Here is a 144179-nt window from a genome sequence, read left to right on the forward strand (position 1 = left end):
CTTTTTGCATGTTAAAATATTTACAGCCATTTGTTAAATTTAAACTATTTAGTGGGGAAATAATAATAGTTTTAATTTTAGCCTCCGGGAAAAAAACCCCCCACAATGAATGATCACACCTACTGTGGCTAGTAATTGGCCGGTTGGGTTTTGGGGCTGGAATTCCATTTCCTTTCCAGCTCTGCTAACTCCCATTTTAATTTTTCTGCAAGTGACTGTTAGGCAGCAAAGCATGCTGAGATTTTTAGCTTGGACTGTGGATTCTGAGCCTTTATTTATAGACCTGCTCCGTTGTCGTTGTGCGTGAGGAGCTGGGGAAATATCCTTTTCTCATCGACTTAATAGCCCGAGAGAGACCCCGGGAGGAAGTGCTCTGGCCGGAGGGGCCGGTGGGCTGCCCGCATCCCCGACAGCCACGAGGCAGAACAACAGGACGGGAGGAAAGGAAGACTTTGGGCCTGATTTATGCAAAAGTGGAGGTTTTCTTAGTGTTTCAAGGAGATTCTGCATAGAAAACCAGAAGCAGCTACACGAATCCTTAGGAGCCTCCGCAGAGGTCAGAAATGAGTTGCTGGGTTGCAGACTTGTGCTTCAGCTTCCGAGGGAGCGACCGGCTGGCAGAAGCCCCCTGTGAACCCGTCTTGGGACAGATGACTGGGAGGTGTTGAGGCAGGACCAGCCCTGCAGCAGCAGTGGGCTGGAGAAGAAGAAATCGCCGTATGTTCTCGTCCCTATTAATATTTCCCAAGACTTAGAGCCAGGAAACGTCAACGCCGTCAGAGATGGGGGGTCCGCGGGGAGGTCTGCAGAGACAGGAGAAGTGTTAGGGTCTTCTGCCCCGGAACCAGCCGCTCCACCCAGTGCTTCCAGCCCACGGCCTTCAGATGATTGAAAAACAGAAAGACTTGTTGCTTTTTAGATCTACATACCCCAATGAATGACCAATTTCGACCTCTCTTAGATTCTAATGTTAAGTAACATATTTGCTTCTCCTGACAATGGCTTTTCTGAGTCAATTACTTTCATACGCAAAATCTCTCCCATGCAAATAACAACCTACGGTTCCATCACATCACTCTGTAGTGAAGAAATCTGATACGTCGTTGGAGAACCCACATCCGGTCTTTGGCAGCCGGTGATAAAACAAAGCCGAGAGAACAATTAATCCACAGTGAGCTAACCACAGAACTTGTTTTAGGTTTTTTCCTTTTCTTTTTCATTATTTTTCCTTTTTTTGACGTAGTAGATAACAGGCCACACCCTACATACTCTGATTAATCATTTTTCTTTTTTCTAAATTAGTATTTCTTTGTTTTAATTTCTAATTAAAATGTAGCATTTCTGATAGAGTTGCTTGGGATTTTAGGGAGGCGTGTGGACAGCTGAAGGTTTACTTAAGAACACTATAAAAATTTGCAGAATTTAGTTCATAGCAATCAGTAAGAAATGACTTAACAGACACATAGGCATAGAACACAAACAGACGATTCAAAAGTGAGGAAATATACATGAGTATGAAAAACCTTCATCAGGCTGTATTTATAATAATAACAAAAATGATAAGAAATGATCTAAATTTTCAAAAATGTATAAACTATTCATTACTGCATGTCACACCTGGGTAATAAAATACTAAGCAGTCATCAAAATGTTTGTAAAAGTTCCTAGCAATGTAAAATGTGCTCATGTTAGGTGAGGAAAAGAATAGTATTATAATTACTTTAGAAAATATGGAATCAGTGTGAGTGTCTGTCAGCGGACAAATGGATAAGGAATATATGTGTACAGAGGCAATAGAATACTACTCAGCCATAAAAAAGAATAAAATCGTGTCATTCGCAGCGACACTGCACATTATGTTAAATGACATAAACCAAGCACATAAGGACAAATACTGCAGGATCTCACTCATGTGTGGAATCTAAAAAAGTTGATCTGGTGCAAAGAGAGACTAGAATAGTGGTTGCCAGAGGCTGGGGACGGTGGCGGGAGGGGACTTGGGGAGAGGTCGGTCAACAGGTGCAAAGTTACAGTTAGAAGGATGAAGTTCTGGTGTCCTACTGCACAGAAGTGTGACGACGGTCAACAACAATGTAGCGTACACTTCAAAACAGCTAGAACAAAGGATGGGTGAGTATTTGAGGAGATGGATATGCTAATTACCCTCATTTGATTATTATATAGTCTATAAATGTATCCAGCATCACACCATACCCCATAAATGTGCACAATTATTATATGTCAGTCAACAACAAAATAAAACTTATTAGAAGAAAGTTCATCCACTTGAGAGAGAGAAAAGAATTAGAAACTCTAATCCTGAAACCCAGTTATTCAGCTTTACAAATACATGTTGAAGTTGTTTCTACGGTGTTTTAACCACAATTAGCCACAAAATTGCCTTCGGCAGATCCCGGGTCAACTCTGGGCCTCATATCCGGGTGTTGTCTTTGGCTGCTGTGATAGTACGGACCCGTTTTGGGGGGTATTTACTTTGTCAATACACAGCATCATCCAAAAAGTTATAAAATCAGTCCATGGAGATGAGATGTGAAAAGATTAAAACATAAAATAATGACGGTAACGTCACGTAACCTATTTTGTGCCCAAGATTAACACATGAGCCACTGACCTCTAGCATAATCTTTTTTGATGCCATTAATGCTAAGCAGCTCTGCCTTCGATTAGGGACAATTCCTTTTCAAACCCAGGCTGCTGGCACCCTAGAGATTTTGTGCCCCAGTCGGGCGGCCAAAGAGTATGAGCAGAAACCCTGGGAGTCTGGGGCCGGCGGGTGTCTGTCTGGGCAGCTCGCTGCAAGCTCAAGACATGTATGAAACACTCATGTAAACACGGGGCTCTGCACAGTAATCACACCTGGTTCACTGGGAACTAACTCGGTCCATTGTTTAACTACTGAATTAAAGCCAACCCCCTCCCGTACAACCGATTTCTTCCTCTGGTTCTCCAGGTCTCCCACACGTTACTGAGAACCTCCTGGGTCTCTGCGCCTCCTTTTAGGAAGTGCTGCCCACCGTTTGGGGGATGTAGATTCTAGAACATCCACTTTCCATCCTGGCAGCCGATGACATCAATGACAACATTCTCCTTGGGGCCAGGCCCCATGCCACAGCTATCTTTGTATAAATGCCTCTTTAATGGCACCTTAAAACTGAAACCGAAAACAGGAGAAAACAATCATTATGTCTCCTAAAATCAGATTTATAGTTCCAGACCTCTGTTGCTACGGCAACGCAAGTGGCATTCTTGTAATTCATCAGAAATGTATTTCATTCATAGAGTACTTACGTTTCAGGACGGTTAGTGGAGATTAAACGAGTTCAGGCATGTAAGACACTTAGCACGGGGCCCAGCACAGAGAAAATACGTAATCAATGCTAACACTAGTAATACTAAAATGTCTTTAATTTATCAAACATTTATCGGACACTTCTATACACTGCGCGGTGTGTTAGACAATGCCCACATAAAAGAGCAAACGATAAAATTTATACTCCCACGGGACTTGCAGCCTTGGGTTAGCCAGCAGGTTTATAACATGAAAACTAAGAAAGCAAAATACGACAGAATAAGGTGAAAGTCACCATAAAATGGCAGATGCTTTGAAAGCACGATAGTTCGTATGCACTGAGGACCCGCTCTGTTGCAGGCGTGGTGGGAAGCACCGCATGCACCAGGTCACGCAACCTCCCGACCGGCTCTCCACAGGGACGAGGACATTGAGTGTTAGGGAGTAACTCACTGCAGCAGAAGCAGTTTTTGGGTCTGGGCCAAGCCGGAGGTGTTGGGTTTGCGAGGCCACGTGGAAGGTGGCCTCACACATCCAGGTAGGGACCACAGGGCAGGAGCAGCTGCTGGGGGTGGACGGAGGAAAAGGTCGGCTCTGGTTTGGATCGGTTATGTTGGAGATACCCGAGAGCTGCAGGGAGGAATGCCAGGTGTTTTAGCGTTCAGGGTTGGAATCGCCGTGAAGGTTTTTGTCAAACATCTAATGAGCCGTTTCTCTGAGTGTTTCCCTGCTAGAGCGGAAGTGCTGAAACAGCATCATTTCAAAGGGCACGGCCAGGTGTTACAGCTGTCAAACTGATTGTACAGGTACCTATTTTTATGTCCAAAATCATAGCTTTTCAGAGGTGAGGCTCCAGTGACTATCTTTAAGGGTTCTAGGCAAAGATTTTTATAGCTCTTGCTAAAAATAGCAAGTTCAAGTGATTTTCAAATCGTCTATTTATCACACTGTGAGGTATTGACCTAAAAGTGTGGGCTTGCGTTTCTCACTCTCCTGATGCATCAGGGTTTTTTGGTTTTAACCAGCACATCAGTAAACACGTACCGATTGCTGTTGCGTGTTGAACCCTGTGGCAAATCTAAAAAAATATAAAACACCACCACTGCTCAATGGGGGAACAGTGTGATTCCTGAGTCAAGATGGGCACATAAACCTCTCAGTGACGCTGTAAACTCTACGCATTTTCTCGGGAGTCGAGAGAGTGCTTCGAATGCAGAGGAGGAAGAGCCCTTGCCCTGAGCTTGTTCCGGAAAGAAAACACAACTTGAGCTTCAGCTGGGTGTTGCATGAGGGGTGGATATCTGCTAAAATACTAGTGATTTAAAAGCATAGCTCCCATCTTATCACATTTTGCTTTAAAATGTCAGTGTTCATGATGGTTAGAATTGGAGTCTATCAATCCGTTAAGCAATGCAAAATCCTAAGAGGGAGGACCGCAGTCCACGGCTGCAGGGCGGTTCTGGAAGGGACTGATTAACTCGTCGTCTATGGGAGCCTCGCCCGCCCCCCTCGCAAGGCGCCCTGGGCGAGCCCGATGGGTGTGTGTCCAGGTGAGGATAAACAGGACTGAGCGAGCTGGGGGCACTGTGAGGGACAACAGCAGTATGTGCACCGGTATGTGGGGTGACAATGAGCTAGGACATGGAGAGACACAAGCCTTTCCTTTGCCAGAAAGACACTCAGCAGTATTTGGGAAGGAACCACATTTTTTTGTTGTTGTTTAGGATTTTTTTGCAATTAGGCAATAGTGTTACACAGAAAAATAGACGCCGTACAAGCCAATATCCAAGTGACAGGTTAATGACAATTGTGATAAATTCAGTGAAGACACCCAGGATTGTCAGACACATAGAAGGTTTGCACCCCTTTGGGGGTCAAGGAGCTGGAGTCACGAAGCATCGACATTGAAGTCGAGATCTCAAGGGCAGTGGGGATTAGCCAAGAAACACGGCGGGAAATCCGAGGGTGCGGCATGGCGGACGTGGAAGACGCGTGGTGCACGGAACACGTTTAAAACCAGATAAACAAAACAACCCCCAGAGCAGTCCAGGGTGGATGAACCAGAAAACCAAGGGGACCCCGTGATGTGTGGAAGACAGGAGCTTGGGGTGGATCCTGCACAGGCCTCGGCACAGGCGTGTGGCCGGGCAGGGCCGGGGGCGGAAGGCGACCTGGAGTGAGACAGAAAACAGTGACAACCAAGGAAGCCAGCTGGATTTCTCTGTGATCAATTTCCCGTAAATGTTAACATCATCCAAATGACCGCAAGCCCCGGGGCCTCCGCATCCTTCTTACTTGACCCACAGATGAGATGGCTCCTGCCTCCGCCTTGGCGACTGCGGACCATGCACCGGCTTTCTTTCAACTCTCCTCCCCTCTCCCCCAGCCCTGACCCGCCCACGGAAAGATACATAACCGGCCAGGAGACCGCAGTGCCGCCGCCTCCTCTGCCAGGGGCACCCCAGCTCCAAGCTGCTGCTACGCGGAGCGACCTCTCAGCCTCCACCCCAGATGGGCTCTTCTTTGCCTTAAGGAGCCCCGAGAAGATTCCTGTAAGAGACTTGATCATTCAATGTTCTACGAAAGGAAAAGCAAGAGAGCTTTCACAGGCACGGGAAGAGACAGCCCTGGGGACACAGGTCACAGGGCGAGGACGGCCCGAGGTCTCTGCAGGCAGCGAGACACGGTGCAGAAAGGCCTCCACTGGCTGCCACCAGAATGCGTCTTCCTTCAGATGCCTCCCGGGCACGACGGCACCTCTGACCTTGTTTTCTCTGCCGGGCGCCTGGTGTTTCATCTTCTGTTTTTGTGCCCGCAGTCCTTGTGCGCTTGCAGCCCCAGCAGTGACAGCTCGACCTCAGGAAGAAAGGTGGAAACATTTTTAGAACACGCTAGCCGGTTGCAAGACTGACCTCCCAGGCGGACTGGAGCTGGTGCCCGCAAGGCCTCTCCTGTCCGCCTCGCAGGAGGCGCAGGGTCCTCTCTGCCTCTCCGAGGTTCCGAGAGTCTCGGGCTTGATGAATTAGCACACCCAGTTTCTTCCTCTTTTGGCCATGGAGCATGGCCTGCACTCCAGCCCCAGGCAGCAAAGACGCGTGAGACGGTGTGTGTGTCTTTACAGGAGCAGCGCACAGGTGACCCTGGCTGTGTACAGGTGCAGGGACAGCCTGGACTCCCAAGCCAGCATCTCAGCAGCAGCATCCCTCGTCAGTGGGGTTGTTCTAATCAAGCACGTCCTCTGTGTTTAACTCTCAGGAGCAGGAGAGTAAAGGATCCTTCAACATGGTGGGACTGTGGGTGTGTCTTCCTTGGCCATGTTGGGGGAAGAATGGGAAATTCGTCACACAATGAAATAACGGCTATGGAACCTCAGCGTGGACACCCTCCCCGGGGATGGGGAAGCCAGCGATGCCCCGCTGCCCGCGTCTGCTGGGAACCGTCCCGCGCTGAGCTTTCCTCGACATTCGCGCTGTCCTCACCCCCGCACAGCTGCTGTTAGTGCCCCTTCGTCCCAAGTTCATCTGCCTCTTTCAGGGGCTGGGAGCTAATCAGTATTTTGGTTTATAAAATCTCTGGCTGGGTTGTCAGGGTAGGAGCCAGAAACATAAAAAGCGTTTAGACCACTGTGAAAGAAAGAGAAGGATTTAATTACCTCTTCTGCTTCCTAATTTCTGAAGGTCTTGGGTGATAGTACCTCTGCCCGCAATCAGGAGCCAATTGAGAACCATCATGTCTGCTTAAGCAAACTAAAGTACATGAATAAAATACAGCAATCGGGAATAAAATGCTCCCAGAGGGCGATCTCTGATAGATGCTTTTACAAGAAACGTCCCCATAATGGACGTATCTCTGAATCCTGGTTGGTGGGTGTCATGCAGTGATGGTGTTTGCTGGTCAGGTAACTTTGTAACTTCCTAAAGCCAAGACGCTCTGTCCTTGCCCCTAAACAATGACACTATAGTTATAATCAGTAGGGAGTGTTGACCTGAACCAGGGACCATGGCTCATCGACAATCAAGGGTGCCCGAGTCGTCTTCCACCTTGGCCAGCAGGTTTGGGAAGCTCTCGACTTGGACAGACCCCCCCCTTCCCTTGGAGATGCTCCCAGTGCAGGCCAGGGAAAGGGGGTATTTACTCGTGAATTGCTGAAAACAGTGATAATCACCCTTCGTTTTCCCCCACCATGCATTCTAAAATAGCTTAAATTCATTTTTTTCAACATACCCCTGAAAACCCCCCAAACAGAACACCTGTAACAAACATGACACCGTGTCAATGGCCAGTGTCAGAATAAGAACTTGGCCATATATGTTATGTCTTCTAAAGGGGAAACATTCCTTCCATCCAGAACATTCCTTTATCACTTCCTTTATTCCTGGTTACGCGTTGCTTTTGGTTTCTGGAGCTGCAGCGTTTCACTGTGAGGCTCCCCGATCATTTGCAGTGAAATTGCATCACAACCGAAGCAGAATGTCTCCCGCCGTCTGCCTTGGAGAATTTGATGAATCGTTTATTCTAAAACCCAAACCAAACCTGAAACAGGAAGGACGGAGAGGAGGGGTCTGGGAGGCTTTGCGGACGTACGAAGTGGCAGTCGTTAAGGGATGCAACGGACTTGCTTCATGAAGTGCACAGAATGTTCTCCGGAGAGTGGTCTCGGAATCAGAGAATCGCACAAGCGCAGGAGCAGGCGGGAACAGCTCTGCCAGGTCCTGCGTGAGTCCGGCATGGAGCGAGGTCCCAGGTCCAGCACCAACACTGGGGCGACTTCGGGCAGGGGGTTAAAGAATGACTCAATGAGAGCAAAGGGCTGGGAGGGTTGCTATGGGGCAGAACAGGTGAGAACAGGTTGAAGACGTCGCACGAAGGATTTAGGTTAGAGATGTGAGTCAAGGCAGCAAGCGGGTCCCTCGGGGGGCTGTATAATGTCTTCCACTTCAGCCTGTGTCGGCTCCCTTCGTTTTCTGAAACTCTGCAGCACTTTTTATCTGTATTGCTCTTTTGAACACTGAATCATACATTCAATTTTGTCTGTCACTTAAATATTTTAGGTATGTCTTTCTTCCACGGTCACGTGAAGTTGGCCCACAGCCTGGAAGCGTTATGTAATTTTTTGGACAGCACTCAGTACCTAATCATCCACCCCATCCTCGCTAAACCCCTGCGAAGTAAGCGGAGCAGGTATTTTTACTCCCTGGCTTCACATAAAAATATCCACACTGAGTGGAGCCAAGGGGAGGATAAACGGAGATAGGAGGCTCTGAGCAGGTCCTGGCCGCCCTGAACCTGTGGTGCCTCTCCTGGTCCAAGCTACTTAGCGCACGATGAGCTCACAGCAAACGCTTGCCAGGAAGTGAGTGGATCAATTACACACGGTTCCTACTTAACGGAAATTTTATAAATGAGGACGGATTGGTTTTTTGCTAACCTTATTAGTCTTTGGTATTTCATCTGTGATCTAAGAATTAGATACGTCATGTTTAAGGGCACATCTATTTTCTTTAGGAAATCTGCCGCTTCTTCCCCTAATTTTTAGCTCTCTTTAAAGTTCTGAAGACGGTAATTAAATATATATATATATACACACACACACACACACACACACACATATATACAGAGAATAAAAATAAGAACCTCATCTGGTCCTATGAAATTAGAACTGGAAACATTTTGTTGAGTTGATATGGTTGCCAATGAATTATTGCTCCCAGTGGAATTTTTAAAAATTGCTTTTCCAGTACAATTTTACATACCTTTGTAAATTTGCCTGTAGCTCTTCCCCAGAGAGAGGATAACTCAATGCTATGGCACCCACTCTCGTGACATTCTTGGGCAGAGGATATGAATATTCTTTTCAAATGTAATTGCTGTACTTTTAGACCTGTGATCTGATACTGCCTTAAACATTTCGTCCTGTCCGGCCAGGTTTGTTTGTTTTTTATTTTTATTTTTTTTTTCTTTCAGATCCACTCCATAGACTAACATGCATTTTTGTCACTGTTATTTTTTAATTTCTTTATTTATTTTCTCATAATCACTTTTTATTTCAAAATATTCCAGGGGTACAAATGTTTAGGTTACATAACACGCTTATAGCTCTGACTCGGGCGGGACAAAGGCTATATATGTAATTATGATCACTCTTGATGTTTGTTTCTCAGATCTCAACTCTGTTGTCCACCTGCTGCGGACATCGAGACACTTAATACTCAATTCAGATGTTTCGGGCAGGTTCTTCTAAGAGATATGCTATTTCCATATTTACCCAACTTCAAACCAAACTCCACTTACAATTTCTTAATAGTTATATCATATTGCAAGTCCCTTCTAATTATATTTTCATTGATGTTCCAATTAACAGCAAATGTACCTGGATCTACTACATTACACTGAGGTGAATATACATATTGCTGGTGACAGAGGAAAGAACTAAAGGGAAGACTCAACTTACACAAAAGGGAAAAAAAAGTCTCATATGCAGAAATAATTTCTGAATTTCAAATAGCATAATCTTGTTAGAAGTATCACAGACAACCCAGTTCCAGTGTAATACTAGAATCCTGATGTGGGATCTAGTGAGATCAGGTGTGATCTGGGCTTGACTGCTATATCATTATTATTTCTAGGCATAATTTGGAGACAGTGAAGTTTTGTCACTCAGCATTTTGACTCCACTTTCGCAGACTTTCTTCATGCATCTCATCCTGCTAACTCTCTCCTATGTCTGTCCTTTGTTCTTACCCTGAAACCTGCTTTTGATCAGATACCCTCAAAGAGGATGCAGTTAACTAACCTACTCTAATTTCTATACAGCCAGTGATAGTGCGCTGCATCATTCTTCTCAGGGTAATGAAACAGCAACTTGCTTAAAGGGTTATTTGGGGAGGATACAAATGAAAACAGATTAACAACATAGAAGGAAGTATTTAGGTTAAAGTGCAAGTCAAGGCAACGAATTAGGGTGATATAATAATGGATTTTATAATAATGAATATTTGAACCGAAGCCTGCAGATTCCACCAAAGCTCTGAGTGGCCTCCACCCAGACACAGTAGCCCTGGTGTCTGTTCTCAGAAGTCATTAATTTACATTATAGTTATACTGTTTTGATTACTGTAGTAATCCATTCACTAGGTCTTGAAGTCTGGTAGTATCACTCCTCTGATACTGTTTTTTCCTTCAATATTGTGTTGGCTATTCTGGGTTTCTTGCCTTTCCACATAAACTTTAGAATAAATTTGTAGATATCTGCAAAATAACTTGCTTGGATTTGAACAGGGATTGCAATCAATCTACCAATTAATATGGGAAGACTTGACATCTTAACAATATTGAGTATCCCTATCCATGTACATGTAATACCTCTCCATTTATTTAGATCTTCTTACACCACATTACTCATAGAGATATTCTACTTGTTTTGTTAGATTTATACTGAAGTATTTCATTTTTTTGGTATTGATAAATAGTATTGCATTTTTAATTTCAAATTCCAATTTTTCATTGCTGGTATATAGAAAGCAATTGATTTTTGTATGTTAACATTGTATCCCAAAGTCTTGGTGTAATCATTTGTTATTTCTGTGAGGTTTTCTGTTCATTCATTGGTATTTTCTACTAAGAAAAATCATGTCATCTGTGAACAGAACAATTTTATTTCTTCCTTCCTAATTTGTATATATTTTATTTAATTTTCTTTTCTTGTTGCATTAGCTAAGATTTCCAGTATGAGGCTGAAAAGAAGTAGTAAGCAGAGGTATCCTTGCCTTGTTCTTGGTCTTAGTGGGAAAGCACTTAGTTTATTATAATGTTTTTAACTAACAGATACAATTAATTAAAATTTGTTATAAGCACTGAACCATGCTAAGTGCTCTGAGTAATATATTCTTAAGTCCTGTTCTTAGAAGTTTACACCTTGGGAGAAAGAGAAAATAAACTAGAGAATGGAACAGCACATGTAGTGTTGTATTCCCCAAACAATTCTCTTTGTTAAAATTCCACAGTACTTCTCATACCAGCAGTTGCAAATCTCTTCATTTTGCTCAAGATGCTAGATTCCTCTGCCCCATGACCCATGATCCTCATCACCTCCATGTTTCTAAGATGTTAACTCAATTCCTTCTATACCTGGAGTTCAGTGTATCCTGAATGTTGTTGACCTTTCTCACCTCTGCTTCAGATTTCTATTTTTCTGCGGACTCAGCCTCTCACCACTCAATTCCTTCTCTCACATCTCAGAGGAAAAAATCCTTCTCTTTTCCACCTATATTTCCTCTAAAGCCTTTATTTTATCTTCAAAGCCTCTATCAACAATTGTTCCCTCTTCTGTACTTTCTTTTTTTCCCATTCTCTCTTCCCTCTCTTGTTAAAAAAGAAACACCAGACTTTTTTCTGACTTTACTTATGTTGTTCTTGTTCCATATAACACACTTTCCTCAAGGTCCAGCTCCCTGAAAGGATTGGTCATTATTTTCTCAGGCGGGACACCCCTCCTCTCCATAATTTGTCCCTTGGTAACTCATGCTTTTCCCTGTGACTCTGCTAAAATCACTGATCAAAGCTTGTCTTCTCTTCTCCAAAACAAGTCAAACTCATTGTCTTTGAATGTCTGCAAATTTGATGTGCTTTGATTCCCATATCTTCCTGGATATCTTTCCTTTTTAAGGCTTCTATCAAAATACATTTTTCATAGTTCTCCTCCACTTTTACTGCTTCCTGTGGCTTTCTTTCTATGTACCCTTAAAATATAGTTTTTTGCAAAATTCTGGCTTCTGGGTACTTTTTGCCCTCCCTTCACCCTTCTGTCTTGACCTTGAGGTAGCTTTCAAGCAGAAGAGTTTAGTCATCAGCTCTCTGCACACAATCCCCCAATACGAATTCCCAGCTCTGGGCTGTCTGAGACTCAAACCATGCACTTCTGCTCATCTTTCTTGCATCTGCACCAGTGTAGCAGTTTGCACCCTAAGATTCATGAGGCTGAACTTTCCACCAAGATCTCCTCCTTACATCCCCTCCCGCCCCTGATTTTCCTGCCTCTAATAATAATCCCACCATTCCCTACAATATTTTTAATGCTTTTTAGTCATCTTTGAATCTGTGCTTCCTGGTCAGTCGCATTACACTACTTCTGTGTCTCTAACATCCTCCTCAGCCTTTGAACAGAATGTAGTTCATTTCGGATCAACAAACCTCTGTAATTCCAGCATTCTACTCTGTAGAATCTTTTCAGGAGTTTTGAAAAAGAAATCTCCACTGCTATGTTATAAACTGTTATAATTTATGTACTGATTCTTAATCCTTTTTTATAAATTCAGTGTTCCTCCCAATAGGCATATGGTAGGTACCCAAACAATATTTGCTAAATTAGATGGCATTGAACCTTCTGTGATTTCCTTTCCTTAATCATTTCTCTTTCATAACTGGAATCCCTTATTTTATTTTATTATTTATTTATTTATTTTTTGAGACAGAGTCTCACTCTGTTGCCCGGGCTAGAGTGAGTGCCATGGCGTCAGCCTAGCTCACAGCAACCTCAAACTCCTAAGCTCAAGGGATCCTCCTGTCTCAGCCTCCCGAGTAGCTGGGACTACAGGCATGCACCACCATGCCCAGCTAATTTTTTCTATATATATTTTTAGCTGTCCATATAATTTATTTCTATTTTTAGTAGAGATGGGGTCTCGCTCTTGCTCAGGCTGGTCTCGAACTCCTGAGCTCAAACGATCCGCCCACCTCGGCCTCCCAGAGTGCTAGGATTACAGGCGTGAGCCACCGCGCCCGGCCTGGAATCTCTTATTTTAAAAAAGATAGCAACACTTTTATATTTTATCCGATTTTATGCTTTTATTCTCTCTCTCCAATCTTAATTAAGGAAGCAAAGGTCTTGCAATCAATCAATTAGGATATTAACAAAAGTTCATAACCTGGCACTATATTTGGCAGTTTGAACCAAAAAAAAAAAAAAAAAAACAGAAAGAAAGAAAGCAAAAGCGATGTGTTATAGAATTAATCATTTATGTATTGCAGTGTTGCTGTGGTTGAAAAGATTTTTCTCTCAATGTCTCCTCTGACACTTCTGCATGGATATCCTGAGGGCTGAGCATTTTTCTGCCTGTTCTCAGTGCAATCTGGTTGTTGTTGAGGTAATTAGGTATAAAAAAAAGTCATGTATTTTATCATTTCTTTGTGTTGGGAGTGATGGATATGCTAATCACCCTGATCTGGTCATCATACACCATGTATATCACAGCATCACCCTGTACCTCGTAAATATGTTCAATTATTATGTGTCAATTAAAAACATTTTTAAAAAATAATATGTTTTAACAATTATGGCATTAAAAATTTTCTCTTTTTTGATTTATCATTGTATAATGTAACAGATTTTGCAAAATTTTGTAAAAAGATCTAGTAATGGTCTAGATGGTGCCAGGATCTGATTGTTTTTAAGATCATGACTGGGAAGTAGGTGATGGATCTCCATGGGATGGGACACTAATATATGAATTTAAGTCATCTCAAATTATTTTGGAATCTAAACACAAAGGGCACATGTACTCAAACATATTTTTAAAATACAGAGATTAAACGCCATTTCGCGGGGGTCTGGCAAATGGAGAATCCAGTGAGACACACACGTGACCCTCACGTGCGGACAGGTGTGGCCACGCACCCCACAGAGCGAGAGCTGCGTCTTCATTTCCCCATCTCAGCAGAATGGAGGGGAGCTGGGGCATGGGGGTCAGAGAACAAACAGAAACGAAGGCCCCCGAGTCAAACCATGGTGCCAGCAATGCACCCCTCCCCCAAAATAACACCAGACTTCGATGCCTTATCCACAGGGAAGTTGTTTAGCTTTTCCTTTAGTTCAATTTGTTATATTTTCATTTCTCTTGTCACGTGGCAGAGATCTCTTTTGCGTCTTTGCCATAAGTGCACTTGTAATCAGCGATTCACGCCATTTTCAAATGTCTCCACATGGCTGAGGCATCTTAGCACCTGCAAATGTCATTTATTGCTTTGCTGAGTCCAAAGTCATGACCTCATCCTGGCTTATGCTATGGAGTTTTAAGGTTGTCACTGAAGACTTTTTTTCTGCTTTTTCTCCACTATTGGAAATGTTTGTGTTACTGCTGAGAAATGGCCAGGGAGGATCTCACTCATGGTGTTGCTGTAAGTTGCTATGTCTTCTGAAAGCTGTTTCCTTCCCCTTCCACGAAGCCAGCACCCAGGCAGCAGACGAGGGCACGTGTATGTTCTGGAACCAAACCACGTGCAGTAAGCTTGGTTTGCTTTTGGGGCAAATTCCAATGTGACTTCTCTAAATGGTATGTATGTGAAAATCTGTTTAATATTCATTAATTTTGATAGAGAATGCACTGTTGAAAGAGAGATTAATATGGTATATCATGTCATCAACATCGCAACTCAAATAGTCATCTGGTTATGAAACAAAAATCACACAAGTGAAACTTACAGCACAGCTGCCTGGACATGCCTTATCATTGTAAGGACATGGTGAGTCACACGTATGGCAAATGCAGGAATCAGGTCATAATCACCTGATGCAACTGTATAACGATGTGGGGTAATCAGGGACTGCAAGACAATTGTCATTTGCATCAAGATCGTAAAAATTCGTCTTAAACATTCTGAATGGGTAAATGGCTTGCTCTTCCTAGTCAGAGGTATTTGCTCATGTCATTAAAAAACGATGGTGATCTAGCACCTCCTATATTATCCTGGACAGAGATTGAGCCCATCCTTCGAAGTGAGGTATCACAAGGATGGAAAAACATGAACCACATGTATTCGCCATCAAACTGGCACTAACTGATCAACACTGAGGTGCTCACACGGTAGTAACGCTCACTGAGTGCCGGTCAGTAACACTTTCTGGGGGGTAGAGCAGGTGGGGGGGTGGGTGAACCCACAGCTAATGGAAATTGGGGCACACTGTATGGGGGAGGGACATGCTTGTGGTTTTGGCTTAAGCGAGGCAAATGCATTTCATGTAATCAAAATGTTGTTAATCTGCTTTCACATTTGAATCTCTTACTGGGCTGTGTCTTGGGTGTCAAAATCATGCCTGTGGTCATTGCTTAAAAACTGTGGATGCACTAGAAAATTTATTTTTGTTTTCAGGAAATAACTTTTGAAAAATAACTTCCAGAGGCGGGCTTCAGTAACAGGAATGGTTTCAGGTTTCTGCACTCCAGCCCATTTTGTATCACTGTTAGAAGTGACGGCTTGACGAGAGAAAGGCAAACACCTTATGTGGAAACAGGAACAGCAGCCCGAGGTGCAGATGCAGTAGGGATTTCCTCTTTGCTTCCCCGGCAGCTCGGACTACCCCATCCCGGCACACTGGGTTAGAAGTAACTTGGCAAAGTGCAGTTTTCTGGATGCAGCACTCAGAAGTCAGGCCTGGCTCCTTCCTCTCTGTCTGCAGGGGCCCTGGGAGCCATGTTGAGGCATCACGGGGTAGTTGAAATGTGGTCCTAATTTGGGTCATGTCAGGTGGGGTCTTGTGAAGGGGTCCCCTCCTCGAGACACCAGCTCGCCCTCCCCCTGTCACTGACAGCCAGAGCTGGACAGGATGATGTGTGCAAACAGCAGACATCGGATATCTGACACAACGAGACCTTCTTGTAGGTGGGGGGGGGGGGGGGGGGGGGGGCGGCGTGAAACAGAAAGATGATAAGGAAACCACCTGGGGAATGAAGAGGCCAGGTTTGCGAGCAGAATGAGCCCTAGTGAGGAAGTGTGTGTGTGTGTGTGTGTGTGTGTCTGTGTAAAACTAGAGAGTTGAAATGAAACGAAGACAAACGTGGTAGTTGGGCTTCTATGACATATATTGGTAAAATTCACAGTAAGTGAAGTTAGGAGAGGCTTCCTGGAGGGGCAGGTATCAGTGATGCTTTGAAGAAAAGTCGTGGAACGTCCATGGGGCTTTATGGCTGCTATTGTCTGAAAGTCTTGTCTCCCCCAGAATTCGTATGTTGACACCCAGTCTCCAGTGTCAGAGTAGTAGGAGGTGGAGCCTTCGGGAACTAATTGAGCCCTGAGAGTAGAGTCCTTGTGAATGGGTAAGCGCCTTTATAACAGAGGCCCCAGAGAGAAGTCCTTTGGCCCTGCCACCAGGTGAGGAAGCAGAGAGATGGTTCCATCTATGAAGCAGACACAAATCTGCTGCTGCCTTGATCTCGGATGTCCAGCCCCCAAACTGTGAGAAGTAAACATCTGTAGTATACAAGTCATCCAGTCGAGGGATTGTATTATAGCAGCCCAAATGGACTAAGGCAACGGCAAATGGAAGGAAAGGCTCCTCAATTTGTAGTTTTGTCACTTTTTAGGGGTGAATAGTGAGAAGGAATGACAGTTTGGATGAATCTCAGTTCACAGTCTCGGGACACAGTGGTGAGAGTGCTGCCTTGGAGTTGAAGCACACAGGTTCCATGTGTGTCTGCAGCCTGTAGTCGTGGACATGGAGCCATGCAAGCCTCTGCCTGCCTCAGCCTCCTGTCGGTCACCTGAGGACCAGGAGCCCAGAGTCCCACACCGTCTGACTCTGGGGCAGGGTCATGTGCAGACAAGTTTTCTTTAGAGAATTGTAAAGAATTTTGAGTTTATGGTTAAGCACTGAAAAATCTCAATTTGGGCTTTTCTTGAAAAAGTGGAATTATCTAGACACTGAACCTACCTTCTTCTATGGCCACCAAACTTAAGCTGAGCACTGATGTTCCTTGGGAAGGGATGGCTTTTGCAGGACCCACAAGTGGAGCCCTGCCCCAATGTCCCGTGTGAGTTACCACTGAATCCATGAAGCCACGCTCATTTTGTTAGTATGAAGTTATTTTTCTGAATGTATGTCTACCCAATCTGGTAAAATGAAACATAGATTAAGAGGGACGTTTGATTTTTTCTTGTGCTCACATTGTCAGGCTGGCTGCCAAAGGCGTTTGAGTTTTTGTTAAGTCTAGCAGTGTAAGAGGGAAAAGTCAAATCGATTGCAATGCTCCCAAAGTTCTCCTCTGCCCCCTCTCGGCCTCGACCTCTGGGCTCACTGTGCTCACACGTCTTCTTGTTGTTCTCAAGCCTACGAGGCTGTTCCACCTTCAGGGTCTTCTGCTTGGTCGGCACCAATGACACCGCCCAGTGGGAAGAGTGACCTTCCTCCACACGGTGGGTAACGCACCATTTACCTACTTGAACTTCACTTTGTTATCCATACCCTCCCTATTTGCAGAATGAACTTGGGGTGGCTTTCTTCCCTCTTTGCTCTTGGAAAATATTATTTTTCAGGGAGTTCACATTCAATGCCATTCTTGGTAAATGACCTAGGATGTCTTGTTTGATTGTTTTGTGTTCATTTTTTGAAACTCTAGAATATCAGTCAGCAGCCTTGAAAATCACAGCCCCTTGAGTAGTACTTATTTGTAAGGTTGGAGTAAATAAAACTCTGACTTTGGGGCAATTTGATGGAGTAGAAGCCAAAGTGCACTAGACTGTGGGATTCTGCACATCAAAGCCTGGAACTTGGCCGTTTCTCCACCAACTGAATAGACGGAAGGAAGGCAGGGTTATTCCGTGGGATTATTTGACTGCATGATCCCAGCTGCGTGGGGAGGGTCTGCCCAGGCAGTGACGGAGCCACAGGGGACGCTGAGGACTGGACTGGTGTCCACAGAGCCCACAGAGGACAGCGGGTGTCAGCCTCAGGTGGTCTCAGCCCTGCCTGGGCCCATCAGACAGCGGCCCCCACACTGGGGCTCGTTTACTCAGCCCTGCGCACCCCCCCTCTGCTAACCACACTTCTCGGAAGTCACAAGAGTTTTGTGATAATATTTTAAAACTTAGTCACAAGTCTCGTGATTTCAGGCATGTTTTCTATTATAATCTCGAGACCCAAGTGAAGCGCTACACTGAGAGATACAGTCACAAGACAGTCATATTTACTTGATTAGCGTCCAAAAATAGTTGGAAGGAAATAAGATAAAACGTAGAACAATATTCCCTTTTTGTGTTTGGGACTATTCATGTCATCGAAGAGTGGATCAAACAGTGACTTCGGAATTGGGAGGATATGGTCAAAATGCCAGGCGGTTGGACATTTTGGCAACCGGGGTGTGATGTGGTCTGTGAGAAAAGAGGCGACAAAAATAGTCTTTAAATCTGCTGTTTCTTTGTCATTCCCCAAGAGCTGACTCAGGGATAGACAGCCAATGAATTTTCACTTATTTTTGGGATAAAGGGCACTTTTACGTTTTATGTGTATTTCCTGAAAAAGAAGTGTTTATGTATCACTAGTTCTTAATCTACCAGAGGAGACTTTGCTCCCCAGGAGGCATCTGGCAATGTTTGGAGAGGTTTTTGGTTGTCAGAACAGAGAAGGGGGCTGCTTGTGGCATAGAGGGTGGAAGCCAGGAACGCTGTGGAACAGCTTACGGCATCTTACGGCATCTTACGGCATCGTACATCATCTTACGGCATCGCATATTATCTTACGGCATCGTACATCATCTTACGGCGTCGTACATCATCTTACGGCGTCATACATTGTCTTACGGCATCGTACATCATCTTACGGCATCACATATTATCTTACGGCATCCTACAGCATCTTACGACATCGCGTATTATCTTACGGCATCGTACAGAGTCTTACAGCGCACAGATGAACTCACAATGAGAAGTCCCGCCCCAAAAGTTATCTAATGCAATGTATATCTAACATTAGAGATATATATGATCTCTAATGTATATACATACATTCACGTAGATGTATATAATCATAAATATACATCTGGAGGAGAGATCGGAAGCTCCATGCAATTGTCTGGGGATCCAGATGCAAGTGGTAAATTTTATTTCCTGCATAACCCAAACATCCTGATAGCCCAAAGTTGAAGGAATTAAGAATAGGAGAAATACAATGGTTTGTTTTGGTTTTTGTTTTAGTTCAGCAAAGGCCCAAAAAGAGTGCGTTACAAAGCACTGGAAAGGGCAAGAAAGGAGAACCTTGAATCCTCAGCCGCTTCCCCTCCCGCCGCGGTCTGGAGCCCCCGATGCTCCACTTTAAAACGAGGGAAAAATGAACATCGGATTGGAAAAAAACAACGTGGGAAGTCACTTTCTAAACACAACTGTGCTTTAGAAGCAAAATATGTGGATAATCGGGGGTGGAGGAGCTCAAGGAAAGGTCTGGCAGGGAATGGGAAGACCAGCAATTTTACCGAAGAGGGAAACAATCTCCACTATTTTTTTCTTACAGAGTTATTTCTAAAATGAACTTTGCTGGAAGACTTTCGAATTTCTTTTTAACTTCCCAGCAAGAGTTTCAAAAAAGCAAATTTGTTTCTAGAAATAATCTTTTATAAAACCCCGTCTTTATTACTGATTATTGATTTCTGGTTCTATTTGATTTCCGTCTGCCTGGAGGTGCATTGTGCTTGGGACCCCACCGCTGTGGCGGGTCCTGTCTTGGGGCCAAAGTTTGGTCGGGGATTCAAAAGCAAATAAAGGTGATTTCAGAATGAGTTGGTGATTGAAGAAATGTAAGGAAACTTGGCAACTGTGGTTTATTTTGCCAGTTTCCCACCTCCTGTCTCAGGAGAAAAGGCAACGGCAAGAGTTTGCTATCTCAAATCCCTCACAGACATTTAAAAAATAACTCCTGGGTAGTGCAAGTGCTTGGCTTACATGCGTGGCTGGCTGTGTGCTCGGACAGCTTTGTTGGAGAGATCCAGGAGAGGTTTTGCTCTGTCTGACAATGGAGTCCCATCTCCGATGCCTCCAAATCCATAGCTGGAAATATTCCACGTGCTGCACACGGGGACCGAGACCCACTTCTCTCTCCACAGCAACCGCCGAGACCAGAAAGGACTCTCTCGCTGAGAGCCCACAGGAGAGAACTGGGCTCTCAGGCTACAAAGCTTTTGTCAGGATGACACACAAAGCTGCTGTTTCTAATGAGCAAATCAATGGCTTTCCTGATGAAATTGAGCAGAAGTCCCATAGGGGACAGGGAGGGAGATGGCTGTGGTCTGCCACAGAAGATTATTTCTGGAGCCTTCTGTTTTATCCTAATATTTCTGGGAAACGTGCATCCTAATCTCTAATATACCTTTTTAATTATTCAACGTTATGTCTTCCCCAAAGGCTCAACTAAATTTGATTCTTAGAGGAGAAAACCATCTCTTTTTTCCCCTAGAGTTACAGTTATTCAGATAGAATCCTGTTACCCCTTGATTTTCCGTAATTATCATGATTCAGTTGAAGTTCATACGTACAGATGCTAAGTGAACATACGTGTGCTATCTTCAACAAACAAAATAAAACCCCTGAAGAATTATAGCAAGCAAAAAGAGCTCGTAATTCTCTATGTGTTCCATCCTAAAAGGAAAGCCCCAGAACACTCATTTTATTTAAGAATTTTGGTCGATCTTGCTTGAATGGACATTTCTCTCCTGAATGAAGACATTGGCAAGGGATGAGTCAGCATTTCAAGTGGTTAATTGAATGCCACTTAGCAGACAGTGGGACGCGGAACAGCAATGTCTCACAGTCGCCGAGCTCATCCAAACTCGAAATCCATTTCAGAGAGCAAGTGCACCGGGCGCAAGGCTCGGCAGGTAGGAGGCCCTCAGCCGCCACCATCACTCTCACATTATCTGCTTCCTAATTACACCATAATTAGATCGGGATAATTACTTTGATTTCTATTATTATTGCCGAGAATACCTTAGAATCTTAGAATCATAATGTTATAAGGGAATTTAAAGCTCATCAATTTTAACATCCTTACTCAGAGGAGGTAAGAGAGGCCAGAGAATTTAAGTGACCTATCCAAGTTAAGATCACACAGATACTTATTAATACTATTTAAATTAATTATGTCATTAAATAATTGATATACTTCATCAGGAACCAGTATTTTGACTTCAGAATATGCACCTGTGGCTATATATTGGCCAGTGGAGAGAGAATGTACCAGGGATTTTCTGTTTCTCCGGCATGTTCTTTTCATGTCCTGCCTGGTTCCTCAAATTGCTATTTTTGCACTAATTTCTGTTTTAATCCTGACCCGCCACCACTGCGCTGCAGGCTCAGCAAAGGGCAGCATCTCTGTTGCAGGTTTTATTCCTGCAGCCCCTGCGCGGTGCCCTAACCCTGATGGGAGCTCAAGAAATCTCTGTCTGATGAACATCGAACCCTGTTGGCAACACCAGCTCTGGGTCAGACGCCTCGATCAGGGGGGCCTGGCTCAGTCATTCCACAGAATTCTGTCCCTCAGCTGGGGTGGCCTCTCCCAGGTGGCTCAGGCCCACTGCTCTGTCAAAGGCTGCACAACCCAGACAAAAACGGGACGCAGCAGTGTGTCAAGGAGCCGTGTTTTCTCTCCTTCTTTCTACTTAATAAAAGGTGCCTGAGGTTGTCGAAGCACGATCAGCTTCCCCGGGGAAGAGAACAGGAATGACAGGAATTCTAGAGACGCTAACAGCATCAACGCAAACCTGATGAGGAAACACAGGCCAGAATTTGGGAATCAGAAGAAAACAGCTCAGCTTCAGGGACAGTACCTTAATACTTAGGTCCTGGGGTAGGAGGCTCCCTGGGGCTGTCCTGTGTCCTCCAGGTGAGCAAGGAGGTTGCAGACAGGAAATTGCACTTCCTCGCAGGGACGTGTGTGCTCCTGGGGTGTGTGACATTTTCCTGCGTTGGGTCTCAGGCTTTATTTAAGGCTTCATTTCAAAGACAGCCACATACCGTTTTCTCAGTCGGAGCCTCCCACCCACGAGGCTGAGAACTGTAATAATTTTTGCAAATATGTCAGTCACTTGGAGGGAAGTTGCACACGCTGTTAGCAGAGGGTAGGTTCAGCGATGTCTAAAGGAAAAGGGAAACTCTCATTGTGATTTGTAAAGAGACGCCTTCCTGAGCAGACCGTGCCCGGCTGCCCAGCAGAGTCGGCCTGAACCCCCCCCCCCCCGCCCTGGACGGCTCCTTGCTCAATCAAAATGCTGAGAGAAACATTTTTCATGATCTGCCCTATGGCCTCAATAAGTTCGGCATCAAGGGTACGTTTTGTTTTTTATTTTTTTTGACTCAACTACAAGAATGAGACATTTAAATTATAAGATTAGATACTTTAGGTAAGATTCACCATGCTTTCTGCATAGGAAAAGTTCACCTGAATATTTATTGTAGGAAAAAAATTTTAATATTTAGGTGGGGGAGGGTCAATGTTATCGTGGATTAGTTTTGCACTTGCTGCCGTGATACCTCCCTCAAACCTGGATAGTATGAAATGGCCAAGCAGAAATATTTGCTCAGCAGGTGCCTGGCTTGAAGTCTTTCCTGTGGGTCAGTTTTCACAAGTATCGTTTCAGCTTTTTCTCTCACAGCTCACGGGTCTCACTCAAACGTGAACACCGATCTTAGCCAGTGGGCAGGCACCATCTGGTACAGTTCAGACTTGATTGTTGAAAATATATTAATTTGTAAAATGTTGAGCCTTTCATAGCTTTTGGGTTTCAATGCATTGAACTGGCGGCCAACTTGACAGTGTTTCTAGAATGATCGCTGAAGGCAGCCTAGGTACAGGCGTTGGACCCCAGGGGCGGGGAGAGCTGCTGCTGGGTGGGCACAGCCTCTGCCCACCTGTCGGCCCCTCCAGCCCTTCTTCCTCTCATCAAGGGAACCTCCAAGAGGAAGGTGCCCAAGGTGGGGGTGGTGGTGAGGCCCTGGGCATCACCCCCATACTGGGCCAAATGTTAAAACACCTGCTTTGTTGACAGTGTACGGAGTGTGCGGATCTCCCAGGAGTTGGAAGGAGCAGGCAGGGAGCAGTCCCCGCCTCCTGTCCCACACTCTTTCCACCCTAAGCCCAGAGCCTGACCTGCAAGGGGACCGAGCAGGTGTGCACGTGCTCAGGATCCCCTATGTGGCAGGTATCTGGCACCACGTTTTGTGGCGTGAACAGCTCAGATTCCCAGCAGTGACTGGTTCAGCCTCTCCGTCCTTGGGTTCCCTGCCGGTGGCACCCGTTACTCACCCCTGCAGGGAATTACAAGGATTGTGTAAACAGTTACAAGCATTGTACAAACAATGAACATGCCGGTTTGGCCCTTCTGTTTGTAAGGAAAACATGTGGGGTTTTGTGGAAATGAGTTACAGCTCTGCTCTCCTGGCACCGCTGCAAATCCCTTCAGTGCAAAACACCCAGTGTCTGCCTCCCGTCTGTCCAGAAAGGGCGGTGGGAGCTGCTCGCCGGTGGGACTCCCGTTCTGCTTTCTAAAGATCTGCACACTGAGAGTGTCAGCGGAATTGTTCTCACCAAGGGGCACGGCAGACAGAGGAGCGGTTATGTCAGTAGAACCTCGCAGCTGGTCGCTGATCATTGGAATGACAGAACGTTAACCACTTTACCTGATCATCACCGCACAGCAAACTCCCAAACCATTGCCAGTTTCATCCCTGACTCCTAATATAATAAAATGCATATCTCTGTGATCAGCTTGTCACATTACACAGGTGCGATGGTGATTGTTTCACGGAAATAATTTAATCCAAGTGCTTTGCAGCTAGCTTGCCCGGTGACCTGGTGCAGACACTCTCTGAGGCTCACCCGAGCGGGAGGCGATGGGGACATATGTCGTATTTGATGGCACTTTCCAAACATAAAGTGCTACGAAGATTGCTATTCAGGGGGCTGGAGGGCTGTTGAGCTGGGTACTCGAGCATTGGCCGCACTGAGTGATACGGATTTCACAGTGTCTCTACTCATCACAACAGAAAACCGCGATGGAAAACTTTAATTATGTTAATATTGGGACTAAAAAATACATACGATTACTTATAAACTCAGGCATAGTTACTGAATAGAATTCTTTCACTTTTTTTTTTTTTTAGAGAAGCACAGTTTTGTTTTTATTCTTTCTTAGTCTTTCTTCTTTTTCTATATTTTACTTAAAAAAAATCCAAGTAAGAGTATTCTACTGTATGGTTTTAAAGAAGCAAATTGTGAAAGGTCAGAAAATTAACTTATTTCCCTTTTTAGGTGAACAATTTAGTCAGCACCCAACGCAAGAAAAGTGTACTAAAAATCGCCCATCATGCCCTACACGTTCTCACTTTTGCTGATGTTTCCACATGGAAGACTAGTTAATTGATTAATCATACGTTTGTCAACAAACATTTATTGAGGTTCTACTATGAGCCTGACTGAACTGACAGGGTCCAGCCCCAAACGCTGGTCCTCAGAGGCTTATTCGTGTTGTAATTTGGATATCGAGAAAGAGACGTCCCTCCCGGGAAGGCCCCACGTCCACCTCAGAGCCTTGACGTCAGCTGCCTGCCAGAAATAGCCGCGTTAGGAATGCACGAGGGGAGAGCATCTTCTGAAGGAGCGCCCGCTCCGTGCCGTGTATTTTAAAGATGAGCTTTAGAAACGTGCACGTCAGTCATAGCTGTGCAAGGAGCTGCAAGAACTAGGAGCATCTCACGGAACTTTACTGAGATGGATGCGCAGTGAGAGACTGTGTCCTGCACAGTAAACCTTATTTGCTCATTTCTGATGGCCCCAGAGTGCAGTTGCTTGGTGGTGTCTGGTGTTAGTGACAAGGGAAGAATGACACTGGTGACATCTTCATCTAGTGGACCAGGCTCAGGGGATTTATGGCCCCAAGAACAGATCTAAGGCCAGACTCTTGCAGGAAGGCTTGCTGTCCATTTCTGGGAAATGCCAAACTCGATTTTGCAGGCCACGGAGATTTAGATAACAAGTTGTTTATTTAAAGTAGTATCTTCACGTCTGTGTTCTGATCGGCGATACAAATATTTGGCCAGACAATGAAATACTGTGCTTAAGTTCTATCTAAATAATGTGGAATCTGTTTTTATTTTAGTTTATTCCTTCAATATGTAAATAGAGCGATGCAGTAGAAAGATTCCTTCTTAAAAGGAAAAAGAAAACTTTGAATTAATCTTTTCATAACTTTAAAGTCTGCTTTCCTCCGGTAGTAGTGATGTGTTATTTAAAACTATAAAGATGAAGTTATTCTTTATAAAAATATTTCTCTCTTCATTTTCAAGCAATTGGTATTAGGTACAAAGAGATCCCGTGTTAAAGTTTAATTCCAAGACATGAGCTGTATGATTACTTAATTTATTTCAGTTATTTACTTTTTTACTATGTACCTGTTTGCCTAAATCATCATTGCTGCCTACAGATAGGGGATTTAATATAAAATAAGCAATAAGTGTGCCATTTGGCTAGTTGTGATTTTATGTATCTGTTGGAGAGGAACAGGGTGTGCTCCCTAATTTGAGGGAAGGCTCTCTGACTCCATCCTGGTCAAGAACAGCATTCCGGGACAATACAGCGCAAACAAGAATGCTACAGTCAGTGAAAGTGAATTATTCTTAGCTGTTTAAAAAAGCATACCATTCACATTGATGTCTGTGATACCATGAAGGTAGAATTTCCTGCGTGATTGTTCTTCTCTTTAGGAAAATTTAGAAAAGATTTCAGCGTATATTTCCAACCATGAATTCTTTCCTTCATAGTGTGTCTTTTATTTTTTCACGTCACTTTAATTAAAGCAGCCACATTTTAATACATCAGGTGAAAAATAGGACTTTTAACTTCTTTAGCTGCTTCTAACTCCTACATAAAAGGAAATATCTACTCTTTGTCATTTCTTTACGCATTCAGGTGAAATCATTCCTTAGTTCCAATCATCCCTGTAAAAGAAGATTTATCTGTTGCCACGTGGAATTCCTCCTCCATCCCGGCAGGATTTTCGGGAGGCCAGAGAGCCAAGTGGGGGGATTATTAGCGTGTCAGGAGATTACTGCCTGCCTTGAGTCAAAACATTGCCCCTTTTTTTCCCCCCTTGGAGACTTCAGGTAAATTGCTAAACTCAAGGTAAATTGCTAAAATTGGGCTGCATATGACTTTTCCTCCCAGGAAACTGGTGAATTTAATTAAAGTAGGATCCACAGGGAGATTCTCTTCTCACCGGTTCATGTTTTGAATCTGATGCCCAGTATTAGAGTCTCATATTTCTACACTTTTAGGAGGCTGGACTGACCATGTTTGGGGGGGGGGTCTTATCCATCTGCCGTTTAAGAAAGCTTCATGCCAGCTGAGTGTTAAACGGGGACAGTGGGAAGAGGCAGCCCCTGGGGCACCGACCCGTTAGCGGCCGGATCGGACGTCCTGGACTGCACTGAGGGTAGAGATCAGGACCAAAAGCCAGCCCCGTGTTGGAACGAAATGTCACCGGAGCATTTTACGTACTTTGTCATATAGATTCCACCTTGTGCAGTCTGGCTCCTAGGGATGGGGGTGGTCAAAGTGGCACATTTTTGTAGATATTTCTCTGTCTGTGTTGAAACGGGTCATTAGCAGGGGCAGTGGGGTAGCGGGACGGGGCCAGGCAGAAGGAGGCGCGTTAGTCTGGGCTCCTGTTTGCAGGTGACTCGGACCGGGTGGGGCAGGAGGGAGCGGGCCTGCCGCGGGCCCTGGCTTTAGGGGCAGGTGGACGCCGACTGGAAACATCGGCCGACTTGATGGCCCTTACTTCGGTCCGTGGGCTGCATTTGCCCTGAGACTGGCTCCAGTCACAGCTGCCGACATCTCCGGCCTCTGCCTTCCACTTTTCTTAGTTGTCCAGAAAGGGGCAGTTCCCAAACCCAAGGACCAGGCCAGTCTCCATCTTTGCTGGCACTGTCCAGGGGTCCCCGGCATTTCTCCTCCAAAGACCTGGCCCCTGGAAGGCAGAGCCGTTCTCCTCTGCACTGGGACCCCCGCCCCGGCTGAGCACTCGGAACGTCCCCCAACAGCAGTTCGAAGGCCGAGCACCCCGTCATTGCAGCAGTTGCGGGTGGCGGAGAGACTCGGTGACCACACGGCCCAAGCCCCCTGTCTGGAATTTCGCCCAGCAAACCTTTCCCCTGCGCGTCCCCCCTGCTCCTGGACCTCTCCTGGCCCCCTCCCCTACTCTTCCCCCCTCTCTTCCTCCTGCCTCAAGGCTGGGGCCCTTTTCTGAGCCACTTTGCTCTTTGCAAAACAGAACAGAATGTGACACATTTCAGTTTGAGCCTCCAATGTTACCACAAGTGCTCTCCGCCTTTCCGTTTGCACCCTCATTTTGCTCGGGGTATTTCTTCGGTAAATTGTTACTGTCTTTCGAGAAAACGGCACGTCATAAACCACTTGGCCAGTATTCTTCAAAGCTTACTCTTTCCCACTGTGGAGTTTCATCTGAGCTTCCCAGTCTGAGCCCACCCCCTGCCTTCCGCACCCAAGAGGGATCCCAGAGGTTCAGAGGAAGTGGGTGCCCAGCAGGGAAGCCAGGGGCCTGGTGTCCTTACTGGTGGCCACACCATCCCAGCCTCGCCTCCAGCCTCAGCGGGAATGAAATCTGGCAACTTAACGGGCTCTAAAATCCCTTTAACTCAAAAACGTTGAGCCTGTATTTTCTTTTCTCTAGGTTCCCATGCTTTAAAAGAATGGGGAGTCTAATTTTTTCAGCCAAGTCCCCCACATCCTGCTGCACACCTAGGTCCTCTCTCCAGACCCGAATTCCAAGGGATTTCTGCTTCCCAATCGTATTCGCCCAAAGGGCGACCTAGTCCCGAGCTGAACTGCAGTTCCCCGGGGGGCTGGCATGCTCTCCCACAGGGAAGGGACCACTCGGCATGTTTTGCTTCCTTTCTGCCGCAGAGAAGGCATGGCCAGTACGGCAGAGACAGAGCAAACCGGCTCTGTTTGTTGTACGACCCACTGAAGTCTCTGTTCATGACTGCTTTTCTCCGATGTCTTCAATGTCTCCCTATCTTACTGACTCCTTCCAAATTCCCCTTTTAAATAATTTGGAGTCATGCTGAAAGACAAAGGGACTGCGTGGTCCTCAGTCGCACCTGAAGCAAGAGGGAGTTTTGTGCAGTTACACGGTTGGGTGCAGGTACACGGGCGGGTGCAGTATCACATCTAAACGGCAGGACCCCTGAGCTCTGCATGAGCAGGAAAGCACCGGGTGTCTCTGAATAGAGGAGATGTTATTCTTAGACTTCACGTGAGAGAAGGCAGGTTGAAAGGTGTTGACAGAAAGGGCTTTCTGTCACGTGGAACATGCTTTTGTTCTAAAATTGGAATGTGTACACACACGTGCACACGCATACATTCCCGTGTTTCTGCCTTGCTTCCGGAATTTGAAAAAATTTTCTTAACATAATTGTGTGTATGGTTGTTATTTACACATATTTATTGGGCAACTGCCACACGGAAGAACATCGTGAAGCGTGTAATTATGACCCTCTCCCCTTGTTAGGACACTTCTGAGGTCCTTTCTGTACGTACACGCTCATTAGGTTTAGGGAACAGCAATTTGTTGCTGATAAATCTAATGTTGCTCCTGGAAATGTGTTATTTTCAGAGGCTCATATCCTCCGTGTGGGTTTTGAAACATCTGTTCAGACCAGAACATATCAGCTAAGGCTATATTTCACTCCTCACTTTGAGTCCAGATGGTACATCTATATATAATACCAGGTACTATACTTTTCAATTATCTACTGTAATTTAATTTATTTTCTGTTATATCTCTAATGAAGCTAATTATTAAAAACAATAAGAACTAATATATTTCTAAGGCGTTAAACGTTAAAGCTCATTAAGTGTGTATGTGTGTCTGTTAAAATACCACAAGGTTAACATTAGAATATGTATAAACCACCTTATTAAAGAAAAGGTTGAACATTTCCTCCGAGTGGATTTTCTAAATCCAAACAAAATGAATTTCATCAGGAATGTAGTTTCAGGAAAGACAGTCGTTGAAAATTGTGATGGAATTATTATTTCATTTAACAAAATGATACACAGTCCATCATAGAAAGGTATAATAAAGGTATTTTTCTCACTGATCACTGTTTTGAGAAAAAGTGACAAAGCTCTTCAAATGAGTAAAAAAAGGATGTCAATTTTCAGATAATATTACTAGATAAAGGACGTTTCACAATGCTTTAGAACGATGATGTTCGAATGTTTGTCATTGTTCTACCCTGTTAGTTTGCAAAGTTCAAACTCTCAATCATTTTTAAACTGACATATAAAATTTTTCCTCATGAGCTTAAGTAGTTGAGAGTGATGAAAATTTCAGCATACTATGGACTGATAACAATGGAACTATGAACTTGCTCTTTTAAAGGTGGACAGTGGAATTTTAATAACAAAGTGATTCCATGCTGACCATCTTCTATTAAAAGAAAATCCACAAACAAGCTTTTCAATTGTAGGAAACTGGACATTGTTCCTTTTCCTCTTGTATTCCAATTTTATTCTTCCATAGATTTTATCTTAATGTAATCTTTGCTTGAAACATTTTTATTGCTTGTTTCACAAGTCCTTCTGTGATGACAATATATAAATTAAGATAAAATGTTTCCATTTTGCCCCCACGGCTCTAAATGTCACATTTTCCTATATTGAATTGTCATTACAATTAAAATTGGTACAACACTGATCACAGTAACACATATACGATAGAATTTTATATTCAGCAAATAAAAACATAAAATTCAATTAGAAATTCATATCCTAATGAGATAGATGTGATTTTTTTATTAGGTTATGTATCCACAGGTAATTATTAACTGAATTGACAGAATGAAGTAAGTGTATTATCATACCTATTCTTGGTCATTTTTTTTTTTTTAATGTAGGCTTTGAGAAAATTTGTAGTGTTGTAGAATTTCATTGAAGTATCTAAAATGTTTTCTGAATTATATAAAAATATCAATGATCTGGTATTTTAAAATACTGGAGTCTATCAGTTGACAAGTCACTTAGGTTCTCTTTGAGAACAGAGAACAGATCCTCAGGAACCACAGGACATGCAAAGAGGGTGTGTTGGACCCTCCCCGTGTCTCTCCAACTGGTTCTTCCCCTGTTAGCTGCTGGGCTGTCTTCACGGAGATGCTTTGCCTCGGTTTCCTCTGTGACACCACAGAGCGCGCACAGATGGCCCATTCCCCACCCCTCCCCCACGGAGCTGCCTGCCCACCTTATCTTCCTGGTGCGACGGGAGGCACTTCCTCTCCTGCGGCAGGAGGAAGTGACTGCACGCACAGGTGCTCAGCGCCCACCGCCAAGACTTTGTTTCCGTCCCCTTCATCCACCAGCGGGAAATACGAAACGCAGCAGCAACTCATCAGCAATTTCCAAACATCCACAGCAAATCAGCTACTGTTCTTGAGGTCGTGCTGATTCACTTCTATTTCATAAGTCAATACCTTTCAAGAGAAAAGTTAAAGGAGTAGAAATATATTGTTTGAGACGACATCAGCGATTGAGAAATATCTGGGGCTCTGTGAATTGTAAACAGCAGACTTCTTTCCCATTTGGATTTTAAAGTTGTGGAGCCTTCGGTTTTTACAGAAAGTGAAGGCATTTGGAAAGTTCAGAAAACGTTAAAGGGAAAATCAGCCAGTGGTTCTGCTGTGTAGGGAAAAGAGCATAAAAACTAAAATGTTCATCTTTTGATTATTATGAAGATTGACAGTGAGCAAGGGTGGATTTTATCTCAGAAGTGAAACCCATCCTGGTGCCAGGATATGACAGTTCAAATTCCACGTATAAAGATGAAAAACTAGCATATCAGTCCCCAAGGTTTTGATCTCTTTATGAAAGACAGAGGTTTCTGTGTTAGTGTCTAGATCAAAGTTCAAGTTCTTTGCTATCAGTGTCAGAATTCTGATCAAGTTGTTCCTAATTTCTCCACATGGACGTATTTACCACCAGGGAACACTGCTTGGAGAAGCAACGTCTGTGTGTTGCGCAGGAAGCATTTGCTTTGATGTTCTTCCTCTGACTCTGGTGTTTGTATCTCCCAGAGCTCTCCTTGCTACACATTCTGGCACAGGTGGGGGAAGTCAGACTTCAGCAACTCGGTGGGCTCTAATGCCTGCTTCTCTGCAAAATGCATGTGATGCTTCCTGCCCCTGGGACAAGGAAACACTCATGTTGACACGATATGTGAGCTCTGGGTGGACGCACGTCTGCACCAGGTGTAAGACTCTGCTGGGACTGCGTAACAAACACCACAGACTGGGCGACTCCAACAGCAGACGTGCATTGTCTCACCACCGTTGGGGACGCTACGGGTGCAAGATCAGGCTGTCAGCAGGCTGGTTTCTCCTGAAGCCCCTCTGCTTGACTCGAGGGCGGGGTATCTTCTCCGCAACTCTTCATGCCCCCTTTCCTCTGTACGTGTCTGCGTCCTGAGCTCTTCTTACCAGGACCCAGGTCTTGTGGGGTTGGCTCCCACCCTGATGACCTCATTTTTCCTTAATTTCCTCTGTAAAGACCCCGTCTCCAAACATAGTCAAATTCTGAGATACTGAGGATTATGACGACTTCAACACATAGGCACATGGGTTTCGGGGGGACGTGATTCAGTCCCTAACATCACAGATCCTTTTCAACCGGGGCTCTTTGAAAATGAAAGAGAATCTCTTGCCTGGGCCCCCCACCCCACGGCTCTAATAGGGCGTGGAATTTTAGCAAGCACAGCCTCACGCATCCAGCGTGGACAAGAGGTGATGCATGCTGTAAATAACATTCTTTGCTCATGGAGAAGTCCGGCAGCCAGAAGAGGCTGTGGGAAAATATTACACTCCCACTGGAACTATGTCACTTTGGGTGAAATATTTATTTCCCATTGTTTTTCCACCTGGGAGATATGGAACAATGTGATCTACCTGGTTTCTTCCTTCCGGATGTTGAGGCCCTCAACTTTTAAATGTTTTTAACGTAGCCAATGATATAAAAGTTCCTTCTTTTATCAAGGAAAATAATGTTTTGTCATTAATATTGTATTTTTTGAAGAAAAATAAAAACCCCACTGCAGTGCATGGAAAACATTCTAACGCCCTTTCCACCCTTCCAAACTATTTGGTTGAGGGAAGCAGTCGGAGTATCGGGGCAGCCAGGCTGGAGAAAGATTGTGGCTCTGATAAGATTTTATAAATCATAGTAACTCTGAGCTTGTGCAAACTCAGTCTAAGAACCTGATTTTCTAAGATAGCATGTTCTAAGTATCGGCTGAGTCTCCATGTTGTCTGGAAAGTTGTTTCTTTTCTTTTCCTTCTTAGGAGATACAAAAGAGTGGTGTTCTAACTAAAAAGAGTCATTTGAAAAGGTATAGCTACTCTCAATTCATTAACTAGTGAGATTGGAATACAAACACGTGGGGTGTTTCTTCTGATAACACGTCATGGCAGAGCGAGGCCACGGCAGCCCAGGGAGGTGTGGCAGGGGTGGGGGCCCCGTTGGGAGCGGCCGGGGTGGCTGATGCTGCTCGTGCACCAGGTGGGCCACATGGGATCAGCTCAATTAAGTCCCAGAAGTATATTTTAGCACATTTAAGGTTTTGGTTGGCAGCTAAACTTTAAATAGCATCATTTTCCTATGTGTAGCAAATACCTTTTGTTTTTTAAAGCACGCCCCTTTGGAAAGTTGCCGTTAATTTAAAATTGAACTCCCACGACAGATTCAAAAATAAAGATTTTTCAGAATCATTATTAAATATTTTGACTTGGGCAAAGATCATTTCTTTCTCTGATGTTTCCGTCCTCCCATTCTATACCATCCAAATAAACAGACTCATCATAAGATGAAAGTTTGAATCTAAACAGCTTTTCTGCGGATCTTTTGTACTACATTTCAGATTGTTTTTGTCCTTTTTGTTTTTTAAGAAAAAAAAAATGGGAGTGCAGTGTTTTACTAAGATCTTTGGACTGGTTCCTACAAACACTTACGTAAGAGCTCACCAAATGGAGAATTTATAGGGAGAGCTGCCAGGTTAGGAGCCTCCGACTTGATATTTACCAACGAGCAGAGCCAGAAAACCAGAGTTACAGGAAACTAGTCTCTGCCCTTTGTTTTCACTCCTCCATTGTAATTAAGGGAGGCATGGCGGTGGGTAATTTATATTCAGTATAATGTGCTCTGTTAATTATCTCTTCCTCCTCACGAGGCTCTCCGACAATGCTCCATCACCGAGTTTACGAGGGTAACCTGCACCTTCCCAGGAAGTGGGAGGCATCAGCTCAGCCTTTCTAGAAAATTCCCCTTTAGCTTAGATCCTGAGAATTGGCTCGACCAGGTAAACACATTATAAGACCCCAAACTGTGCCAAATCTAAAAGGCTTTGGAGCATGAAAAAAAATTGACTTATTATTTTCATTAAAATGTCATTTTAGATATATGCTTGAACAAGGTTCTGATAAGCACTTACTGTCTATTCTGTGCTATAAAAAGTAGAAAAAGAAAGACTCACCTAATTTCAAGTTGTTTTCATAGCTGGGAAGATCATTTTAAAGGGAAACCTTTAAAAGAGCTTATCTGTAAAGGGATATTTGGGGCTCTGTGCCCAAGAGAATAAGGACTGAGCTTTTCCCGCTGACAGTTGTAACCTGACCCGTGAGATGCCAGAGGCGAGGTGGGCGCTGGAGGAGCCTCTGCTGAGGGTCGTTGCAGGAGTCGGAATGGAGGGACCATTGCTCTCCGCTCCCTGTTTTCTTTCCAGACAGCAGGACTCAAATGCATTCAGATAATGCAACATATTGGTTGTGTGAAAAGCATCAAAACCACATATTCCGGGAAAAGATAATATTTTTACTGTTACTCAGACCACTAAGTTCTGCTATTTTCTCTCACATTTTTCTGGGTGTGTCTTTTTGGTGGAGCGTGCAACTGTCACCCCCAAATTGTTGCAACAGCCTCCCAGATGAACAGCCTGACCCTGATTCTCCACATTGCTTTTCACTCTGTGTGCTACAGCCAGGCACCTTCACCTGTCACCTTGCTCAGACAACCCCCGTTACCCAGTGTAACAGGACACATCAAATCCCGACTCTGCACCAGCCTCTCCCTGTCGTCCGAGAGCTGACCCTGCTCTCCTGGAGACCAGACTCCTCCTGCCACCCCACAGGCCAGCCCAGGTTATCCCTGGACTCGCCTGACCTTGGCCCAGGAGTCCTTACTTTCCATATACTGTCCTGCCTCCTGCTCCCATCTGGGGACCTGTCAGCTTGGCACCTGAGAAGGTCTCCCTGAGACCGACATCAATGTCACTGACATTTCCCTTTGAGTTCTCAATCCTTCTGCTCCATCACCGTGTAGCCCAGGGTTATTCGTTGCCTCTTGGATAGTTTCATGAATGGCAGCCCCACGCCCCCACCCCAATGGAGGACTCGTGGAAGGCTGATGCAGTGGTGTTTCGCCTTCTCAGTATCAGTGATAGAGGCGGTAACAAAACAAAGCAAAAACTATGACCAAAAAACAAACAAAAAAGGAGTCTTCTTTAAATGTTTGGTTTAATATTTTGTTAGTCATTTACTAATATTCTCAGTAACCTGAAACAGTTCAATGGAGAGACCCAAACGCCTGAAAACAAACACATTGACTTCACAACCTTGTTTAGGGTTTTTGTAGGTGTGGAAATGACATCTTATCATCACAGTAAGGATTTTAGACACCAGTCAGCATCAGGCTGAGCGGCAAGTGTCATCCCATTGCAGTATCTACCAATCAGTGTCAGAAAGTCCTGGGCAGAGCCCAGGGTTGCGCACTGCAAAGATGGAAGAATGTTCTTTCTTCTCGTATGTTACATGCCAAGACCTAGTTATTAGAGCATTGGAAACTTAGCTCTATAGAAACGCATAGACAGTCTTATTTTATTTACTAACGACTAGTAAGATTTCAAATGATATTAACAGAGTAAAATGAGCTATAATCCCACTTTCACAGAATGGAAGCTACGTTCTGCCCAGGGCATCTTTGAAGGTGTTGGATAAAACCCGCATGTTCATGATGCCTTCCTCTATTTTCCACTATTTTATGAAGTTTCACCGAAAAACGCTCGTGTAGCTTCAGAAATAAGCCACCTCCCCGTCCGAGCTCCAGTGTTCTCCGCACGTGTGCATGGAGTGGGCTTCCCTGCGTGTTTGCAGCAGAAAGGCGGAGGGGCTGGAAGCCTGCGAATGAGGAAAGATGGGCCGCGTCTGCGCTCGCGACCCGGTCTCCGTGGCAGGTCATTTGTCAGTGCGGTTGGGTTTCAGGCACCCGGCGGACTTCTCTGCGGAATCGGCTGAGCTGGATAACGAGCAGAGGACATGATGGATGTGGCTGATGAGGTTCAGCAAATCCAGGCCCGCTGCTTCATCCGTACTCATCCTCAGTCTGGCTGCGAGGGCTCTGCGCTTGCCCTCGTTCCTGTGACGGGAAAATCCGTTATCATGGCCCCAGCCCTGCGCTCGGGACGTGTGCGGGGCGCCGGCTGCCTTGAGAAGGAAGCCACGCGTGTTCACGGGTGTTCCGTATCTTCCAGGAGTGAAGAGGGCTTTGCTTAGAGTCTCGTGTGATCTGGATTTTTAACCATTACTGGCTTTTGTTTAATGAACTGCGTGACATGGAAAGTAGTGACCTGCCTGTCGATGACAAACAACGATTTTGGCCTCATTACCAACAGATATTTGTAAAAGCACAAAGTGAACCAGTGTGAGAAATTAAGGGACATGGCACTGATTATGTAATTCAGAAACTCAGCCGTTTTTAGGTGGTGGCGGTACCTTGCATGGAACTTCACGTGTTCGAATCCATCTCACCTCCGGACAGTCTTTGTAACAGTTTTAGGTATTTACACTCTCAGGTTCTCACTCAAGCATCAGAATCGTCCTTCGAGGCAGGCGGGGATCATTATCCCCATTTGACAGATGATGAGACTGAGATTTGGGGCCACGTAAGAACCTCATGGCAGCTGACACCTACCCAGTCCCTACAACGTGTGAAGCACCAATCTGAACACTTACCTGTGTCAGCTAGTGCAGTCCTCAGGGACGGTTCTGTGATTATTTCCATTTTGTAGCTGAGGAATCGAGGCACAGAGGAGCTAAGCAACTTGCCTAAGGTCACACAGCTCATAACTGGAACCTGTTTATCCGGCCGTCAGAGCCTCCGTGTTAGCCGCTTTGCCGTGTTCTGTCTTTGCGTTACAGTCCCGTCCCGCACACTCATCCACGCTTGTCTGTTCACACATCTGCTGTCTACTGGAGGGGTCTCATTTGTTCCATCACATTTAAACCTTCTGGTCCTGACGCGACGTCCTGGCGGGAAGCTGTTATTCTACGCGTGTTCACGTGACGATATAATTAATTTTCCGAAGATTTCTTCTTAGTAAGCATTGATGCTACAATTTGAAATCAGCCTTTTGACTTTTAGTTCTTGAAATGTGGTTTCAAGGCTTTTGTGTATGTGTGTGTGTCTAAAAGAGTCCAATTTGTTATCTGAACAATGTATTCCTTGTTGTCTCAATTCCAACTGCGAGCAGGGATCAGTTTGCTGGAATGTTCGAGAACAATTTGACCACAAACATTCCGTTTGCTTTATGGCACTTCCTTTTGCCAAGTCACATGTGACACTGTCTGTCCCAGACCCTTTCACTTCTGCTCCCACTCTCTGTCCCAGCTCCCAGCTGGCATCCTAGGTCCTAAGAACCTGGGAGTTACTAGTCTCCTTTAAGGATCTATTCACACCTTAAAAGGTTTCTAAAAAGTTTCATAAGCTTTTTATTGATCAATTGATTAAAAACTTTATTTGTAAGAATGGCACGTAAATAAGAAACTCTTAAAACTAAAAATTGTTTCACTTTTGCTTTTGCTTTTTCCAGCTCTTTGCTTCACACAAGGACAGTCAACTTCACTCTGGCATAAACAGTCCTTCCCTGTCCCTGAGAAAAAGAACAATACCCCCAGGGAAAAAAATAACTGATAGAGGATATAAATAGGAAATTCTCAGAGAAAGAATTTCAAAACGTCAACAGACATGGGAAACTCTCTTTCCACAGGAGTACAACTGGCATGTTCCGCTAGTGTCTCCTCCATGGCCCCCTCCGGCACACGGCTCCGGTGTCCACGTCCCCTCGTGGGCAGAACCAGGGCACGCTGCGTCTTTCTCAGACTTCCTCTTAATGATCCGCAGCCCCCAGGGGCCAACATGGTCCACACATCAGCAGAGAGAGGAAGGACAGCTACGACAGATGAGTCCACATGCACCTCATGGCCACCATGTGATGCTCAGCTGACTCGCTGTCCCCTGGGGCTGGAGCTCCCCTCCTGGCCGGGGTCCTTGCCACCCACTGGCTCCAGGGCAGAACCTTCCAGTTCCTACTCCCGAGCTCAGGCATTGTTCCCTAAAGTGGGACACCAGGCTGTGGCGGCTGCTTCCGAAGCCTGTTCCGGCTTCAGCCCCTTGCTCTGGTGGCCCCAGCTCTCCCCTCTACACCCAGGCTCTTGTGTTGGGTTTGGCTCAGACTTTCCATCCCAGCTGGTGCGTTTCTCTGTGACAAGTATCGGGATGTCACATCTTGGTCATAATCCCTTTACCTGCCACAGCCCGTCTACCTTCAATAGGTTTTCTTATCTTTGAGTCCTGGGTCACAGGTGGGCTCTGTGCCTGTCTCTGCCAGGCGGCTTTGCCTTCCTTTGGCGAGCGGATCTGAGCAGGGCTCTGAGTCGCGCTGTGTTGCCGGGAGGGAGAGTCTTGGCCGCAGTCCGCCGAGTCCCAGCCATTATCTCCTGTCACGGCTCACGCCTCCCGCTGCATACAGAAGCCGCCAGCATCATTTTATAAACGCTGCACAGTTGTGCCTGCTTAAACTGGCAATCAAAAATACAGGCATTATCACAACAAAGAGAATTTTTTTGGTCCCTCGAATTGGCCAGAATTGAAAGAATATGAAAAAGGGAGCACACCCAGGCATCGTTCGCCAACGTGGGCATTGGTACAACATTTTTGGCATGCAGTTTGGAGGTACAGGTTAAACTCCTTAGCAAGGTGGACCATTTGATGGTACAATTACACTTCTTGGGATTTATCTTAGGGAAATCAGTAGTCAAGTCCACAAAAAATGACAATAGTCATTATAGAAAGGGGAAAAAGGAAATAAAGACCATTAAAACCTATCGATAGGAAATTTGTCAAATAAATTCTGTTATAGCTATGCAATGTGCTATTGTGCAACCATTAAAACGACCATCTATTCTAGGTCTATATTTATTGCCACCCAATAATATCCAGAGTATACGGTCACTCAATAAAGTGAGGTAATAGATGTGAGATAGTATATTCCATTCCTCTTAGAAAAAAACCACACACACACACACCCCCCCCCCCCCAGAGAAAGGGGTCTGGTCGGGGAAGACAAGACGCGGCTGGTGCGTAGCCAGAGAGAAGCACCTCCCACGTTAACAGCAACCAGCTCGCAGCGTGGGGTTACTGGCAGGTTCACCTTCTTAACGTTTTTCTGTAGTGATCACCACGCGTGCGGTTGTGGTTTGCAAGTGCCAGGCTCCACAGAAAGTTTACGATCATTTTCGGCTGGAGTCTCACAAAACTGCCCGAGGCCGGTGTCACCACGATCCCCGCTCTATAATCGAGGCAGGCAGAACGGAAGCGATTTTGCAAGTTCATAGAACTAGTGACTCGGGCAGCTGAGATTTGAGCTCTGACCATCTTGCATGACCATGAATCATTCTCGTAGGGATGATACAAATGTATTTACTTATCTAAAAAGAAAAAAGAATATTTCTCCATAATTTTCATAGTATTGGATGGTATTTAACCGATACTATCCAACATCCAATATTTTCTTAGATCCTTATATTGTAGTGGAGGAGGGAAAAGATTTGATGGAAACCGCTAAACAATACTAAACATTGACATAATATGCTTGGATAATATACTTAGCAAAGTACCTAGTATGCAGGGATTATAAATTCAACTCGGTAGAAATTTCAAAAATGGAAGGAGAGGAAAAAAATTCTTCAAGAAATTCAAAAGATATCAAGAAAAAGGAAAAGTGCAAAAGAAATAAAACACAAGTGGGAAAAATAGCACAATACAAGAGAGTAAAATAAATGCAAATATATCAATAATCCAAAATGTTTTGATTGAAGAGCAGGCTGAGCTTCTATAATGAAGAAAAAAGAAGTGTTTCTTTTTCCCTCTCTGCAGAGGGTGCCAGGCTGGTATATGGTTCTAGCACCTTGTTTTCTCAGGTTGCATCTCTGGTCCCAACAGACCTGCTCAGCTGTGACCATTTCCGGGTCAGCCGGAGAGACCAAGGAGCTTCCTTTCTGAGGGCGTGACCCAGGGTCACGTGACCCAAGGTTGCCTGTGTCCGTTTGGTCCATTTCGTTTTGCTCAGCTCAGTCATAGCTGCAAGAAAGCCTGGGAAATATTAATGCTCCACTCAGTGAAGAACTTGAGAGAAGTTTCTCTGGGTAAATGAAGGAGATGGAGAAGTGCTGTGGGCAATTAGCACCCTTCCCTGTAACGCTAAATGCGAATAGACCAAACATTCTGGTGAAAACACAAATATTTTCATGCTGGATTAAAAAATACATCTAGCTAATTGCCATTTACAAGAGACACATCCAAACGATAAGAATTTAGAAAATTTGGCAGTTAAAATAATTTTTCTTTTTGTAAACTGATTATCTATATCTACTCGTGTTATAAACTGATATATACATATAAACTTTTTGCAAATATATACATACACACACATATATATACACACCAGACAGATAAGATAAAGCTGGTATAATACTATTACTACCAGGCAAAAGAGACTTAAAGGCAGAAACCATTACTAAAGAGGGTCATTATATAACATAAACATTTCAATTTTCCCAAGGAAGATATAACTAAGCTCACATACACTTAATAATAAAGTCTCAAAAGCAAATATTGGCAAAACAGGGAGAAATAGACTTAGGAGATTTTTAATATTAAAAATTTAATAGAATGGGCTGGCTTCTACTTTCTGGCAATGTGACATTAGGCTGTTTCTCAATCTCTCTCTCATGTACAATGGCAAAATGGTGCAATAAGATAAACACTTCCTAAAGTTGCATTAAATAAGACAGTGTGGATAATATACTCAGCAAAGTACCCACTATGCAGGAAATAGTCCACATAATTAAATACTATTATTATTGTAACATTTTTGATGAAGGTGGCAACAAGATAAAGCAACATTAGAGAAAACAACTGGAGTCGCACTGCGTGATAATAGCAAGGAGACAAGAAACCCTGGAGGAAGAGGGGCTGGGGGTATGTAGGAGCTTTCACGGAGTCCCAGACAGGAAGTAATAACCTTTCATTTCAGATTGCTGCTATAACCACAGGAAAATAAAGCCATGAAGCAATGTGAAAACAGACAAACAAAAAGCTATTTGATAGTGGAGTTTATTGCTCTATTTGCCTTATAGGCAAAACATATTACAAAAAAAAAAAAAATTGTTTCTTATCCTCCAAATTGTTTGAATTTTATCTTTAAATACATTTTCTGCTATGAAATCCAAATTTTATTTTCCACCTGAGTGATAGGTTGGAACTCAACTCACCGTTTGGTGTTGACTCATAACACTACAGTTTTTTAGATCTATGTGACCATGTGTAGAAAACATGTGAAAATCAGAGGACAGCACTGTCTAAGATAGAATAAAACTCCCCGTTTCCACCGGATAGCATTGCCCATGTGATCCAAAATTCGTAAACGGATTGAGTGTGGAAACATCTACTCTGGTCGCTGGCTTCCAAATTGTAATGCGAACATCTGATCCTACACGGATTCCTTTGCTGGGAGCTGTGGTGCAGTCACCGAGACACCTCTGCCTTTACTGTGACCGTCTAATGCCTGGGCTCAACATGGGCTCAGCTGTCTCAGATTCAGTGACACGCCATCGTCCCTGGCTTCGGGACCAGTGTCATCTAACTTCAAATTGTTCCTAAGTATCTGTGAAAAGCTTTAGGCATACACAGAACCACTATCTTACCCTTGGAGTTTCTCAGCTCACAGCCCTAGGCTTTACAAAAAAGAAAGTAGTTAAACATGCATTTTTTTTTTTTTAAAAAAAAGTCATATTTGGTTGCACTAAAACAGAGCAATAAAATTGCACAATCTAAAGGAAGGAACAGTTTGTTTTGCCCTTTTTATTGCCAGTTAAATGCCAGAAGACATTTAAAGTAACAGCAACCAGTGCAAAGGAGGGAAAAAAAATCAAATAAAATTTTTATGATCTTAAAATAAACCTATTGCTCTTTCCTCTCCCATAGTTTTTACAAAACTTTCTATACCTTTTGGCACTAGGAACTACATATAATGTTTTTGCTCTGAAAATACCAGCAAAGCATCATATAAAATTATAGCTGTAGGAATAGAAACGCTATAAAACCAAGCAGGGAAACAGAAAATTTTCATAGAGAGTAAAAGAGTTGACGCTACTTTCACTCTAATAAAGCAAAATTTATTATAAGGGGGAAAAGAGTGGAATTGAATGTATGCTTTATTTTGCTATATAAAACCTTGTAAAAATAGCATTCTAGGTGGTTCTTAAACAGAGCAGTTGCTTCTTCCATTCTGCAGCCAGTTTAACACCAGAGCCACGCTGGACCCCGTTCAGGGGAGCTTGGCTGTGGCTGCACGTGGGAAGCACATGGAGGCTTTAACCACTAGGCATCTTGGGGTCCCACGGGATCCTGATTTAATCGGTACTTTCTGAATTTTTCCTTCTGGGAGTTTTCAAAGGTCCCCAGGTGATTCTGACAGGTAAGGCAGCCAAAGGTGAGAATCACAGCTTTAAGGCAAGACCAACTTGGATGACGCAGCCCACATGAGAAGGATGCGCAGATCGAGGGGTGATGCGGACCGTTCCCCCAGAAGAAGCCTGCATCTCAGTGTTTACGCCTAACATCAATCCCGCCACCCTGATTGTATCCAGCTGAGAGCTTCTCTCCACCACCTGGCCCGACACTCCAGTCTCCCTCTGATCAACCCCAAATTTCACCTGCAGGGAGCAGAGGGAGGGTGTTTTGGGAGAGGTGCGATAAGAACGGGAGAAAGGACGGTTTGGGTTTCCATCCTCTTCCACGTCTTAAATGCTCACCTGCCTTTAAGGAAGTCTATGTGGGTCTCACGTCCCAGCCAGAGCTAGCGCGCCTACGGATTTCTGTTTGTTTTCTCCTGTGCATCCACCCGACCTTCTTTCCCGGGTCAGCACTCTTGCGTTGCAGTGTGGGCAAGGGGCCTGGTGGTGCTGTGGGGGTTGGGGGGCCGGCGTCACAAAGTCCTGACCCCACCCAGGGCCAGCAGGCAGTGCAGGCAGCACAGAGCTGCAGCTAATGCGTATTTACGGTTTACTCGGAGCCCAGTGTTCAATGTTCAGTCCTTACCGTCCTGCGTAGCTCGGAAAACCAAACTGACTAGAGATTGGAGACATTCTCATCCAAAACTTGGTGGAATACCAAAGCCGTCCCTGCGTAGTTCTGGGAAAATGTCGTGTAAGGAGTAGAAATGAACTTGGAATAGGAAGAACTTCAGTTTAAAAACCTTACTCATATAAGAGATGCTGTTTTGTGTCTAATGTATAGACTATAATACTAATTTATAATAATATAGTTGAAAAAACAATGTTTCTTATTTCTAGAACGATCTGTGATCATTTTCTGAAAAATAGTATTTTTATTATATAGGCATAATTAATTTATAGTATGCTAAATATAACAATTACAAAATCATAATAATTTATAATTAAAACTGAACCTCAGACGAGAATAGTGATGATAAAAGTGGTAACAATGGTAATCATGGGTGTTTTCCAGGCCAGGTAGGGTCATGGTGTTTACTCACTCACTGGTGTTTAACCAGCAGTATTTACTAATTACCCGGCTCCCAAGTGTTAACACTGTGCTATGTGTGAGCTGCAGGACAGTTAAAAACCCAGACGGATATATTACAGCAAAGTGTGTTCAACTCTGCGGAGAACAGGGATCATGAGATCGTTTACTGCAAATTCCTGCTTGGATTCCAGTGTTCCAAGCCTATGCTTTAAGAAAACAGCATTTGAACTGCATCTGAGTGATGTGTGGGAACGAGTCCAGCTGGGGAAGGGAAGGAGTTAGTTCATCGGATGCAGGAAGAAGAATGTGTGACGTGCAATGAGATGAGGAGTGGATTCCTGCTACTGCGGGGGGTTGGGGGGAGACATGGAGGGGGGATTGTTCTGTCTGGAGAAAGTGCAAGACTCATACAAAATACATTGAGATTCTGAACTGATGATTTAAAGGAAATGTGTTGGTCCTTTTCCTGTAAATAACCTTTCGAGTCTTAATGGCAAATGGTAGGGAGAATGTCTCTCCTTAGTCATTGAGCCATTTTGTTGTGATTCTTTTTCTAAAGTGGTTTTGAAAGTCACATGCATGTTCTTCTAAGGATTTTCGAGCCGTGCTATCTTCCCACAACACGGAGTTCCTGTCAGCCCAAGAGCAGCTCCACAATCTGTTATTGGAATGTGACAACGTCCCCCGGCCGAGAGAAGGGGTGCAAGACGTCACTGCAGTGGTTTACAGAGAAGCCAAACGAAATGTTCCCTGGGTCACTTCATCCACTTTGTTTTATTTTGATTGTTGGTGTGTGAAGTTTCTTGGTTTTTTTTTTTTTTTTAACAACTTTGGTCTCTGTCCAAATGCTGCCAACTCATTCTCACCCCAAATTTACAACTAATCCATTGGTTGGGACCGGCCCCTGTCTCTACCTTGCCTTCCCTCCTCAAGCCCTTCCTGTCGAATGTATGTCTAAATTTAGATTTGTGTTCTTATCTGTGGCTAACCCTACGCTGTTTCTGGTTGTGATTATTGGGATTATTTCAAAGTATGTAGGAATTTCTACTTTTGCTGAGTCAGTCCCAGGGTTGATTTAAATTCCCCGGTTTCACATCCGACCAAACAGAGTTCCGGAGGCTTCCTGCAGGTCTGCCTGCCGGGCGCCCAGAACCACGCCACTACGTGGGCCTTCGGCATGTGTATTCAACAGTTGCAAGTGTGGACACACATTTGACTTAAAATTTTTAAAAAAAAAACTAATGGACAGTCAAGAATGTTTAAAAAGAGATATTTCATGTTGAAAGGCTTATCATCTGATCACAGAACAAGGGTAGCTAAGAACTATGGAATAATGTTTGTTTCTGTTCGAGACCATGTGCCTGCCACCATCCCATGACAAACCACATCAGTCACTCGGGGTCTCCTGCCTCCGAGGCCCTCAGCTATTTTCATCTGTTTCTTTTTTTTTTTTTTTTTTTGCCCTCCAGGGCCTTGGAGGGATTGAAAGGCCATCTGCAGTCTGAGAATTCTTTCATCACATGTTGTCTCCTGAGTCATCTTGACTTCTAGGTTAAAAATAGTGTGTCCTTTTCCAAAAAGTTTTTAAATATAATTTTTTTTCCTTTTTAATTAGAAAAACAATTAAAACACATAAGAGGGCATTTTTCTTAGCTGTTTAACACCTGTCTCCACTGGTCGAATAAAGATTCCCTGGTGCCTTTGGGTTTCTACGAGGCTTTTGGTATTTGAACACTCAGGAAGGCAGAAACATTTTAAGTGTCAGCCAATACTGCTAACTGAGGCTCAGACAGAAATGCAAAAAACTCATTCTGAAACTGTGGCCCAAACCAAGGGGTAAATATGACCTTAATTTTTAAAAACTCAAATACGAAAAGTAACATTTCTTTAGGTGAGGATGTAGAGAAATTGGAACACGTGTGCAGCGTTGGTAGGATTGTACCATGGCACAACCACTGTGGAAAACGGTACAGAGGTTCCTCAAAAAGCTAAAATGTATATAACTATGGTGTGAATGTGTGCAAGATTCTTCACTGTGAAAGAAACAGGTTAATTTTATTTCATTTTCTCTAAAATGCAAAGAACAAGTCTTTACTTGGAAGCTCGAGGTGAAAATTCAGAGTTCTTAGAAACATAAAACCTCTCATGTGACCTTCACGCGGATTCCCTCCTTTTGTCATCACGTTTCCCCCTCAAGATACTGGGGTGTATTGTAGGAGTTTCTATTTTCTGCCAGTGACATGAACCTATAGTCGCCTCACAGGAAAGACATTAAGACAACAGAGCAGCGCCCCGGTGAGGCCGCGTAGACCTCTCCTCTCTGCCTTGTTTGTGCGACGATAATGACGTTAGAATTTCCCGGCGGTAGGACGCAGAGGTTGGGCAAGGGAGATGCACAGAGCCAGAGTTTTAATTTTGCATCGCGTGGAATGCAAAGTCTGGATGGTTTGCCTGCAGGTTGTATTCTTAAGAGGAAGTTCCACCCTGATGACGCTATCTGTGTTGCAACCTCGCTGCCACAGCACAGTCTCACCTCCCTACACCTTCTCTTTTTTCTCTTTCCTGCTTCAGCACTTACCACCTTCTAACACACTATACCATTGACTCGTTTATTAGCTTTATTGATTATTTCCTGTTTCTCCTTTGCCAGAAAGGCTGTTCCACACGAGCAGAGATCTTTGTATAGCCCCTTCTCTGACGTCATCCAAAGCGCCCGGCGCATGGGTACCTGTTCTCTGACGTCTCCAGAGAGCCTGGCGCGTGGGCACCCGTTCTCTGACGTCATCCAGAGCGCCTGGCGCATGGGCACCCGTTCTCTGACGTCATCCAGAGCGCCTGGCGCATGGGCACCTGTTCTCTGACGTCATCCAAAGGAGCTGGTGCACCGGCACACGTCACACAGTAGGTGTTCCGTAAATATTTACGGCATGAATAAATGACTCTTGCTTTTATCCTGGGAGACACGTAAATCCTTGTGTATAAACAATAAAATTGATTAGTTTATTAAGTGATTATCTGAAAAGCGGTCCCTGCATGATACAGGAGCAGCCTCAGAAATCTTCCCTCGGAGGTTATTAGGGGAACAGTTTAACGTTAATACTGTGGACACCTGTCTCCTGCAGATTAGATTAAAACCATTGCAAGGGGCCGGGCGCGGTGGCTCACGCCTGTAATCCTAGCACTCTGGGAGGCCGAGGCGGGTGGATCGCTCAAGGTCAGGAGTTCGAGACCAGCCTGAGCAATGAGCGAGACCTCGTCTCTACTAAAAATAGAAAGAAATTATCTGGCCAACTAAAATATATATAGAAAAAAAAATTAGCCGGGCATGGTGGCGCATGCCTGTAGTCCCAGCTACTCGGGAGGCTGAGGCAGTAGGATCGCTTAAGCCCAGGCGTTTGAGGTTGCTGTGAGCTAGGCTGACGCCACGGCACTCACTCTAGCCTGGGCAACAAAGCGACACTCTGTCTCAAAAAAAAAAAAAAAAAAAACCATTGCAAGGGTGACCCTTTCTTTTAATTTATTTCTAGAGGTGATGCTAATGTTCTGGTTAAGGTGAGTCCCAAGTTCTACAGGAAGTTACAGACTCACTCTGGTAATTGCCAAAAGTAGCAATAATCAGGGTGAGAAAGAGGGAATTGCGCCCACAATTTAACCTGGATAAGGTCTGCAATGACCTACTAGCAGGTAGATAAAATGGTGAAAACATTTGCCTCTCCCTGGAAACCCTCAATTTACGATGTCTACTGCTTATCAGATTCCTCATTCAATGGTGTTTTTCTTTTACATAGTTTTGCTTTCAAACCCAGTCGGTAAATATGTAATTCAGTGTTCCACATTTTGAGAATGGACTGAAATTGAGGCATAAAATGTAGAGAATCAATGGTGCCAACATCAAGGGTTTAATGGGATTCCTCATTCACACTGAAAGCAAAAAGTGCAGGCAATCCCTAGAACTTCTTTAATTTAATTTAAGAGGGTTTTTTTTTTCTTTTCATCACTTCATCAGTTTTCTGTGTTTTTATACATATGCACTATCTTCACTTAAAGACTGCATTTTCCCTGGCTACGTGCCATGTGGTGGGGTTTTTGTTGCCTTGGTTACATTTAGCCATGGAGATTAAAGAAGGAAGAACCAATTCAGATCATATTTTAAACTGTAACTAGAACCCTTCTTATTTTTAGGACAGAAACATGTAAAAGTTCTTCATTGGCTTTTGTTTCTGGTTTATGGTCTTGGAAAATTCCAATAACTTCACCATGTTTCATAGACAGGTTTAAAAAATATTGAAATAAAATTATATATATTTTGATTTTTTTCTACAATGACTAAAAATTTGAACCAAATTAAAAAATAATAACATTTCTAGCAAGTAATAGAGTCGTTTATTCACTTTTGAAAAAGACTTCTCCTGGTAACTTTCTCTGAGATAAAATACTTTATTGGAATAACACAATGATGGAAAATTTGAACCTCAGAATTAAAAAGAAATAGATTTGAGTGTGGCCACTCACAACAACAACAACAAAAAACCCTGTCTTGCCTCTTGGTAAGTATATGATCTTTTACAACGTATTGACTTCTTTCTAAACCTCAGTGCTGTCATTTTTCTCACAAGTGGTGCATCTCCTGCATGTGTCCTTGTGAGAACTGGTGGAGATGATGCCTGGGGAGCATCTAGCATGTTCCTAGCAGAAGGCAGGACTCAGGGCAGGTGCCTCTTCTTATGGGGACAGAAAGCAACCCACCTAATAAATTCACCATAAGGTATTTTTGTGATCGTGAGGCTATTGCTATAATAGCATAAATATTGTAACAGTATGATCCTTTTCAAACATTTCTTAACCTCCCCAAAGGAAAATATAATGATTTTTTTTTTATTGCTGACTTATAGGAAAAACATTGAATTTTCTATATTTATTTTGCAACTGGCTACCTTACTGAACTTTCTCGTCATTATTTTTGTCATTTTTAAATGCACGATTTCTTCACATTTTAATGTCTCTGAAATCAAGGCATGGTTTATAATCAATGTCAGGAACAATATGCTCCCTACAGCTGTCTTTGGAGGAGGTAGGTCCTGGCAGACCTGCCATTGCTGGGACATCACGTTCATCTGGGCGTGGAAGCCATCGGTTTACTTGGCTGTCACAAGAGCTATTTGCATGGGTAGTCCTGGATGCAGTTGAAATTTAAATTAAATTTGGATTGAACATCGTCACTCCTCTATAAAATGATTACACATAATAAAATATGGAGACAAAAATTTATTGTATGTACAGACAGTGCTTCTACATACCCATTTCATGCAGTAATGATTTTTATATATCTCCAATAGGTCATACCGTTGTTAAATTCAGAGAGGTGGTTGTCACAGATTCATGTATCCTGACAGACTGTATCTGTCTAAAGTTTCCATATGTCTTCCAGGAAAAAGTTAGCTTTTGTCCTTATGCAATTTAATTAAGAAAAATAGATAAATCTACAATTTTGATCAAACTAGAAGTATAGACAAACTCCAAACTTTTAAATCGTTCTTGAAATTATACCGTCAACCTCAAAGCTTAAGACTGTAGGTTACCAAAGCCAACAAGTCCCCATGAAGATATGAATAATTGCCAAAGACCAAACATCATTCAGAAGAATCTCTGGACTGTGAAATGAAGATCGCTTACACTCAATATTGACTATGCCTTGCACAGAAAGGCAATGTATGATTGCATGGATAAAAAAATTGTTATTACCACTTAGGGAAAGAAGAGTTAGAAGTTACTTGTGTTTTATTTTTCTATAAATTGCTATTGTTAAAATGATTTTAAATATTTAAGTTTTCACATCTTGGAATCATGGAACTGCGGTAGTTTTAATAGCTTCCTGATTTGTTCTCTTCCTCTCTCGAGGTAGCTTCTCCCTTCTGCGCCAGTGAAGGGAAAAGCTTGCAGAGTCGGAATGCCTGCGTTTGAAGCCTCACTCGAACATCCATTGCTCTATGATCGTGGGCAGTTGATGTGTGTTCTGATGTAGACCTTGTCCTCCCCTTAGCTGGTGCTGATAATGCTCACATCTTGGGTTGCTGTGAGGGCAAATGGGTCAACGTATGCAACGCACTTGTCACGCAATGAGCACCCAGTAATCACTGAAAATTTTATATTATCTTTACCTACCGTGGATTTTCAGGGGTCTTTCAGCTTCAAGAAACAGAGACTGGTTATCATCTATTAAAAGACTACAAAAAGATCTCATAAGAATCTAAGGACCAAAAGCCAAGTAGAAATATTTCCCATGGAAAGTAGGAAGCCAACACTCCATGTGGGTACCACCCATGCTCAGGGGCCAGGTGCCAGCCGCCAACAGCAGGCACTGAGGACGCCGATCCCACTCTGCCTCTGTCGCTGAGTTCTCCTAACAACATCCTCTGTGGTCCAAGAGGCACAGTTTCTTGCATTTGTGGTGTTCATGTCGCTTCAACCGCACCCATGTAGACACAATTGTTAGTCGATCTTCCTTGTCTCTATTAAATGCCACCAGCTTTCCAAATATGGCGTCATTGGCAAACCCCAGCTTTCTGCCAAGCGAAGAAACCCTGTATACATCCTGCACTTCGAAAAGACTCTAATGAGTGAGCCAAGTAAAAATTGAGCCCAATAATTACATCATTCTCTTTGTTTAACGTTTGCTATAAATATTTTATATTTCACATTTTTAGGAGCTTATATCTAAAGTATGAAACTGAAATAACTTCAGGTTTAAAAGAAGAAAATGTTACAGATATTCTTCAAAGTCACAGCACTATGCCAATGCACTGTAGAGTTTCACCAGTGTTTTTAAACTAAAGTTTAAAGAGAAATTGTATTTGTCTGAGTTTCCCAAATTAGGTTATCATGTCTATTTATGACGGGCAGTTCCTGTCATGTAATGCGATTACTTGGGCTTTATCAGAAGTGACACATTGAATGATTTATACGATGTGTCAGCTGGCAAGATACAAAGGCAGATAATTTCCTGTAATTACTTTTAAAAGAATTTTGAAAATGGATTTTAAATAAATAGTATGGGGCTTGTATTTGAAGTAATTTTTAAATATCATTCCAAGACATTACTGGGAATGAAATAATCCAAGATGCAGTATGTTAACGCACAGCTCCTAATGAATCAAAAAAATTGAGGATACACATTGTTTTTTGTGTCATTTTCTGATGGGGTGCTCGACCCTCACTAGGCAGAGAGAGGTGTTGCTGTGTCTCTTGTTGTTATGGTCATGCCGTTGTTCATGCTAAACCTTGAGTTATTTGTGTCTCTTGCTTTGAAATCACCTCTCTGTTCATTTCCTACCCAAATCCTTTGCCCCGTTCACAGCCACGAAAAAAGTGTTATTGCCCAGAAACCTTTCCTGACTGTTTGCCTCCACCCACCCCTGTCTTTTTAATAAGTTCCCAGCCCTTGGGCCCTGCGCCAGTCTGTTTCTAAGGGGCCCCTCTGAGTCATTCTGACCACCCCGGACTGCACGGCTCGCCCCGGAGAACAGTGGGTTTCCCACGCTCGGATACCATGTCCTGCTGCAGCACGGAACGGCCTGCCCCAGCCTGTTCTGCAGTCTGTTTCCTGAATTTTCTTAGTCCTGTTCCCTTTTGACCTGGGGAATTATTTCATTTTAGTGGTTCATTTCTCCATGGCCCTGACATGGATTCAACACGGCAAGAGGAAAAAACAACAGGGCTTCACAATCTTTCAGTCACGTGGGCCTGGGTGTAGACCTCAGATTGTCCACTTACTTCCTGGGGACTTTGGGGTCCTACCTGAGGATCATGTCCCTAATCTGTAAAATGGCATCTGCAGTCCTCGCCTCGCTGGGCTAACACAGCTGGCTGAGCCCCTGTGTCTCTTGGCTCATTTCTGTCCTGCCAGGATCTTGCACTTGGCACGTTGCCAGATGCAGTTGGTGCTCAGAGGTGCCTGTTGATTAAATAGTATTGGCCAGGGTATGATTTTTACTTCCTACCTTGGTCATAATCCAGATTTCTCACCTGGCCACGATACGTCCAGAGGATCTGGGCTAACATTTTGCCCAGTTCAACAGCAGATGGCCCAAACCCTTTACCCACAGTTAGTTTTGATTTATCAATGGTTAATTTAGTTATGTGGCCCCTCAATTTTTTTGCTGTGCGTAGACATTGTCTCCCAATCACATCATAATTTCCTGGTGCCGGTGGTTAACATCATGTCTTTTACTGTTCGAGCATTCTCACTCAGCAATGGCACAGAGCTCCGTGCATGGTTGGTGTTCATTGTTCATAGACTAATAGAGTGATGTACGGATGTATTTCAGGAAAAAATATATACCCTGCTTGATCTATGTAGATGTCGAAGAGAGACAGTACATCGCCACGTTGCTGTGTGTTTTATAAGACAACTTCACGAGGGCAAGGGCTGTGTCCTTTTCATCTCTGTGTCTCAGTATCCCAGTGTCTCTGTCTCTAGGGCTTGGCACACACTGTGCCATCACTGAGGAATGAGTGAATGATTTTATAGAAATTGAAGGCAGTTGTTCACACTTTTGATGCATAATGTCTTCCCTAATATCAGAATATCCATCAGCAAATGCTTTGTCAGAAATTGTCCTGCCCTCGGATACTCCCCGATACTTTCTTGGAAAGTGGTTTCCAGGAAGTTGAGCGTGTGCGAGCCTGAGCCTGGCCGTTTTTCTCCCGCAGCTCACACTCACTGGGTAGTTTACGTGCGCTCCATAGTCCTCGGTGTGCGGATGTGAGGGCGTCCTACAGGGAGCCTTTTCTAAGTTGGTTTCAACACCAGAAAATTCTTTGAGACCAAAATTAGTTCCTGTCCAGTTTTTGCCTCCTTAATTTTCATACTAGGAATTTTAGTGAATGTCATCAAGTAACTCATGTATGCAACAAAACAAGATCTTTCTAAGAGATCACTGAACCAATGACATCCTTGGCAGGACCACACATTTTTAGCAAAACTAAAAGCTTCCTGTAAAATGCAGAGCCATCCTATAGGAGATGAGCTGACCACAAAACGTGGGACTCCAACACCTGGGCGTTCAGGTGGGAGAGGGGTTACAGAGACCAGTAGTCCAACTGCCCCATGTGCTAATGTTCAAGAACTTCTGGAAGCTCTTTACTTAAAGTAAAAATATCATCAAAACTGTTTCTTGGGAGAAGGAATAATTCCTTCTAAGAAAAGGTAACTTTTGCAACATATCAAGCACGAACTTTTTTTATTAAGCAGTTTCTTTAACCTTATTAAGCACTAGATCTACAATATTCAACTTGATCTGGTCATGATGAGATTCTGAAACATGTTATCATACTGAACTTGAACATCTTTATGTAGCAAGAAGGATCAGTAAAGAAACATGGAGAACTGTTCTTGGGTCTCATTTGTGAAACGTCAGAACTCTTCCATGGCTAACATCTCGTACAGGATACCGCGAAATGCTTTTTTGCCTAGCTGTAAGGGTGTATAAATGCAGTCATCCTAAAAGTATTCTACACACACTTGCTCAGAGAGGACTGCATCTAACACATAGGAAATGTTCATCTTATTTATTTAACCTTTAAGAATCCTTATGAGCAGTTGTAGAAAAGTAAATATTTATTCATCAGTAAAATCCAAAGACTCCATCTACCAAATTTTCTTTCTTTACTTCAATGAAATTTGTCTGTAGGGCTTTTAGAACTCATTTATAAAGCTGGAAATATATTCAGCTCTGCTTTCTTGGAGATAGATGACCACATTATTACCTGTCTGTCAAATGTAAGTAGGGCTATTAATAAGGAAGAGGCTCCTACTAAGGATCCCAAACAGGGGTGTTTTCTTTAGAGGAAATTGCAATGTTAACCCCTGAATTCCTCTTGAAATCAATTAGCTGACTTTGCAAGGATTATGAAATAGCTTACCTTTTAGTGAGGGGAATGAGACACAAGTTAATATTCTTCGAAACATTTGCCCAAAGACAGGGAATGAAGCTTAAGTATATGAGCATGAAGAGGGCAATGAAGATGACACGTGGCCCCCACGGGGACTGGCCTGGTCTACTCACTCCCTAAGGGGAACCCCAGCTCCCTGTGTCTGCCGTGCGTATTTACGTGTGACGCTGGGCTTGGGGCAGGAGTCAAACAGTGACGCATTACAGTGTCGTGAAAAGACCAGACTCCTTCTTAGCCTATAAAGTATCAATATATATTTGGCAATCCCTTCTTTTTACTTTGCCTCATCAAAAGAGTCTAAAAAAAAAAGAATCTATTAATATGATAAGAGAAACTGTGTTAGAATACATTAGAAGTGCATATTCTGGACCATACAGTCCAATTTTTAAATTATCTATGGGGAGGTACAACTCAGTTCATATTTTAGATATCTTCACCCCAGTGTGGCACCAGAACCCTACACCGCCCAGATGTGACTTGGACATGTTATACTATGCAACAGTTAGTACTGCTGTGAACAGTGTTGAAACGTTTAATAAGTTAATATGCATTTAGTTTGTACCATTCCTCTTGTAATGCACAGGACTGATGTCTACAACATCTCTTAGTGCCATGAAGCGTGTTTGGATCACAAGAAAAGAGATGGGTTATAGATTCGGTGCCACAGCAAGAGCTCCGTGCAGAAGTAGAACCAGGCTTAGACCCTGAGGATGGGGGTGGAATTTAGAAAGGTTTAGCAGGCTGGTGAAGAATTCAGTACTACTTAAGTTATACATTCTGTCTTAAAAAGCTGACTCATCAACATCAAAAATAAATATCTTTTTTTTTTTTTTTTTCCATTTAATGACTGCAGGAGCAGTACTTGGCTTGTTTTGAAATTTCCCTTTTAAGTCATGTTCATCTGGATGGTTTTCAGATATGGGGTGATTCAAAAGTTTACTGGTGAAAAATGAGCAAAAATATGTACATTTTCATAAACCTCAGAAGATAGTATCGGCACCTTGAAATATTTATTGTTTTCAGTTGGAGGAAAGAGTGGTTAGGATTTTGCAATCTGTGACTGTGGATATGACACATCACCAGTGTTTACTGGTGATGAGCATGTTTCAATTTGCAGCTTCTTTGTGATGACAATTTCACTCATCCACATCACAAACGGGACCGTGTGATGCACGACTGTGCTTTCACCATTCGGTCTGTCCTCGGGGCTGAGAAACCGCTTGGCTAAGGATGGCTGGGAGCGGGAGGAACAGGAACCCTGGCGCTGAGACAACGTCTTATTTTCATTTAACATTCCATATTCCGGCAGGGTTTTACTGGCTCTGTCTGGGAGCAGAGGAAAGGTCATTCTAGAAGAATAATTGCAGATTTTCATGTAACTCTTAAATGTACGATCTCTGTGTTTGGTGAAAGAGAGAAAACCACCCTGTCAGCATATGTCCCTGACAAGTATTAAATTAAGCAAGCTTTTGTTGGCACTGCTAGGGAAAAAAATAAAAAGAAACATGCTAAGGATGGAAAAGTCTGCTCTGGCATAAACTCTCTTTTGTCCTTTGAGAATTTAAATGATATGCAGTCCTAACCGATTTTTATTCATTTTTATCAATTTAATCATTTTTATCAAGTGCTAACATAGACATTTTCAAACACATTAGGGAGGCAATATGCTTAAAGGTTAAGAACATGGGCTCGGAACATTGAGACGTGGTTTAAAGCCATTCTCCCATTGATCAAAGGTGTAACCTTGAACAAATTTCCTAAACTCGGGCTCTCATTTTCCCCATCTGAAACATGAGAAAATAATATTATAGTATCTATCTTAGAAGGCTGCCTTGGAGACCATATTTAACATTTGCACATAATGCCAAGAAGAATACTTGTTGGTCTCAAACAGTATCAGAACAGGATGTAGGTGTGTTTCTTTTCAAACACAACCAAGACCTCTTTCTCTTCCTTTCTCACTTGGAGGAGAGCGAAACGGCAGGGAAGGCTCAGGCAGCCCTGAGATCTAGATGCCATTGTCGTCTTCATTCACATGTCGTAGGACATCTTGAGTCCTGGTGATGAAATTGGACTGCAGCTTATCAGAAACCACAGACTCTGAGGAATCTCTTTTGATTTTCTGTCTTTGTTCTTTGTAAAGAACAGACATTTATTGGCTCATGGTTCAGGAGGCTGGGAAGTCCAAGGGCCTGGCACCTGGTAGGGGCCATCTTGCTGCATCCTCTCCTGGCAGAAGGGCAGACAGAGGGTTTGAGAGAGCAAGGAAGGGCTGACCTTGTCCTTTTGTAAACAACCCGCTCCTGTGATAACAAGCCTATCCTGCACAGCGGCAGGAGTGCATTCACGTAGACGGTGCCCCCACCCATCGAAACACCTCCCACTAGGCCCCACCTGCCGACACCACTGCATGGCAGCACGTGAGCTTTGAGGGACACGTTCAAAACAGTAGATCTTACGAGATTCTCTGCTCAGCTGGGGTTCAGCAGAGAATGTTTCCTAATTTCTATCAGATTTAGGTTGCAGGGTAAGTACTCATGAATGAGATCTAGTTTTGTTGTCCTTGTCACTGGCTTCAATATCATCTAAATATTGTGTTTCAGCATTGTCACCAAGGCAAGGTTCCAGAATTCAGTCCCCTGAGGGCACATAGTTTTCACTTGTTCTTCATCATGTTCACATGTAATGGTTGTCTTTATATTAAGGTTGATTTACTTGGGAACATACTGATTAGCATGTTCATAAAAAAACAAAAAGAATTAAATATGTGAACCAAAAATGTGTGTTTGTTGGACAGGAGTCATACTGAATCCTGGCCACATATCAATCCTCTACTCGAAGCTGAAATCGTGTTGTTAGCAATTTTCAGCTGATTGGATTAAAATCTACTTTAAGAAAATGAAATACAATAACCCAGCCAGTCAAGGCAGAGATCTGAAGGTATGAACGCAAATCCCTTCTGAATTTTTTCCTGTTCATTCCAGGCAATATTCACCTCTCCGCTCTCCACAGTTTCAGAATGTATTTTCCGTAATGTAAAATTAGAACCTGTTCTCTGTGCTCAGAATTCACCAAATCATGACATACTGTTTTATTTACTAATTATTTCGTATTTCTATTTTAGGCAGGTGAACCATCTCCCTCCAAATGTGTCATCAGATAATTATGAACAGAGTTCCAGGAAACACGGGCACCTATGCATTTGTCATGTGGCAAAAAAGTCACATGACTTTCAAAATTTTTAACTTGATAATTTGAAATTCTTAAACACAATTCACTTCCTATAAAGAATTTTTTATTTATATAGCTATATCAAACAAAGATAAAAGTCTTTTTCCTGTTAATGACTTTATAATTTCAAGGCTCAAACCATGTATTGAACATAATTTTCTAAAATATGTTAAAAAGTTTTCTTTAAATGATGGGCTTGAACATATTTTAAACTTTTTTTGATGACCCAATTGATCATTATTTATAAACTTTTTTTTATTATCCATATAACGTAGTTTATGATTTTTTTTCTCTATTTGTCCCTCCTATGATTAACTATTAATAGAAACCATCACATTTCATCCTAAGGGTTCTCCTCAAATGGTTACTTTAATCTCAAACAGCTGTTCTAAATTACTGCTTGTAATCTGCTATTAAGTGAAAAAAAAATAGGTAATAACAGTAGCATCTACCTTACAGGAGTGTCTTAAAAATTGTACACAACATTTGCACATATTGACAGAGGTCCTTTGTTTAACCAATTATTTGTTGGACTCAAATAGTACTTGGAAGGTACAATAAAAGTCATTACTTCTTCAAAGAAATGTTTTTATCTTTTAAAGTCAATTGGTTTATTTTTCTTCTGTGTCTGTTGTAACTATACAGACAAGAGGAAAAGGTGTTACTCAGTTAAAAAGCAATTTATGTGTAGTGAAAACGAAGCACTAGATTTAGTTAAGAGGAATAGAAAGGTGAAATTATTGATTACATCGTAGTAATTAATTTCACTTAATTCATTAGTTAAAATGAATTAAAAGTTAACACATTAAAATCAAAAGAATCTGAATAAACTCTGTCCTTTAATTAAAAAATCAAATGGATTTCTTTGTTTAAACCATTTGTTTTGCTAATTAGCCAGACAAAGGTAATAATTAGAGACTTAAACTAATTAAGAAGAAAAGTTTAAAAGTCACAGAAAAGCAAATATTTAAAATGGTTTTAATGACCAAAGGTGAAAAAGTGCGCTCGAACTATTGTGCTCATTTATTGTTGGTGCCCATGTAAATTGGCACAGGTCCTCTGGAAAACCATTCGAGTCATGAAAGTAAATACTTTCTTTGACTCAGTAATCCTATTTCTGGGAATTGGTCCAAAGAAAATAATTTAAATGGAGGCAAAATCTACATGAACAAAAAAAGCATTTATTGTATCATGTTCTTTTACCAGTAAAACCCGAGAAGATGGGTAAACATACACAATCAGAAAATAAGTAAGTGAGAGACAGGGCAGCTACTGAGTGGAATATTACGCTGTCGTCAAAAAGGAAAGACATTCACTCCGGAAGGCTGTGGGAGGGCTGTGCGCACCGTGGAGTTCAAGATGGCACCCTGAGGGTGTGCAGTTCTCTCCTCTCCTCCCTGAAATCCCGCTAACGTGCCGGTGAAGAGGCACAAAGATGTACATTCATGACGTTGTAGTTTGCTCTATTTTATAGAAGCTTTGCCTTCTTGAATTTCTCTAAGGATATTAATTGGGGATGAATTTCAATCTCTTCTGTTCCCTTAATATTTCCTATTATTTTCTCATCTTGGTGATTTTAGCGGGGGCGGCTCCCGGTGTTCCAACGGGGAGATCCAACAGCTGGTCAGGAACATCAGTAAGCACCTAGACCATTGGAAACATTTGGAGTCATTTACAATTTAAATGATAATATAATTTAAATCAGAGCTACCCAAAGTCTGAAATGTGCATGGGAAATGGCAGGAGAGGACGTACAAGCCACTCCCTCCACTCATTGTGCTCGGGAAACGCTAATCTGCTTAATAAAGGGCTGGGAAGGGAGTGGGAGGCGAGCAGAGACCAGCATCACTGTCTGCAGAACTGTTGGCGGAGCTGTGGGGGTCGCTTCACACAGACACACACACACACACATGCACACACACGCACACACATGTACACATGCATGCACACACATGTACACATGCATGCACACACACATGTACACATGCATGCACACACACAGCCTCTCTGTGGCAGCACTTTCTTCAGGGTCGAATGTGCTGTGCACCTGCTAAACACGGCAAAAGTCCAGATTGGCCCTTGTCAGCCCTGGTGCCCAGCACCCGGAGTCCCTGTGCTTCCCCCACGGGCATCTCAGGCTGAAACTTTCCCTCAGCGAAGCGTATCGGTGGGCAGAGGGAATTGGTCCCTCATCCATAAATACGAGCAAGCAGCCCAGGGTCACCATAAAGGAGGAACACCAGGGGCTGCCCCCGCTGAAATCACCAAGATGAGAAAATAATACGAAATATTAAGGGAACAGAAGAGATTTAAAATCATCCCCAATTAATATCCTTAGAGAAATTCAAGACAACAATGCTTCTATAAAACAGAGCAAACTAGTTTAAAAAAATTTTTCAATTCCAAAAGAATTCTTGGATTTTTTAAAAATTTAAAAGCAATAATAGTTTATATCTTTTAAAAAAACTTCTAACCGATTAGAATTGATTTTTCTCTTCCTTTTTATGTAATTAACAGGCTTTTTAAAGTGATTTTAGATTTGCATAAATACTAAGCAAAAGTACAGAGTTCTCATATAACTCCTCATCCCAATAACAGAAAGATATTTGGAAAACCCAGTACACCTGGAGATTAAGAACATACTTCTGACATAACACATACTCTGTGATTCTTATCCATGCTCCTCTGTAAGTAAAGAAGAAATCTCAGGAGAACTAAAATAAAATGAACATACAACTAACGAAAATTTGTAGGATGCACGGTAAACAGCGCCCAGAAGGAAGTCTGTGGCACTGAATGCCTACGTTAAAAAAGAAAAGAGATCTAAAATCAATACTCTAATTTCCACTGTAGGAAATTAGAAAACGAAGAACAAATTAAATCCAAAGTAAGCAGAAGAAAAGGAAGAATACAATTAAAGCAGAAATCAATGAAACTGATAACATGAAATCAACAGAGAAAATCAGTAAAATTAAATCTGGTTCCTTGAAAAATGAAAGACAATTGCTATGACGAACTTCTAGTCGGGATAACTAAGAAGAAAGGGAAAAGATTCAACGTGGTGACATCAGAAATGAAAGAGGGCCATCGCTACGAATGGGGGTCGAGGAGCCCGGTTTCATACCTGGGCTGACGCAGGGGGCATTAGGGTCCCTGTGCCCCGGTGCAGGGTCTGGAGGTAGAAGAGCTCGTGGAGCCCCAGACCCCGTGTTCGGGGCAAGTAGCAGTCACCAAGACAGGTCACCAAGGGCCGGAGGCCCCCACTGACAAAAATAGATGCAGGTAAAATTTTTCTAGATAAATAATATAATTTGCTTTGATAGGGTTGTGGAATGATGAAGTTTTCCCGTTTGTCCTAGGTTTCTATTTTGTGCTTCTATAACTTCATAGAAAACTTTATAATTAAAAATGGAACAGATTCTTCTAGACTTTAAAAAATAATTGACCAAAGTTAATTATCGTGTTTATAACAGCCACACCTGTCGTATCCTGTGGTTGCCAAGAAGTATCTTAAAAATACGAAAGTGCATCTGCTTTCGAGATTTGATAGCCGCCCCAGCAGGCTACAGGACATGACATCACGCGGTTGTATGAGCTCCACGCTGAGAGACGGGGGCTGGCCGGGGGCGGGCTGGTCCCCGGGGGGTCTTCAGTGCCGGTGTGGGGATGAAACGCCTCCTCTCTTCCCTTTTCCACCATGGCAGCTATCGAGATGGTAGTCAGGAGAAGCATCCAGTCCTTTTTCTCCACACTGAATATGCATCGGAGCATGTCATTAGACGAAAATCTCTCGATCATCAGAAAGGTAAAGACACATCAGCAAACAAGCCTAATTTGCACCTTTCTCTTGGGCTTTGGTAGGTTTGCAAAAGGAGATTTAAATACATATACGGTCTCACAATAAAATAAGACAGTACTTGCCCAGTGGAGAGGTATTTGGAGACTTGTGATCTGTGTGTTTTACGAATCGTCTGTGCAAGACTGGGCAAGAGGCTTACACGGTTCCCTACGGGGGATGATGAAAAGCTTGGGCCGCTCTCGGAGGAACCTATGAGTCGAGAAGTTCTGCAAGTCCCGGATCTGGAGGAGGACGTGAGTCTCCTCCACGTCGGGGGACTCGCGCCCCGTCTCCTTGCTGTTGTCAGGGGTGGTGGCTGACATCCGGAGGACCCGCCTCTGCCCACCGCCCGCTGCCCGGCACCTTCTCCCAACACCACCCCTGTGGCCAGGGGGAGGCAGACGGGACAGGGCTGACCCCACCGTCATGGCCAGGCCAGCGTCCTCCCTGCCCACTCGTCCCCCCTCCTCGCTGAGGTCCATCCACGTGATAAGTTGTTTTAGATTTGGTGAAAAGTGCCACGTGAACAAAGTACATCAAATTTCTTTAGCTTGCGTAGGAGATAATATCTGTGAACATGCTCTGTGAGCTGCAAACTTCCAGATACAGGAATTATTATTACTATGATTAAAACCACCAGCTTACAGTTAACCTACATGCGTATCTCGTGTTAACCGTAAGATAATGATTATATATATTCATCACAGCCCACTATAGAGGCAAACCTAAAAATATATTTTACCGTGTTACAAATAAACATGAAAAGGCTTACCTTAGCATCCGAGAATTGTCAATTCACTTGAGGATAGTTTCTTCTAGAAATATTGAAGTAGAATTGAATAGCCTGGGACTTTTATATTTTTCCAGATTAAAACGGTAAATCTACATGCTCTGTTTACCCTATTGCTTTCTCCCCCACACCTGGTCCCCCTCTTTTTCTACCAAAAGAAAGTGTTGCGTCCGATCGTCAAGAAAGCAAGCTGATGTTTCTCCCTACCTGCGTGTTCCTGGAATTAACGTGACTGTCCCTTGGTGTATATTGATGAGGAGCTGTGACTATTGAATGATTGGGTTGAAGAGAAGAGTTCATTTCCGTCTCACCTAAAAATGGAATCTGTCTTTTGTCTTCATGCTCAAAATGCTCATAGTATTTGACAAACTCTCTGATAAAAATAATAATAAAAAAAACAAACAGTAATACGAGAGCTGTCCAGAAAGTATCCAGCCATGTAACATGAAAGATGAAGACATTTATGGCTAAACTTTCCAGACAGCCCTCATATGTCGATAATTTGACTTAATGGTTTAACAAAAATCAAATGCAGAGATGTGCTTGGTGATTTGGCTGTATTTTTAGTGCAGGGCGGGTCTTGGGGCAGGAGCACATCCCAGCATCCGACAAGCCATTGCCACGCGGCCCTGTCTGGAGCAGGTGTGCCCCCCTAGCTGGGCCGTGGGGAGCAGGGCGGAGGCGTGACCCCGGGCTGGGATCCCCCACCAGCCCCCCACTCACCCCGCGGCATGTGACGCTGGCAGACCATCTACCCTCTTGGAACCTCATATCCAAAATCTGTGTATTGTTAGAAGGAATTGAGAGGGTATGCGCAAAGTTCCCGGGCAGAGGCGTTCAATAAATGTCAATCTCCTCTACCCGGATCACCCAAATACTGTTTTTGCAGATCATTTAAAGAACAGAAATACACGGAAAGTGCACACATACACATATATATTTATATATACATTAAGTGCTCTATAGGGGATTTTATTTGAAAAAACATTAACTGTCTTTATATTTTCATATGGGGAAAAGAGCCAAAAAATCATTGAAAGACACTAAATTTCAGAAATTTTATTTAATCAATCTTTATTCTCTTAGTTACTCACTCAGTCTGAAAGAACGATTTTTCCCTATGTTGAAATAGGGGTGAGCATTGCTGAGAAGTACATTTGCCCGGGAGAGAAAGGCACTGTGAGGCCGCCCCAGGGGTCCTCCCGTGTAATCCCCTCCCTCCAGTGTGGTGGGACCTGGGACCTACTCTAACCTGTGCAGGACAGCAGGGAAGATGGCACGTCCCTGTCTTGACGGAAGGGCTCCTCGTGTGGCAGTGACGTGAGGGTGGCTCCCATGGCGATGTCACTTGGCACGAGCCTCAGCCTCCGCAGGCCAGAAGGGGCCACCCCGCTGCCCTGGAGGGGTGAGTTGCCCTGCTGTGCCTGCACGTGGGGAGGGCGGGGTGTCTGGGGACCGTGGGGTGGACAGCCTCTAGGGCAGCCTGCAGCTGACAGCCGGTGAGAAGCCAGCGCCCCGGTCACACGGCCGCAGAGAGGCAAACTCTGCAACACCTGAGTCGGCTCAGGAGTGGGTCCTTCCACAGCTGAGCCCCTGGACAAGGACACGGCCTGGCAGGCGCCTTGATGCCAGAAAGGCCCGGCCGAGCACAGGAGGACCCCTGACCCACAGAAATTACTAGAGAAACGCATGTGTTTGTTTTTAAGCTGCGAAGGGCGTGGTGGGTGGTTACGTCAGCAGCAAAGCAACACCCTGCTCGGGGGAGTTTCAGGTGCAGCTTGTGGAGCAGCTGACGTCACAGAGAAGCCCGGAAGCCGGAGCCCGCTTTGCACGTTGGACACCATCCACGCCGTCCCAGCAAGCCCGCCGGACGCACACACGTCCTGGGGTTGCCTTAACCGCTGTGGCTCCCAGGTGCACGGCTGTGAAGACGCCTCGGAGAAAGAGGTGAGAACAGTCCGTGGACATTTAGTGCAAATCCGTAAAGAATTGTAAACGCTTTCTCCATAAATCCACACACGGACTCTTTCATGTTTTCCCTTCCTCAGCTTCTAGAAAGAGTACTTAGTTAAGGCTTTTGCACTGAGATTTATTTTTATGCACTGTTCGTGTGTCTTCTGCTAGTCTAGCAAATAATAGCAATAAGCAAGAGCTGGAGACTATAATAATATTTCTAGTTCTGAAACACCTTTGGTTTGTAAATATATCTATATGCATTTTCCATAAGGGTCAACGGATATATTTAATAATATTACCCCGAAGTGCTTTGTGTTTTGTCTCCAAATCCAAACAGACTGGAGAACCTATGCTCTGACTTAGCTGAAATGTACAGCATTTCCCAACTCAGCATGTTCTGTGAACTCAACTTAGATTTGACGAGACTTTGTTTTATGTACACTAAATATGTCTTCACACGGGCTTAATGAAAGATGTGCTAATTGATTGACAGATGGGAGAAGGCAGCAAGAACATTGCAGTTTGGTAAAATAAAGTTTCACGTTACTGTATCAATATTAGGTTTTACACTAAAAGGAAAGCTAAATTTAGGAGCTCGATTGCACACTTGCGTTGATCTGAGTCATTTCCTCTCCATTAAAGCAACCAAAACCCTGACTTCCTATCTTGGACTATAATCTGCATCAACCAGCAGATTTCAGATCTCAATTCTGCATGTTTGAGTTCCTCAAAAAAAAAAAAAAAAAAAAATCTCAGTTTAAGTTTGTGCTTTCAGTGGAATTTTAAATAATTCCAAGAATGAGAATAGCTAACACTAAGCATCAGATATTAGTCAGAACAGTTTCAAGCCATAAAATTAGAGCGTAGTTAAAATTTGCAGACACTATGAAAGGAAAAGTGAAGTAGAAGGACTTGCATTTTAACGCAATAAAATGACTTGTGCTGAACTGAGAAACACACAGACACACAGACAGACACACAGACATAGACACATGGGCAGAGAAGTAGACGCAGACACCGAAACAGAGACACACTCGCCCATATAGACACACATGGACACACACATACCCGCCCCCCACGTCATGACAACTGCTCATTCACTTCCATTTCATAGTGATGCTAATAACCTAGTCCCTTCTTCAACGCAGAAACTCACTTTATGTTTGAAAGCATAAGAAAAAAAATGTCATGTCGTTCACTGTTCTCAAAATCCTAGGATCTTTTTATTCCAGTCTTAATAACATTACTTGCCCTGCCATTCTTCTAATTGCTTCTGATTTTCTAACTTCTCCCACTTTCTTCCTTTCTTGCAATGAAGGATTTGGTCAGGTGTGGATATCACCACTGCTTGGACCTTGCTTTCCACCTGGCCTTGGGTTTGCTCCTTGTGGGCTGGTGGATGGAGTGGGTTGACGCTGGCACCTGGTACGATATGACGACAGCCCTCCCGGGGCTGCTCCCAGGGAGACTCTTCAGGAAACAGCTTTGGGAATTAGCCGCACACAACCGCAGTTGTGGACAAGCCCTGACTAAATACCAGTTGCAGCCGTGTGCTAAGCTTGGAGACCAGGTGGGTAGAAGTAAGTTACATGCTTTCAATTGCTCAGTGGAGACACATGCATTTATTGGGTACCTACTACAAGCTCCAGAAAGGGAAGAATATGAGGATTTAGTCCATATCGCTGCAAGGACTTTAATAATTAGTTAAACAGAAAATACATACATACTTATTGTGAAATACCTACACAACGAAAACATCATGAAATAATGTGACATAATAAGGACTAAAGTACCAGAAGGTCAGGAAAAAAGAACATTGCTTAAAACATAAAAAACTAAATAAAACTGCAAAGTTTTCTCCAAAAGCTAGTCAATAGAGTAAATATTTTAAATTTGACTTGTGGCCACCATTTGGGTAGGTTTCTACTGTTTCAGAACACCCCATTCTCAGGTGTTACCCCCTCGAGGGGAAACTGAATAACCTGCTTCATTACCATTCAGAACCACGAGCTCTGGTTTCTCTAAAGAAGCCTAAATCACCTATGCCAGGAAACCTTGCCTTTCACTAACAGAACAGCCAATTAAGCTGTTTTCCTTAGGCCTCTTAATGCAAACTCAAAGAGTGGTTATTAAAATAGCCGTTTCGTTTTCTTATTATAGTATCACTTAGAATTGTCTACTATATTGTAATTAATCGTTCGATTGTCCGCCTCTCTCATTAGCAAGCAAGGTCTTTGAAGTCAGGTATTGTGGTTTATTCACTATTGTTTCCCCAACATGAAACCATTTTGACTCGGCCACAGATCATTCATAAAAATTAATTCCAGGTGGGTTACATATTTAAATGTGAAAGGAATGAAAAAAAAATCCTCTAAAGTAAAATACTAGGATGCTTCATGCTCCTTGGAGTGAGCAAAGAATTCTTAAAAAGGACTCCAAAAGCATTGAGTATAAAAGAAAAATAATCACAAATTTGACTTTATGACAATTAAGAACTTTCATCAGCGATACCATTAATGGAATGAAAAAGCAAGCCACAGACTGGGAAAAGATATTTGCAATCCATATGGCATCCTACTGCGTCCAGAATATATAAAACAGTTCTAAAAATTAATTTAAAAAATAGGCAATGCCATAGTAAAACAGCCTAGAGAATTGAACAAGTGCTTCACAAAAGAGGCCTCACAGTACAAACAGCCAATAAACACATAAAAAAAAAAGCCCCACCTCATTAGTCATAAGGAACTGAAACTTAAAATCAAACGAGATTCCACTAAGTGCCAACCAGAGTCGCTAAGTTGCAAATTGGTTGCTGTCGAAGCCATGCAGCGGGGAGGGTGGCCAGCCTCCCAAATGCAGCCATCTCTGGTGCAGACACCAACGTGCTCAGCCCTCGTGCGGTTTCTGCTAAAACGGAACACACACATGCAGTTTCACCCACCATTCTACTCCTAGGACGCCATCCAACCGAAATGAGGACAAATGTTCATAAAAAGATGTGTACAAGAATGTTTATGGTGACACTCTTCATAACAACTCCAAAGGCAAAACAACCAATGCATATAAAGTGCAGAATGAATACATTGTGGAACATTCAGAAAACAGGATAGCTTCGTCCCAGTTTTCAGATGCTGAACCTAATCTCCCGTGTTCGAGTCAGAGCAGCGGAGCCATTTGGTGAGGGTGGTGACGGGGGTCTCATGGGAGGAGGATCTGGGCTGCTGGCAAAATTTTATCCGGTGACCTTGGCAGAGGTGTCTGCTTTGTGAAAAGTCCTCACTGGGGTGCACTTCAGTTGTGCTCGTGCTCATGACTTGTGCAGCGTTCGGGGTGTAAACCACACCTCAGTGAAATTCCTTCACATTGTTTATATTCAATGGTAATTAAAATTATGTAGTTATTTTCTAAATTAAGAGGTGACCATACTGTGGGCAACCAATAAAGTTGGATAGGATGGGGAAGGAGAAAGACGAGTGGATCTTGGAGACTCTCCGCCCCTGAGGAGGACAGTTCCTGACACTGTCCCCCTCTCCGGCTGCCTGCGGTGGAAGTTTCCGTGCTGTTAGATCCACCAGTCCTGTTGGTTTTTGCATTGTCATAGCTCCATTTCTTAATGAGGTATTGCAAGAATTCCTTTTATTCCTTCCATGGCCATTATAAATGTTGACATTAAAAGACCTTATTGCAATAGTAAAATGAGCTCTGGTATCTCAGGCTGACTGCGAGCTATAATGGGGCCGTGACCTTATTGTCTTTGCCAGTCACTGCACACCTAAGTCATTAATTTGCTAAGCACTTTGGGCAATCTCGACTAGGAGAACTGCGCGATGAGCCAAAATTCTGTTCTCTTCTATATTAATCACGTTTGATTAATATGATGTGAAATAGCGTTAAATAATTTAAATGAGGGCGTGTGGATTAAACCTACTCCGGAGCATTCATGACATAAACATTGACAAATTATGTGCACGTTTAAGTTTGCACAAGTGATTAATCTGCTATTCTGCAGTTAAAATTAATTATTACCCTTGTGTTTACATAACTGGTTCGAAATATGGCCAACTATTAACGCGTTCCATTTGCACAAAGTTATTTTTAGACATAATCTTATATGTTTAATGTCCAGCCAGGACGAGGTGCAGGAGAGTATTAGCTTAGAATTTCAATTTTGGCTATTTTAGCTTCAGGTTTAGCTGGATAACTTTTATAAAATGGCTGAGGTTATTAAAATATTTTATGTGCTTTGTCTTCATGGATACTTAATAGGATGGGATCATTGTTACGTTGAAGTGGATCAGTATATACATCCCAAATTTTAGCTGTAAATATTTGCATGATTTTCTTATGAACAGCATATTAAGATGTTTCCATCCTCTCTCCCAAGTTCACTTACAAAAGCAATGAATTCAGAGGAGGCTTCTAGAAGGTCACATATACTTGTAGGAAGGTTCTAGAACCAGAGGGCTGCGATCCACCCTGAAAATGATCACTTCTTTCCCCCTGCTAGGAGGGTTCACTTGAACCACTTCAGCAAGACAGATGTTCCTCTTGCCCTCCAGAGACAGAGATTCTATAACTTGCCTATAACTTTGTGATGTTTAGCCACTGTTTGTTGTCTGGAAGTGTGAGTGCATCATAAAACTAACTTCAATAACAGACAGAGCACCAAGAATTTCCATTTGTTAGGTGCCAATGCCTGGTTCTGGGCATTGTTTTTGGTTCTTTACATGGATTGTCTCATTGATGCATTTATTATGTTTTCTTATTACAGTCGATGATATAGAAACCTACTTTGGATAAGGCCAGTTTTGATACGGGTCTGCCTATTGGTGAAGGACTTCCAGCAAGTAAAATCTACACACGGTAAGAACGTAAGTGACGTGTATGAAACACAACAGATTCATGCGACTCACTCTTCTGTGTGAAGGTCAGACAAGTATATGTTTGTTGCTTGCTTTGGCAGGGCTGGGTGGGCTGTGTATACATTAAATATTTTTTAGCCATTTTTGTTAAAGCTGGTGTTTTAACTGGTTCCTTTTCTTAGTGCTTGTTTCCTACAGTAATACTCAGGTATGAAGGGAAAGGGAAGGGGAATGGAATGGAATAAATAGTGAGACATTGATGAAGTCTGAGGTCCAGAGAGGCACATAAATGTGCAGGCCCATAGAGGAATAATTAATAAATGATAAAAATTTCATTTCCACTCTTTATTCTCTTTGCATTTCAGTTTGGTTAATTTCTATTGAGCTATCACTTCTAGTTCACTGATTCTTTCCTTGACCGTATTGAGTTTATGATAAGACTGTTAAATTCATTCTTCATCTGTGGCATCGTGGAATTTTTATTTGCCTGCGTGTTGAGCATTCTTTTTGACTTTTATAATTTTCATCCCTCTACTGACATTCCCCATCTTGTCATGTATGTTGTTTACCTTTTCCGCTACAGCCTTTAACAAACGGTCTCGTGGCTACAGCGTCTGGGCCATCTCTGAGTCTGGTTCTATTGATTGTCTCTTGAAAATGTTTTTTCCCCCCTCCATTGCTTATTTGCTCATTACTTTTAATTAAATCTTAAATATTATGTGTGGAAGAGTAAGACAGAGATCGATATTATTTATGCTTAGACATGGATGTCAGGGAGGAAATATAATTTCTTCTCAACCCTCATAAATTCAGAGTTGGGACAGAACCTTGTAACAAAAGACAGATTAGTAAGAGAAAGACAAGCAAGTTTATTAATGTATGCAGCACACATCTCGTGGGAGAAACCTCAGTGAAAGGTAAATTAAGACAGTGGCTTAGAACTCTGGCTTGTGTAGCATCTCCAGCAAAAAATAACAAATTTGTAGACAGTTAATAGGACAAAGGAAAATGACTTCAGGCTTCCAAAGGCAGGAATCTGTGGGAAGGTAAATAGATGGGAAGAAACTCGTGGAGATTTGTTTGCAGATTCCTCTGCTGCCCTTTCTGGGCCAATCAAAGTTGTCTCCAGTAACGAAGAATTGTCTTTAGGTAGAAAAGCAGAGTAGTGGGGGAGCTTTTCCTCTGTGTGCTACATCTTAATTGCCTTTAGATAAAAAATAATTTTTCTGTCAAAGAGGCATGCTTTGGGGTGATATACTCTGATTTTCTCCATGGGGACACCTCTTCAGCTAGGCTGTTAGTGTGGGAGGTTGAGTCAATCTACTCAGGAGTTGAGCTGTGCTTGAGTTTTGTTGTTACTACGGTTACCTTCCGTTAACCACTGGCTTCAATTTTCTCTGGAATTACCTCAGGCTTAGGGTTAGACTACGGTGACAAAGGGGCATTTTCTCCATGTTGTTACCCTCAGCCTCCAGCCTCCCCTGTGTGTCAGAGCGACAGGCGAGCCTCCCTCTCTGCCCCAGCCCTCCTCCTGCAGTGGCCACCATGGTACTGAATGTTTGCTGGCCAGGTCCCGGGGGCAGGCAGGGGAGGGAGCTCTCTGTGGTCCTAGTTCAGCCTCAGTCTTTGGCAGCTTCTAAGTGTGCCTGGGTCTCGGAGCGGGGATTTCTCAGTGATTCAGCCCATCCTCCTCACGGCAGCCAAACGCTGCCTTGTACCTTCGGTGGTTCTTGTGCAAGAGGTAATTTCTTGACCCTTTTGCCTTGGTAGGCGAACTTTAATGTATGGGTCAAGGGTCTTTGCCCGGGATGGTTTCCTGCCTCTGCTGCAGGGTTAGCTTTGGTTTTGTCCCCTTCTTCCATCCTCCCTGGGTCTGTACCTGTGCTTTGGGATGCCAGGGCTTGTGTCCTCCCCCAGAAGTGTTAGGCCACATGTCTTCCCTTTCCTGCAGCAGCTCCTCTCCTCTCCAAGGGGCCCCTGTGCCCTGCCACTATCTCTCTTACTAGCACCCAGTGGAGGGTGATGGAGAAGTGCTTGGCTGTGGGTGTGAGTGTGAACTCCCCTTGTGTCCATGGCTCCAAGGAGTTCCATGCTCTCAAGCAGGCCCACAGTCAAACTTTACCGATGTGTTGAGAATTTTAGCTGTCTTCTTCCGTGCCTGTGTGGCGCCAGCCCCTCCACCTCCCGTGCCCAGCCCTGTGCTGCAGCCCCTCTCTCCCTGGGCTGTCCATCCTTCCCTTAGATTTCAGGCTACTTGGATATCCTGCAATCTCAGCTCTCAGAGGAGTTCAAGAAAAATTATGACTTTATAGATTACTTGTTATTCTTTTTTATTATAAGGTGGGAACAACTTTTTTCCCACCTTTCTATGTCCTAGGAAAAAGTGGAACTCAAAATAAACAGCATTTTAATTTGGATTTCTCACTCAAAAATCGTCTGCTATTTCCTCTCCTGTCTGCCTAGTTCCTAAAGGCGTCCTAACTGGACATGGCCATCTGTTGGAAGTGTTTCCAGTTTAGGCATCGTGTGCAGTCTGGAACCGGTCTTTCTACCCAAAGTCTAGAATCCCATATTAGTGTCAACCTGCAGACTGCATTTCTTCTTTTTTTAAAATTCTCTACACACACACACACACACACACACACACACAATTTTACATAAATCTGTAAATGCTATCTTATGCACTGATTTTTTCCAAAAAGCTACAACAATTCACGTTTCAATTGCTAATGTATGAGAGTAGCCACTTTCTGTGTCTCCGCGAGCAACAGCAGTGACTTTTTCTCCTGTGTATCCAACGATAGCCTATTGTTACTGGCACCTGCCTGTCTGTGCTGTACGTTTGAATCTATAGTCACACAGTTGCTGCTGTTCAGCTGCACACCTCGGTGATCTGCCTCTTTACCCTGTTGTGGCCATTTTCCTATTGGATTGTTTGTCCCCTCCAGGTCAATTTGTCAGATCTTTGTATGATTATATATTAACAATTTCTTCCAAAATAATTGTCTTTCTATTTACTTTGTTCGTGATAGACTTTATCATATAAACATTTTATTGTTATGAACTAGAAAATGTGCATTGCTTCTTGTAGCTTCTGAGTTTCCTACCTTGGTTAAGTGGGATGCTCTAATCCTTAGAGTGTACTGTGGTCACCTCGTGTTGTGCAACGACGCAGACAGCTGTAATGATACAGCGGGTAAAAGCCAATGTGGGCCGGGCGCGGTGGCTCACGCCTGTAATCCTAGCACTCTGGGAGGCCGAGGCGGGTGGATCGCTCAAGGTCAGGAGTTCGAAACCAGCCTGAGCAAGAGCGAGACCCCGTCTCTACTAAAAATAGAAAGAAATTATATGGACAACTAAAATATATATATAGAAAAAATTAGCCGGGCATGGTGGCGTGTGCCTGTAGTCCCAGCTACTCGGGAGGCTGAGGCAGTAGGATCTCTTGAGCCCAGGAGTCTGAGGTTGCTGTGAGCTAGGCTGATGCCATGGCACTCACTCTAGCCCGGGCAACAAAGTGAGACTCTGTCTCAAAAAAAAAAAAAAAAAAAAAAAAAGCCAATGTGATTAGGGTAGCTCACAGGTGGAGTAGGTGGAACTCCATCCTTGTGCCATCCTGCAGAGGTGGGGCTGGCACAAGAGCACGTGGACCCCCTTGTCACTCTGGGTACGTGCAGGGAATGGCTGCAGCGAACCCCGCTGTTGCAGAAGCCGACAGAGCTCTAAGCTAGATCTATGGAAGAGGTTTCTTGATCGACTGCCGGAGTGGGGAGGTGGGCTTCCAGGGCCGTCTGGATTTGTCTCTCCCCACTTGGGTTTTATTCCAAAACCATGTTATTTTATTTTTTTAATGCAAGTGTTTAATCACTTGGAATTTATTTTTATGTGAAGTAAAATAGTGTTCAAATTGTATCTTTTTCCAGATGTGTAGCTATTTTTGCCACTTACGTTTATTAAAGTCTATCCTTTTCTTACAAAAAGTATGCTATCTTACAATAATTAGTCTCTCATATCTTCTATTTAAATATCTCTATGCTGATCACACATTAATTTTATTTTAATGGTTTTCCAGTTTTTTCTTCTATCTGGTAAGCCCGATCACTCCCTTCCTAGTCTTTGTATTTAAAATTTTCTTAGCTATTCTTCAACATTTATTTTCTCATATAAATTTTATGGTCATATAATTCAAATATAATTTAATATAATTGTCATTGCATACTACATTTGAAAGATTTAACACTTTATATTTCAAAGACTTCTCACTCCAGAATATTATATGTCTTTCCATTTGTCCATATAATCGGTTATGTTCCTCAGTAAGATATTACTTTGTTTTTTTAGTTTCTGTTTCCTTCTGGTGAGTTTTATGCCTAAACATCTCATGTTTTTCTCATTATCATGAGAATGTTTTTCTCATTTTCCTCTGAGTTTTCATTACTAAACTTGAAAAAAAAAAACTAACACCTTTTACATATTTATCTTATATCCATCCACCTTTCCAAATTCTTCTGTTACTTCCAATTGTTTATATTGAGTTTATTGGGTTTTCTGGCTATAAAATCATGTCATAAAAAGAAGATATTTTTTATCTTTTAAAAACTTTGTCCCACTATTAATTTCTGTATCTAGTTACAATGACTAGATCCCTGAAAACAATATTAAATTATAATGGTAATAGTTGTGACCCATGTCTAATTTATCATTTAATTAAAATAGAGTTATCATTTTCCCATTTAGAATAATAATTCCACTTGTTTGGTAGAGACAGTCATTATTTTACCTAAGTGGGAAAGGGTCGGAGAGACCTTCCTGGCTTTTGCCGTTTTCTCAAATGCCAAGGTGCTCTGTTTTGGGGTAGGGAGTCCTGAACCTCATCAGTTTAAAATGACAACATTAAATTGACATTAAATTAATATGGATGCGATGACATGATTAAATTAACAAAACCTGGTAAAGATTACAGTAAAAGGAAATTAGAGATCAACCTCACATTGTATTATTTATAATATAACAAAGTAGAATGTTAATAAAGTTCACTGATATGGTAAGGGATACTATAACAAAATATACAAAGCAGAGATTGTTTCAGTAATGTTAGAAAAGTCTATTTTCAGGAAATTTATATCCATATGGTTTATCATATTTAATAGGGTAGGTGAGAAATATCTCATACTTATCTCCATAAATATAAATATAAATGGCCTTTGGTAAAATCCAACAATCACAATCATCTCTAATTGCAAAAAAAGGTACCTTCCCTAAAATAATGATTAACATATATATATATATTTTTTTTTTTTTTTTTTTTTTTTGCTGACAATTTTCCTTTATTGATGAAAGACATGAATTCTTAGATTCAGGAAATACAACAAATTCCAGGCTGGACAAATACAAAGAAAACCTCATATAGACATATTGTGGTAAAAACAGAATATCTGAAAAGGAACCAGACAAAAATGATGGATTGCCTCCAAAGGAATGACTATTAAATTAAGAGAATACTTCTCAAGAGTAACAAAGTCAGAATATGGGGAATAATATTTTCAAAGTGACAAGGGAAAATAACTATCAAGCTAAAATATTAATTTTTTAAAAGCTAATATTAAAAAATAAGAGCAAAGTTAAGATATTTTCAGAAATGTAGAATCATATCTTCACTAAAAGATTTTCTTTTTTTTATATTTCATATTTTTTTTATTATTTTTTTATCATTAATAACAATTTAATTTTACAGAATCAAAGAGTCTAACAGTATATCTTGTTAGATACAGTATGTCCTCATAATGTATACATTATTTCTTGTACAATGATATGAAATAATATGGGAAATATTCATGATAAATTATTAAGTGAACAATGCAAGTTAAAAACAACAGTTTCATATTTTTTTCCCCACCCCCCCTTTCCCGAGTCAGCACCTTCAAGTGTTACCACTCCCCAAACGGTGCGCAATGCACTCATTGTGTAGGCATACACCCATCCCCTCCCCCACCCCCCACCTCAGTCTGATATCCGATTGGTGTCGTTCCCAGATGTGTATTTAGGTGATGATCAGGGAAACCAATTTTCTGGTGAGTACATGTGATGCTTGTTTTTCCATTCTTGGGATACTTCACTTAATATAATGGGTTCCAACTCTCTCCAGGAGAACCATAGAGATGTCGTATCTTCATCATTCCTTATAGCTGAGTAATATTCCATGGTATACATATACCACAGTTTACTAATCCAATCATGTATTGATGGGCATTTGGGTTGTTTCCACATCTTTGCTATTGTGAATTGTGTTGCTATAAACATTTGGGTACATGTGTCTTTGTTACAGAATGACCTTTTTTCCTTTGGGTATATGCCCAGTAATGGGATTGCTGGGTCAAATGGCAGGTCTACTTGAATCTGTTTAAGATACCTCCATAATGCTTTCCACAGGGGTTGCACTAGTTTGCAGTCCCACCAGCAGTGTATTAGTGTTCCTGTCTCTTCACACCCACGCCAACATGTGTTGTTTTGGGTTTTTTTGATAAAGGCCATTCTCACTGGGGTTAAGTGATATCTCATTGTGGTTTTGATTTGCATTTCCCTGATGATTAGAGATGTTGAACACTTTTTCATATGTTTGTTAGCCATTTTTATATCTTCTTTTGAAAAATTTCTATTCATGTCCTTTGCCCACTTTTTGATAGGGTTGCTTGATTTTTTTCTTGCTGATTTTCCTGAATTCTAAATAGATTCTTGTTATCAGTCCTTTATCTGATGTGTAGTATGCAAAAATTTTTTCCCATTCTGTAGGTGGTCTGTTTATTCTCTGGACTGTTTCTTTGGCTGTGCAGAAGCTTTTTAATTTAATCATGTCAAAGTTGTTGTCATAATTAAAGGTGGAATGTTATGCTCAAGCTTGTTAAGGTTAGAAACAAGACGGAAGAGCAAGCTAGTTCCACTACTATTTAACTTATTTTTTCCTGGATACACTAGCCATTTCAGAACAGCACAAGAATTATATATGATATGATATGATATGATATGATATATAAGTATTAGCAAGAAGGGGAAAATTATCAATATTTACAGAAGAAATTATTATATTCCTGGAAAAACCCAGAGAAGCAACTGAAAAACCCCATTAGAGATATCATTAGTTCATAGTTCTTGCTCATTAGAGAATTAAAGTATAAAAAGAATGAATATTTTTTTCTATTAGATGCAACCTATATGGCAAATAATAACAATTATAAAATATAATGTTTCTCCCATTCTCTATTGTGCTCTCTCCGATTTGACCTTTAGTTCTCTATTGAAACAATTCCTAATTTTGGAATTCCTCCTTGGATATCTTCCTTTTCTATTTAAACTCTCCTGGAAATCTCATCTAATTTCCTAACTTTAAGTACCAACTACCTGCTTAAGAGTCCCAGACAGGAGCTCTCCTGCCGACTCCAGTCTTAACCGCGCCAAGCCTCTGTCTGATGCCACTTGGATGCCGAGGCTTGGTCTCCGCGACCTCGCTGCCTCCTCACCTGTGATCGTTCATCTCCTGGGGTTTCCATCTCGCCTTAGGCCACCTCGTCATGCAGACTTCTCGAGCTCCAGGTCTTGGAGTCATCCTCGTCACTGCTCTCTCTTCCCCTTTATGTCTCGCATCCAGCACATCAAAATATCCTCCTTTTCCTGTCTTAAAAATATATCCAGGGTCACACTATTTCCCACCATCTTCACTGTCACTGCCCCAATCTAAGGCACCCTGACCGCCTGCTGGGAACCTGATCCGTTGCTCTTCAGTCGGGTCCCAATTCTGGGGGTCCGCAGTGCTGGTCTGAGCTGAAGCCTCCGATGGCTTCGTAAGGGACACGCGCATCGTTGCCTGTGACGTCCTTCCCGCCAGCTCTCTGGCTCCCTCTTCTGCGCTTCCTTCGGGGCTCGCTTTGGTGCAAGCACGCCATCTTTCCCTCAGGGCTTGGCTCTGGCTTCTCCTTCTGCCTGGAATGTTCTCCCCCACGCAGCACAGCCCGGCACAGGGGATGCTCTCACCGGCCTCCAGTGTTTGCTAAGCACCCGAGTGATGCCAACGGCCCGAGCTCTCTGCCACATTCTCTGCCAGTGTTTCTCCATTTCGCTTGACGCCATGTAACATAGCAGTGACATGGGTTGATTTTGTCTCTCATCTTCCTCGTCACACTGGAGAGAAAGCCCCATGAGGGAGTGGTATAGATTTTTTTCTTTATTCTATTTCTACATTTCTGGCACAGAGAAGAGTGTATGGAGCGTATTAGGTGCCTGACAACAACAAAAATAAATAAACTAAAAAATTGAATAAAGGAGAGTACTGCTGAAATATAATTTTTCATATTTTAATAATTTTTTCATCTCTACTCATAAACCAGATCTATCTTTGATTTCCTTTTGTTGTTCTATCTTTATCAGATGTTTAAAAGAGTTATATTGCCTTTGTAAAATGATTTGTAGGGGGAGTCTTTCATCTTTTTTTCTAAGGCCTGGAATAATTTAACTTTGAAAAGCTCTCTTTCTTAAAGGTTATATAAAATTCATGTTACATAAACCTCAGCTGGGAATCCATCTGTTCTCAGTGCCTTTTTCAATGGTAGATTTTTAAGTGTCTTTTTCTAAACTCTCTTATGGTAACTGATGTATTTAAGTTTCTCCTTTCTTCTTGGGCGAATTTTGGCAACACATATTTTGCTGGGAAATCATCCATTTCCTCTAAACTTTCAAATGTCTTGTCAGAAAGTTTCATATATATTTTTATGACTGCTTTAATCACTTCTATATGTATGGTTATTCCTTGTTTCTCTCCCTTAATTTGGTGTATTTTTATCTTCACTCTTTCTCCTTTCAACAAGCTCATGAGGCATGAGTATAGTCAAATGGCCTTTCACCAGGATGGCTACTATTCAAAAATAATAAGTATAATTGGGGATGTGCTCGGTATATACACAAAAGAATCGAAAACAGGGTCTTGGAGAGAGATTCATACACAGTATTGCCAGCAGCAATGTTCACAATGGCTAACATGTGGAAATAACTCAAATCAGCCAATGAATGGATAAGGAAAATGTGGTCCACGCATACAAAGGAATATTATGCAGCCTTGAAAAGGAAGGAAATTCTGACATCTACTACAGCATAAATGAGTCTTCAGGACATTGTGAGGTTCCTACAGTAGTCAGATTCACAGGGACAGAAAGTAGAAAGGTGATTGCCAGGAACCAGGGGTCGGGCAGTGGGGAATTGTTTAAGGAGGTGTGAAGTTGTGGTTTCACAAGATGAAAAGAGTTCTGGGGACATACGGCGGTGACGGCAGAGCAGCATCACAAATGTGGTTGATACTACTGAACTGTACCCTTAAAAATGGTTAAAATCATATATTTGAAGTTATTCATATTTTATCACAATAAAATACTAAAAAAATCTGATATAAAATATTTAAATTTTTGCTACCTTTTTTTTGTTAATTTTAGCTTTTATTAGCAATACACATTTCTTATTTGCTTTCTGTTGGAGTTATTTTCTATATTCTTAGGAAGAGCACCAACTCCGTTTATTTTTTTAGTTTCTTGGTAAATAATGATGCTATTTCACAGAAATAGCATTTCCCCTGCTGGGAAAGGCTTTCCCTTTGTCCCATAGTTTTATCTGTAAAGAAAGTTCTTCTTTATTATCTTTTACAAAGTTATCATTTTCCTTTTGATCATGTCTTTGCATTGAGTTATCTGTTTAGGAATGTTCTCCATGGTTCCCAAGGGATGCTGCTTTTTGGCCCCTTCATATTATTAATTGCTTGTGATTTTATTAGTTCTTGGTCACAGAATGAGACCAATACAATTTTTATCTAAAAAAATGTACTTTGATATTTTTCTTGTGTATGCATAAGGTGTGCACCGTGATGTTTTGATGTACACGTACGTAGTAAAGAGATTATACAAGTAAGCAACTTCCCTTATCTGTTGCCTTCAGTGTTTACCGTGTGTGTGTGTAGTAACAGCACCTAAAAACAACTCTCTTAGCAAATTTGCAGTATATTATTAACACTAGTCCTCATTCTCTGTTTTAGATATCTGGACTTTCTCATCTTCTGGACTAAAAAATGATTTTGCAAATGTTCCCTGAACATGTGAATAAAAATATTCACCGTTGGGGGAATGTAAGATTCCTTGAAAACTGATTATTTCCCATTCACATATATTCATTTCATTATTTGCTTTTTAATCAAATTTATTTTATTATTTAATTCTTGTGTGGAATAGTTTTTGTCACTGTTGGTTTTTTTTTCTCTAAATTGTTCCAATTCTAAAAGACGCAGATTCTACCTGCCACTAATGCTGTAATACTAACAGGTTGGTTCTTGCTTTATGGATTTAGGGCCGTAAAGCTTGGGACGTAGAAACAGCAGAATGTCCCTCTCCTTTATGGCTTTGTGCTTTTAAAGGTAACATTCTCCCAGCGTGCCCTTCGACCTTGCGTATTTGTGTGCATTTGTGGAATATCAGTTTATTGCCCACCCGGAGCTGTCTGTTAGGATGAATTTGCTATCTCGTGTCAACAACTTTCCCAAGAGTTCTTGTAGACGAGGCTGGTATGTTTTGCAAATGGTCGCTTATTCATGACACTCTCTTTTACTCTGTAAAGGTGATCGATGTTTCTTGCTTATTATCTTGAGGCGTTATTCCGGTATCTTTTAGAGAAGTCCCTTCGATCGGTAGACTTAGGATGCTTCTATCTCTTATTTATTTCTCCACCTGCTTCTTTACTTCTTGAAACTTACACTTTTTCTTTTTCTGAGGCATATCTGGGAAAAATCTCAGAAGTCCTTTTATTTCCTCTTCTCCTTCCAGAATTCCTGTGGTTCTCACGGTCATCTCGGGGGCTTACGCGTCCGGTCTCTTCCCTCGGGCCCCTTGATTCCCGATTCTGCAGGCCTGCTCTGTGCTTTGAGATGTTTCTCATACTTGGGTTCCCAGGTCTCCCTTTCAGTATTCGATAGCAGCCATCTTCCTTTGCAACTCACCTGTGAAACATTCCAGTTGTGAGGTTGTGATTCTTGCCATGAAGAATCTTTCTATGAGTGCAGTCTGGTCTCGGCTGTCCCAGCTGTCACCACGAAGGGGGTGTGAATTTCTTCCTCACTGTTGGTTTTCTCTCAGGCTCTTGGACGCCGTTAGATGTGGGACTCACACCTGGCTGTTGGAGCTCCCCAGAGGCTGGCAGCAGGTGGCTCATGGTTCCATAGCCCTGAGCCACCTCCTGAGACTCCTGAGCAAGCCTCCTCCCTGCACACCTGTCTTCATGCCCTGCATTCAGGAACAGATGGATCTGCCCCATCCTGCTATTTCTTCCCCGTCGGGGGCCGGGGGAGGAGCTGTGCTCGTGGAGAGCCAGAGCTAACCTGCCACTCCCAGGCCCCCTCTCCCTTCACCCCGGCAACCGCCGATCTGCTGTCTACCTGTGTGGGTTCACCCACCCAGGAAGTTTCATGCGAATGGTTCACACGCGGCATGACCTGCGTGCCTGGCTGACTCTCTTTGCACCCATCTCAAACTCCATATCGTTTCTTTAACAACATCGTGCCCAGGGCCTTTCTTTGCTCACAAACTTAAAAGAAAAAAGTTGCTTTTTTTAAATAATGTGCAGCTTTCAAAAGATACTTCATAAAAATGTATATCAAAAAATAAGAAAACCGGTACGAGGAATACCTGTGTCCCTAAGTCGGCTGGAGAACATGCCAGCATGCACACACGTGTACAGGTCACGCTGCAGGCCTCTGCACGCGTCGCCTCTCCCCCGCCACCCTCATGACATCTCCTGGGTGCTTGACTATCATTTCCTTGCTTTTCTTCAAGTTCAAGTACATATTTTTTATATATGTTATTTAGTTCTGCATATTTTTGAAGTTTATATGAGTGAGATCATTCTGGGTGAGATTCATCCACAGTGTTATGTGTCTCTACAATTTACTTCTTTTCACCGATAAATAATATCCCGTTAAATGACTGCACTAAAATGTCTCTCTGCAGTGTGTGACGATGGGTTATTTCCGGCTGCGTTATTATTGCGAAGGTGGCAATATGAATATGCAGACAGACCTATGCATGTATATCCCGCTCCACGAGCTGGAAGGTGGAGTATTTTTCTGGGGTGCATATATAGAAATGGAATTTCTGGATCAGAGAGAATGCACAATTTCAGCTTTACTGGATAACGCCGATTTTCTAAAATCATTGTAAAAATGTATACTCTTACCCATTTTAGAAAAATGTTCCAATCCCTATATATCCGCATCAGTCCTAGATATTTTCAGACTTAAAAAAAGAATAGTCATCAATCCATTGGGTTAGAACTTGCGTCTCATATATTTTTTAATGTGTCTTTCCCTGGTTACTACCGATGGTGAGATTTTTTTTTTTCATATGTTCTTTGGTCATTTGTATTTTCTCTTCTGTGGAATTCCTCTTTATTGCTTTTGTCCAGTTTTCTGTCGGATTACTTGAATTTCTCCTGTTGGTTTGTAGACACTCTGTTGTTAGTACGGGTGAGCCTTTGCCAACATGTTGGAAATAGTGATGTCTTGCTTTGCACTGATCTTTTAACTGTTTCTATGATATCTTGATTGACCCCATTTTAAAATATACTGCGACCTAGATTATTTTAGCATAATAAGTTAGTTTAATTTATCTCCTTTATGATTTGTAATTTTTCATGTGCTATTAAAGAAATCCATTCCTACTCTGTGAGCACAAAGCTCTCTTTATATTATTTTCTAAAATTTCTAAATTTATCTTCAACATTTATATCTTCATGGGTATGATGAAGTAATCCAATTTTGTTTATTAAAAACCCCATTCTTTCTTCACTGACCTACAAAGTGAGCTCGATTGTGAGTTCATATATATATTTTCTCAGCTCTCCTGTTATATATTTAGTTACAAAGATACATATTTCTCAGCTCTCTATTGTGCGCTAATTATCCATTTATTCATTCCTCTGTCAGGCACACTCTGGCATCTTCCCTCTTTCCTTTTTTTTTCTTTCTTGGTTTTTTTCTTTTTAACTTCCTGTTTAACACCTTCTTCACCCGAATCTCTTCCACCCACAGGAAAACATTCTGAAGTCATTAATGCATGTAATGTTGCTGGTATGTGCTTTTGCATAACGTGTATCTTTGCTTTATGCAAATGCATTTTTAATTTAAGTGAATGGTATTGAGTTTTATACCTCATTCTATTTCTTACCCTTTTTTTCTTTCCTATGCACCATATATTTCAGATCTGTCCATGCAGCTATGCACACAGAGGGCACGTTGGTCCCGGTGTGCAGAAAACCCTGGGGTGCTCTGCTGCCAAGCCTTAGCTGTCTGCCTCACCTCTCCCTGGAAGGACTCGCATGTCCACCTGTCCCCGTGCACCTGCCTAGAATTTCTGTAGGATAAACATTCAAGCGAGGACTTGCACGCACTTAGGGAAGGTTTGCACTTAGTTATTCTGCCTGGGGAGTGCCAGGCTGTCCTCCTGGATGGCTGCCTGGTCCACGACCCCACTGACTGCGGATGGGGCATCCGGGACACGTGGTCCTGCTCAGCATTTTAAGTTCAGCCCATCTGTAGGCAGAACGTGGCATTGTATTAATTAGCATCATTCTGTTCACTAAAACTTTTGAGCATTTCTCCATTGTTTCAGCTTCTTTTTCTATAAATTGCCACTTTGTATCCTTTGCATATATATATCAGATACATATTATATATACGGATATAAAACATTTTTCCTATTGGAGGTTTCCATCTTTTCCTTATTTATTTACAAAACTTCCTTCTAAATATTAGAATCTAAATATCATTTTTATTGGTCCGATCAATGAAAATATATTCTCTCATTCTGACACCTGCTAAATGTCTTCACAGTGTTCTTCATTTTAAAGAAGAAAATACATCAAAATTTTGCCTTTTCAAGGTATTTTGTTGTTTGGCTTCCTTTTGTCTTTGTTCTTAAAGAGATTCTTTCCTGACCCTAAGTCACATGATATTCTGCTATATTTTTTTTATATGTATTTAATGGTATTCTGGGTAATTTCTCCAAATCTGCCTTCTAGTGTACTCTTCTCTCTCCAGTTTTTCCCAGTAGGATGATAAATGTGTTCATTGAGTTACTAATTTCAGTTAGCACAGGTTTTTATGCAGAAGTTCAATTTAGGTTTTTTAAAGTCTACTTGATCATTTTTAAGTCACTGATGATGTGTCCCTATGTAATTAAACATAGTAAACAGACCTATCTTTATTCTGTGGCTAATATTTCCATATCAAAAAAATCTTTGCTGCCCAGTTTCTGTGTCTTTTTTTTTCCCTTGCACCTGTTTGCATTTCTCGAACTCGTTTCCTTGTGTGATAAGAGACCTTTGTAGCCGTATCCGCAGACGTCCTTTGAGACTCTGGTGCAGAGCACGGAGCCGCCACATTTCTGCCAAGTGCCCGGGGGTCTCTCCCAGCCCCGATGACTTTGGCCAAATGAGCAGCCTTGTGTTCTATGAGCTCCCAAAGAGCCCGAACTCAGACTGCAAGTCCCACGGAGGACCAGCCTGTGGTCTGCAGGTCTCAGAAGAGATTGTTTTTCTTCCCCCCCTCAGAACCAAGCTTCCCTGGCATCCCCAGGTTTGGGGGAAATTTATCAGCAGTTCACCCTTGTTCTGAGGGTCCTGATTTTAGTGAAAGAGCTGTGTTAGTGGGCGCTTTCTCTCGGGGATGTGGAAGGGGAACTGTCACGCGCCCAGGTAAATGGGAGCCCGGGTCTGGGCCCTCAGTATGGTCCCGGGCGGCTGCACTTCGCTTCTTTCCTAAAATCCTGCTCACGTTCCTTGCTTGGCCTCTGATGATGTCTCCCTACCTTGCTGTGTGTTTATGAATTTTAAAAGTTCTTTTAAACATCTCATTTAGGATTTTACTTCTACATAGCAGGATTAGTTATCCACCTAAGCTCTCTTCACCAACATCATTTACCTGCCTAGGGAAAAGGTTTACAAATCTTTAGTTTTTTTGTCTAAAAGGTAGGCGTCTCCACGGCGGCAGCACCCTCGTGCTCTGAACTGCGAGACGTCACCTTTCTGTCTCTGACACTTTGTTTGTCACTCCCAGTGCACTTTCTCTCGTGTTGTCCTTCCGATGACACTGGGCTCCGCAGGTGCTCACCTGCACGAGGCGGCTCCCTCGTCCACCACCGCTGTATAAATCGTCCTCCTCCTCCTTTGGGGACCAGAGCCAGCCCTCCTCACCCCGCAGAGCCCTCTCTGCCAACTCAGAGCCATGCCGAGCCCACAGCTCTGCCACCCGCGACGCCGACTCAGGTGATTAACACATGGACTGCCACCCTAGAAAAAAAATTTTTTTTTCCTTGGGGCCACAGTGTTTTATTAGGAAAATAGAATGAAAACTTCCAAAACAAAACGATCCTTTCTAATTAAATTCTAATCTATTTTTTCTTGTTTTCTGTACATGAGTAATATGCAACGCAATCCACGTTGTTACAATTAATAGTGACAATTTAATTCTAACAATAAGAACATCAACAAGTAAGATTTTCATGAACCAACTGCAGAGTTTTGCTCCAAGAGGGCCCCAAACTCAAAACTAGCATGAGTTAAATACAACTCACGCGGCAGTCAGTGTGTTAAACTTCCTCCCCTGTTTCCTCCGCAGACTCCAACCTGCCTGAGGGCCACCAGCGATCGTAATCCACTTTAGCTTCATGGCAGCATCCTGTACACCGCTGGTTCCACAAGCAACTGGTATATTTCGTATCCGTTGAGCACATTTCCAATGTTAAATATCCTGTCTTTGACTTGGGCTAATAGGTTCCTTGCATTTCATTTCATTTCATAACAAGGTCATGTGTTTTCTTAAGAGCTCTAAACAGAGAGGAGGTGTCCCACTCATCTCTGATTTGCACCTCTTTTGGGAATGACCACTCAGATTCCAGGCTCAGGAATTTGTTCCATGACTACAAAAGATCAAATCTCCCAACTCCCAGAAGGTTAACTAGAAAATTAGTCCTCAACTTGAAATTTCAATTATATACGTAAAATCTATGCACCCTCCTAATTAAGCACTTTTGTCAGCTGAAGCTGGACTTTAATAATTTTATTAGTATTAGGAAAGATTAATTATGTTAATAATTAGAAAATTGAGCATTAACTTTTTTTTTTTTTCCAATGGAGTTGCCTTAGTACCATCACATCTCACTGTATTTTAGCAAGGCAGTCCACGTGTAAGCCGAAAATAATTTATTTGTGCGTGGCCTAACTTACTGCCTTTTAAAATGGCATGTAAGATTTCTGTAAAAACTCTGGAATCACCACTTTATTGACCAACTTGGAAATAATGCTGGCCTTGTGGAAGACACCAGCCCCATTCTGTTGGGCTGCTACTCCCAGCTTTCTCATCGGCTGAAACAGACACAAAGCCGCGAGGATGGGAGAGAGCCGCTTAAGGCTACGGAAAGGGCGTCTTCCCCGTGAGATCCGCTCTGCGTGCCGGGCGCGTGTCGGGTCCTGCGTGTCCCTCTTTTCCCACCTTGCCTTTTTCAACCTTTTTCTCCTTTTTCTCCCTCGCAGCTGAGCATCCCTGGCTGCTGGGCTGGTGCACAGACAGGAACTCCTCTTCCTCCAGCATCCCTGAGCACAGCGCGGGGCTCCTGCCTCTGACTGCTCCTCCTGCTCTCCTCCAACAGCAAAGACGAGGTCACTGGGGCACTGGGACACCCCGAAGGTTGGATGCTACGCACGACACGCAGGTGGAATTGGTCTTGCCCCCTTACCTGGTCATCGTGAGTCAGCATGTTAGGTAAGTGTGCCTGGAAGCGGAAGGGGACCGTCGCTCCAGGTTGAGCTGTACGTCACCTGTGTGCTGTCATTGAGGACTCACCGTGAGGTGAGTGGGGACAGACAGCAAAACCACAGATCAGCCCCAAGGCCAATCTGGGTATCAGCAAACACGCATAGACAGAATAGGACACGCAGCTTGCCGTCAGGTGACGTCGGGAATCTGTGTCTGGGACGGAATCAGTCACCTGGGCAGCTCCTGAAAGGCCAAAAGGAAAACATAAAAAAATTGGGGGGTTCGGGGCCGTGTAACGAAAGTTAGGAAGATTTTCCTACTGAGTAGTGACTATTTTGTTACTTCTTTGCTGCCATTACGAAGACGAGCTCTGGGAACACATTCGCCCACTGAAACCCAGCACCCTTTCCAAGGAAGCATCCGTGCTGTGGCCTTCTAGAGGAGCAAGAATCCAAGTGTATTTTTGTATATTTTATCAGAAACGTAGAAATGTTACCTTCACACTTAATTAGCCCATTTGGAAAATATTGATCAGAACGTCCTATTTTCTAAAAAGTATTTTTCAATTAGAACTCCAATCACTGCGTTATTAACATCATCTCTAGAAAATTAGCCAGTCTCCTTTAAGCTTTACTTTATGAGAGATGTCAGTTTGATTACTTAAAAAACAATTCAAATGAGTTGTAATTTTATATCAGACTTTGAGCCATGTATGGATTGATGAATGTTCTCAAGTCGTCATACTTTAAAATGCAGCCAAACAGGTAATTATCATATACCATCAAGTGTAATTATAGGTGCTGATCTCCATAAAACCCTACAAGTTAATATCACATATTAGCGGTTAATCATATAGTTTAAACGGGCCTGTGATGCATTTTTATGAACTATGTAATCTGCATCAGTAAAGAATGCATACAGCCCCGGAGAAAGGGGTGTAAATGAATGCCCAAGTGAAAAAGGATGTATTTTGAAATATTTATACTCCAAGAAGAAAGCACGCTATTCAGGATCCCAGAGCCTAGAACTGAATCAGCCCAGCCATCCCGGGAGGCACCGCTGTGTCACCTGTCTCCCAGGAGGGCCAGAGCAAGGGACTGTCTCACACCCCACGTCCTCACCATCCTCCTCGCCTGCCCTGAACAACCCAGTTCACAGCAAACACAGCCAGAGGATCTTCTCGGGTTGGTTTCCACTGACTTAGCTGACGATAGATACACTGATACCAAGCTCCACCACACGACCCTTCTTTGATTCTCGGGAATTAGAAGTCACTCCACCTGCACGTTCTCTGGAAGAATTCTTTTGTATCTATTTTTAACTCCTATTGTCTTGTCTCACCTCCAGGGAGCTGTGAGGTGCTTGATGGAAGCTCGTTGAGTGAACATACGTTTCCATCCATTCTTCAATCCAGTGTGAAGGCTGTGCCCTTGTTACAAGTTTTAATTGTTCAAAGGAAGCTTTGCTACTTAGAAACAAGAAAAAAAGCAGCTTTGACAGGTAAGGAAACTCAGGCTGAAATGACGTGTTATAAAATATGTAGATTCTATACCCACAGTAGGAGGGAGTTGAGAGTCCGTGGCGGAAACCGCCAGTCAGGAGGGCAAAGATGACAAACTCCTGTTCTCGCTGTGAGACGTCGGCAGCAGATGGAGTCGGGCATCTTCGGGGGAGCGGGGTGGGGGGCCCTGCTCACGCATCTGCTCACCCCAGAGTGGAGGGAACACACGCTGCAGGGGACTCACAGCCCGCAGCACGTGACGTCAGGGTGCACGGTGCAGCCCGGAGCTCGTGGGAGAACTTCAGCAGGAGGAACAGGCAGGGAGGGTGAAGCAGGGATACCGGTTGCCCAGGACTTGGAGACCGTGGGGGCTGCCAGGCACCTCTGGCACAGCCGTCGGTGCTTAAAGGGACCGATTTGGATCCCAGACTCCCGGAGAAGGACAGCCTTGCAGCGAGCTCAGCTCGGAGTGCAGAGCCCCTGCGACCCCAGGCGCTTCTGTCCCGGAAGAATGGAAACGTGCAGAGAGGCTGGCCGGGTGGGCAGGGGACCAGAGGTCTCACTAACAACTGACTTTGCTACTGTTCCCAGCAAGGGCTGTGTTTGCTTTTGGGGGAAAAAAAATGCTCTGAATGAAATACGCATGTCTGCCATCTACTACAAATTAGTTATGATTACTCATTTTAATTGTATACTTACATTTTTTAAATAAAACATTTAATTTGCTTTTGCTTCTGTATTGCAGGCGTGGCTCCGTTCTCCAAACAGCTGCTGTGGTGTCTGCAGCATCCACTCTGCCTTCCGGAGCAATGCAGGGAAGCCCCCACAGCTTCAGTCCCATGTTGGTGACTGTAAGATAATCGTTAACGAGGACGCAAAGGTAGCTCGGGGGTGGCGGAAGGCGGGAGGTCTGGCACCAAGGGAACTCCCGCCACAGGCAGGCAGTGTGATCAGGATTTACCCAATGATGCTTCCTTTAATTTTCACCAAAAAAGGGAGAGAGGCATCTTTTGGTGATTTACAGAGGAGAACCTCAGGCATGGATGTGCTAATAGGTTTTCCTAAAATCAAACAACGACTTCAATTACGAGAAGTCATAATTGAGAGGCGTATACTTATTATTCCAGAGTCTACTTAATTCCTCAAGAAAGAAAAGACGTGTCATCTGATTGCTAAGTGCATTTGGGTGCGTCAACGTTATTGTGCTATTTCTTGCACCCTGGTGACAACATTGTCCCTCCACTTTGGTCTTCACAACAGGTTCCCAAGGTGCTGCTGACTCTAAACATGGGTTTTGGTTGCAGAACATTTTGTGTTTGCAGGTGTACGTACCTTTGAGTCCTAAAGGTAAACCATCCTAAAGCAAAGGATGGTTTAATTATCTCCTTGGTATTCATAATTCACTATGGCACGAGCCGAGTCTTTCTAGAAGAAGGGTTTTAGTTTTCTTTAGGCAGCAAATGCAGAATTAGTTCATCAACAAAGGTTTCGTTTTGTTTTGTTTTTTTCCCCAATGCTGGGTTTGTGATTTTCTTTCGTGACTTGATCTAATCCACTTATTTGTCCCTTAATAAGGGCAAGGAGGAAGAGCCAGCAGGTCTAACCTGCTTTGCCTGCCTCTGATTGAGTATCGGCGCTGGCTACGCGCAGACAGCAATTTCAAGTTTTATGGGTGTGCTGAGAAAAAAGGGCAGGAATCTGCCAGCCTGGTAGCAACCACTCCGCCAAGTGACAAACGTGCTCAGGGAGGCGGGAAAGCCAAAGGTCGTTGGCGAGGAGAGGCTGAGCCTCACTGATAAACCAGCTCGCGGTGAGATTTTTCCCCTCTGCAGATGGGAGCAGCTGGACTTGGCGCTGAAATAAAGGCTTAAGCTGGTCAATGAAACCTTTCTTTTTCCTCCTGAAACTAGAAGGATAGGGCGTGACATTGTCCCAGCTAGTCACAGGGTTAAGTGGGTGAGTTATCAAGTCAAAATGTTTGTCACATAGGTGTCAACATGGCGGGAGGCAGAAGTTAAGCCCTTTGCTTGGAATGAGGTTAGATTTGCAGAGCAATTTAAAGTAATGCATTTTTCAAACTCCAAAAGCCACTGAAATCAGTGGTGAAAATGTGTTTCCATCACTGAGTTGGTGGCAGAGAGAGGCAGGCAAAGCAGAACCTGGTGGCATCTGTCCTTCCCCCCTTCTGCTGGGCCCAGACACAGAACTCATGGTTATCTGGTATCTACTCACAGTTGTTTTGTTCAGGAAGCCACTACTTCATTTCTAGATGATTCTAGAAGCATGTTATTTTTCTTTATTTCACTTATTATTATTGGTGGTAAAAGACAAAATATGTTTCCTTTTTCAACTTTGCACTTGATTTTCAGGAAGATACTCTGCTCTTACCTTACTCTAAAGATTTGAGAACGACGTCCTGTGCTCCGTGGCCGTCCGCCTCCTGGGTCTCCCGCCTTGGTCTCCGGTCCGCCTCTTCCCCACCGTCATGTAGGATCCCCGACTTAGCAATGTCTCCGGAGCTCTGAACCTGCACCCTCCTTCTGGGAAAAAGCTTTAGAATTGCCACAGCTTTTTTCAGAAGTTAAATCATTGACCATTTTTTTCCGTATGTAAAATCAGTCAGACATCTCCACATTCAGGCTGTTGTTTCCAACAGGGTGATCGTCATGCCGGGAATGTGCGTGCGCCGTGTCGTGGACGTTGGCGTGTCTGTCCTGGGCTTCATCGTGTCCTGTTGCCGATTTTTGACCAGGGAATAAGGATGGAGCAGTTAGGAACTTACACAGAATTAATTGTGCAGGTAAGAAATAGGATTATCAAGGGACCTCAACGATCTGCAGGTGGATTAGAAACTTTACTCTCTTAAAACTGGAATTCCTGGTCTCTTTTCCTGCCTGTCCTGGCTGGGAGGGGCCACAGAACACTTTGTGGAATCCTTAGCACCCCTTGAAATGCAAACTGCCCATGCGCAGTCTCCCTGGCGGGGCTCGGAGCCCCTTGAGGGTTCACTCTCGGTTTTCTGGGGGAGCCCTTAGTGTAGAGACTCGAGTGCCAGCCCACCGGGACCAGACCAGCCAGGGTTTCATCCCTGGCCCTTCCTCCTACGACCTGCAAATTTAGAAAACTTACATGATTTTTATGTGTCTCAGTTTCATCTATTATAGAACAGGGACACTGACAATTCTCATCTTGGGCTGTTGTAAAATTAAATGACATAACACACACAGGAAAGAACTAACAGCATCACCATGGTTCAGTGGAAAAAAAAAAATTCACCTTCCTTCTTCCCTCCAAGAAATGCCTAAATAACTTGCGTTTTCACCGATGGTCACCTGCTTTCCTGCTATTAGAGGGATGTGAGAGCCCCTCCCCTGGCAAAGGTGACCCCTCGCTGCCCCCAGGTCCGTGAACACTGTCCTCCTCTCCCCCGGCAGCTCTGGAACGGCAACCCCGGCCACCAGCAATCTGTCCCCAGCACGGAAACCGAACGTCTCCAGGTCTACTGTGCAAACACTGTTCTGCAAAATGGAGCAGAGCTGGCTCCAGGAAAGGGGGACTTTTTAAAGTGTCACCATGACCTTTGAAGTCTCTGAAGCCAGTCTTCCTAAATACTGTCTGATCTCATCATCCATTTAATGCCACAGAAGGGATAGGATATTTCATACACGATGAGCCCAGAAGAGGATTTACATTACCATTCTCTCCAATAACGTAGTACAGCGCGAGCTAATCTAAGAGGAGAAATGTTCATCCATGGCACGTGGACAGCTAAAAACATTTGCTGCCAAAATTCCACAACTGGCATTTATTACGACACAGACAACATTTTCTTACACAATCATAAAAGCACTTTCCAGAAACGCACGAGGGCTTGTGAATTGCTTTCAAATATGTAACTGATTTTTAAAAAGGAAGAAAAATTGAAAATCTCTATGCACTGCCAATTTTGAAGTCAAGGCTTCTTTTTTTCTGAGGTTTTTAAAACATAGGAAAATAATTATTTGATGATCCCAATTAATTAAAGTTAGATTTCTTAGAAGGTGAATACTGCTTAACTAATGAAAAATGTATAGTTTGTTTTGAAAACAGGATTTCGTGTTATTTCAGTTTAGAAAGAAAAAAAATGAGACATGGTATTCAGCAATATCTTACACAAATATAATATAAATGCCAGAAATCTTTAAAACACATTGCCAGTTTTAGCATTCTATACTAAAGATGCTACTTGGGATGACATTACTTATGTTATAAAAATATTTTTGTATTATATGGAAGAGAAAACTCTATAGTTTACTCATGTTTTATGTTAAATGTACATAATGTGTTCTACATTGTAAAATTTGAAGTGGAAATGGGGCCAAGCTTCATTCAGAAGCGTTGAACGCTTTGTGTCAATTTAAAAATAATTTAGGAGAAAAAGGAAAAAATTAATTTCATTTCAAACAAACAGGAAAATGTAAAATGACACCGAGTGCCATTTGACTACCAGAAATGAGGGCTTGGACATTGAGAAAGTTGTGTACTATTTTCTTGAAGGAACTTGGAATGTGCTTAAATTATATTAAATTTGTTATACTTTTCCCCCTAACTCATTTCTACTAACTTCTCTTTTGGACTTTAACCACGTATTTATCTCTACCTGTATTTGTACCTGTAGCTACCCCTGTCTCTAAAAGGGTATTCACTTTAGTACAATTTATATTAAAAATGTTTTAAATATTTTAAATAGTATGAAGGAATTTACAATAGTAAAACATTAGTATATTATAGAGCCATTATTTTCAAGGAAAATAACATGGAAAACTGATGATCCTATGCTATTAAATAACAACAAAAAAAAGAAAAAAGTAGAAAACCCAACTAAGATGCAATATAGAGAGAATTTTCTTAAAAATATGTTCAGGTACATATCTGTATGTATTTAGAAACATATAAAAATTGGAAGAAATATGCCTGAACATTAATGGTATCATAGTAAAAGAAATTGTAGTGACTTTCATTTTCATCTTTATCCTAGTTTCTTTCTTCCCAAATTTTCTTCAATAAAGCTATTATTTTTCTAATGAGAAAAACATTAGAATATTATTTTAAATTATACTGAAATTCAACAGGCAGCACCGGGGAGGCCCGACCAGTGCCGGGTCTGGTCTTGCCCTGCTGTGCCAGGATCCCAGTGGACGTGGTTACGGTTTGGGCACTTTAACCTGCACAGGGACATTTGGAAACTTATTCCGTAACGACCCATGTGGGGACCGAGCCTTCCCAATACCACGGCATGGGAAGTAACGATGTGGAAGTCAATCGTGTGAATTGGGTCATTCTTGTCATATCCAACTAAAGCAGAGTGGAGGGACTCAGGGAGAAAGTGCTCAGGGCATATGGTGCCTGCTCCAAGAATTGCATTTTGCACAAGCCCAGCTCCCAAGCAGGCTGCTGTAACCCTAAGTCCAGTTTCAGTAGCTCTGAAGAACCTGCATGACTCTAAGACCGGTCTTACCTGCTGCCCACACAGGCCAATCACAGCCCCCGAAAGCTTCCCCCGTGACTGTGAGCTTTCTTTCAAAACAACAGGTAACATGTCTCTTTCTAATAAAACCCCCAACCTGCTCCTTGGACATCCTGAAGAACAACACCCCGTCTGTGTATGCCCTGAGCTGCAGTTCTCTGATCCCCAAATGAAATGTTTCCTTTAGAGACTTGGCTCCATATTTCATTTTGACCTCAGCAACATCAACTGCACTTGAACCTCACCCCCAACCAAAGCCAGTCTGTATTATATTTAATTCATGACCAACTCAGCCCTTTCTTATGCATTTAAGCTCTTCAAGGATAGTGTCCAGATATTCATTTCTCAACTATAACATAAAATACAATTTACTCTTCGCTTAATGAAAGAATTCAAGGTTCATTAAGCTACTCAAATCCCTTTGTCCATTTAGATACCAAACCTAAAAAAATGTAATTCCTCTGTGCTAGTGAAATCAAAGTCGTTTTCGCTTGTTTGTTTGATTTAAATCTTTCTTTAGGCTTGCTTGCTGACTTACATCTTGACTGCTGTCTCTTTTTCTACACAAATCAATTAATGCTCAAGACTGAATATATGTATAACAATCTGTATTATACATAAATAAATGGATAAAATCGTTATGTCATGCTGGGAACCTCATCTCCTTGCAAATGACACTGGTACTTTGAAATCTCATACGTCTACCAAAAACACCTAAGTATCAGGTTAGGCTCAAAGCATTACAAGCTGTAGTGAAGACACATCTTTGCCTTCAGTCTGTGCACGGTGGAAGATTGCATGAAACCACCTGTCTGAGAGACAGGAGCAAAACGTCAGCAGCTACAGAGACCTTGATTTTCTGTTGTGTCTCTGAGTTAATCTCAGTCCCCCTCCCCAGACCCCCATCTCACAGTAAAACTAGGCACCAACTCTGGTATGAGGCCAGCCCAGCGCCTGAGCTCAGACAGACAGACAGACGGCGTCAGGACTGACTGACTGTGGAGACAGCCACGCTACATGAGGACACATCCACAAACAGAGCATCAGGAGGTGCTTCTGAGTCGGTAGACCCTCGAAACACCAATGGTACACAACACCTTCAAACAAGATGCCTGAAGAAAAGGCACTTCCTTCCAGGTGAGATGGAATTTCCACAAGACACTATGAAAGATGCCTTTCTCAGGCCAACTGGAATACTCAGTTTAGAAACAGCCTCCACTCCCCAGCTGCCGTCTTGGTCAGGTACAGGGAGACAGGATCTCCAGGGACGATGGGAAAATCTCTATGCACTGCCAATTTTGAAGTCGAGGCTTTTTTTTTCCTGAGGTTTTTAAAACATAGGGAAATAATTTTTTGATGATTCCAATTAATTAAAGTTAGATTTCTTAGAAGGTGAATACTGCTTAACTAATGAAAAATGTATAATTTGTCTTGAAAACAGGAGTTCATGTTATTTCAGTTTAGAAAGAAAAAATGAGACATGGTATTCAGCAATACCTTACACAAATATAATATAAATGCCAGAAATCTTTAAAACACACTGCCAGTTTTAGCATTCTATACTAAAGATGCTACTTGGGATGACATTACTTATGTTATAAAAATATTTTTGTATTATATGGAAGAGAAAACTCTATAGTTTACTCGTATTTTATGTTAAATGTACATAATGTGTTCTTCATTGTAAAATTTGAAGTGGAAATGGGGCCAAGCTACATTCAGAAGCATTGAACGCTTCGTGTCAATTTAAAAATAATTTAGAAGAAAAAGCAAAAAATTAATTTCATTTCAAACAGAAACAGGAAAACGTAAAATGACACTGAGTGCCATTTGACAACCAGAAATGAGGGCTTGGACATTGAGAAAGTTGTGTACTATTTTCCTAAAGGAACTTGGAATGTGCTTAAATTATATTAAATTTGTTATACTTTTCCCCCTAACTCATTTCTACTAACTTCTCTTTTGGACGTTAACCACGTATTTATCTCTACCTGTATTTGTACCTGTAGCTACCCCTGTCTCTAAAAGGGTAATCATGTTAGTACAATTTATATTAAAAATGTTTTAAATATTTTAAATAGTATGAAGGAATTTACAATAGTAAAACAATAGTATATTATAGAGCCATTATTTTCAAGGAAAATAACATGGAAAACTGATGATCCTATGCTATTAAATAACAACAAAAAAAGGAAAAAGTAGAAAACCCAACTAAGATGCAATATAGAGAGAATTTTCTTAAAATATGTTCAGGTACATATCTGTGTGTATTTAGAAACATATAAAAATTGGAAGAAATATGCCTCAACATTAATGGTATTATAGTAAAAGAAATTGTTGTGAGTTTTATTTTCATCTTTATACTTGTTTCCTTATTCCCAAATTTTCTTCAATTAATCCTTTATTTTTATGAACAGAAAAACTTGAGAATATTATTTTAAATTACACTGAAACTCAACAGGCAGCACCGGGGAGGCCCAACGAGCGCCGGGTCTGGTCTTGCCCTGCTGTGCCAGGATCCCAGTGGACGTGGTTACGGTTTGGGCACTTTGACCTGCACAGGGACATTTGGAAACTTATTCCATAACGACCCATGTGGGGACCGAGCCTTCCCACTACCACGGCATGGGAAGTAACGATGTGGAAGTCAATCGTGTGAATTGGGTCATTCTTATCATATCCAACTAAAGCAGAGTGGAGGAACTCAGGGAGAAAGTGCTCAGGGCATATGGCACCTGCTCCGAGAATTGCATTTTGCACAAGCCCAGCTCCCAAGCAGGCTGCTGTAACCCTAAGTCCAGTTTCAGTAGCTCTGAAGAACCTGCATGACTCTAAGACCGGTCTTACCTGCCCCCCTCACTGGCCAATCACAGCCCCGGAAACCTTCCCCTGTGCCTGTGAGCTTTCTTTCAAAACAACAGGTAACATGTCTCTTTCTAATAAAACCCCCAACCTGCTCCTTGGACATCCTGAAGAACAACACCCCGTCTGTGTATGCCCTGAGCTGCAATTCTCTGATCCCCAAATGAAATGTTTCCTTTAGAGACTTGGCTCCATATTTCATTTTGACCTCAGCAACATCAACTGGACTTGAACCTCACCCCCAACCAAAGCCAGTCTGTATTATATTTAATTCTCGACGGACTCAGCCCTTTCTTATGCATTTGAGCTCTTCCAGCATAGTGTCCAAATATTCATTTCTCAACTATAACTTAAAATACAATTTACTCTTCACTTAATGAAAGAATTCAAGGTTCATTAAGCTACTCAAATCCCTTTACTTTGTCCATTTAGATACCAAACCTAAAAAAATGTAATTCCTCTGTGCTAGTGAAATCAAGTCATTTTTGCTTGTTTGTTTGATTTAAACCTTTCTTTAGGCTTGCTTGCTGACTTACATCTTGACTGTTGTCTATTTTTCTACACAAATCAATTAATGCTCACGACTGATTATATGTATAACAATCTGTATTATACATAAATAAATGGTTAAAATATTTCTGTCATGCTGGGAACCTCATCTCCTTGCAAATGACACTGGTACTTTGAAATCTCATACGTCTACCAAAAACACCTAAGTATCAGGTTAGGCTCAAAGCATTACAAGCTGTAGTGAAGACACATCTTTGCCTTCAGTCTGTGCACGGTGGAAGATTGCAAGAAACCAGGTGTCTGAGGGACAGGAGCAAAACGTCAGCAGCTACAGAGACCTTGATTTTCTGTTGTGTCTCTGAGTTAATCTCGGTCCCCCTCCCCAGACCCGCATCTCACAGTAAAACTAGGCACCAACTCTGGTATGAGGCCAGCCCAGCGCCTGAGCTCAGACAGACAGACAGACAGACGGCGTCAGGACTGACTGACTGGAGACAGCCACGCTACGTGAGGACACATCCACAAACGGAGCATCAGGAGGTGCTTCTGAGTCGGTAGACCCTCGAAACACCAATGGTACACAACACCTTCAAACAAGATGCCTGAAGAAAAGGCACTTCCTTCCAGGTGAGATGGAATTTCCACAAGACACTATGAAAGATGCCTTTCTCAGACCAACTGGAATACTCAGTTTAGAAACAGCCTCCCCTCCCCAGCTGCCGTCTTGGTCAGGTACAGGGAGACAGGATCTCCAGGGATGATGGGAAAATCTCTATGCACTGCCAACTTTGAAGTCAAGGCTTGTTTTTTTCTGAGGTTTTTAAAACATAGGAAAATAATGATTTGATGATCCCATTAATTAAAGTTAGATTTCTTAGAAGGTCAATACTGCTTAACTAATGAAAAATGTATAGTTTGTTTTGAAAACAGGATTGCATGTTATCTCAGTTTAGAAAGAAAAAATGAGACATGGTATTCAGCAATATCTTACACAAATATAATATAAATGCCAGAAATCTTTAAAACACATTGCCAGTTTTAGCATTCTATACTAAAGATGCTACTTGGGATGACATTACTTATGTTATAAAAATATTTTTGTATTATATGGAAGAGAAAACTCTATAGTTTACTCATGTTTTTTGTTAAATGTAAATAATGTGTTCTACATTGTAAAATTTGAAGTCGAAATGGGGTCAAGCTTCATTCAGAAGCGTTGAACGTTTTGTGTCAATTTAAAAATAATTTAGGAGAAAAAGCAAAAAATTAATTTCATTTCAAACAAACAGGAAAACGTAAAATGACACTGAGTGCCATTTGACTACCAGAAATGAGGGCTTGGACATTGAGAAAGTTATGTACTATTTTCTTGAAGGAACTTGGAATGTGCTTAAATTATATTAAATTTGTTATATTTTCCCCCTAACTCATTTCTACTAACTTCTCTTTTGGACGTTAACCGCATATTTATCTCTACCTGTATTTGTACCTGTAGCTACCCCTGTCTCTAAAAGGGTATTCATGTTAGTACAATATATATTAAAAATGTTTTAAATTTTTTAAATAGTATGAAGGAATTTACAATAGTAAAACAATAGTATATTATAGAGCCATTATTTTCAAGGAAAATAACATGGAAAACTGAAGATCCTATGCTATTAAATAACAACAAAAAAAGAGAAAAGTAGAAAACCCAACTAAGATACAATATAGAGAGAATTTTCTTAAAAATATGTTCAGGTACATATCTGTGTGTATTTAGAAACATAAAAATTGGAAGAAATATGCCTGAACATTAATGGTATCATAGTAAAAGAAATTGTAGTGACTTTTATTTTCATCTTTATCCTGGTTTCTTTATTCCCAAATTTTCTTCAATAAAGCTATTATTTTTATGATCAGAAAAACATGAGAATATTATTTTAAATTACACTGAAACGCAACAGGCCAGCACCGGGGAGGCCCGACCAGCGCCGGGTCTGGTCTTGCCCTGCTGTGCCAGGATCCGAGTGGACGTGGTTACGGTTTGGGCACTTTGACCTGCACAGGGACATTTGGAAACTTATTCCGTAACGACCCATGTGGGGACCGAGCCTTCCCAATACCACGGCATGGGAAGTAACAATGTGGAAGTCAATCGTGTGAATTGGGTCATTCTTGTCATATCCAACTAAAGCAGAGTGGAGGGACTCAGGGAGAAAGTGCTCAGGGCATATGGCGCCTGCTTCGAGAATTGCATTTTGCACAAGCCCAGCTCCCAAGCAGGCTGCTGTGACCCTAAGTCTAGTTTCAGTAGCTCTGAAGAACCTGCGTGCCTCTAAGACCGGTCTTACCTGCCGCCCTCACTGGCCAATCACAGCCCCCGAAACCTTCCCCCATGCCTGTGAGCTTTCTTTCAAAACAACAGGTAACATGTCTCTTTCTAATAAAACCCCCAACCTGCTCCTTGGACATCCTGAAGAACAAGACCCTGTCTGTGTATGCCCTGAGCTGCAATTCTCTGATCCCCAAATAAAATGTTTCCTTTAGAGACTTGGCTCCGTATTTTATTTTGACTTCAGCAACATCAGCTGCACTTGAACCGCACCCCCAACCAAAGCCAGTCTGTATTATATTTAATTCATGACCGACTCAGCCCTTTCTTATGCATTTAAGCTCTTCCAGGATAGTGTCCAAATATTCATTTCTCAACTATAACTTAAAATACAATTTACTCTTCGCTTAATGAAAGAATTCAAGGTTCATTAAGCTACTCAAATCCCTTTACTTTGTCCATTTAGATACCAAACCTAAAAAAATGTAATTCCTCTGTGCTAGTGAAATCAAACTCCTTTTCACTTGTTTGTTTGATTTAAATCTTTCTTTAGGCTTGCTTGCTGACTTACATCTTGACTGTTGTCTCTTTATCTACACAAATCAATTAATGCTTATGACTGAATATATGTGTAACAGTCCGTATTATACATAAATAAATAGATAAAATCTTAATGTCATGTTGGGAACCTCATCTCCTTGCAAATGACACTGGTACTTTGAAATCTCATACATCTACCAAAAACACCTAAGTATCAGGTTGGGCTCAAAGCATTACAAGCTGTAGTGAAGACACATCTTTGCCTTCAGTCTGTGCACGGTGGAAGATTGCATGAAACCACGTGTCTGAGACACAGAAGCAAAACGCCAGCAGCTACAGAGACCTTGATTTTCTGTTGTGTCTCTGAGTTAATCTCGGTCCCCCTCCCCAGACCCGCATCTCACAGTAAAACTAGGCACCAACTCTGGTATGAGGCCAGCCCAGCGCCTGAGCTCAGACAGACAGACAGACGGCGTCAGGACTGACTGTCCCTGGAGACAGTCACGCCGCGTGAGGACAGATCCACAAATGGAGCATCAGGGGCTGCTTCTCACAGTCGGTAGACCCTGGAAACACCAATGGTACACAACACCTTCAAATACGATGCCTGAAGAAAAGGCACTTCCTTCCAGGTTAAATGCAATTTCCACAAGACATTATGAAAGACACCTTTCTCAGACCAACTGGAATACTCAGTTTAGAAACAGCCTCCCCTCCCCAGCTGCCGTCTTGGTCAGGTACAGGGAGACAGGATCTCCAGGGATGATGGGAAAATCTCTATGCACTGCCAACTTTGAAGTCAAGGCTTGTTTTTTTCTGAGGTTTTTAAAACATAGGAAAATAATGATTTGATGATCCCATTAATTAAAGTTAGATTTCTTAGAAGGTCAATACTGCTCAACTAATGAAAAATGTATAGTTTGTTTTGAAAACAGGATTTCGCGTTATTTCAGTTTAGAAAGAAAAAATGAGACATGGTATTCAGCAATATCTTACACAAATATAATATAAATGCCAGAAATCTTTAAAACACATTGCCAGTTTTAGCATTCTATACTAAAGATGCTACTTGGGATGACATTACTTATGTTATAAAAATATTTTTGTATTATATGGAAGAGAAAACTCTATAGTTTACTCATGTTTTATGTTAAATGTAAATAATGTGTTCTACATTGTAAAATTTGAAGTGGAAATGGGGCCAAGCTTCATTCAGAAGCGTTGAACGCTTTGTGTCAATTGAAAAATAATTAAGAAAAAGCAAAAAATTAATTTCATTTCAAACAGAAACAGGAAAACATAAAATGACACTGAGTGCTATTTGACAACCAGAAATGAGGGCTTGCACATTGAGAAAGTTGTGTACTATTTTTCTGAAGGAACTTGGAATGTGCTTAAATTATATTAAATTTGTTATACTTTTCCTCCTAATTCATTTCTACTAATTTCTCTTTTGAACGTTAACCACGTATTTCTCTCTACCTGTATTTGTACCTATAGCTACCCCTGTCTCTAAAAGGGTATTCATGTTAGTACAATTTATATTAAAAATGTTTTATATATTTTAAATAGTATGAAGGAATTTACAATAGTAAAACAATAGTATATTATAGAGCCATTATTTTCAAGAAAAATAACATGGAAAACTGATGATCCTATGCTATTAAATAACAACAAAAAAAGAAAAGTAGAAAACCCAACTAAGATACAATATAGAGAGAATTTTCTTAAAAATATGTTCAGGTACATATCTGTGTGTATTTAGAAACATAAAAATTGGAAGTAATATGCCTGAACATTAATGGCATTATAGGAAATTGTAGTGAGTTTTATTTTCATCTTTATCCTAGTTTCTTTCTTCCCAAATTTTCTTCAATAAAGCTATTATTTTCATGAACAGAAAACCATGAGAATATTATTTTAAATTACACTGAAACGCAACAGGCAGCACTGGGGAGGCCCGACCAGCGCCGGGTCTGGTCTTGCCCTGCTGTGCCAGGATCCGAGTGGACGTGGTTACGGTTTGGGCACTTTGACCTGCACAGGGACATTTGGAAACTTATTCCATAACGACCCATGTGGGGACCGAGCCTTCCCAATACCACGGCATGGGAAGTAACGATGTGGAAGTCAATCGTGTGAATTGGGTCATTCTTGGCATATCCAACTAAAGCAGAGTGGAGGGACTCAGGGAGAAAGTGCTCAGGGCATATGGCGCCTGCTCCAAGAATTGCATTTTGCACAAGCCCAGCTCCCAGGCAGGCTGCTGTAACCCTAAGTCCAGTTTCAGTAGCTCTGAAGAACCTGCGTGCCTCTAAGACCGGTCTTACCTGCCCCCCTCACTGGCCAATCACAGCCCCCGAAACCTTCCCCTGTGCCTGTCAGCTTTCTTTCAAAACAACAGGTAACATGTCTCTTTCTAATAAAGCCCCCAACCTGCTCCTTGGACATCCTGAAGAACAAGACCCTGTCTGTGTATGCCCTGAGCTGCAATTCTCTGATCCCCAAATAAAATGTTTCCTTTAGAGACTTGGCTCCGTATTTTATTTTGACTTCAGCAACATCAGCTGGACTTGAACCGCACCCCCAACCAAAGCCAGTCTGTATTATATTTAATTCATGACCGACTCAGCCCTTTCTTATGCATTTAAGCTCTTCCAGGATAGTGTCCAAATATTCATTTCTCAACTATAACTTAAAATACAATTTACTCTTCGCTTAATGAAAGAATTCAAGGTTCATTAAGCTACTCAAATCCCTTTTCTTTGTCCATTTAGATACCAAACCTAAAAAAATGTAATTCCTCTGTGCTAGTGAAATCAAAGTCCTTTTCACTTGTTTGTTTGATTTAAATCTTTCTTTAGGCTTGCTTGCTGACTTACATCTTGACTGTTGTCTTTTTTTTTTTTTTTTTTTTTTACACAAATCAATTAATGCTCATGACTGAATATATGTGTAACAGTCCGTATTATACATAAATAAATAGATAAAATATTTCTGTCGTGCTGGGAACCTCATCTCCTTGCAAATGACACTGGTACTTTGAAATCTCATACGTCTACCAAAAACACCTAAGTATCAGGTTAGGCTCAAAGCATTACAAGCTGTAGTGAAGACACATCTTTGCCTTCAGTCTGTGCATGGTGGAAGATTGCATGAAACCACGTGTCTGAGAGACAGGAGCAAAATGTCAGCAGCTACAGATACCTTGATTTTCTGTTGTGTTTCTGAGTTAATCTCGGTCCCCCTCCCCAGACCCCCATCTCACAGTAAAACTAGGCACCAACTCTGGTATGAGGCCAGCCCAGCGCCTGAGCTCAGACAGACAGACAGACGGCGTCAGGACTGACTGACTGTGGAGACAGCCACGCTACGTGAGGACACATCCACAAACGGAGCATCAGGAGGTGCTTCTGAGTCGGTAGACCCTCGAAACACCAATGGTACACAACACCTTCAAATGTGATGCCTGATGAAAAGGCACTTCCTTCCAGGTTAGATGGAATTTTCACAAGACATTATGAAAGATGCCTTTCTCAGACCAACTGGAAGACTCAGTTGAGAAACAGCCTCCCCTCCCCAGCTGCCGTCTTGGTCAGGTACAGGGAGACAGGATCTCCAGGGATGATGGGAAAGTGGAGTCCTAGAGGAAAGAAGATTTCATCTTTCAGATGCCTTTCTGCTCGTGCTTTCAAATTAGTATTTTAATTTGGCTTTCTGTTTTTGGAATTGGTCCGCAAGAGTTTATTGGGGCCTGGCGTGGTGGCTCACGCCTGTAATCCTAGCACTCTGGGAGGCCGAGGTGGGTGGATTGTTTGAGCTCAGGAGTTCAAGACCAGCCTGAGCAAGAGCGAGACCCCGTCTCTACTAAAAATAGAAAGAAATTCTCTGGACAACTAAAAATATATACAGAAAAAATTAGCTGGGCATGGTGGCGCATGCCTGTAGTCCCAGCTACTCGGGAGGCTGAGGCAAGAGGATTGCTTGAGCCCAGGAGTTTGAGGTTGCTGTGAGCTAGGCTGATGCCATGGCACTCTAGTCCGGGCAACAGAGTGAGACTCTGTCCAAAAAAAAAAAAAAAAAAAAAAAAAAAAAAAGAGTTTATTGGGAGTGTTGAATGAGAAGCAGATGGGTTTTTCAGCTCAACTTTCCTCCCTTTTCCTGTTATTCTGAAAACAATTCCAGACCACGGGAGTGGCCAAGAAGAGACCGTTTTGATGCTCAGAGAGGATCAGATTGTCTAATTCTAATACTGTGCAGCAAAGTCTCTACAAGAAAATTTTTTTTTTCCTGGTTCAGTAACTCCTAATTTTAAGTAGTTCCACCTGAAAACAATTAGTTTGTTTCCACTTTTTTTTAAGTCTAGTTTTGAATTTGCCAGACATTTTAAAAGCTACAAAGTAATCTTTTGAACATGTAAATACATCATTACTTAAGCTGAATATAAGGAGTTTTTATTAGGCTAAAAAAGCTTTTGCAAGTTATTAGCTAATGAAAATATTGCTGAGTCACCCTGGCCATTTCTATGATAATTATACTTAGAGAATTTTCACAATTCGAGTCAAATGTATTTTGTATTTTGCTTCTGAGATTGTAATTAACCATTCACATCCAACATTTTGTTCCTATTCCACTTCAATAACATTTTAATGATTTAAATACTTTACTACACAGTTTATTAAAAAGGGAGCAACTTCAGAGTATTGAGATTTTTACAATAATGGTTTTCATTCATATGCACATATAGATTTTTTTCCTAAGTAATGTATATACTTGTTTGCCCACCTTTTTTGGTATTAGCTCTCTGTTACTCACTAAATACGTGAATTACGGTATTTCACCTCTGTAAGCATAAACACGTGGGAAGACAGTACTCTCCTGCCCAAGTTAACCGAGAGCTACAGAGGAATGATCTAGCATCCAGGAAGGGCTGCCCGAGCCCTCCCCCCACAATCACGCCCAGTTACACGGTTTCCCAGACCACACTGCTCGGGAATGGAAGGATGACTGCGAACTCCTGGTTACACTGTAAGAATTTCCCAATCAAATCCCACCGAAAGCCTGTAAGAACATTCACTGTGGCCACAGAGTCGAACCTGGATTTTGGAACTCGGAGCTTTGCCCATAAAAACCATTTCTCTTACTAATACATCTGAGAATATGCTGTATGTGCTCCAATAAATATCTATTGATTGAATGAAGTTATCCACTGTTATGACTCAGCCTGGAAACCTTTGTTATGTTTTTTTAAGAAATAGGCCTCTAGAAATAGTTACGCTGTGCTTCGTGGACGATGAGGCTCTATTACGTTTCGTGCGAGTAACGCAATGGAGTGGGTGCCGTCCACCGTGACGGTGGTGTTACTTGCCCGCTGTTGGTGGAGGCGGCCTGGGCACGAAGCAATCCGTCCCTAACTCTAAATCCCACGTTCTCCCCACGGGGACACTTACCCTCCTAAGGGCACAACATTTAATCCCTTTGCAAACTCCCCTGTCCCCGTTCCAAAGCAAAGCCAGTAACAGCTTCTTTGCACACACAATGATCCTCTCGATAATGTGAGGATCTAGACGCTGTGCTGCGTCTTGTTTTGCAGGATATTTATGTCGTGAGCCGGCTAGAACCTGCAGCCTCATAGCTTAAGCCACAATCAATAGACGCTACTCACACTGACCTCTTGGAAAAAAAAAATGAAGTGGGCTGATTCACTGCAGCCTAACAAAGAAAAGGTGTGTTGCGTTACATTTGGACTCCGTCCTCTGGCAGAGCGTACGGCACATTCATACTGTTTATAAAGAGGCCAAAATGTTGGTGAGGCCAAATACCACACAGGGTGAGCACTAACAGGACCTGTTTACTTACCTTTCCTAATAGTTATTTCTCCATCCAGTGCTTCCGGAAAGACGTCACGATTTTACGACTCTCTGCTCCCCGTGCTCTCTCCTCCCTGGTGATGGAGGACGGGCCGTGCTCTGCTGCCTAAATAAGTTGCTCTAAAGTGCACGCAGGTGTGCACAGCTCTGCCCCGGTAAAGCCTACCTCCCGGGGACCACCCAGGAGAAAGCGTGGCTTTGAGCTCAGATTGAAGGAATATGTGATTCTTGGGAAAGACAAGATTGAATTTCTAATTAGTTTTATTTATTTGCTTATTTTCTGATAGGTCTTTGCGCAAAGAAAAAAATCTGAATCTCTCTCCAAACAAAAGGGCGTTTGCTTATGGCACGTCTCTTTACAGATTTTTTCCCCAGTGATCTTTCCGAACCACAGCACACCCCGATGCCAAGATGCCCGTTGGGCTGTGCCATCCGCAATCCCTTTAAAAATAGACCTCGCATTTTAGTTCTTCTAGAATTTTTTTGTATCATTTTAATGGAGAGAATAGAATGGCCTCTTTCACGGTGACACCACCGCACTTTCTAAGCCTAGAAAGCTGCAAAAATACACTCTGAAGCTCGTTCTATCCATTATTAATCACGTGCTAATTTTCATTCCCTAAAACACACTGTAGAGCACCTTACCCTAAACATCTTTTAAATCTCTTTATTTTGCATTTTAACAGCAAATAATAGGTCTTAGGAAATTAATTGGTGGATAGTGTCGACCTGTGCAGTTTCGCCCTATATAAAGTAAAACCTAAAACTTTACTTTTAAAAAATAAATAATGTAGCTCGATTGCTATAATATCAGCATGGAAAAAAAGCAGAGGCAAAATATAATGAAAATGTTTTGGGCCTTTAAAAATGTTAATCATTCCCTAATCCACGGCTAAAATGTTAGGAGAATGAAATAGCTGCGGCAAATTTTCATTTTTTGCAGACATTATACACCTCGCCTGAGCTCATCGCTGGATGCCTTTATCACCTCATGTCTGAACTTGTGGTACTTTTCACTGAGCGATGCTGACGGGTTTTGCAATGGCTGCAGATTAAACATTGCAGATTCGTGTGAGTTTTACTGTTGGTGTTTTGCTGTCTGGAGTTCAACCAAATGAGGTTTACTTTCAAATGTGTACGAAGTGCAGGCACAGTTACACGTCACTGTTGCTCCTTTTGCTTGTCAAGTTTGAACTATTTAAAAATAGACTGTAAATATCTACTTCAGGAATGAATGGTTCGGAATGAAGAGCATGGTTGGCTAGGTGCAAGTGTGCCTTTCCGACAATGGGATTGGAAAGCCCGTTAGCTGAATGTCCTGAGTATGAAACCACAGTGTGCAGTTATTAATATTTCCCCAAGATATTATATTTTGAGCCACATCTCACTCTAATCATTAACTTACCCTCATGCAACGCGTAAGCCTTTTAAACACCCCTTCTCACGTTAGGGGGTGCAACTTCTTAGGAAAATTAACCTTCTCCCTGCCTCTATTAATAAGCTATCATTTGAAACGTAAGCACATTCTATTCTCATTTTGAAATCAGAAGAGTGTTTTCTTTACGCAACAGGTGAGGATGCAGCCGATGATGGGGGCCCCTGATGACACGTGCTCGCGATTATAGAGCAGGTGCACAGGCAGAACTAGATTCAGAAACCACTGTGACGCTTTCCAGAAACCTCCCTGGGTTGCCTGCAGGCCCGGCTCACCCAAGGCTGAGTGTGCAAAGGAAACGTGCCGTCCCCTGTCTCGGGAGGGTCCGCTTTCCAGAGACCCAGGGACATCTGTGATGGTGTCTGCCACGCTGTCCCGTGACCTGCACTTCCAGAGGGAAAGGAGAGGAGGAAGCTCGGCTCTCTCCACCCAGTGCTGTCTGGGACCCGACCGCACCCCGGCATGGAAAGTCGGTCCACGCCATGGAGCTCTCCCTTCTCAGGGACCTCACCAACCTTTAGCAGCTGCCGGGAGGGTCCTCACCGCACCCTGTGGACACGCACCTGCTCCTCCACACCCCAGATCGTGCTGGTGCGTAACGGCCGCCCAACCGCACGTATCACCCACTCAGCATTTCTCAGAGCAAACGCTCTGCAGAACATATTTCAAGCCTGCCCATGCATGGCAGATCCTCACCCTCTAGTATTAAGAACAAAGAAATACAGCCAATCCCACTGATGCAAATCCTGGCGTGTTTTCACATCAGTTTCCATTGCCAGACTGTCAGTTTGCTCTTCAAAACTGGAAAAAGCTGTAGGAACATTCACATTGAGAGGGGTTACGTTTAATGTATTAATAAAAAAAAAGCAATCAGTAAAAACCAATAAAAAGGACCCAAACTCACAAAGCTGTTGAAATGATGGCCACACAGTACACGTTCAATTCTTCAAAGAGCATTAGAATTAATGCCCAATTAATTATCATCACAGTCTTGCGAGGTAGGTTTGCTAAAGGTGCCGCACAGAGAAAAGGAGCCCATCCCCAAGGCCATCGGAGGAAACATTATCCAAGTCTCAGCCTTGCTAAAGCCCAGGCACAGGTGTGCGTGTTCGTTCTGAGCATGGGAGAAAACGAAAGCCCATAAAAGGTGATTACAGCGTGAATACCTGATGTTTCAGATATTTGTCATAAACTCACAAATAAAATCTATCACCCATAAAGAGGTTTTATTGGAGTAAGACGTCTGACAGTGATGTATTTGCCTGGGGTGACGCCGTAGAGCAAGCACGACGTTGACACTCGGGGTTTTTAACAGCACGTGAGATACAATAACCGCCCTCCAGCGATGGTTGGGAGCGTGATTACTTACACACGGTGGGTTTTACGCACCCGAGCGGGGAGGCAGCCCAGCTGGGCCCACTTGTACGGGATTTTGGACGCAGGTGGGTCTGATTGACAATCAGTCATGAAAAGCTTCCCGGGCCAGGTCTCTGACCGGTCTGGAGCAGTCTTAAGAAGTGGTTTCTGAGACAGAAAAAGGCATTTATTTATTAACATTCGCCACTTTCTCGCTCAAAGACAGCAGCGTGTTTTACGTGCACAGGGAGAGGAGAGCCGTTCCATGCATAACGATTAGGATTCGGAAGGACGGCATACATTTTTCTGGAAACATCAAGGAGGGAACATGACTGAGCAGCTCCGAACAGCCGGCCCCGTGCCGGAAGTTGAGAGGCCAGGCTGAGGCCCAGGTCTGCGCAGGCTCCGTGGGGGGGGACCTGCAGGGGAGAAGCCACAGTCCGGGACCCTGCGTGCAGGAGTCAGGGAACCCTGGCGGTGTTCTCTGACCCCTGAGTCCGGGACCCCCAAACTTCCACCTCTAGCTCTGCCTTTGCACCAGAAGTCGAGGCACCGTCATGGTCGGTTCCGCTAGGAAGTCACACATGTGTCCCAAAATTCATCGCACTGTGTGAAATGGGGCAGTCAAAACCCCAAGTCTCACGGGGACATGGGGTGAGGCCCCAGGCTCAATAATCCATCAGTGACGGGTGAAAAAGTGAGAAAACGAATGAAGATGTTAGCGCAGTTCTACACAAGCTAAGTGGCTCAGAAAACACTACTACAATGAGTCTGGCACTTTATTTTGAAAAAGACCTGCCTTTTGCTTTTGGAGGTGGGTGTCCCGAGGGGGTTATGTCACGTGAGATGGGACATCCTGCCCCCAGGTGTGCAGGGTGAGCTCAGGACTTGAGGGAGGAAGGGGAAGGTGAGTGTGTGAGTGTGCTCGTGTGTCCCTGCCTGGCCTGGCTCAGCTGGGTGACATTTCCTGCGCTCACCTAGTCGCCTTCCTGGACAAACTCACACATAAGCAAACGTGAATGTCGACAGTTCCTGTTATGCTCAAATTATTCCCTGAGATCAAGTGCATTGGAACAAATCAAGCATTACTACTTGTTTCTGTCAACTAAACCACCCCCCCCCCCAGTTGTTTAATAGCCCTTTCGGATGTAAAAAATGGTCCCGAGCAGGATTCTCAATTCCACGCCTTCCCTGAACCCTCCCCAAGTGTGTGCACCCCCACACCGTCTCCCCACATAAGCAAAAATTGCAATCATTCATCTAGTTGCTCAACCCCAAATCTAGGGGCCACTCATGACTTTTCTCTTTCTCCTTCCCCAAGTCCTCATTTATTATATCAGCAAACCTCGCTGGCCCCTTGTGGGCAATGCCTTTCCGTTTGTTACCATGCCCCTCCCCTCAGTCTCTGTTAGGACTGGTGCAGTAGCCCACCAGCTGGCCTCACTACTCCCCTCTGGCAACACTCCCCAGACAGCAGTCACATGGTTCTGTTAAAAACATAAATCAGATGATTCCATTCCGATTTAAAATTCTCTCCTGGTTTTACATCCACTGAAAATAAAACCCAAATTCCTTTCCGTGTCTCAAAGTGCCCTGTGGGATCCGGCTCCCACTTTCTCTCTGATTTCATCTCTTCATAAGCTTTCGTTTGCTCTCTCTTTAATATCTGAAGAAGCTGTCAAGTTCTTCCTGCCTCTGGGACTTAGGAGTTTTTTTTTTCCCTTTGCATTGGCTGAAACTTCCCCATATTTTTACATACCTTATTACTCAGGATTTACTCAAAGACAGTTCTTCAGAGAGGATGTCCCCGATGACCTCTGTGAGAAGCAGAGGTGGCGGACGCCTGGCACATTTGAGAGGCACCAGATTCAAAGGGTGAGAGGTCACGGGAGGACAAGCACAGAGGTTTCCAAAGGAGACGTGTGCACCCCCACTGCACGGCAGCCGGCACCTGAGCCCCTGCCGGCGTCCCCTGCGATCTCACGGTTGTCACCTCATGTCCCGTCCTCACTCACCAATTCCATCCTGCCCTGTCCGCAAAGGGCTGCATCTTGTGTTCCACTGTGACAGCGGACTCCTTTTCGAATTCCTACTAAAATTTCCTGTGGAACCCTCTCCCCACAGAGACGCCGGTGGAGCGGGTGGTGACTCCCAATATCGTGACATTTGCACACACAGGCGCACGGGACAGCCACGGCTCTGAGGGTCCCCCACACATCACTAGCTGGCCGACCACAGACTCCGCCTGTGCCTAGAGCAGATCCTGCGACCTCCGGGGACAGGCAGCAAGTGAGGGACGTCCCTGCTACTTGCCACGACCCCCCTGCAGAATGAACGGGAGAGAAAGCTGCAGGCCACCTGGCATGTCCCGCACATGGACGGCCACACCGTGTTCTGAGCTGAGAGTGAAGACACAAAGCGCAGGGCATGGGAGTGGCGACCAGGACAGCTGTCCCCAAGGGACATTTCTATGGCAAATTAAGCCAAATCTGGAGGGATAGTCCTAGTTACTCATAAGGGCCATATTTGTACCAACAGCACTAAGCCCGGGTTCCTCGTTCGAGCGGCCGGGGCGCGGCTCTGGCCAGGGCGGGCGCTGCGAGCCGGCCAGCACGGGAGGGCGGAGGGCTGAGCACTGCTGTCTGCTCTGGGCGCAGCGTGCGGCTTGGGAGCCCACGGTCTTCACAGCCTCTGTCTTGGCGTCTTCCTGAGCCGCATGCAAAGCTGCGGGTGGTACAGCCCCTGCGTTGTCCTGCCACAGCCTCCGATGGCGCGGGAGCGAGGAGCAGAGTGCAACCCTCGGGTCCCCTGGAAATCAGCGCCAACTGTTAATTGAATGAGTTAACAGTAGCCAAAAAATGTCAAAAGCTAATATTTGCGTAAGAGTTTCCCTCCTCTGATGCAGAATGTGTGTGTTTTAATACCCCGACGCGAAGATGGCCAGATCATCTCACCTCTGCAGCCCGCCTGGACCTCGCACCAATCTTGCCGTGGCCCTCACACTCCAGGATGGCAGGGACACCTCACGTCATCTCCGTGTGTCCCCTGAGTTCCACGCAGGACAAATGGAGCCAGCACGGGGACAAGGTGGGACGGGGGGAGTAAATGAGTACAAAACAAAGCCAGACGGCAGTTTCCCGAAAACGTTTTCCCCCTGGAAACTTGCCCAGGCAGCCGTGCGTAATGACCTGTGTTAGTCACAACCGCTGACTTTGCCTTGGACTCATTCTGAAATCCATCGCACCTGACAGGGCGCGGAGAAGGAGGCGTCATTTGCGGTTTCTTCTCCCGAGTGCGATTGCTCTCCGGCCTGCCCACACTCGGTCGGGGTCTCGCTGCCAGGCAGACGGCCTGTGCTCCTCTGGGAAAGTCTACAGTGTCCTTCCACTGTGGGCTTTAGCTACCTGTCAGCATCAAACAAGCGCCTTGACTTTTCTGGCAGTAAATTCCTTCAGCTGTAAACCAGGAAAAAAAAAAGTAGTATAAAATTATTTTTAATTTTACTGACGGCATTAGCATTGTTTGGTATTTAAGTCAGCCTGGGTGCCTAGTCCTGTATTGATGCTTTTCTAATTTTCATCATAGTCAGAGTTCCCACTCAGCACACGTCAGATGAACCAGAGAAGGAACACAGTCCTCTTCTGGTAATTTGAAAACAGTTCACAAAAAATGGAAGTATTGCCTTGTGCTACTGTGAGCATTTTTCCCCTCTTGTTAATGTTTCCAATATTCATGTGGATGCTGGCGACTTGATAATACTTTCAGGGAAAGAGAGTTTGCCCCCCTTCTCCCTTGCATCTGCCAGAAAGGAGAGTGTTTAAGACATTTTTATGGCCGGGTGCAGTGGCTCACGCCTGTAATCCCAGCACGTTGGGAGGTTAAGGTGGGATGATCCCTTCAGGACAGGAGTTCAAGGCCAGCCTGAGCAGCATAGCAAGACCCCAGCTCTACAAAAAATAAATGAAAAAAAAAATAGCCAGCATAGGGGTGAGTGCCTGTCGTCCCAGCTACTCGGGAGGCTGAGGCAGGAGGATTGCTTGAGCCCAGGAGTTGGAGGCTGCAGTGAGCCGTGATGCACTTTAACCTGGGTGACAGAGTGAGAACCTCTCTCTAAAAAAATAAAATTACATTTAAAAAAAAAAGGCATTTTTATGTATAGGCCAGATGCTCGTACCGACACAGACTAGGAGGGAGGTTAATAGACTATTGGCTCTGAAAACTGAATCGCTATCGCAAGGAAAGATCATAGATTAATTATTCTAACCGCCATGTTTGGCCTGTGTTCCTCATCCTTCAACTGAACGAGTGAGCAGTTTTATACAGGAACCCAGTGCGCTCAGTTATTGTGATGTGAAATTTGCAGCCGATTAATCCTGGAAGGTGTGAGCTCTTAAAATTAAGTGTTCATGGTGCGCTCCTGCGGGCTTTGTTGCCGGCATTTGTTTTACAAGACTAAGGATGGTTTTCAGTCATAGCCACTTAAAAAAAATTAACATCACGTTTTTGACCGTGGAGCAGAAGTTTGCATTCTTGCAGGTCCGTTAATCTGTAAGCAGGACGCGTTCTCCAGCTCCGTGTTCGGGGGGTCCGGGCTCTGCTTCCCCAAGCCGGGCGTCCAGCTGTGCACTCAGCTGGGTATTCTCGCCAGGCCCTGCAGCTTTCGTAGGAGACCGTGAATCCTACTAAGGCACAGCACAGAATAGCCGTATTCCAGGGGTTTTCAGGGATTCTAACCTGTGACTAGCTCCCGCTCATTATTTATTAAAAGGCTCATTATAAAAAAAGATTCATTGAAGAAATACGTGGAAAATTGCCTGAGGCGTGTGTCCTCCATCCCCAAATCCAGGCCGCCCTACCTGAGGCTGGGACAGAGCCGCTGGGCTGGACGGCAGAGGCAGCTCACCGCGGCTGGGCCCTGTCCCTGTCCCGATCCGCCCGGCAGGAGCTCTTGTCCTCCGAAACCGCACCTTGGCCTCCTGCCATCGCCTCGCCCTGGGGCGTTCTGGGGCTCAGGCTCTCGGAGCGATGTCTGCTTTGCTGCAGCCATTCACCCGACCGAGACGCGCAGGAAGAATGTTCCAGTGAACTGAAAATAGATGTGTCTCTCCTAAGTGAGTAATTTTCTTTCTCCGCATGGAATCTCTGAATCATTTAATCGTGTTTCTTACTCGACATCATTACAAATTTTGAGTCAAATGTGAGGCTCTCTAATATCAACGCCTGCAGCATGACAGCGTGCAAGTTTGTGTACTTTCTTTGGTGCTGTCTCTCCAAACCTTATTTTCTATTGCCTTAAAAATAAAGTCCTTATACGAAGCACATATTTATATCTTACATTTTTTTTTTTTTTACAAAACATGGCAATTAATTTAACTAATAAATAAGACACAATGTCAGGGATATAAAGAATACATAATAAATAATACATAATAAACAATATATTTATTTTATGTTATTATAAATATATTATTATATGTTATAATTATTACTTTTTTTTTTTTTTTTTTTTGAGACAGAGTCTCACTCTGTTGCCCAGGCTAGAGTGAGTGCCGTGGCGTCAGCCTAGCTCACAGCAACCTCAAACTCCTGAGCTCAAGTGATCCTCCTGTCTCAGCCTCCCGAGTAGCTGGGACTACAGGCATGCGCCACCATGCCCGGCTAATTTTTTCTATATATATTTTTAGCTGTCCATATAATTTCTTTCTATTTTTAGTAGAGGTGGGGTCTCGCTCTTGCTCAGGCTGGTCTCGAACTCCTGAGCTCAAACGATCCGCCCACCTCGGCCTCCCAGAGTGCTAGGATTACAGGTGTGAGCCACCGCCCCCGGCCTATAATTATTACTTATTACATTATCTTTTTATTACTAATATATTGTTTTAAATATATTAATAGAAATAAATAGTATATAATATATTCAGTGCTAGAATAAAGATGCCAGTGATATTTGCTATGTAGAATGATTTTACCACTAAAGTTGAATTGAAATAATTCTGAACCCATTTTTTTTTTTAACTATATAGATGATCAAGTTTAAGTAGAATGGAAAAAAAAAATAGTCAGACCTGGCCATGTGACTATTTCTTTGTAGTTTTTACCCATTTACCACAGGTTACCCCCCAAATTCCAAAGTAAGAGTAGCTAAAACAAAATGGTATATGACTTGACATTTTAGAATTAGGGTCGTGGAAAGATCTGGTCGGAGGGTCAGGGAAGAAGCTCGAGAGAGAGCCCAGGCCCCGGTCCAACCCCTGCTAGAACCGGGTTACCGTGACAAAGTGGAGGAAGAAAATGACTGACAAACACATGGACTTCGGATCTCTCCCCCTTACGTATCCACATCACTGGTTTCATTTTCTGAAGCAAAATAAGACTTTGGTCCCAGTTTGGGAAAACATGTTCTATGGACCATTCATTCCAAAGAATTAATAAACACTACCTTTAAAAAAAAAATCTATGATTCATGGCTTAGGAATTGCTGGGTGAAACAAAATTAAACCATTTTCCTTACAGCAAGATTTCTCAGAATTCTTCCTATGTTAATTTGTATCATGAATCTTTTAAGGGGAGGAAGAAGTACTCGTTTTTTTTTTTCTCTCTAAGTTATTTGGCCAAGCAACCCTGTTTTTCAAATTGTCTTAGCATCTCTTGGGACTAATGATTCATATAAGCTTTGGTAAACACTGCCTTAAAATTATGATCATAGAAGCATACACTTTTTGAGCAGCTGGAAGAAACTCCAGAGATGGTTTAATCCAAGCTGCTTATTTTAAGGACAAAGGAACTAAAGGTCATGCCCAAGCCCAGGTTATCAGACAGGTAGGGTACCTGGCTTTACCAAGTACGTGGGATTGTTGCGAATTGTTTAACTTCTGTTCACCCAAGTTTTCCCCCTGCACGGCAGAGACAGTAATATGATTGTGGCAGTGTTATAAAACTAAAGGCACGTGTGAAGCTCTCAGAACAGTTCCAGGAGTGTACCTGTTGCTATCAGATTCTAGTTCCCTCTCTCTCTGTTTGGTCTCCATGATCGCAGAGCCGAGGAGTGATCCAAGTGCTCTGACGTGTGTTCTTCTATCTGAGGGACAATTCCCGTTGGAGTAGGCTTACGATGGATATTTTAACACGTGGTGTTCTGGGTTTTTGTTTCTGTCCTTTGGGGATATTTATACCTGCCCAATTCTCTTACCCAACCCTTCTGTCTTTTCCACGGAAGGCGGCAGATGGGTTCTTTTCCCGTGTCCCCTGAGGGCCAGGTTTCCTCAGACCCGGGCGGTCTTCCAAGAGGCTGGCGTGTTGTGCCGTGAATGACCAGCCCTTGGGACAGAAATTTCTCTCTCTTACTAACTGGCTGCAGGTTTGCAAAATGCCAAGATTCGGATTTCTCTTGCAGGGTGTCATTTCTCCCTGAGCTAAAGCACTGTCAGGACCAGGGAGAGTTTTAGGTGACATTAGTTGTCACTACCCATTGTCAATTCACAGCCGCCCAGGTGCTGGATGATGGTGCAGATAACGAAGGCGTTTTCTGCCTATTTTTGGGAGCAGGAACCGTCTGTCCCCCAGGGATGGCGTGGATAGAGCGGTAGAGCTTTCACGGGCAGTAGAACTGCTCTACAGAGACCGTGCTGATAGCTAAGGAAGTTTAGCAAACAGTGACATGAACCCACAAAGATTACATAATGATGCAATGGAGTGGAAATCTGGATGTGTTTTATACATTGTAACATGTTCGCTTTAAAAAGCGTGAAACACATTTGCCTTGAGTTGGCAAAGTGAGGCTGATTAAATGATGCATGTCATACTAGGTAAAGAGGAAGTCTTAAAACACTCCCAAAGGTCACATTAAAAAAAAAAAAATTGGTCAAGATATGATGTAACAATAGCTTGAAAGAGCCCCAGATGTTCGTAGACTGTAACTAAAGTTAGATGAGCTCATGGTTTCTGGCCCACAGCCGTGGAGCAGGTTTTACAGTGGACTCAGAAAGCCCAGACTCTTCTTTGTTGCAATAAAGACATGACCACAAGCCCTGTGGGAGGCAGGACAAGGTGAGCAGGCATCAGGGGCGAGTGATGAGCATTAGAATCGGATACTTAGTGTGGTCAGATACCAGGACGGGTGAGTTTTGCTAAACTGACTCAGCACAGCCTGGAGCCGGCGTGGACTCCACGGTGAGCAGAGGACTCAGAGGAGCCAACAGAGACTTGGTCAAGGAAAGAATCCTTGTCAGGCCCACACTTAGGATGGCAACTTTGGACCACAGACCCCGGCCTGTCCTTCCAAGTCTGGAAAAGCTCAACGGTGCCCAGAACCCGAGTTCTTTTTTTTTTATTTCAGAATACTATGGGGGTACAAATGTTTAGTTTACATATATCGCCTCACGTGAGTCAGAGCTACAAGCGTGCCCATGCCCCCGACGGTGCACACCGCACCCATTAGGTGTGAATATCCCCAGCCCCTCCTCCCCCTCCCACCTGCCCGACACCCGATGAATGTTACTGCTCTATGTGCACATATGTGTCGATCAGTTAATACCAATTTGATGGTGAGTACATGTGGTGCTTGTTTTTCCATTCTTGTGATACGCCACTTAGAAGAATGGGCTCCAGCTCCATCCAGGATAATACAAGAGGTGCTGGATCACCATTGTTTTTTGTAGGTGAGTAGTATTCTATGGTACACACATGCCACATTTTATTAACCCACTCGTGTATCGGTGGGCACCTCAGAACCCAAGTTCTTGCCAGCGCTGCCGGGCAGGGCACCCCCCCCAGCCAAGGAACTCCGAACAACCCCCACCTGCTATGCTGATTCTTTTTCTGACCTCTACCCCTTTACCTAAACTGGATTTCAAACACCTCCCAGCAGGCGCAGACGCCCTGGGCACCAACCCGCTTTCTCTGTGCACCCCCTCCAGCTCCTCCCCTCTCGGGCCTGAGTTAAGACCTCCGGCGCTGGAGTCCCTTCTCTGCCCAAAAAGGTCGCGTCCATTTTAAAAGGCTATAACCTTTTCACAGCCATTTCCGCTGTTCCCTACACACTTTCTAATTTCTCATCTGCTTTCCCTGGAAATCTGATGCTTGGTTTGGACACGAGTCAACCCCTTCTCTTTACGGAGACAGCTGCTGAGTGAACACTACAAATTTAAACGGGGCTCTTAGCTTAGGGTTCTCTGCCTGCTTAACAAGGTATTTCTAGAAAGCGTAGACCATATATGCTGCTGCAGACTCACCTCTTTTTTTCTTGGCTTTAATCCTTTGACTCGTAGTGGAAAATTGCTTCCAAGTAAGAAATTTCCAAAACAGCTACACTGAAAAAAAAAAAAAAAATACTTCTTTGATACATGTGTTGCAGGAAGGAACTGAAAGATGCAAAATCAGGAGGAGAAAAATTTCTCTGGCGTAAACCTATTGGTAACTAAAGCAACTTGCTGAAAGCAATATTTTTTTTAAGGTAGATCTTATGCAATATAATGTCCCTTGATAAATCAAGGGGACAACATCAATGAGCGCTCTGCTCGTGTGCTGAGTGTTTTACACAGCACGCTTCATCGAGTCCTCCCGGGCGCTCACAAGGGTTCTGTTTGACAGAGGAGGACGTGGCCCCCGAGCCGTGCCCTGATGGGCCCACGGGCCCCCAGCGAGTCAGAGGAGACCCCTCCCAGTGGAGACAGAGCGCTCCCAGGGGCAGAAGGTTGGCCACTGTCTGCCCCCTCCCCGGGAACGCCATGCTCCCATTTGTTTGGGTGGGGCGCCGTGGGGGTGGAGGTCCAGCTAGCGTGTAGCCTGCACTGACCCATGAGGAAGACATTTGTCATGTGTCAGCTGCACGCGGTGGAGGGTTCATCTGCAAGTTAGAATTTGGAAGAGGTGAAAAGAGAACAACCCAAAGACAAAACAAGAAGGCCCAGGACTCTGGGGCAAGTATTTGACGTGTAAGGTATGCACAGCTGAGCATTACGAAGTCACTCGGAGATAGAGGCCTCTATCCACTAATAAAGCTCTGAGCTGTTCGTGGAGGCAGGAAGCCACAGAATGTCCAAGGACTCCAGGAGCTGAGCGGGGCTGAGCCGCTGGCAGGCTGGGGCCCGAGCAACCCCCCACGGCAGTCTCCGTTCTTAGCAAGTTTAGAGAGAAGCTTCAGCGTTCACTGGGTAATCGACAGTACAAATACTGGGCCAGAACACACCTGCTTTAGACCTGGAATCACACGGCCTTTGTGTGGTGGGGCAGAGAAATTGCTCTTCTCTGTTCCATCCGTCCACCCCACGTGTTCTTACTTCCTCGGAGTGCGTGGGCCTCGTCTGCGATGGCGAGCATGCGTGACGGTGTGCGAGTGTTTGCACCTGTGCGCGAGCGCAGCCTGTGGGCGCCTCCCGGGCGCCAGGTGGAGGCTGTGCTCAGAGAAGACAGACCCCGGCCAGCTGGGACGGGTCGCCCCACACGGCTCTGTGAACCTTTCCCCCCAAACATACGAGCTGGTTTTCTCAAACTATCTATCAATCAGACACGTTGGTAAGCGGCATCTGGGAAGTCAGTTGACCTAAGGTAGCTATGTTGTTTTGAGGAAATAGATACAGAACCCATATCATTCAGACTTAGAATGACTGGCGGCACAGTGCTAATTGTACTAATAGCAATAATGCAAGCTCACTTCCGTTGAGCTGTTGTCTTGCCCCTGGCATGCTTCTAAGTGTTTTTATAATTATCCGTCCATAAACTTCACAGTAATCTTGTCTTACTAGGGCTACTGGCCCCAAATATCACAAACTGGGTGGCTTACACAACGGAAATGTATAGACTTGCAGTCCCGGAGGCTGGAAGTCCCAGATCAAGGTGTCCGCAGGGTTGGTTTCTTCTGAGACTGTGAGGAAGGCTGTGTCCCTGCTTCTGGGGTGTCCTGGCTGTCCTCGGTGTCCTTGACTTGCAGAAGCATCACCCAGACCTCTGTCTCCATCTTCACAAGATGTTCTCTCTGTGTCTAAGTTCCTTCTTTTTGTGCAGACACCAGGCATACTGATCAGGGCTCAGATTAATGACCTAAGTCTAACTCGGTTTCCTCCGTAAAGGGCCCATCTCCAAATACAGTCACATTCAGGGGACTTCAACACGTGAATTCTGGGGGAGACACAATTCAATCCGTAACAAACCATTTGAGGCAAGTTCTAAAATCGTCCCCAGTTTGCAGATGTGGAAACTGAGGTGCAGAGAATTGGTGCAGTTCACTGAGGTTCCCGCAGGGACAGAAGCCACAGAGCCTGAGCACCATCCAGGTGAGCTGGGTGAAGGCGTTCGCTTAATATTGCCCCTTCCACGCGTCACACCACGCAGGGATTGCAACATTCGAACCTGGGAATGGAGGAGAGGGAAGCTTTGTCCTGGCTACATTTCTAATCTTTTGAGATCAAAGTTAGAAAAAATACGTTGATACTGTTCAAAGACTTTTGAGCTTAAAGAAACATTGGTGTCATTTCATAGAATGTTTATGTTCTCCCACTCCAAAGTAGCTACCTGAAAATGGTTGAATTTCAATATACATTCCTATTTCGGGTTTGCACAGGACTTGGGGTTTCTTATATAGTTGAATATTGTCTGAATTACAATGTTTTGGTTTCTCTTTCCATCCCTTCCTCCCTCCCTCCTGCCCTCACTCTTTGTTTCTCTCTAGAATATCTTAAAATATAGGGGGGTCTGCCCAATCTCATATAGTCTTTTACTGCGGCTTAGACATAATTAACAGATGTGCAAACTTGCAAACTATATTACAAATTTATTTATGTCCACTTGGGGTAAATACAGAAGAAAAATAAAGCAATAAGAAACCCTAGGGATTTTTTTTTTCAAGCAGTAGTGCGTGAGAAGGTTTGGCTCTGTGTGCCTTTCAGACAATTTATGTTAGGAATTCTCAGCAAAATTCTTCTACCGTGTCTATAATTCCCCAGGAGAACAAAGAGCATGCTGATTCTTCCTGACTTGCTTTTGTTTTTCTTTTCTTTTTCTTCCATTTTTGAATATTGTTCTAAATACCATTCATTCATCCACAGTCAGTCCGCAGGGTCAAGACGAAACTGACCTGCCCATCCTGGCAGCGATTTCCATTTCACCCCCTTTTTTGCACCCCCATATCTGTTCCTGCGTTTTAAGCTCATCTTCCCCACTCCGGACTATTCTTCTGAAATGATGAAAAGCGTTTTCTGAGGTGGCAAGCAGGCTTTGTTTTGCAAATAAACCAGGATGCCGGTTGCTTGCATACATTTTTATTCCTACTGAAATGGGAGATTCTGTTTTTGGACTCGGTCTCTCCTGGGTGGCAGAGTGGCTTTGAGAGCGCAGGACGGTCGGAGGTTGGTGTAAGAGCACGAAGGCTGGAGTCTGATTTCAGAGCTCAGCACGAGCTTTTGCCGCACGAGTTACAGAGCCTTCATTTTCTCAGCCTATGAGGGGAAAAGAAATCTTTCCATTATAAACTCTCATTTGTAACTCTCAAATCCAGAGGCAGACACTGCACTGATGGACTTCAGGGTACCTGTTGTCCAGGGCCTTGAGACCTTTTTTCCAAATCAGACCCCCCGCTTTGGGAATCTATTATCGGTTTCACATAAATGATCCTGAGCTAGAGAGAGAGGCCAGGCCCGGCACCATCCTTTAGTTGGTTATAGGTTTGGCTTTTATCCACCCTGGTCATTTTCCTGTTTTCTTTGTCTTTTTTTCTTAATCATTTCTTATCTGATTACATGCAATTCAATTACCCAACAGAATTCACCATGTCCCTAAACGTCTTCATTGCTTGCAGAGTCGAGCTCAGAGAGCAAAGTCCATCCTACGCCTCTTACCCGCACAGGAGAGGAAGCTGATTGATTGTAACGCACAGTCTCTTTCCGATGAGCGCAGCCATCTCATTCCAATTACCAATCTAATTGCCGTAACTCACCAAAATGAGAGCTTCACATAGATGTGAATTAGTATTGTTTGAAGGCATTATCATAATAGTGTATTTAGTAATGAAAATGTTAAAATACTTACTATTGGTCCATGGGCTACAAAACAGACCTAATTGCATGTCCTTCAGTAATGACCTCATCAGGCATCCTTATTCTAACGCTTCCCTGAAAGCCACAGGCCAGTGTCCACCGTTGGACGGCCATAATCTAATGTTCTTTTCTTTCAAATGGGATATAACTATGCCTGTCCTTTGCCTACTGCTAGGCCCCTGAATAGCATCAATTAGAATGTCAGATTGAATGCTAATGATGTTATTCATTAACATGCATTTTTTAATGAATCCCATTTTAGATATGCAAATGTGGGTTAGCTGACTTGCTCCCTGGCAGAGTCAAGAACGCACATCTTGATAGCCAAGAACACTGAAGAGGCATTCCTCTAGAAAGTGTCTTGCAAATCCTCTGAAATAAAGCACACAGCTCTCAGCATTTAGGGAAAGACTTTGCTCCTCATCCCTCCCCCAGTCTGAGTGGCGCTCACACGGGCAGCACCTGGGCCGCAGGGCTGCGTGCCTCACAGATGGTGACACAGGCCCAGTTCCTTCCAAACATGCAACAGCGCCTCCCTGGCTGAGTGACGATGGATTGACGTAGGACCAAGAAGAAGGACTGGAGGAAAAAAAAGGGTTAGAGCCGCCCTTGATTTAACAGTTTTGTCTGATTTTTAAATATGCATTTTTTTTTCTTTCATGTTGGATACAGGGACAATGTCTGCAAAGGAGAACAAAAAATCCCATTCGTCTTTGTTTCTAAATGAGTCTTTCTTTCCATGGCTTTGTATTTTGAGCAGGAAAAAATTTTTAAAAAAGGGGAACCAAATAAGCAAAGCAATGGCTGACTTTGCCAAACTTTACAGACAACAGTTGTACTAAGATTCACCTACAGTTGCCTCCGGTATTTTCCTCTTCTGTTGTGAGTACGGGCGTGGCTGAGTTCAGCAGAGGTTTTTCGTGTTTAATATGTGGGGAGATTCGTGAGGAAAAACAATTTGCCAATATTCTGTAGCAAACCAGCAGTAAATTTGTGATTAGGTCTTTCTTTCATCAAACATTTTTGGACAAATTAATGCTTAAATGCGTATGTTTCTGATATGCTGGCGACGGAGATGTTTTTCATCATTGCACCATACCTCGCTATCACAAATGGTTTTCATGCACAAAACTCGGGTTTGTCTTACAGGCAATTAAAACCTTCTCTCAGATGTTGCCAGAATGACATTCTCTCAGCCATTAGCTTTTTGTAGGTCAAACAAATCTCGTTGACTTTGAAGCACCTTGGCCAGTGGCTGTTGGTCTCTCTCGACTGTGGCATGTCATTACTAGTTTTCCTGTGCCATTATTTTCCGACCCTTGCCCTGTGACTCCGTGTGACTGTGATGGATAGGAACTTTGTTACCAATATCAAGTGATGTCTTTATATTATCCTCTGGGTCAAGAGAGAAATGATTGTTTCCTTGTTAACCTTTGGATGTTTAAGAATTCTACATGTCTGATCTTTTTGTTCCTGCAGTTGAGGCCTTGAGCCGGATTGTTTCTCTGGGTTCGTGCTGTCTACATCTGTAGGTGAGAGGCAGAGAGGGAGCCCTGCACAGAGGGTCCAACTCCAGAGGCTGGTGCTGATTCCGCCCTGACATCCATCACGGCGTCCTGGGTAAGACCCCCAGCCTCAGGAAGGATGCACGTACTTCGAAGTGTGTGGCACTTCCAGCTGCCAACGGGGACCTGCCCTTTCTTCTGATGGGTGCTGTGTCAGCCAGAAGGCAGGGAGGTCCTTGGGAGTCCCCCCTGCCCCCCAACAGCCCTCAGTGCCAGAGGTGTCACGCAGTTAAGGATGACTGCTGGTGTTTGGCTGGCTTTCCCGTTCTCATTCCTTTCTCATTTTTACACATTGCAGGGTTCATACATCCCGCGCTCATATATTCCAAGTTTGCCAAGACCCATGGGAAGAATATTTAGCCTCAAAGAGTGCTCTTCTTGCCTTGATTTGCAGGGCAAACTGACTTCCAAGAAGAAGACCTCGTCTGCCGTATGGCCATGAGGGATCTACACAATAACTACGCTTTCACTCAAGGCAAAACTTCAGGCTGAAGGCCCTTGTCTACTTGGTTGCTTCTGAAAGGAGCTTGTTGTTTTGCATTTTGTGCAGAGATTGAAAATGAATTTTATCAGATATGAAGAAACCAGTTTTGTTTGCTTTAATCTTTATAACCTCCAAAAGGACTGCTTGCAAGGAGCTAATATCTCGAAGCCATCAAATCCACCTCTACTTAGATTTTCCATTTTAAATTGTTCTCTAAAACCCTTTTCCTCCCTCTCTTTCTGTAAGAATATGTGTTCTTATATTGATCCACTCTTCTTTGAAACATAGTACAGAGGTGATTGATGTTTCATCATAGAGCCAATATTGTAAGAATGAATTATTTAATATCGGCAAAGATCTTTGAAGATAAATTAATTCACGTAAGTACTAAGCATGCCTCAACTATTATGTATGATTACCTTGAATATGTTCTCAAATTATAGTTTACAGGTGTCTACTGGAGCTACACAAGCTTGGATTCTTAGGCAATTCTTCTACTACAGTTTTTTTTTTGTAATCCCAATGGAAGTCATAATCTTAAACCTACTTGTTTGTTAAAAGTAGTAAAAGTCAATTATATTTTCATCTCCCTTTCAAGAAGGCAACTTTCTAGATGTATTGAAGAAGGGAGAGGCTCAGGTGAGCTGTGTGCTTTCCTGGGAGAACTTCAAAATGAAATGGACTGAACCCTTCGTTTGATGGGCAAGGCTGTTTCCACTCTTCCTCCTCTGCCCTGCTGACCGTCTTAATCAGAGTACGCTACCAGTGAACACGTGGGTAATATACTGCCTGTTTAGAAGCTTAAGTTGTAACGTAACAAACAGTTCTTGAGTTCCTACTGCTCTGAGGTCTCTAGACACTCATAGGCATCAATGGTTAGAAAATACAATATTGAGATTGCAATTGAGATTTTCAGAATGGACTGTGAAGGGTTTATTTTGGTGGGAAGGAGACACATAATTTCCTTATTGTAGTTAGCTGAACAGGAGCTGTTTTGCAGAGAGAGGGGCGGAGAAGAGCAGGAAACAAAGTAAAAGAATGTTACTAAAAAAGGGTTAGCAAAGTTGGGTGATTGCAGCCTATTTTGTTTGTTTCTCTGTCCATTCATTAATTCACTTAAGAAACAAAGTGCCTACTTTGTATCTTACCCTATGTTAGATCCTGAAAACAGACAAATGGGACTCCGAAATTAGGGTGTCTACATCGGGTCTGAGCAGAGTGCGGTGAAACAGTGGCTGAGTTAAAATGATACAAGATTGCACACAGACACATCGGTGGGAGAGCCCATTCCATGTGTCACGTGATTAGACCAGGGAGGCCCAGATTGGCTATTGTTTCTGGGTGTGTCTCTAAGGGCGTTTCTGGATGAGATTAAGATTTGAATCTTTGGACTCTGTAAAGCAGATCACCCTCCCCAACGTGGGTGGGCATCGTCCAATCCACTGAGGACCTGAATAAAACAAAAGGTGAAGAAAGGAGGAATTTGTTCTGATTTTCTTTCTTTCTTCCCCCCACCCCCCCCCCCTTGCACTGAGACATTGGTCTTCTCCTGCCCTTTGACCAGCTTTCCTGAGTCTCTAGATTGTAGACAACAGTTCATGAGACTTCTCAGCCTCCCATTCCTCATCACAAATGTATGTGTGTGTATATACATACATCCTATCACCTCTGTTTCTCTGAGAAACCCTAATACAACAGGTAAACAGAAGAGTTAAGAGAAGAAGAAACATAAGAAAGCAAGCAAGAAAGAAGGGAACTTGCTAGCGAGCTATTGGAAAACTGTGTCAGAAAGAGCAGAGAAAGGGCGTCCAGCTTGGTTAAGAACCTGCCGCGCAGGATTAGGGTATGAGAGCTGGAAGTTCGACATTCTTACAGAAGGATCACATTGACACTAAAATGTTGAAACTCAGGTATGGGTGGATGACTGGGATTAGAGATCTTACTCAAATGGTAATTAAAGCAATGAGGATGCCTTTTCCTCCCAAGTGAGAAACTGGAAAACGTACGAGCTGCAGGTGAGGGTTTGGAAAGTGTTTTGGCAGTGGGAAAACACCTTTAAGCTTTCTCAGTGGGACCCTCTGCCGGTGCAGGATTGGTATTAGCACCTGTGCTGTTGTTCCTCCCTACACCGTGGAAGTGGCCAGGGCATATCTGATTATAAACATGCTCTTCCCCTCTCTGTGGAAATTTCACTTTATTTTTTTAAAAATGCATAACTAAAACTAAGCGACAGGTTGACTGGGTTAGAGCACTCTTACCGAGGGTCGAAGGCAATGATAGCTTTCCGGGGCTGCCATCTATGTTGTGTTTCTTAATCACAGATTCCTTTTGTCAGACCCACCCCATACCCTATAAAGTCTTTGAAATAAGATGGTATAAATCCATCATGACCAATGAAGAAAATAACCCAAACCCTAGTGATACTGGATCTATAGCTTCCCATATGAAGAATATCATACTTAAAACCTAAATAAAAAAGAAGTTTTTTTTAAGGAAAATCTAGTGCAAATGCAGATTTCTTATCAAAGCTAGCAAAAATAAACACATTGATGCAAATATACTTTCTAGGTATTATTTATCTTTAAAACTGAAAATTCAATTGTAAGTTTGAAACATACTTCAAAAGGGATTAAACAAGGTTGGAAAACTCAAAAGGAATAAAATTTTATCAATATTACTCAGGAAAGATTTCCCTTCTCCTAGAAAATAATAAGTTGATTCTGCTCTTACAAATGAGCCTTTGTAGAGCAGACATTATGTATTCTAAAATATTGAGATTGCCTTTTTAATGCAACTATGTCTTTTTTAATTCAAATTTCAGCGAGTACTAAGAACATCTTATGCATTATGTATGGATTAAACATCAATTGATCAAATATACATTGGAAGAAAACATTTAATTTATGCTTAAAATGAATAAAAATATTCACTTTATTTGGTCCCATTTTCTTCTAATAGGCATATTATTTCCTGAGGAAAATAAGATACTTAGAAAAAAAAACCCATCTGGTGACTACTTGCCCAGGATATGTAATTATGGTAGATTGAATGTTAAACAGCAACAACAAAAGTCTAAAATTTCATGAGGGCAAGAAACTTCTCTGGTCTGGGGATCCTTCTACTCTCAGTGCCTGACATAGTGCCTGGCTGGAGTCTTTTGCAAGGACTCTGGACATAGTTAATCTCAGAGTTTGCTTGTCCACAGGCGTCTCATAAGAGTATTTGCAATTATGTTACAGAGTAGAGGCAGCATTAACTTGATTAGACAGTGATTTCCAAGCAAGTGTTATAAAGAGCCCTGCTGAATCAGGATGACTTCCGGGAAGATGTTTGGAAAGTACAATCATTAAGGCATTAGAAGTACAGCTTTGAGACCTGCATGATAGATTGTTAGGCTGAATATTAATTTTAAATGATCTGAAAAGATGCTGACAGTCACACTGAGCAACGTTAACTTGAAAGCCTTTCACTGTGTTGTATACAGTTTCTTTGTATTACATCAAAAATTAAAATAAAATTTGTTTCATTGAAAACTAAGATAATTTTAGGATCAATATATAGATGTATCATTCCTCCTACATTAAACAGTTCAGTTTTAAAACAATCACATCTCTATTTGTCTACTAAGTCTCCCTTCAAGATCTTAATCAGACTGTGCAGAGACAGCTAATTGAATTCACCAAACTGATGTCTGGAGAAAGTCCTATCAGATGTCCCACTTATACATCACCCTCCTGTTTACTCACCCCTCCATTCATCCATTCACCATTCACCCTCCCACCTACCCACCCATCCATCCATAATACCTCTGTCCCCTACCCATCTTCTGTCTATCCATCCATCCCTCTGTCCCTTTATCCATTCACCAGTCCACTCTCCCATCTATCCACCCAACCACATAGACACCTGTCTCCAACCATCCTCTATCCATCCACCTCTCCTCCCTCCCTCAACCCTTTCCTTCCTCTCTTCATTCCTCCCTCCATCCATCCATTGGTTCATTCCACAGATATTTATTGAGCAGCTACTATGTGCCAGGTACTGCTCTATATTCTGGAGTGTGTTAGTGAATGAAGCAACAAAGTCTTTGCTATCTTTGCCTTTAAACACTAACAAAAAAGGATTGGCAATAAAAAATGCATTCCCATTTATCCACTTTGGTTGCAAAAGATAGCGACTAGTAATTTCTAGTTAATTAACTTCTTAGAACCTGAGAATTTCAGTCTTGATTAGGTAGGCGAATGCCCAGAAATCATATTACGACTAAAAGTATAGAGACTACTGGTGCAATACCATGGGGAGACAGTGTTCCATAAATTCTCATCACAAGGGAAAGGAAGTGCCAAAATTATGTAAACAATAGAAATATTTAGAAAAATATGAAGATTTCCTCACTAAGGAAAGAACATTGATATAAGTAGCTGAAATACTTAAAGAATGTGCTTATACCAGAATGGGCTGAGGTGTAAATGATTTAATGTCATTTTTATTAGCTGCCATAGCCCATCTAGACAATTTACTCCTATTTCCTTACACTTGGCTGTGGGACCTCAATGATGTTATGAATTTCCTCAGGGGTCTATGAAGAAAATATTTAAGCAAGGAAGCAATATGGGATGGATGTGGATAAAGTTAAATGAAGTACAGAGCTCTAAATAATACGATGGACAGCATTTTAAATATTTATTGAACCAAAGAGATAAGTACTTCTACCCAGTTTGAAACTGATTAGTGCTCGACTTTTTTTCTAGCTTAATTATTTTTGAAGCATGAACTAATTCTCTCCCCTTGCTCTTTGCAAACATCACCCAACTCTACACCACTGAACTCAAATCCTTCACCAATTCTTCCCCCTGATATTTCGTGGAGAAAAATGTTAGTAGGCTCCTTAATAATAAAACTTATTAGTGACTCTAAGTAATTTTAATTGCTTCAATTTTGAATATTATATTTTTTAATTAAAAACATAACTAGAGCAGGGGTTTTGAGAGAAAGGACAAAGTAAAGCTCTATAGATCTCCAAGGGAGGTACAACAAAGGCAAATAATTTTAAATAACACTCAACATACTCTAAAAATATAATATGCTAACACTTTTCATAATATTGGTAATTATATACTTAAATTTATGCAAATTTTGTATTGTCATGCTTAAACCTGAATTTGAGATAGAAAGAATCTGGATCAGTTGTTTAAAAAGTAATAACAAAAAACTCTCATTTAAGCAGAGGAATCCTGCCCCTTTTTCTTCCAAGCAATGCCATCATATAAAATATTAGTTAAAACAAAAATGGGAGATTTGGGGCCCTGCCTGACTACCCTAAGAAAACATAGTTAGACTGGAGTTTCTCAAATCCGTTGCACTTTTTCAAAGACGCATATAAGAGGTGCTTCCAAATAGTATAACCTTATTGTCAGTGAATGAATGAATGAATGGAATCTAGCTGGTATCTTTTTTGGTATACTAAACAAATCCTTATAAAAGAAAACTTGAATTGTCAGTTGTGTCTTTGAACTCTATTTCACGAGCCTTCCAAGAAGATATTTCAAGTTAGAGATCCACAGTGCGGTTTGCAGCCTGCCTTGAACTCTGTGAGCAGCCACCTGGGATGCAGGCACAGCTTCACCCAGCCAAGTCCAAGGCTGTCTCCCGGGATCCAGGCAGACAAGCGCTCGATCGCATCCACTGTTTCTCAACGAGCGCATTTATGGCACCCGAGTCAAATCATGTGAAATATCTGATCCATCACCAAAACCAGAACAGCCGTGAAAGGTGGAGCAGCACCGCCTTCCACAGTAAGAGCGGCTGGATTGGAATCAGGAGACACTCCCAGATATCTTTACAGGCAGCTGCCATTTTGCCTTGCCCACGTTTTCCCAATCATACTCCTCCCTGACGTTGCTGTTTGCAAAGGAAGTTGAGGAGAAGAGCGTGTTTTCTCATGAATCTCATTCATCCGTGTGAACATAACATATTTCTCATAGAGCCAAGAAAAACAATATGGTGAAAGATTTAGAACAAATAACTGCTAACTTCCCGCTCGCATTCTCAGATGATTTGCGAAAGTTCTCACTGATAAACTCAAGTTTACTCACCTCACCTCCTGTTCCGTGGAGCTGGTTTTTTAGGACTTGGGAGAAGTTACAGAGGTCAGTGGGGTTATGTTTGCAAAATTAAGTTACAGTCAGTTTTCTGCCTGGGTTCAAACCTGGGGTCCAAGAAGTATTGACCATATATGTGACTTTGTACAAGGAACTTCATCACCATAAGCTTCTGTGCAGATTGTGAAACTGATTGACAAGAAATCCGAGGCATTTGGAACAGTCGTCAATGTCTAGCACCTGCTTTAAAGGTGTTTGTCGTGATTGGTATTTGAAGAATCCACAAAATGTCTCAGAAAAAATAGTTTCTAACTTAAATTTTAAATCATCCATGAAAGTTTACTACTCTGGCAAAAAACAAGTCTAATAAAATGTCATGCTAAATAAATACGAGATGAATTTGCACTCATAGTATAGCATTTGCAGACATGCTTGGGACTGCTCGCCATTTTGACATGTTCACCTGCACATACATTACGTAGACACAACCAGAATTAACCTAACCTGGGGTTTATCTCTGGACATATTTAATTAAGCACTGCCTTTTATCTTGCTGTTTTTTTTAGGCCTTGTAGCTGCAAATCTGACACGTCTACAATCCAGTAGTTTGTGTTTCTGTGTCCTGGAGGCATGAGTAATTTAAAAACTCATTGGAGATTTATAATCTAGTCCAGACAGGTTTTGTTAATATTCCTTACAGACTATACCCATTTGTTAATATGTCACAAGGTCTCTTTGAGCCGTAATTTTTCTCCTCAATTTAATGTGACAAAACCTGCAGTTGGATAATTTCATATTATCCCTAAATCTGATTATATCACAGATACATAGTGAACAAAGACTAATTATACAATTAGAGGCTGTCCTGTTACATTTGAGAATCTGTCCACATTACATTACCCTAAAAAGCTTCACTTCGAATCACAGTGATGTCTTCCCGTTTTACAAGGGGACAGTATTTCTGAATAATTTTTTCTACATTTTTAATTGAAAAGTTCCTTTCATTACAGATGAGTTGTTTTGCCTTTAGTTACATGTGCACTATAAAAACATTGTTTCCCTCCCAGCAGTTATTATGTTACGAGTGGGGCGGTAGGACATCCCTTAATAGATGAGGTTGCCTTTTTGATGACAACATATTGACTTATCAGGGACAAGGCTGTGCACGGGAATCTCTCCTTCTTTTACAAGAAAGCTTCTATTCCTGGTTTCTACAATCCAATTATTCTGTCACTTCCCTAAGACAATGGTCCATCTATAGAGTTTGTGACTATGAGCCCACATTGAAAAATGCTGCGAGTATAAGATAATACCTTTGACGCTTTGGTTATTATGATCAATGATGATCAAGAATCTTTAGACATATCTAAAGAAATATTTCACTAAAAGCTTTATGTATTCCAAATAAAACAAAATTTTGCTAAAGTCAACACTTTTACTGGAAAAATATTATTTTTAGTGAAAAATGATTTTGCTTTAAATATCAAGCTCTTTTAATTTTATCTTAATTTGCTAGAAGAACCAGAGGGAAAAAAACTTGAAATTCAGGAAGGTAGGAACCTTTACCATTTTTAAAAAATTTTATCGACAGAAAATAAAAAAGGAAAAACATTAGAATATTGATCTAAAATGTTGTTTTATTAAAATACTAGGCTACTGTCAGCATGATTTTTATTATAAAATGAGACACACATGTAGGGTTAGAGAGAAATGAAAAACATTTCAAGTTTTGCTTTTTCTCTCATTGCTTACTTACATAAAATATGTCAGGGGAACATTTAGCACTGTCCTAGACATAGTAAGTGGTTTATACCAGTTTCTTTCTTCACTCCAAGTTTTTTTCCATTGCTTTTTAAAATATATATCCCAAAGACAAAAAAAAAAAAAAAAAAAAACCATTCCAATACAGCACAGTCTTTGTTTTAACGTTTTCGCATGGATTGACTCGGTCTGGCTCTGCCCCATGGGGTGAAGGAAACTCCTCTCCCCTGAGGTGGGCATTTCAACTGGAAGGGGTCCATGAGCCAGGCCTTCCGCCCCTGAATATGCCGGACCACAAGGCCAGTGTCCAGCACAGTGAAGGATTCCCCAGGGCTGGCAGAGAGGTGCTGGGAGAGCCATGCTCAGTGAGAAGATGGATTTGGAGATTCCCGGAGGCCTGTGCATGGGTCCTGGACACCCCAAACAAGACTGCTCAAAGCAATTAAAATAGAAACATTCTTCATTTTATTGCTATTCATAAAAAAAATATATTCCTTTCAAAATATTACTGCTCATTGACCATGCACCTGTCACCCAAGAGCTCTGATGGAGATGTACAAGGAGATCAGTGTTGTTTTCACAGCTGCTAACACAACATCCATTCTGAAGCTCATAGATCGAGGGCTAATTTTGACTTCCAAGTCTTATTATTTAGGAAATACATTTTGTAAGCCTATAGCTGCTGCGGAAGGTGATTCCTTTGATGGATCTGGGCAAATTAAATTGGAAATCTCTGGAAAGGGATCCCCATTCTGGATACCATTAAGAACATTGATGATTCCTGGGAGGAGGCCAAATATCCACATTAACAGGAGTTTGGAAGAAGTGGATTCCAGCCCTCATGGATGGCTTTGAGGGACTCAAGACTTCAGTAGAGGAAGTAACTGCAGATGTGGTAGAAACAGCAAGAAAACTAGGATCAGAAGTGGAGTCTGAAGACGGGACTGAATTGCTGCAATCTCTTGCTCAAACCAGAACAGAAGAGGAGTTGCTTCTTACGGACGAGCAAAGAAAGTGGTTTCCTAAAACAGAGTCTCCTCCCAGTGAAGATGCTGTGACATTGTTGAAATACAACAAAGAATTCAGAATATTACATACACTTAGTTGATAAAGCAGGATTTACTCCAATTTTGGAAGAAGTCCTCCTGCGTGTAAAATGCCGTTCAACAGTATCACATGCCACAGAGAAATCTTTCGTGAAAGAGCCAATTTAGGTGCCAAATTCTACTGTTGCCTTATTTTAATAAATTGGCACTGCCACCTCAGCTTCAGCAGTCACCACCTGGCAAGGCAGCACCGTCAGCATCCAGCCGGGAGCCTCCGCCAGCAAAAAGGTATGACTTGTTGAAGGTTCAGGTGATGCTTAGGATTTCTTAGAAATAAAGTATTTTTTTTTTTTAACAAATGTGTATACATTGTTTTTCTAGACATAATGTTATTGCATATTTAATAGATGACAGTGTGGTGTAAACTCAACTTTTATGTGAGCCGGGAAACCAAAAAATGTGTGTGACTCTGTTACAATATTGGCCTGATTGCCGTGGTCTGGAACCGAACCCACCGAGTCTCCAAGGCATGCTTGCATTGTTGGGAACCTCACCAGAGGCTGGTCTTGCTCCTGTTCGTAAAGCAACGGCAAACCAGGGTCGTCAGTCCTCTCCAGGGAATGAGGCTGTGTCTTGATAAACAGCAGTTCCATCAGAGCAATGCAAATGCCAATAATAAGAAAATGGACGATTTTTGTCCTCCCCCCCCCCAACATTTTATTAATCCATTTGCTGGTTGCCTGTTGCTCACTAAATCTTTTATTCCTACATGAAACATCCTCCCAGAAGAAAAGGGTATCATATATTTTTGAAAAAGGGAGTAAAGGTAAAATATCAATAAAAAATTTTTTATGACGTTTCTTAGCTAAAAACAAAGCCTTTCAATTTCCCATGAAGAGCTGTACCCAGAGTAAAATGTAAATAACATGTGAATTATTGCAGATAGAAAACCTTGGTGTAACAGAGCTTATATTTATGCTGAAGAAAATTATGTGTTGACATTGTACTAGCAAGTGTGAAATACCATTTTATTTTTTGAAGGTATTGTTTTAAAGACTGTTTCAAACTGTAACAGAGTTGACCCTTGAGCAATTTAGGCACTGACCCCTGCACAGTTGAAAATCTAGGTATCACTTTTGACTCTCCAGAAACTTACCTACTGCTGCTGCTGGCGTAGCGGCAGCTACAGCTTCACAAATTTCCTTCTGTTTTTTCACAGTGGTCTTTACACTGATTTATCTTGCGTAACACGTGTCTGGACATGCCGGAGTGTTCCACCCAAAGAAACAAAAAATGTGTTCCAGGCAAAAGTTTTATTTACAAGGATTTATAAAGTAAATTATAGTTTAGAAACGTTTTTTTCAGCCTCTGTCTTCTTAGATTTTATAATTTCCTTAAAAATTGTTCAGCCTACCAGTCTGCGAGCTTCGCGTGAATCCATACCGCTTCATGGGTGTACGAACCTTGAAATCTTTCTAGCTGGACAAACTCTTCAATCCACTGCATGACCAGGATGGTTGGTGAGTGTGTGTGACACTTGAATTCCCACTGTTGTCACCTGCCAGAGCTGAGTCAACAGAACTTTCCACCTCCAAACTGCCAAGGTGCCTTCACTCACGGTTACTGCAGACTTAGGCACTAGTTTGATTGCCTTTGACAGTACTTACTCTTCCAAATTGCCTCAGCGAACCTGCAGCGCAACTCCAGAGCATCTGTTTTTCCTTCTCCTGACAGTGTGTCACGTCAAAATGCTATCAGGCACCATCACTAATCAGGCATAAAAACTCTCTGAATAATAATAATGTTCAACAGAACACAACTAACCCTTCATTCTGACTCTTCCAGCTAGAAGCTGACAATAGATCCAAGCAGCCTTTTAATCAACGAGGGAGCAGTTACAGAAGCAGCGGTCTTGAGGAATTAGAAAACTGGTGTCCGTCTTCAAATGCAGCATGTGGTTAACATACAATTTTTAAACATAATGTCTTTATTTTGGTAAAGACATTTGCTTTCAAAAAGCCTGCTTAACCACAAGCATAAATGACTGCCTTATTGAGGGGGAAAAGAGAGATTCAGAGTTTATGAAAGCTCTTAAAGATGAAGTAAGTAATCGGCAGATTATTAAAGATGTTACGGTATTGGTAAGCTTTCAAGAGAGTATCAGTGAGATGTACCAATTTTGACGGATTCTCAGCACTTCAATAGTTCTAAAAGACTATGAAACAGGTGCACACAATGTCTGCTGAGTACTTTGTAATCATGTCCAGGAAAACCTGATTCTCAGCATGTTCTCATGTTCTACAACAAATGGCCTTTAGGTGCATGATACAGATTCAAGAGACGCTAACTATTGAGTTCTGAGATTACATCCATATATCTAGGTGTAGAGATATATTCATTAGAGCCTCAAAAAATAAAATACAAATAGTTGCATTATGGAAGTTTCAAAATACTTGACCAAAAAATCAAATCTATGATTTGAATGTAAAATCATAAACCATCATTCAAGCTTGTGGAGGTTACAATTATACTTTATAGAAAATTATTTATTGTTCCTAGCAAGCAATAGAAGCAAACGGTGCCAGATTGAATTTAAATATATTTACATATGGGTTTTTTTTGTTTGTTTGTTTGGGGTTTTTTGTGGGGTGTTTTTTTTTTTTTTTTTTTTTTTTTGAGACACTAGCCCGGGCTAGAGTGAGTGCCATGGCGTCAGCCTAGCTCACAGCAACCTCAAACTCCTGGGCTCAAGCGATCCTTCTGCCTCAGCCTCCCAAGTAGCTGGGACTACAGGCATTTGCCACCATGCCCGGCTAATTTTTCTATACATATTTTAGCTGTCCATATAATTTCTTTCTATTTTTAGTAGAGACGGGGTCTCGCTCTTGCTCAGGCTGGTCTCGAACTCCTGAGCTCAAACGATCCGCCCGCCTCGGCCTCCCAGAGTGCTAGGATTACAGGCGTGAGCCACCGCGCCCGGCCTTACATATTATTTTATTAATTTTTCTGCTCTATGTAAAAAATAGTTGCTCAACAGTGAAAATAGAATTGAGAGAAACATTATAAAACTACTTAAGGGAAAATTTGTTTTAAATGTAGCATTTTTTCAGAAAGCATTTAATATGTTAATTACAAAGTATTTTCATCTGTTCATGTAAAGAAAAACCTCAAGGTTCTTTACTAACAATTATTGTTAAAAAGTACAGAAAACCAACACTCGTTTTTCTAATTTTAGTATTTTAAGATATGGTCTGCATGTTTTTTTCCGAACTTTTTAAAACACCAACTCATTTTGAGAAGACTCCGGATCATTTTTGGTCTCTATAGAATTCCCTATTTTCTTCTATCTGCATCTCGGTACTACATGGTCATTCTTTCTTGGGCTCAGATCATGCCTCTTTATCTAGTGATATTCAATATAAATCTCTCTTAGATAATGTAAATCTCTCTACCACCTTTATGTTCAAACATAGGTTATGAATAAAAAAAAAATTTTTCATTTTCTTTTTTTTTGGAATTTGTCTTCTAGATTGGACTTTAATTAAAGGGCCAGAATTATTTATTACAATTCCTACCACTAAACAATGCATGTTTGTGTTTGTGTATCAATTAGTATCATAGCTGTTACATTGTAGATGCTTAATAAATGGTTTAAAATCAATTAATTAATGAAAATAGAGAAAATTACTTGGGTTAAGACCTCAAAAGGTTTCAGACAGTAGAAAATTGTATCTCAGAATCCATAAGGTGTGATTGTTATTATCTGCAAAGCTTATCTCATTATCTTGGTTGATTTTTTTTCCTAAAAATTAAATTACTAATTCATTCTTTAGCCTTTACATTAAAGGACTTGAATTAAGTTTATGTACATGCTTACACATTTGAAGGCAATTCTTTTATATCCAATCAATACATAGTTCACACCCGTCATGTAGATTAACCTCCAGGCATCTCAGCAACAAGAACCAATGTTTCTACTGACCGTGGTTTGGCGTCTTGGGTTACACACTTGTTTCTGAGTCCCACGGGTCATCCACTGGTTTCCTGGAACCACATCTGTTTCTAGCAGTCCGCCAAAAAAGAAAAAGAAATCAATCACAGAAAGAAAGTATGGGTGTAATCAGTGAAGACACAGCCACGAACATGTGTGCGTAAAAAGCACCATTGCTTCAAGACACAACAGATTCACCATCACGTTTAACACACGTGTGCAGCAAACCCTTCCTCAGAGCGTGAGATCCTTGCTTAAATTGAGTCATTTTGCTCCTAGATTAAAAAGTAGATTATGGGCTCTTCCGTGTTGACAATTTTAAAAAGAATTGATATCTTTACATTTTAATAGCTGGAATTTTTAACATTATGACCAAAATGCAACAGCATGGGAGTGAATGAGGCGTGAGAGCGTGAAGACGGGGTTGTGGAGGAGCCCGGAGACGCGCAGACGGACTGAAGCCAGGCCGGTCCACGCTGAAATGACCCTCATACCCCACACGCTCCAGGAACAACCGCAAAGTTATCACGATGCAGCCAAGTGTAATTTCTAACGGTCGCATCTTCACAATGGTTGATCTGTTGAAGGACATTTCAGATGGTGTCATTTTGCCTAAACCTCACAAATATAAATATATTTCAACTTATTTTTAGAGAGTCATTCTCTATATTATTAGAATGCTAAGAATTAGTTGGCATTAAAATGGAACTAAGCTACTAAATAGAATCTTAGTCTCTACACACATGCGAACATATGCACACCCACACGCACACACGTGCACACACACACACCGAGGCACACATAAAATATCCACTTGGAGGAAGAGTTTGGAGGTCAAAACACACCTTCAAAATTTTTAGTTCAAACATATTTCTGGGGTCAAACCTACTCTTAAAACTGTGTACTACATACGGAAACAAACGCTTTTACACTGGTCAAAGCACTTTGATATTTGAAAGGTAGACTTATACCAGCCAGAAATTTGGAGTGGAAACACGGAATGCTTTGATTTCACTTATTCTTTGCCTACAAAAAGCCACAGACATGAACAACAACAGCAACAACAACAAAGCAATGGAAATTTTTCCTGGTGCTATGAAAAGGGAGAAGTCTTGTTCTTTTGGCGGCATTAAACATATTTCCACTCCCTTTTTTTTTTTTTTTTTTTTTTAATTTCCCTGCTTCACCCACTTCATTAAAGCATGTTCTCTGTGTTAGTCATTTTGAGACAGTCACTGACTCTACTGTCTTCTGGACTCTGGCAGAGATAATGTATCTGGGTTTCCTTAGTGATATTCTAAACACATTTTTTCCTGTCCTCCCATCCAGAGCGCATACTTTCGGCGGAATTCCTGTTGTGTGGGAGACCGGCTGAGCCCCATTCACACACTCGCCCGCCCAGATGTGGCCCTGGGGGGATGTTCCTGCCCCCCTGTTCCCGCAGCCAGGCCTTGGCTGCTCCACCTGCCTCCCCCGACGTCCCAGTCGGACAGCCACAGGGAGACTTTGTACATTTACTTATCTATTTATTTGCTTGGTGTGCTTCCGGGTTCTTTCTTGCTTTCTTTCTTTCTTTTATTTCACTCCCCCGAGCAAATTAAAGCCGTGAAAAAGTTTACCTGCATGCAGAGAAAGCTGGACTGCCCCATTACTGTAGCTGCATAATCCCAGCTGGCGGGAGCGGGGAGGACGGGTGAAAGGGGAAGGAATGGAAATCGTGCATCTGGGGTTGTCAGACGTCGTCCCCCAGTACGGAACAACCAGGGAACGGGACTGGAGAGTTGGGCAACAGAAGGAAGATTGTTATCATTATCGTTACCATTAAATTCTGCCGCTGTAGGTTGGTGCAATTTGCCAGCGAAGCAGACGAGTGCTGAACTCTCTGAGAAGTCGGAGGCTTTCAGATGTGTCTTGGAGACCTTCCTTTTTGACTAAGGAAGGTCACCGTGGCGGCAATGTCAGGGGGACACCTGGGTCGGTTGCTTTTGTCAACAGGACCTTGAATAGGAAGAAAACATGCGGTCATTTCCCCCCAGGATGTGTCCTTGTGGATCTGTGTGGAGGCGCACCTGGAGGATGACGGCTGCAGTGAAGAATGTTTTCCTCCACTCTGTGACTTACTCCGCTGGGTGTCTGGGAAGCGGTTAGAGATCATGTCTGCAGTTAAGAGCCTGGAGGCTTTTCAGTGTGGTTGTGGGTGAGAACGCAGGGTTGGAAGGACTCGGAGCAGCAGCTCAAAGCGATCGCTGTTCCTAGGCTGATGAACCAAACGCCTGGGGGAGACGGGTTCCCAAAGAGGCTGTTGCTTACAGTCGAACTCTGTAAATGTTCCTTGTTGTACAACAGAGGGAAAGGCCTCACTCACAGGAAGTGATCACAATCCTTTGTCATCTGGGCCCCTCACTAAGGAAACTCTCAGGGAACAAGAGAAGTCAGCCCTTTGGCGTGCAGGCTGTCCACAGTAGCCACAGCAAGCGCCCTTAGAAAGTGCATAGTTCTCAGGACCTAACACACATGTCCATGCCTATAAACTTGTTTTATTCACATTTGAGGCCAACATCACCCGTCTTCATTTTTCAAATAAGGAAACTGAGAGCTTCAGTCTGGCAGGAAAAAAAAAAAAAAAATCCAGTCCATATCTTCCAAGAGTTCAGGTCTAAGTTTCATTGTCCTATTATACTAGAGTTATTTTTGCAAAACACACAAGTCTTTAAGCTTTCACACAAAATCATGGAAATGTAAACTTATACCCAGAGAATGATGTTCAGTGCGGTACAGATTAAGATGCATGCACTAGCGGGATGTACTTCTATTTCTCAATTTTTTTAACCAAAAAAAAAAAAAAAAAACGCTGAATTTTGTTTGACTTACCAAAAAAAAGTTTTCCCTGGCCCTGGAAAAGGAAATGTTCTGCTGGTATATAATTAACTCAGAGGATATGGTATCACTCAGAGCTCCAACGCCTGCAGGAGACCCTAATGTGAATAGAGTTCACACACTTTCATAAGCTGCTTTGTTCTTCTTCTTTTTAAAAATCATCTCAGGAATCATTTCTTAATTTATAGAGATGAGCAGTTTTTATTTATGCTGGAAAACATGTAGTTTTACAGGGGTTTTACTTCATTCTCGGTGAGACAACGAGGAAAGAAGAAAAGCAGATCTTGTTTAGAGGTAGAGCAATGGTATAATTGATCGAATGTTAGGTTAACTGTCCAAATCAGAACTTTCCCATACTATTTTAGGAATGAAAATATGTCCTGATTAGTAATCCCCACCAAGTTCAGAAGGTTAGAGGTGATTCAGCCTCCATGAATGTGGTCTGGTCTTATTTTCAGAAGGGCCTCTGACTCACGCGGAGTCGTGTCAAACTATGTGTTATGTTGTGTTATTTTAAAAAGGCAGCATGGAGAGAGGAAATTGAACTACACTTTTTTCCAAAAATGCTGCCCTTTAATAGAAGAAAAGGGCAAGTTATTTCCCACAAATCTCACTTACTCTGTGTAATGTAGGCTGTGAGGTATTTTTACCACAGATATATTCTTCATGTGGTCTGGCAGGACCTCCCTTTCTCAGAGTATTGTAAGTTTGTAACTTAAACTATTCTTGCATAGTATGTATCCTTAGATGTGGCTGGATGCACTGCTTATAACCGAGGAATGTGCTATTGATCTATTATGATATCGATTGTTCAGCTACCCAAAGTGATGGCTAAACAGATACATGTCCTATTTTTTATCAATATGAAAATGCATATTTTAGGTGGACTTCAGTTTTCTAAACTCAGAAAAGTAGGAGTAGAATCTACCTTGCCTGTCTTCCTGAGTGAAGAACAGGAATTGATAGTAGGAAAATGTGTGCTCCCTTTGATTCTAACTGATGCTATTCGCTTCTGTGACTGTGCTTGCTTTTAGTTGTTTGATAAATATAGTTAATCAGAATGAAAAACAGGGATAAGAGCAAAGGTAACTCCATGATAGGCTAGGCTTCCTGGATGTGAGAAGCCTAGTTCTGCTTCTGTATATATGGCTTGCTGGCTTGGTGCTTAGCGTAAGTGGAGCCAGGGCAGGTTTCACTAAAGTAAAGGGAAACAAAGCCCCCGGGAGGTAACCGCAAGTTGCTTCCTGATAAAGGGCTGGATAGTCCAGGAGCCTCCAACCAACTAAGTAGATAAGAAGAGCAAGACATGATCAGCGCATGAACGGCTTGTGCAGGGCGTGTGTTCCCAGTGTCGCTTGTAACCCAAAACTAGAAGGTTTGCGACAACAGCCCCCCTCCCCCGTCGGAGACCCTCCTCTTCCCCTGGATGACATCAACTACAACTGGCGCCAGCGCGAAAGGCCCGAAGCTTAGAGTCAACAAACCAGGAGCCAACGCGATCAGCCACTTCTATAAAAAGAACAAATAAACTGAAGGGGGATGGAGTGCAGACTAGTATGCCGTGTGCAGACCAGTGTGTCGTGTGCAGACTACCGTGTCGTGTGCAGACCGACGTGTCGTGTGCAGACCAGCGTGTCGTGTGCAGACTACCGTGTCGTGTGCAGACCAGCGTGTCGTGTGCAGACCAGCGTGTCGTGTGCAGACCAGCGTGTCGTGTGCAGACCAGCGTGTCGTGTGCAGACCAGTGTGTCGTGTGCAGACCAGTGTGTCGTGTGCAGACCGACGTGCCGTGTGCAGACCAGCGTGTCGTGTGCAGACCAGCGTGCCGTGTGCAGACTGGCGTGTCGTGTGCAGACCGGCGTGTCGTGTGCAGACCGGTGTGTCGTGTGCAGACCGACGTGTCGTGTGCAGACTAGTGTGTTGTGTGCAGACCGACGTGTCGTGTGCAGACCGACGTGTCGTGTGCAGACCAGCGTGTCGTGTGCAGACCGACGTGTCGTGTGCAGACCAGCGTGTCGTGTGCAGACCGACGTGTCGTGTGCAGACTAGTGTGTCGTGTGCAGACTAGGGTGTCGTGTGCAGACTAACGTGTCGTGTGCAGACTAGTGTGTCGTGTGCAGACTAGGGTGTCGTGTGCAGACTAACGTGTCGTGTGCAGACCAGCGTGTCGTGTGCAGACTAGTGTTGTGTGCAGACCAGTGTGTCGTGTGCAGACTAACGTGTCGTGTGCAGACTAGTGTGTCGTGTGCAGACCGACGTGTCGTGTGCAGACTAGTGTGTCGTGTGCAGACTAGGGTGTCGTGTGCAGACTAACGTGTCGTGTGCAGACCAGCGTGTCGTGTGCAGACCGACGTGTCGTGTGCAGACTAGTGTGTCGTGTGCAGACTAACGTGTCGTGTGAAAACTAGCATACAGAAAAGTATAAAAGCTTAACCTTTACCCCAGGGCGGGGTCCTAGTTCCTGGAGAGGCCACTGCGTTGGTGCTCTGGAATTTGGACCCTGGCCCGGGCTAGTCAATAAACTCCTTTGCCTTTTTGCAGCCTCGGTGACTCTGCCTCTCTGTTCCTGGGGCCAAGGGGAACTGGACCTAACACTGGCTCGGTGGGTCCACGACAGTTAGTTCACGATGGGTCAGGTCGGTCCGTAACTTCACGGCTCACAACCACGTGTGACGTGTCCGCTGAGGCCCAGGGAGGCGAAGGCAGGTCCGGGGGGTGAGCGGGTCTGTCGTGGTGGGTTCACTCCTGCATTCTAATCTCCCTGAGCCTGCGGGTGTCTTTCTCTGCAGTTTACCAAGAGCGATCTGACGTTTCTGCTTCGTTCTGTGTGTGCCACCGCTGGGGCTGTGACACAGCCAACCCACCGAGCACGTTGTCAGAGACGTTCCCGGTCCCTTGAGCTAAAACGCTGGCTCGGTGAACCCGTCAATGCATTTAGCATGACCCAGTTCCTGGTCTTCCCATCCTAATCCCTCACCCGTAAGACACGCTGCCATTCTCATTCCCCAGTTTCTGTTGAGATCGATGGGCAGATCGTGAACCCCTTTGGGTGTGTCACACCCGATCCTGGGTTTGGAACTTGGGTCTAACTAGACGCCTAAAGGCAGGAGAGGGGAAGGGAGTGGAGCTCCACCAGGACTAGCAGGGCCCCCGGCAATGCCCGGGGAGCACAGGAGAGATTCTTCATGCGCTGGGAGACCCAGCTCCTCAGGCCGGGGTGGGGGCTGCTGCCGCCGGCAAGAAGGGGAGGAAGCGTCAGAATTAAGGACCCTGGGTCCCTAGAGTCACTGGAATGTGTTCACAGGTCCCCATCCCAAACCTCAGAACCCCACTGCTTCCCAGGAAACATTCTAATTCTAATAAAAGAGACCCTGTGAGGTTTGGAATTCAATTTTGACTACAATTCAGTCACCCATGGGAGGAGACTTCGGGTTTTGTTCTCAGAAGTCTTGGCCCTCTGGGGACAGGAAATAAACTTCCTTTCAGGGCCAATCTAGAAGCCTTTAGCCTTCATATGTAGGCCCTGATCTGGGAATTTAAAGCCCTGAGCTCATTGTTTTCCCTCCCACGTTCTTTAGCATAGTGAGAAGTAATGGAGCAGCCCCATTGTGTTCTTTCTTTGCATTCAAATGGCCAAACTCAATCAATGCCTGGTCACCCAGAACCTTGCCGTCCCTAGGGACCCAATACCAGGAATGGGGAGGTGATAATTGAGTAACTGTCTTCCCAGCTCATGCTGGCATTGCTGGTCCCTCTTTCTCCACTGGAAATAGGGTAATTCGTACCTTTACTCCTAATCAGATCAGAGAACCAATTCCAAAAGCTCATCCTTAAGATGCAAAACGGTTTAATGGCTATTTTAAAGTCATCCAGAAGTATTCTCGAAAACCAGCACACTGATGTTAAATTTCACTTGCTCTTCCATAAAGGCCAATCTCTCCTTATCACGTCATCGGCATCATGGACAATGTCATATTTACTATAGAACATGGCACGTATTAATATGTGCGATGAGCCTCACGTCTAAGTGTCTCCACTGACCTCCTGTGATGGATACAATTTCACCACCAGGCATACATGTCGCTGTAGTTTAAGTATCCTTGAACTACACGATAAACACAATAAGCTATATTGTGTTTGTTCATTTTTCCGTTGATCTACCAGAGGATGCTTGGGTTACTTCCACCTCTCAGCTACTGTGAATAGTGCTGCTATAAACATGGGTGTACAAATATCTCTTCAATGACCTGCTTTCACTTCTTTCAGATACATACCCAGAAGTGGAATTCCTGGATCATATAGTAATTCTATTTTTAACTTTTTGAGGAACCACCACACTGTTTTTTGCATAGAGGCTATACCGTTTTTTATATTCCCACCAACAGTGCACAAGAGTTCCAATCTCTTGTTATTTTCTGTTGTTGTTTTCTTTTGTTTTTGTTTTTAATAGTATCCATCCTAATACATGTGAGGTGATATCTCATTGTGGTTCTGATTTGCATTTCCCTGACGATGAGTGACATCGAGCATCTTTTCATATGCTTATTGGCCATTTGTATATCTTCCTTGGAGAAATGTCTATTCAAATCCTTTGCCCAGTTTTTTAATCAGGTTATGTGGCTTGATTTTTCTTGTTCCTTTGCAATACTTTGAAAGTTCTAAAACTAAAAATTAATGTCATGTGCATTTCCCCTGCTCAGCACTAAATTACTTTTGCAGGGTGTAGCTACCGTTGCTGATACATGTCTTACATTTAAAAGTACAGAGAAAAGAATGTCCTATTTGTACATAGCTCTTTCATCTTTATTCTTTCATCTTAGCTGAAAAAGTCAAACCATTGTTTTCCTATGGTCTGCAGCGGAGGTAGAGGGATGGTGGAGTAGTTTTCTGTTCTGTTCCAGATGCACAAACCCCAGATAATCATTTCAGGCAGTTGTAGAATAACATTTTGCGTAAGCTGTTTCCCCTGCTCTACTTAGGGTGCAGATGAAAAAGGAAGAGCTCGTGATGGATTGACGGAAGGGAGCAAATGGGCCTGAGAGTGTCGAGGGACGTACTTGGTGGAGGAGGTTCCTGCTTGTCCCTGAACCAGCTCCTCATTCCTCCTGCTCAGGGCCGCCCAGCTACCCTGTAATTCCTGCTCCCCGGGGCCGTGTGATCAAGTTCTCATCAGTAGAACATGAGCACCCGTGACATGTGCAACTCACGTCTAAAGGGACCTCACATTCCCTCCTGCTGGATGTAAGTTGCAAGGATTGGACATCTCAGGATGACATGTGTGGAGAGTGGATGGCGAGTGGCCAGGTCACCTGGTTCTGGAGATGACTCCATGGAGCAAGACCTGTCTAGCCACCCTGGACGATCAGGTGACCGAGAAAGAAACTTCCATCTAGTGTGCACCATTGCATTTAGGGACACGTAACAGTGGATTTTTCTTCGACTCGCGTGTGCTCCTTTGCTTCTTATTTTATACTTGCTTAAGTCATTTCTTTGCACATCTAAACTCCACTTATTTGTAGAACTGACTAAGGCTCACAGGACAGTGTGCAAAACAACACAACTGAACAAACACGCTGGCAAGCATTCCCTGTCCTCCAAGAACGTGTGCAGTATATTGCTTGAGAAAGTCACAGGAAACACACGAGTAATACAGTATACAGTAAAATGCTTATCTGAGTCATACTGACACTTAGGTTTCTAGAACCCTCACAGGAAGCCTAGTCAGAGCTGTTTGGAAAGTCAGAGCCCATTGGAGAGGGGACTGACCAGAGCTAGAGTGGCCGCCGGGTTTCCGGGAGCAGAGGGCCCTGAGGGAGACCTGCAGGGCTGTGATGAGTGTGCAGGGATGGACGAGTCACCTGCACCTGCCCCAGGACAGAGGGCGATCCTATCACCACGCTCACCCGGAGTGTCCCTCCCCTCTGTGTGTCCGCCACGGTGGGGTGAGACTTCCAGGCTACTAACGGGGTGCCCCAGTGTACGGGGCCCAGACCGTGGGTGACGTATGAGACCACAGAAGAGCAATACCTTCACGATGGCACGGCTGGCGATTTGTGTGTCACCCTGCCGGCTTCTCCTGTGCCTTGGCTTGGAGGCAGCTTCCACGGGGAGCCTGGGCCGGCCCTCTGCCCAGGTTATCTGCCCTTTGGCTAGGAGCACCCTGGGCCCCTGCTGCAGCCCTAGAAGTGTGAGATTTCGGTTAACTGAGGGTATCTCTCACGGTCTACCGGCCTCATGCGGGCCTCTGCCATCCCTTTTGTTCAAAGAATCATTCTCAGTGCTTAGGATCATGTCTAGAATAAAGTGGTCTCAACAAAACTATTTTAAATAAATGAATAAATAAATAAGAAGGCTTTGGCCAAGATCCAAATTGGGATGGAACTGTGCTGAAATCTATCCTGGGGCAGATGGCCCTGAGTGTCTTCCCAGAAAGGTGGACATTTTAAAAATCGCAAGTTGTTCTGTTAGCAATATTGGTCACAGGGGAGTTTGTTAAATTCTTTAGTCCTTTTTTTGGGGAGCTTAAAATATGAAATGAGTTCACAGAGGTGGAATGGTTTCAAGCAATAGAAGACCAAGATTAAACTGCTCCTTATTTCCCCTCGGAGAAGGAATCATTTATCTCTAGTGGAACTATCAGAGCCCTGGATAAAAATAAAAATGTGAATTTTTAAAATAGGGCTCACTTTTTGAAATACTCTTCCAAAATGAATCATGCAGTTTGGCCTTTTTATTTGAACTATTCTGATGCAATTTTCCCCACATAGACACAATCGGTATGAGGACCTGTTTCTCAGCTGTTGAATTTAGTAACCCGGGGGGCTCGTGTGCGCTCAGCCCCCGTGGCACCTGCTCTGTGCTGAGCGGATGAGCAGTCGGCGCTCAGCCCTCATTTACTTTGCAAATGGAGGGAAA

This window comes from Eulemur rufifrons, chromosome 25, assembly GCF_041146395.1.
Source record: "Eulemur rufifrons isolate Redbay chromosome 25, OSU_ERuf_1, whole genome shotgun sequence".
In the NCBI taxonomy this organism is placed as follows: domain Eukaryota; kingdom Metazoa; phylum Chordata; class Mammalia; order Primates; family Lemuridae; genus Eulemur; species Eulemur rufifrons.